The 144,179-nt window shown below is 44.4% G+C and overlaps 1 protein-coding gene across 1 annotated transcript; it reads right to left on the bottom strand.

Moving 5' to 3' along the window:
* Window positions 1-26,406: 26,406 nt before the first annotated feature.
* LOC146829779 (nicotinamide N-methyltransferase-like) lies at window positions 26,407-138,769 on the bottom strand. The gene is made up of 3 exons (XM_085608496.1): window positions 138,601-138,769; window positions 125,165-125,372; window positions 26,407-27,098 (listed from the first exon to the last, which is right to left on the bottom strand). Exons 1-3 carry the CDS (start codon window positions 138,746-138,748, stop codon window positions 26,663-26,665), a joined length of 792 nt encoding a protein of 263 aa, XP_085464622.1. The 5' UTR covers window positions 138,749-138,769; the 3' UTR covers window positions 26,407-26,662.
* Between the last annotated feature and the right edge of the window lie 5,410 nt (window positions 138,770-144,179).

Genomic DNA, 144,179 nt, shown 5'->3' with positions numbered 1-144,179 from the left:
ACTTATATTCCTGGGTACTCCAGCCTTCTGGCTTTAAGAGTCCCCTCTCCTTGTTTTCAAGACTGTTATGATCACACTAACACACTGTTTAAGCACCACATTGTGCCAATTCCTGTTAGGGCTAGGAAACTTTAAGCTTAGCAGTACAAAGGTGCGGCCGCGCACGAAAAACGGCTGTATCAACTAACATATCGACAATGGTCTATTTCAGCTCACTACCACGCAACTGACACCAATGAGCCTAATGAAAAGTGACCATATATACATACAGTTATCTTTTAATAAGAGTTGACATTTTTATACTTGCTTTTGCCTCGAAATGTGTTCTACTACTAGCTACGTGTTCGAACACCACTTGCATTTTATTTAAACTGTATCTAGAAGATTTGCCATTTATTTTGCTTCATTGGTAGATTCACTAATTTAGCATTGCATCACCATTGGTTTTTCGACGTATGTGCTACCAAATATGTAAGGACTTCGATGTCTTTTTACCCATGCACTCTTTCTCCCCCACAGGCAAATAAAATAACCTTCTTTAGGAGTTCTACAGATTGACATTTGAACTCCCTCTTTTCTTGATTCTGGGTATTATCCCTTTATCCCAGCACCCTTTCAACACCTTCAAGGTCCTGACGAAAGCCCCCCCGACCCTTCGGGGCGAATAAAGGGCTGAAACATGTCGACCAATTATTCGGACTGATTGCGCAGTGGACTCACTAAATGCCTATTCTGCACAACCTTCCCCTTTTTATTCTTTCCCCATGCACCAGACAACAATAAAAATATAGTCCAGGTAGCATGAGGGACTAAACCCCCTTTTTTTAAAACGTATTTTTTCAATCAACACAAGCACTTTATCACAATTTTTATTTCTGATCACTACCGCTAATATCCAGTGGTTCCCTCCGGGTGGAGGAAGCATAAACAAAACCCAATGATGATGCTGTCACGTTTCTTAGGTGGAGAATCAAGATATACCGCCCTACGAACCACCTAAACTTGAATGAGGGTTTTTTAATAAATAGAAAAAACATGAATGAAGGCAGCCACGGTTTGGAGGGCGGAGGCCTTGTCCTCATGGTGTGGGTTGTCCTGTCATGTTCTCTTCCATGATTCCGTGATCTGCTGGTAATCCACCATCTGCTGTCTGATGCTTGGGGGCACTAATATGGGACTGTTCAGGGGCCTAATGTTGGTTATCCATTTCCTGTGTTCCTAAGTTATCCAGGACCGGTGTAGGTCTTCTGGATCATAGAAATCCCTTGAGTCACCATCTCATTATACAGAACCGTGAGGGTTCAAAAGGACCATATTTGAAATTCATCTGGCGCAACGTATGCCTCAATCAATCAATCAATCAATCACTGCATTTATAAAGCGTGCTACATACCCGAGAGGGTCTCAAGGCGCTGGGGAGGGGGGGTGCTACTGGTGAAAGAGCCAGGTCTTGAGGAGTCTTCTGAAGGACAGCAGGTCCTGGGTCTGTCGTAGGATGGTGGGGAGAGTGTTCCAGGTCTTGGCGATGAGGTAGGAGAAGGACCTGCCGCCGGCGGAGGTTTTTCAGATGCGAGGGACTGTGGCGAGGGCGAGGTTGGCTGAGCGGAGGCTTCGGGTGGGGGTGTGGAAGCTGAGTCGGTTGTTGAGGTATGTGGGTCCGGTGTTGTGCAGTGCTTTGTGTGCGTGGATCTGAGGAAATATGAATTCTGTGATCAGTTATGTTCCCTATCGTAGACCCCAACGGCTCCATGTACATGCTATAAGTACATGTATGTTCCCTCCTGCTCCAGTTTTGAAGACGCAAATATATGTGCGTCCACCGTCAACATGTCCTCTTTCAGATCCACCATGAATGGGTCAGATATTCCTTTCCTAAGTATGAAAGGCCACCGACTTTATGTGGTTCACTTTCCACATTTTTACAGATTCAGGCGAGTAGGCCCGAATTCTGTCATCAAGCCTTTTCCTGCCTTCTGCCTCTGAAAGCTCCAGTCTGAGCCTGCATCTGTGACCATGAACTTTGTCTTACTCCCTGCGTGGCTAACGGTGCCTGATCCAGCCCGTCGCCTGCCAAAAACTGTATTTCACCTTCAAGATTATCTCCTCCGCCCCTCATCCGATGCATTCCTGTCTAGCAGTTTAGGTAAACATTCCTCCAGCTACCGTGCAAAGGGCCAGGCCTCGCTGTCCTCATGCAAGTAATTCATAGTCCTGTTACCATGGAATATTCCTACCCCCTCGCATCTAGTGTAGACACTTAGACGCTTGTACACGCACTAACAGTCAGTATAGTCAGTATAGAATAAGATTCTATCCTAAGAGACCTCTCTTTTTGGATAACACAGTTCTTTAAACATAGGATATTAGATATGATTTGGGATTAGGTTGACATAACCCCAGACTTCTGTCTCCACATGTAGAGCTAAATGTCAAGTCCCTTTCTCCCTCTAGTTGCACGTCAATCACACGTCATGCGGCTGCGCACGCATCTCTGCCAAATTTTTCTGCTGACATTGCAGGATTCTCTTATGGATCCACCCACTTGTGACATCATGTATAATGACGTTTTCTAGTTACGCCTATTCTAGTTACGCATGCATATTTTATTTTGTCTTATCAGTTGATACGCCTACTGCATCTGTTTCACTGTAATGCCTTTTCTATAAAAATGATTACCTGTCAATAATATATGCCCTTCCTTCCTGAACTTTCGTGGTGATGGAATAGAATGCCTACAATTCGAATTGTATTCCTTTGTATAGGAATAAAGCCTTTTAAAACCTCTAATACCACGGATTCTGCCTCTCATTTTACTGAGTTATTCTTAATAGACTTTACCGCATAAAAAATAGTACCGGTAACGAAATATTTACCACATAAATTGGCGCCCGAATAGGGACACTTTCTCATCTCACGCGCCGGCGGTGCGTTGCAGGCCCGGTCTCCTGCCACAGCTGAATGGACAAAAACGCGTACCTGCAGGATTTCCTGTATCTCCCTCCGGCCAAGCGGGGACGACTGAGGCTGCGATCAACACCCATACGAGGCGGTGAGAAGTGCGAAGTATCCCGACCAGAGCCTAGCTGAGAGAGCAAGATCCGAGGTATACAGAGACCCGCCAGGTTCCGAAGTTCCGAGTCCAGTCGAGTCGAGTCCAGTCCGGTCCAGTTTCAGTTCCGTTCCGAGGCCTTCCGTTCCGAGCTACCCGGTGAGTACCATTACCGGGGAGGCATTTAACGTGCACATAGTCTGTGCCGGTCAAGACGGGTTTGGGTACACAAATCCGGTCTGCACTGTTTCAGCAGTGTATCTGTACTGTTTAGCAGTATATATAGTATGTTTCGCATATAAATTAATATAAATAAGTATTATCTAGTGTCAGTATTATGTCAGTAACTAGTTTTCTATTAGTTATCATTGTTCGTAAAACTGTTAAGTGTCCAATGTTTTGAAATACGTTCTATATACTGTGGTGTGAATGACTGTTCATTATTGTGTTTTTTTGTATAAAGTGTGTTCTAGTAATAAGGTCTAAAAATGTCGCTCTTTTCGAAACTAAGACAGATCAAAACTAGAAAAGGTGTACTCGAAGAAGCTGTTCCCATCCCACCTAGGGACACTCCAGGGTACTTTATGTATCATAAGCATGGCCTAGATGCCGTATTATTTCTTGATTTATGGGTGGACTACACCAAGGATTTACCAGAAAGTCAGAGATGGCCCGCAGCGGGGACCTGGGATGCAGATTGCATCATGAGAGTAGAAGAAGAATTATGGAAAAAGAAAGCCAGACAGTCACAGAAAGATGCCATTGAATTATGGCGTAAAGAATCGTATAGACGTACAGAAAAAGCACTCAGACAGGAAGAGAAAGGTAGAGAGAATTCAAATAACACCCGAGAAAATTTATTACTTGAGGAAGGTACCCGAGTAAAATCAGAACAAGTAGACAGACAAAGAAACGCCCTTATGAATGGTATGTATCCACTTCTGGCCGAAGGGTTACCTAAGGCTACTCCGGAAATACCAAAAGACTTGCCACCTCCATTGTTTCCGATAAAAGCACATCCCAAGGGGCATCCTAGAACCGCAGAAGATGTTTTCCTTTCTTCTTATTTAGATGACGCAGCTCCCGAGTATGCAAATACCGCACCACATAGACCGCTTGCCGATGATGCTCATCGCCAAGATTCTCCGTCTGTACCTCCACAACAACAAGCTCCGACACACATTCCGACAAACACATCTGTTTCTACAGCTTTTCCCGCAACGACGGTTGCTGTCTCACCTTCAACAAATCCTTTCACGTCCAGCACCCCAGACGGTGCTACAGGAGGTACGACAGACATTTTTTCTACGCCACCCAGAGGAAATAAATTTTCCCTTAGAGAATTAGCACACCAACGTACGCCCAAACTAGCAACTCCCGACATGCTTAAGGAACTTCTAGTAGATTGTAGATATGATCCTGTGCCCGGTAAACGGGACGAAATGCTGCTGTCATCATTACGTATTCGACGAGCTGCAATATATTTAACGAAGCTACCAGGAATGGCTACACATTTAGAAAATATATATCACTTTGTCCAGTCAGGACGAGGTCCTGAAAGTATTAGCAGAGCCATGGAGTACCAGAAAACGGAGGTACAGGGACAACTGTTACGTTTCCTCATAAACTGTGTAATCAGAAATCAAGACCGGCCTGGGGTAAATCCGGAAGAAATGCAAAAACTTGTCACTTGGGGCCAGAATATATCAGAAGGGAGACATGATAAACAGTTATGTATAGTAGCTATGTACCGAAAGATCCGCAAAGAAGTAGAACGAATGCACGAAGAAAGATTAGAGGTAGACGCCACTGACCTAAACAGAGAGGAGGGGGAGCAAGAATCAGACCAAGTAGATACAATAGCTTATGTAGGTAGAGGAAGATCCCATAATAATACCAGAGGTTTTAACGACCCAATACGTCCAATACGTCCAGAATGTAATAGACATCTTCCAAACCCTATGCTAAATACAAAATCCCCTGAACACTTATTCCAAGCCGCTGATAAATTACTCCGAGATCGAAGGGGATACCACGTGCTTGATTCCATGGACGAACAAGAATTAGCCAGGTCAGCAGTACAATGGGCTGACAGTCCCGGCGAATACAATGATGATGTACTTGCACACACGTTTCTGAATCTAGACCCATATGAACAGCGTTTAGCTAGTATATACATGATTCAACACCTCCTTATATTATATAAAGGCCAACATTCCGATCCAGGACCCTTACCTGACATATTAACAGAACTACTCACGAATATATGGAGAGGGTCAGGTACTGATTTGATTAAGGAAATTCTAGAATACCGAAACCAATATTTAAATTTCGTAAGCCCAGAACACGTTCCAGTTCCCATCATGGGAAGAAAAATGTATCACATAGATAGACAGAATCCGTTACGCGAAGTACACCCAATTAGAGGTGCCGGTGATAATTTTACACGCGTGTTTGTGTACACGCCTATAACCAAACTGGAATTATTAGAAATGAAGAAAGTAGTACCCAGCCATGACAAGGACCCAGAAGGTTTCCACCGTGAGATAAAAGACATGTTACTCATGGGAGAGTATACCTACCCCGACATTATGAAAATATTGAAAGTCCTATTACCCGCCGGTGTTTATGAGAAACTCAAAGAAAATGAATGGGAGGTGGGAGACCAAAAGATAGATTGGACAGCATTAGAAAACGAAGAAAAGGCCCGAGCTGCAGGAGCAGGGCTTGGGGAAAAGACTACAGCACTAGCAGGATTACTAATACAGGTACTGCCACGTTTATTAACTACGAAAAAGGAAGACTGGGGTGCAATCTCAGCCTGTAAACAAAAGCCAGATGAAGACACTAGTGATTTCTATTCCCGATTTGAAAAATGTTTTAGTATAAATAGTGGCATAAAAGCCAGTAGTGAGTCTTATCCACATCTGTTTGTGACAAAATTAGTTGAAAATTCTCTGCTACAAGTCAAGAATAGAGTATTGAAATTCGAAAGTACCTGGCAAGGTAATACCCCATCACAGATGCTACAGATGTTACAATATCACCACAATAGAATTAGAGAAGAACAAGAACACGAACAAAGACGTATGAAAGATACAAAAATGAAAATGCTTGTTGCACAGTCAGTTCCAGCCGATAGTCATCAAAAGGGTGATTCCGCAAGTCCTGCGAAAGGGACATGCAACTATTGTAAACAACCAGGTCATTATATACACGATTGTCCAGTCCTGAAACATAATATTGCCACAGGTAGAACGCATGAGAGACTACGTCCACCTAGACAGGATCAGAATCAACAACTAATGCCTCAGCAGGCACAACATAGGTTAGCTCCGCAACAATTAGCTCCGCAACAGGCAGCTCCACAACAGATCGTAGCTCCACCACAAGCGCAGCCTATTGCTGCAACTCAAGCAACAACACAACAAATGTATCAGTATGCACAAACAGATTATCCCGATTATCAGCGATACTCATGAGATAGCCTAGAGAGGGAAGTTGGCTTACCCCTTATAGAGGTTCCTGTAGACCAAGAGGGACCTTATGTACATAGTGAACTATTAGGGGAAGACAGAAAGTTTTTACTTGATACAGGGGCAAGCAGAACAACTATAAGACGCAGTGAAGTTCCAGGGGCACCCCTCTCAGGCTCACAAAATATTTCCCTTGGATTCTCAGGAAAACCTATAATAAATGACGTAACACAACCTCTTCCACTTACAGTCGGTCCATTAACACGTACTACAGATTTATTGCTTACTAAATCATGTCCAGAAAACCTGTTAGGTATAAAAACATTGAAAGCTCTAGGAGCCATAATATGTTGTTCTCCGGAAGGAGTACGACTATTTTTACGTGACTTTAAAGGTCACTACGTATCCAGAGACATGGATCACCGACTGCAGAATTTACCTACACATTTATGGGCACAAGGCCCCACTGATGTTGGTTGCATGAACATTATACCATATCGAGTCACACTAAAGACAGGAGTGGTACTACCACGAATGCGACAATACAAGTTACCTCCAGATGCTGTAGTGGCTTTACTGCAAATCATTGACGAGCTTATTGCCCAAGGAGTGGTTGTGGAAACTGACTCCAATGTATGTAATTCCCCGATAATTCCGATCCTTAAAAGAACGGATCCAAAAGCACCACCAGTATATCGATTAGTTATTGATCTGCGCGAATTAAATAAATGTATTGTACCACAATACCCTGTGGTCCCAGATATCTCCTCATTACTCACAGCTATTGACTCAGAAGCAACGTTTTTCACTGTAATTGATCTCAAGAATGCTTTCTTTAGTGTCCCAATTGATCCAGAAAGTCAATATCTTTTCGGTTTTAGTTTAAATGGACGAAGTTTTAAGTTCACACGCGCACCTCAAGGATTTACAGAAAGCCCCAGCATCTATAGCCAAGCACTGAAACGAGAACTTGACAGTATACACATGCCAGTTAACACTGCCTTGCTTCAATATGTCGATGATCTGCTGATCACCGCCCGAAGCGAACCTGAATGTGAAAAAGCGTCACTGACGGTTTTAAAATTTCTGGCCGACAAGGGGCACAAGGTGTCCCCTTCTAAGCTGCAATTCTGTGTCCCGCGAGTTGTTTACCTTGGGCACTCGCTGTCCAAGGAGGGAAGGCAGCTTACACCTGATCGCATCCAGTTAATCGCTAACATGTCACCACCAAAGACACAAAAGGAGGTGCAGGCTTTTATAGGTCTCACTTCATACTGTAGGCAAAAGCCTGGAACGACTTGTTGTTTGACCTGAGAAATGCCACGGATCTCTTAACTTTCAGGAAGGGCCTAAAAACCTGGCTATTTGCTAAATAAATACTCTTTTCTTCTCTTTCCTGCCCTAAGGAGTTATAACTAGCGCCAGGTAACCGTTGCACATTAAACATATCATTAACATAACATAACATGACATCACATATTACATCATTCAGTACATGGTCAGTGACATTATTGATGACATCTCAAATTGCATCACTGAGAACATCAATGATCACATCATCCAGTGACTGTGAGTGTTTACAAAAATGTTTGTGAGTGTTAAATATGTATACAAAGGTGTACTGATGTATTAGTGGGTATATGGGTACCTGTGCATGGATGATTCAGTGGGTGCGTGACTGACTGAATAAAAGAGAGATTAGGTGTTTCAGTGAATATATGGATGAGTGACTAGGTTGTCTGAATGTCTGTATCAGTCTGTCAGTAGGTATCAAAGTGGCTGTGTGAGTTGGTAAGTGGGTACATGAATGGCTATATGGGTGACTCATTGGGTGTCTGAGTACCTGTATGGGTGTATGAATGTCTGTGCGGGTGGGCAAGGGAGTGTCTGACTGCCTGCAGGAATGAGAGAGTAGGTGAGGCTGTGTCTAAATGGGTTAGAGAGTGCATCTGTGAGAAGCTGTAGGGGTGAGTAGCTACATCTGCTGTCTTGAAAATTTCAGGGTGATCCGTCAAGCGGGGGCTAAGAAAAAGGGGATCCCAAAAACATGTTTCCCAATGTTAATTTACCAGTTGAACTGGTGAACGGAATTACACCAAATTTGGGATTTGCTGTAAATCTGTTCAGTAGTTTTTGAATTAGTAAAGAAAATCTAACTTATACAAGGATCTGCGACCCCTCACTATCTCATGCTGAGATTTAAACCAAGAAGTGTTGACAGCCATCTTGGGTCTCAAATTGAGCCGAGCCTCAGAAAAAACATTAAAAAAAGGAAAAGGGGTCAGGGTAGAAATATCCTGACCATTTAGGCCTCTAGTGTGGTCTCACAGGGACCCACAATATGCATTACTTTTTTATTATTTTCAGTGGGACCCATGAATTAAAAAAAAACAAGTGTGGGCTCCTGAGCTTCATTTTCAATCAGCCTCTGGGTGGGCCAGGTCCCGGGGTCATTGGAATAATAAGGTGGGGGTGCACAGGACCCCTCATGGGGCTTAATAATGCCCAGAGGACCACCCCTCCCTGGGGCTTATTTTTTCAAAACATGGGTCCTCTCAGACCCCCCTGGTCCCTAGGGATAATCGACATCCTGGGCTCAGATGCCATAATTAAAATGTGGGATCCTCTTGGCCAAGGGGATCAATCAATCAATCATAACATTTGTAAAGCGCACTACCTACCCATGAGAGTCTCAAGGCGCTGGGGGGGCTGCTACTGGTCGAAGAGCCAGGTCTTGAGGAGTCTTCTGAAGGCCAGCAGGTCCTGGGTCTGCCGAAGGTCGGTGGGGAGCGTGTTCTAGGTTTTGGCGGCGAGGTAGGAGAAGGATCTGCCACCGGCGGTGGTTCTCCGGATGCGTGGTACTGTGGCGAGGGCGAGGCTGGCGGAGCGGAGGCTGTGGGCGGGGGTGTAGAAGCTGAGTTGGTCGTTGAGGTATGCCGGACCGGCGTTGTGTATGGCCTTGTGTGCGTGGATGAGGTGTTTGAAGGTGACCCTCTTGTCGACGGAGAGCCAGTGTAGACCTCTTAGGTGGGGTGCCATGTGGCTGCGTCGGGGGACGTCGAGGATCAGTCGTGCTGAGGCGTTCTGGATGCGTTGCAGCCGTCTTAGGAGCTTGGTTGTTGTTTCTGCGTACAGGGCGTTTCCGTAGTCCAGTCTGCTGGTGGCGAGGGCCTGGGTGACGGTTTTCCTTGTGTCGAAGGGGATCCATTTGAAGATTCTGCGGAGCATTCGAAGGGTGTTGAAGCAGGACGCGGAGACGGCGTTGACTTGCTTGGTCATGGAGAGGGCGGAGTCGAGGATGATCCCCAGGTTGCGCGCGTGGTCGGTGGGTTCTGGGGCTGTTCCTAGCGATGTAGGCCACCAGGAGTCGTCCCAGGCTGATGGGGTGGGGCCGAGGATGAGGACCTCTGTTTTGTCTGATTTCAGCTTCAGCCTGCTGTCCTTCATCCATTCAGCGACGGCCTTCATGCCTCTGTGGAGGTTGTCTTTGGTGGTGTGGGGGTCTTCGTGAGGGATATGATCAGCTGGGTGTCATCGGCGTAGGAGATGACGTTGAGGCTGTGTTGTCGTGCGACGTGGGCGAGTGGAGCCATGTAGATATGGAACAGTGTTGGGCTGAGGGAGGATCCCTGTGGAACGCCGCAGATGATCTCGGCGGTCTTGGAGCGGAAGGGTGGGAGGAGGATGCTCTGGGTTCTGCCGGAGAGGGAGGATGTGGTCCAGGCCAGGGCCTTCTCTTGGATTCTGGCATCTTAGGGGCGTGCAGTTAGGGTGTGGTGGCAGACCGTGTCGAAGGCTGCTGATAGGTCCAGGAGGATGAGGGGGGCTGTCTCTCCTTTGTCCATGAGGATCCTGATGTTGTCGGTGGTGGCGATGAGGGCGGTCTCAGTGTTGTGGTTGCTGCGGAATCCGGATTGGGATGGGTCCAGGATGTTGTTGTCTTCGAGGTAGTGGATCAGCTGTCTGTTGATGATTTTCTCCGTGACTTTCTCCGGGAAGGGGAGCAGGGAGATGGGCTGGAAGATCTTGAGGTCTTTGGGGTCCGCCTTGGGTTTCTTCAGTAGGGCGTTGATCTTGGCGTGCTTCCAGCTCTTCAGGAAGGTTGCTGTCTCGAAGGAGATGTTGATAGTTTTCCGGAGATGGGGTGCAATGGCTGTGCTGGCTTTGTTGAAGACGTGGGGAGGGCATGGGTCGGATGGGGATCCGGAGTGGATGGAGTTCATGGTCTTGATGGTTTCTTCGTCGCTGACGTTGGACCAGGTGGTCAGACGACTGATGCGGGTGGGGGTCGCAGGGGTGGTGGTCTCGGTGGCGGAGGTGGGGGTGTTGGTGTTGAAGCTGTCATGGATGTTGGTGATCTTGAGGTGAAAGAAGGTGGCCAGTGAGTCGCACAGGTCTTGTGATGGTGGAATGTTGTTGGTGTTGGAGCTGGGGTTGAGGTTGGAGAGTTCTTTCACGATGTTGAAGAGCTCTTTGCTGTTGTGTGCATTGTTGTCTAGGTGGTCCTTGAAGGCGGTCCTCTTCGTGGTCTTGATGAGTTGGTGGTGTCTGTGGGTGGCGTCCTTGTGGGCGGTGTAGCTGTCTGGTGTTCGGTCACGGAGCCAGTTCTTCTCCAGTCTTCGACAGGTGCGCTTGGAGGTCCGGAGGTCTTCAGTGAACCATGCGGCTTTCTTGTTCGTGTGATTGGTTGCGGAGGTCTTGAGTGGGGCTAGGGTGATTTTGCAGTTGTTGATCCACTGTTTGAGGTTGATGGCGGCTGTGTCTGGGTCGGTGGGGTCGGCGGGTAGTTCCGGGACGAGGGCGAAGGTCAGTTGGTCCTTGGTGATCTTGTTCCAGCGGCGGCGTGGCAGCTGTTGGGTGTGGTCTGTCCAGTGGGGTTTGGTGGTGTGGTTGAAGGAGACGTGGGGACTGGCAGAGAAGATGGGGTCCAGTGTGTGGCCAGCGGAGTGGGTTGGTGTCGTCACGAGCTGTTTGAGTCCGAGGTTTGTGAGGTTGTCGATCAGGGCGGTGGAGTTGGTGTCGTTGTTGTTCTTGAGGTGGAAGTTCTGGTCCCCGAGGATGATGTAGTTCGTGGAGGCCAGGGCGTGGGTGATGATGAGGTCGGCGATGGTGTCGCTGAACTGTGGATAGGGTCCGGGTGGTCTGTAAACCAGTGTTCCTCTGAGGGTGGTGTTGGGGTCGGTGTGGATCTGGAAGTGCATGTGCTCGGTGGTGGTGACGGTGTCGTCGGTGTTGGTCGAGACTCTGAGGGTGTCCTTGTGGATGATGGGGGGCTTTCTGACCTCGGGGACCACCACCTCCCTGGAGACATAATCAATGTGTATTGGGGGCCTCAGGGACTTCCACCTTCCTGGGGGCCTCCCTCCTTGAGCCACAGATGGCCCTGGGATAGCCACCCCAAATGGCCCTGAGTGGGACTCGGGGACCCAGAAAAGAGGCCCTGCCCCAGGGAATTGGGTCCCCAGGGCCAAAATGGGCCCGGGAGAAGGACACGCAGCAGCCCTTACCCCCTTTCATCCACACTCTACAAATCTGCATCCTGGCGCACTACTCGTTTGCGGATGATGACTCCTTGAGGTCTGAGGGTCCTTGGGTCCAACTACCCCTCCTATTACCTCCAGTGAATCCTAAATAGTAGTCTCACAGGCAGGTCATTGGAAGCCACGCACCCTTTTTCCACCACTCTGCAAACATACCTCTTGGTGCACTATTGGTTGGGAGATGAAGTCCCTTTGGCTGCTGATGGTGCTTGGGGTCAACAAGTCCTCCTGTTATGTCCAGTACGTCCCACACAGTACAATTGCTTTTAGATGGTCAGAGGCCCTGCCCCCTTTCTCTGTCACTCTACAAATGCCCCTCCTGGTGCACTATTGTTTGGGGGATGAAGTCCTCTTGGATTCTGAGGGTCCTTGGGGGCAAGGAATCCCTCCTGTTACCTCTAGAAAATCCCATACAGCGGGATTACTGAGAGCTGGTCGCAGGTCACAAATCCCTTTTTCCACCACTCTGCAAACAAGACTACTAGTTATAAAAACCATAGAAATTCTTAAAAAACAAAGGTTATAGGGATGTTATAGTTAGGAAATAGTTTTTAAAAAACCTCAGAAATTTACTGAAACAACAAAGGTTACAGCGGTGTTATAGTTAAGCTCAGATTTCACTCATACAAACCCTGTGAAAATTAGCAGTTATAGTTACCTACACTAACTATAACCTGAACCCCTTCAATGCACTACCCCTGACCTCACATATTACAATACGGATGACATTGTCAGTGACCCACTGACAAACCCACTCATACCACCCTAAAACCTCTTGTATACCCACTCTCACACACACACAACCACTCACAAACACATTACCAGTACTCATATACTGGCTCACTCCTTTATAGAGATACTCACACAACCATTCACTTATCGATACAGCCACTTATGCAATGAATCACTTATTTGTAGAGCCATTGACTTAGCCACAAACTCACCCATACAGCTACTCACACACCCATGTATTTACCTACTCAGTCACACTTACACAACTATTCACTCACCCATATAGCCATTCAACACAGTCACTCACTCACGCATGCAAACACATACACTCTCACTCTGACACTCCCAGACAACTACTCACATACCCATGTACACATCTATACAAACACTCATGCATCCGCTCACTCACCCATATAGCCATTGACACAGCCACTCACTCATACACACACATATATATGGAGATAGATAGATAGATAGATAGATAGATAGATAGATAGATAGATAGATAGATAGATAGATAGATAGATAGACAGACAGACAGACAGACAGACAGACAGACAGACAGACAGACAGACAGACAGACAGACAGACAGACAGACAGACAGACAGACAGACAGACAGACAGACAGACAGACAGACAGACAGACAGACAGATAGATAGATAGATAGATAGATAGATAGATAGATAGATAGATAGATAGATAGATAGATAGATAGATAGATAGATAGATAGATAGATAGATAGATAGATAGATAGATAGATAGATAGATAGATAGATAGATAGATAGATAGATAGATAGATAGATAGATAGATATAGACACCAGCCTCCAACTGGTCACAGCTGGGAAGGGCTAAAAGAAAGAATGACATGAGAAACATGAGAGAAATATATAAACATAGAAAGATACAGTGGAGGATTTCACACCATTAAACTTCATTGGGTTATAGGAACTTTGTTGCTCAGAAGTGCTCTGCCAGTGCTGACTGTAAAAACCTAATGCCTTTTTGGTCAATGTATTTAACAATGGTTCTGTGAAATGTTAACTTCTTTCTCAATATTCCTTGAAAGGAGAGAGTTCTTAAACATCTCTGACAGAGGACTTTAACACAGCTGCAAGCCCTTGGTAAATTGGAATATTTCATGCGTACACCACTCAAGCAGGGCCAGACTGGGAACCAAAACCGGCCCTGGCAAAGTGCCCGCCCCCCCCCCCCCGGCTTGGGGGTGGCGCCGAGCACTGTGCCAGGGTTGTTTTCGGCCGATTTTGTTACAGGGCCGATTTTGCAGCTAAGCTGCAAAAACGGCCCTGTAACAAAAAGGGCCCCCAGGGGCCCAAAACCGTCCCCCACCCGTGCGGGGCACTGGGGGATTGCCCGGTGCCCGCTACGGCCAGTCCGGTCCTGCACTCAAGCTGTCTAGAAGTTCGCTATTTTTGGGCCAATTTCTTTGAGTTTTAAGGTGAAAAATATACCATTTGGTCACATATTTTTCAACATTTCTCTAGATGGAGGAACAGCTCTTCTTAACACTCTCACCACTGACCTAATGAGGGTTAGGCTTCCTTCATTTTCATTCACTTTCTTAGTGCCATTTTAGGGATAGCTCAAAATGTGTGTCTCTTCATTTTTATCACAAGTTTTATGTCAAGATTTCCATTTTCTGTAATGAATGCGGTGGTTGAACAGAATGATTGTCAATGAATCTAAAGTAATTGAGACAACACAGTAAGGGTCTCATCTGTCAGCTTGGACACCAGTTTCTGTATGAAGAAAGGATCTGAAGTATGTGGGATGCCCATTATCTGTGATGAGTCCTCATACACATCCAGCATTTGATCCATCCTGCAGAGTACAACTGGTGCTCTGTGAGATTTCAGTGCAGGGTATGGCCCCACCCTCGGGGGCTTATCTATATGAAATTGGTGTAGGGCAATGCTTCCTGCTGTGCTGCCCTACACTAGTTTAAAAGGGCAGGAATGCACAGTATTTAAAAGCTATGGTGTATTGCTGTCATTTCAGCCAGTACACAATTGTCACATTGCACTATGGCTCGTTCCTACACAAAAATAATCACGAAATACAGCTCCTTGTTCCACATGTGCTGCAGAATGCAGCACATGTGGAAAGAGGAAAAGATAGGAGAAGTGTAAAAATGTCTCTTTGTACGCCTTCTCTAAGGAGGCAAAAGTGTTTGCCATTTTTTGTAAATAGATGTTATTGGTTGTCATATATACATTATACATACAACCATATAGTTGTTACCATTAAAGTTATCACTTATCTACTCAGATCTACATAATTAAAGTACTTATGAAAAATTATGTAAGTAATATGTAATCAATACCTAGCCTTCCCCCCAAGGTCCCTACCATGGAGTAAGTAAAGTATTACAGAAATGAAAGTAAGCAGCATGAATTGCACCACATATAAGGTAAGGAGACATTAGATATTTACAATTAGGCATCCATCCTAGCAATTACTTAAGGGTGCACAGTACAAGCCAGAGTAGCAGAGACATTCCCCATAGAGAAATAATCATGGTGATCTTCTGGGTGTATCCGGTTCAGGGTTGGATAAGCTATCTACCATGACTCCCCAGGCGCAGGTAACATCAATTTTTCCCTTGTCTCTTCGGGCTTTTTTCTTAAGCGTATTCTCCCCTCACAACCTGCTCATTTGATTATTTCTCTTCGCAACATGTGCACTCAGAACCCCCAGTTGTCTTCCAATTCCTCGCGATTTCCCGTTTTGCAAGGATAAACACTAGATCTTGGAACTTGCTTGCAACTTTCGTCTTGATGTGTGGGAAAACCATCCCAGAAAACAATGCCCCTGGGTATGGGGAACCTCTCCTTTGATGACCTTATCAATAGTGTGTAAGGTCTCAGTCCAGAATGTGTTCAGTATGAGGCATGCCCAGAACATGTGAAGGATGTGTGCCCCTCCCTTTCCTCATCTAGTACATGTTGTGTCAGTTACCTGGAAATATACGCCTATGCTCTGCGGGGTCAGATAGGACCTGTCTAAGATATTATACGAGTCCTTTGCTGTATTAGGGAGGCTAACTCTTCTTCCCTCCTAGATCACAGCTTGTTTTAACAGTTGTTGCTGGTCTGTGCATAACTCTCTATATAAGCAGCGTTTAATGGTGCCTGCAGGGCAGAGCCATATATTTACAGCTCAGCGATATCAGAGGGTCAGTGGTTTCTTTGTGAAAATGTTTGCGAATTGCTGTCGTGAGCGCTCAGTGTAGTAGAATGTGTCCCCGGAGTAGGTCGAATTTTGCATGGAGTTCCTCAAATGGTAGGACTTCCCAATCTCTAAAAAGATCACCCACTTTTGTTGTCCCAGCCTCAACCCAGAGTTCAAGGCCCTGCCACTTGCTGCCATGTGGAAGTGCCCTCAATTTTTCTAGAGGCAATTCTGATGAGTAAGGAGTTTTATTTCAAACCTCCTGTAAACCTCTGTTCACTCTGCCTACACTCTGAACTCCTGCGAGTCATTGTGAGAATTTTCTCACTCACAGAAGAAGTCAGGCAGTGGTGGCATAATGGGGCCAGGGGTCTGATCTCGATTCTGTCTCTGTGTCAGTCCTTGGATCAGCCATTTCTATTGGGCTGCAATATAATACGTCTTGAAATCAGGGACTGCCAACCCACCCGCTGCTGTAGTGCGTTGTATGATTGCCAGAACCACTCACCTGTGGCTTGTCCCTCAAGTAAACACAGTGACCAATGAGTCCAACGCCTAAAAGAATGAATTCAGGACCCATACTGTAGGTGTGCAAAAAACTTATAGGAGGCAGTGGGACAGCCAGCATTTACATGAGTGCTATTCTGCCTCCCACAGAAAGCGGTTGTGTCCTCCAGAAACTAATGAAAGGCCTTAGTGATCTAATATCTCACCCCAGGTTCCCTTCAACAAGTCGGTCCGGTTGTGCTAGATCCTAACTTCAGGGTAAGCCAAGTATCGGGGTATCCCACTGCAGCTCAGTTAGGCTTTCTGGGGGATTCTCACTCTGTACAACAGGAAATAGCTTGGACTTCTGTCAACTGACTCACAACCCAGACAATAGACCAAACTCATCTAGCATAAAGAGGAGTAAGTCATCTGTATAGAGCTCAATTCGATGATGATGCCATCATATACACAATCCCCTATACATATGCCCATACCTAGCCAAAGCCTCTGGGGCTCCGTAGCAAGGGCAAACAGCATGGGGAATAGTGGATATCACTGATGTGTTCCCTGTCCCATCAGATAACCAGCAGAAATGACCCTAAACATATGCCATCTAGTATTATGTTGAGTAACATAGTCCATGTTATGAAGTCTTCACCTAGTCATCACTTCATACATATAATGCCATTACGGCCTGGGATAAATCTTGCTAGATCTGTGTGGATCAATGTAGGGATTACGGCTAGAGCTTAGCTGCTACAATCTTACTCAGAATTTTGTAATTGATGATGAGCATCAATAGCGGTCAATAGGCTGATCGATCATAGGCAGGTTTACCCCGCTTTAGGATGGGGGTTATCACTGCTTCTATAGTAGTGTCCGATACGGATCCGGTAGCCTTGGCTGTCATGTATAGATCAACCAATCTTGGTATTATCTCAGCAGAGTATGGGCCATAAAATTCCACCAGGAAACCATCTGTGCCCGGGGTCATAGTTAGGGGTGGGCGGAATTTGTGAAATTCACTTTCGCAAATTATCGCAGAATTTTAAAAAATCTCCGCAAACATATGGAAATATCGCGAAGATGCGGAAGTTTTTTTCCCGCCCGTTCATGGTATTTTCTGCGTGGTCGCGGCTACCCAACTTACCCATGCGGTTGCTCGCAGGTGCAGCCATCTTGTTTTCACTTGTCTCGCGGTGCATGATCGCGAGAAGAAAGACGTGATCGCGCGACGAATGACGTTACTGCGGGCGCGAACTGTCGCGAGACAGCGCAAATGACTACCAACAATCCAACATCTCGTGGAGAACGCAACCGGATCGGGAAAACTTGTCGGCAAACATAGGGATTCAGGTAAGGCGGTAAAATGCGGATTGCGTAAATTTTTACATTTTCGCGCTTTCTGCGGAACGCGAAAATATCAAATTATCGCAATTTCCACGAGCGGAACGGAATTTGAGCCCAGGCCTAGTTATAGTACATGCCATTTGATTAATGGCAGAGGTTATTTTGTCTGGAGTAATATCCCCACCAAGATCTCTTGCAACCTTGAGTTGTTGCTACAGCAATGCATTGTTGCTGTGTCTTGTAAGGTAGAGCCTGTATAAAGGTTGGAGTAGTAACAGGTAAATATGTCATTGATAACCTAATGCAAGTAAATTCTGTTACACCCTTTGTCTTTCAATTCATTATTGCTGAACTATACTTATCTGGGTTGACTAGCAAAGCTAGTAAAAACCAGATTTATCTCACTCAACAATGGATTCTATCCATATACTGCTTGTAGTTGAAGCATCTAAGTCCTTATACCTGCAACAAAACCTCCTCTTTAGCTTCCAGGAGTTTAGATTATAGCTGAGGATTGCCGGTCGTTGGGTCTTTTTTCTCTTAAGGCTCTCTCAGCAGCTTGAACTTCACCCAAAACTTTGTGCCTGATACCTTTCAATCTGGCCAAACAATACCCAGAAGAACCTCCTTAAAACTGTCCAATTCTACCTGAGGAGACAAAGCCATAGCAGTTTTATCGGTAAACTACTGGATTATCTTGGTTCTGATCATCTTGCAGAAGACCTAGTCTTCCAGCAACTCTGGTTTAAGCCTACACGTAGCGATTGTGTGTCGGGGTTGAGCCCATTGTAAATGTAATAGGACAGGATTATGATCCAATATGGTGCAGGAGAGATACTCCACAGTGTGTACTAGGCTATGAAGACTTGGGGTACAGAGAAATAGATCTAATCGGACATGAACATCATGAACCCCAGAGAAGAGGGAGTAGTCCCCCCCCATCGCTTATAGCCATCCCTATGAGTCAATGAGCCCCCAATGCTGTTGCCAGTCTTTAAACGCATAGGCTGTGCGAACAGTTTGGAAGTCATGTAGTGGAGGGTGCAATCTACCCAACTGAATATCAATAATTTCCCACCTTTGTGGGTCGGTGGAATCCAGATCTCTTATAATAGCTGTTCTACATTACTTTATGTCTCTATCCAGGAACTCTCTCTGTGTTGGTTGCAGTATCTGACAGTGGCATACCAGATGAACCGAATTCTCCTTTTTATAGCCACAATGCCTCCAATTTTTGTTTTCCTTATGCATCCAATGCGGGGCGTCTGCAAGAGTAGGGAACTGTCCAAAACGCAGGGTTATTTATTTTCTTTTAACATACATAGAAAAAGTGGACTCCAAATAGGCTGCTTGTTTCAATGTTTTATAAGTATTGATCACTGTCCACGAGTGAGTTCTTTTAGAAAAAATACTTTTATCAACCAGCCGCGAATGGAACTTTGCAGCCTTGTTTAATGTTAATTTGAAGGTTTGGTAGGGCATACATTTATTCCAAAGATCTTCAGTGCAGGTAATCTTTAGCGCATGTTCCAAAAATGTATAGGCTGGCAAATGTTTATCCTGTTCCATTTCCTGCCATAATGATTCGTTAAGACTATTTTCCTCTACAGTCTGTTTTGTCTGATACCAAACGTTTATGTATGTGTAAAGTCTGCCCAGTACCTCGTTCAGTAGCCCAAACTCTGAGCACATCTGTGCTGGTGAAGCAGTCTTTGGAAGCTGAAGAACCTTTTTGTAGATACTCGTTATTAGTTTGTTTACAATTTCTGAGTCCTTCCCGTACATTGCAGCACTGGCGTATGATAGTGTTGGCAGTGCTTTAGCAGAGATTGCCATCAATAATGGTCTTAAGGAAGGACCCTCCAGTTTCTTTGCAAGAGCTTTTAGGGCAAATGTTAGGGCCCCTGCTCTCTGCGTCATGTATTTTTTCTGGTCTCTAAATAATAATTTGTTGTCAACATAAAATCCCAAATATTTGTAGCATGATACATTCTCCAGCAAATTACGTTTTAGTCTAATCTTGTGATTCGAGGCTATACGGTTTGTAATGAGCATCATTTTTGCTTTTGAAAGATTTAATTCCAGTTTATTAACAGACAGAAAATCAGAAAGTTCATTTAGTAGTCTTGCTAAGCCTACCTTAGTTAAGCTTAACAGAACAATATCATCTGCATAAGGTAGATGCGACAGTTGTAATTTGCCCAACTTTGGTGAAAGTGAGTTAATTCCATCAAGCTTTCTCGAGAGGTCTGAGATGAATAAATTAAATAGGTGCGGAGCCAGCACGCACCCCTGTTTCAGTCCCGTGTTGGTATACACTTTTCTGGATATTCTAGCTCCATTTCCGAGCTTCACGCCTACCCAGGATGCTGTATAAAACAGCAATAGACCCTTCAATAGTCTCTCTGGTATATTCCAGGATTTTAATTTAGACCACATGAGTTTCCGGTCTACGCTGGCAAAGGCAGCTTTTAAGTCTATATAATACAGGTGAAGATCCTGTTTTCAGCTTTTGCATCTTTCAGCAATCAGTGAAATGGACAGGATATTTGTGATAGTTCCGATGTCCTTTCTAAATCCTGTTAGATTTTTTGGTATCAAGTTACATTCTCTTGACTAGTCAGCTGGATCTTTAAGGAGCAATGAGGCAGGGTTCCTGTAGGGCTATTATATCGCAATCTGCCTCTCGTTAAGTGGAAGGCCTTCATTAAGTAGTCGCCTGGCTCCAGCTATATTCCAAGATAGCATGTGTATTGCATGTGTTTCAGAGGTAACATCTGAGGCATTTTTAAAGGTAACCAGTTCCTCTTTTATAGTACATTAGGCATATACGTGCAAGTTAACACGGCATGCCTGACACTTTAAGTCGTCACGAGCACAGCGGTGCCACGGCCCCCGCACCACGGGGGAATTACCCCCGCAGGGAAGGGGTTAATTTTCACCTCTCCTGTTCAAGTAAGAGAACAATTTATAACGAAAAGCATTTATATGTCATTTGCCCTGCAGTAGATGCCATGTAAGGAAAAGTCATTATGCAAGTCCTCTTTATATCTCCTGTCCCGCAACCCCAATAAGCACAGTATGGGCACAATATACAATGTTTTACGACTCATCAATCCCCAAGATTTTAAAACAATAACTAGTGTCCCAACTCCGCTTCCCCAGGACAAGCCGAGGAACACCACCCATCCAAACAGTAAAATAAAACAGAGCCAGTAATGTAAGTTCTTCCATGCTATGTATGAGTAAGGGGGTTAGCCAGTGAGTTGCCCAAGCTATTGAACTTACGTTCAGCTTATTTCAATAGCATTGTAAATTCAGCCCATTGTTTAGTGTTAGACTTGGGGGTCTCTAGTTGGCACAGGTATGCACTTGTGACAAATAGGGACCCTCGCCTCTAGTCAGGGTAAGGGGCTACACTCCTAAAATAACCCCTGCTCACCCCCTTGGTAGCTTGGCACGAGCAGGCAGGCTTATCTCAGAGGCAGTGTGTAAAGCATTTGTGAACACATACAGTAATCAAGTGACAACACTACAGATGGACACCACACAGGTTTTATATCAAAAATAAGTATTCTTTATATATATTTACCACAAGACCTTTAAAGGACAAAAACACACAATACTGTTACTTTATATGGTAGAATTTAACTTAGTTCTCTTAAGTTCTTAGATGCGACACTTTAAGTCAATGTACCTTTTAGATGCGACACGCAGAGCAACGAAAGTGTTGCAACGATGTTGATGCGATGAAGTTTTTGGTGCAAAGAAATAAAGATGTGAAGATCTTCCAGATGCGGCACGCTTCTCCGATGTTGCGAGAAGACTCGACTCGATGCTTCAGCTGCAGCGGCGACACACTTTACGCGATGCGACGACATCGGGCTTGGCAGCAACACTCTTCTCCGACGTTGCGCGATGCTTCCGCTCAATGCGATGTTGCAGCGGTGACACCCCTATACGCGATGTGATGACAGCAGCTCCGACGGCAGCACGCTTCTCCGTGGATGCGAGGCACTTCTCTTGATGCGGTGCAATGCGACAACTATGATGGCTGCGATGGCGACACGCTTCTTCCTCGATGCGAGACTCTTCTCTTGATGCGGTTCAATACGTCAGCTACAATCTCTGCGATGGCGGCATGCTTCTTCGGTGTTGCCAGACACTTCTTCGATGATGCGAGACGCTTCCGCTTGATGCGATCCTGCAGTGGCAACACACTTTACGCGATGCGACGACAACAGTTTCGACGGCGTCACGCTTCTCATTCTTGAGTTGCGCTTCCAGCTCCTTGCGACGCGCAGTCCCTCATAAGGCCCAACAGCAGCAGGCACTTCCAAAGGACTCTGGGGAGCTGGGGGGTGAAGTCTGTTGTTCCTGAGACTTCAGCAGGAGGCAAGCTCTTTTCCAAGCCCTTGGAGATCCTTCACAAGTTGAGCAAAAGTACACACAAAGTTCCTTTCTCCTTTCTTTGGCAGTAGGCAACCCCTGCAGGCCAATCCCCAAGTTTCAGGGATAGTCTCTCCTCAGTTTCTTCTTGATTCCTCTCCTCAGCAGAGGTTCTTCTTGTTTCCCAAAGTGATCTAAATTCTTGGGATCAGGGTCTCAATACTTATACCCCAAAATCCTTTGTCCTCTGAAGGCAGAGGGGCCTTTGCCTTGTTCAAGCCAATTCTGGTCAGTCCTGGAGAACTTTGTTTATCTGACTCCTTCTTTCCTTTCAGAGTGCAGGGCAGAGACCTCAGACGAACCACAGGAGGTGGAGCCAGCATTGTGGAGGGAAGGCACAGCCCTATTCAGGTCCCAGGTGCAACTCCTCCAACCCATCTAGATGCAGATCTCTCTATTCACCACTGGGACACCTCAGCCTGTCTCCTGGAATTCCTCAGCCCTGTCAGTCAAACTCCAGGCAGGGAATAGACAGCCTAGCAGAGGCAGGTTTGAATGGTTAGACAAGAAAATACCTAATTTCTAAAAGTGACATTTTCAAACACAGAATGTTAAAACCAACTTTACTAAATGATGTATTTTATCATTCTTTGTTCAGGCATACTAAATTCAAATTTCTACCATGTTCCCTCAGTCAGTTAGGATTATAAGATGTAATAACCAAACTGCCCATGCTGGTCTATGGAGAACAGGTAGCCTTCCAATAGTGAAAAATGAAAATGGCTGTAATTCACTATTAGAACATGCCACACACACCAGGCCATGCCCTACCTTATCCTTACAATGCACCCTGCCCTTGGGCCTACCATAGGGGTGTCTGATATGAAAAGGGAAGATTTAGGGACTGGCAAGTGGGTGCACTTGCCGAGTCTGCATGACAGTACCAGACTGCACGCAGGTTCTGCAATGGCAGACCTTAGACACATTTTTACAGGCTGCTTCTGTGGGTGGCACAACCAGTGCTGCAAGCCCACCAGCAGCATTTGGATTTACAAGCCCTGGTCACTCCTGGTGCACTGTACTAGGGTCTGACAAGTAAACCAAAGCAACCAATCGGAATCACAAATCATACATCAATTTACAATAGGGAGCACTTGCACTGTGGCACTGGACAGCAGTGGCACAGTGCCCTGAGCAACTAACAGCAGCAAAAACATATGAGGCAACAGCAAGAAATGGAAGGGAGACCCACGCCAATGTGCCAGGTCTAACATTCAGCTATCAGTATCTTTCTCAGGTGTCCCACGTGAGTGACAACCATGCTATTCTTTTGTAGTATTCCCCCAACATGTTACCAGTTTGTCGTATAGCTCAGGTAATGTCATCCAATGATTTTGGTGATACCTTGTGCATCTCCAGGCTTGAGCCCTCTGAAGCATTAGAGCCATGTCCAGAATCTGAGTCGCGAGTAGGAGAACTCGACTCCGGCGTCATAGATACCATCATTCTCCCACTTGTCTTGTCTACGACTTCCATTGCGCTCTGCCACCCAAGTTAAACTATGGCCTGTGAAGGGGCAGTAATACCTCGCTGCAATTGTGTCAAAATCAGGTAACTCACTGTTGTTTAGGGCTCTTGTCAGCTCTCGGTGCCTGTTGGCAGTCCAGCCAATCCCAGGCTTCCTGTGGGGAGTGGGAGAACTGTGTCCCCTCTGAGGTCGCCACCATCAGCCTTGCAGGGAAAAACCTTGCATACTTAGGGTCCAGTTATCATAGTTTTTTCTTAGCATCATTAAACAATGCTTTGTCTTTCGATGTCTCTGGAGAAGTCAGGGAACATTTGTATAACTGTATTATCAATTTGGAGCTCCTTCTTTCGACTGGCCTTAATCAAAATATGATTGCGATGGGACTTGGTGTGCCCTCTCAACTGCAAAGAATGTAGAGAGGTCCTCAAGCACAACCTTTGTATATAACCAATTCTCAAGATAGTTCATCATGTTGGCGCCCTCCACAATCTCAAGTAGTCTGACCACTCGGATATTATTGTCAGGGGAACAATTTTATACATTTCCACTTTTCCGAACATTAGATTTCACCGCTGTCAATTGAGCCTTCATTGTAGAATTGGTAGGGGGTATTTCCCTCAGAATCTGTTAGTTTATAGTGACTTTCTCCACAAGGTGCTTATGATCATCTCATAAGAGGCCCAAGTCTATGCTAATAGTATCTATTTTGGATTCCAGTATCTCACAGGAAGCTATCATAGCTTGAAGTATGTCCTGTAACATCAGATTTCTAGGAGACCCCGCAGGCTGTGACTTGCCTTCAGCCCGTTCTGGCAGGTAAGCATTGCTCTCAGGACCCTGGTCCCTTCTGTGAGTAATCTTGCCCATAATTCCCAATATTAGACTAATGCTAGCGGACATACTCTCTTCCTGCACCTGCACCTGATAAATTACAGTGCCATCAATCTGGCAGGGGCCATACATACCACCCCCTTAGTAGTGCAGACTGATAGTCAGAAAGAGCTTCAAGCAGGGGGGTGATAACCCATTCACGATAATATTCTGCTTAAGGACAACAAGGGCCCAAACACATCTTGTCAGCCAAAGACTCCCCAGACACAGGCCTCGCAGTATTCTCTGAAATGATATAGGTTGTAAATCACCTCCTGGTCATATTACTTACCCCCTTTTCCAAGGAGATGCTGGTAGAAAAGTGCTAGCCATTCTTTAGTCTGTTTCCTTTGTCGTACTTATATCGGTTATCTCTGAGACAGGGCCTCTTCTTTACAGCCTCTTCTAGCCGTCACTGGAATGGCAATGCGCTGCTCAGATCCAAGCCACTCCTTCAGACCCGGGTCAAAGTCAATCTTGCGGTCCTCAACTGATGCAGCCATATGGCCCAGGGATAGGAAGAGCACCCAGCAATCTCCCAGGTCTCCTTGCAATGCTCAGCAAGATGTCCCTTGAACTCAAAGGACTAGGGCCAATATGTCTGAAAGGAGAATTTGGTGCCTTCATCTACACAGGGGGGCCCAGCAGCCTCTAGTACTGGCATACCTCACATCTCTCACATTGCTTTTCAGTTGGTATGCCTCTGTGCTCCAGCACTCACATCTGGCCTACACTGTGTGACACAGGCCCCACTATTTTTCTTCCTTGCATGTTCCTCTGAGTACCTCCTCATCTTCAGCAGTCTCCAGCTGGCAATACAGCAGATATAGAACCCTCAGTAGCATGCCAATATGGAGGGGGGAGTTGGGGCTCTTGAGCTGGTCTCAGTTTATCAATTTGGAGCTGGATGCAGGTCAGCCAAACAGAGCTCTGAGCAATGCTGTTCACTCCATTGGCACCAGGCCACACTCCACATGCATACTTGATGCTGCTAAGATGGGACAATATCAAATTCCATGAGTGTTCAGAGATAAAACCAACATCAACACCTGTGGAAGGCCTCATTCATGCAGAGTAAGGCAAGGCAGCAACATGCACCGATTTGCCTTACTCCATATCTACAAGTCAATGAAAAGTCACACAGGGTGGTTTTATGTGGCCTTGTAGATATAGCTAAGCCCTGTATATCAGCTGAAAGTTACCAAAGTGATATCTGGAGGTACACATGGCTTTTAAATAAGTCCCTCAGTATGGCAATTGGTGTTATTCATCATGATAAGATCTACATAGCCTCTCCATCACCTGTGGCAAGTTCCAATGCACCCAGAGTGCTCAAGGGCTAGAAGCAGCAATCTTCGATTATAGCCGAATGCGCACCAATGTAATTATCAATTGGCTCACTCTTGAAAACATACCCATAACATCACCACTTTCCTATAACCTTTTAGGTCTTTTGTTTAAAGTCTAATGTTTAAAAATATTGAATTTCAGTAAGTGCCAAGGAATGAAGGAAAATAAACTACCCTCCTAATTTTCAAAATAAATATCAAGAAATCATGAGTGCATGGTCAACCTTCCCAAGTGTCATTTCATTGTCAGAGATGAAGTGGAATTAGTGGTCGACTTCTGTACAACTGATGAACTGATCCTGGAAACCGGGCACTAGTACTGTCAGGCTTCTGGGTTATGAATATAATTGCCTGAAAGAGAATCCAGGTCCTTGGGGTTTACAATTAAAAAGAAAGCACCAGAAATGAGAAGCTCTTGAAAAGAAAGCCATGTCCAGGAGTTAGGATGACATCATTGTTTATTGATTGTATTTATGAACCAACTACTCACTAATGGTTTCACTCACCATGGTTACTCAACATTGCCCAGCTTTGTGGACTACTTCTGTGTTCTATGAACAGTTCATTATAATATTACAGAAATAATTATAATTTTAAAGAATATATATAATGCGAAAATGGAAATGAAAGAAATTTGATGCTCAGATGAGCTTAATTTTTCATAATTTTGCATCCACTTTTTTATCTACTGAAAGATTACAGTTCTCTTTCTTTGCGTGCTTTTATAACAGCAAAATATTTAAAATCTGCTAGATTGTACAAACCTTCAGTTTTCCGAGGATAAATGTGATCTTCCTCAATGACAAAACCAGCCCCCTTGAGAGCATCCTTCACAAAATCCGCATCCAAGCAGAAAACAGGTAACTTGACGTCACCGCACATGAAAAATGTCGCACAGAATTTTGTAATCATTATCAGATGTCCTCCAGTCTTTAACAGTGACGAGACATTTTTCAGAGCTTCGCAGTAGGACTTCTCGTCTGAGACAAAGTGCTCCACACAGTGCACCAGGAGCAGACAGTCAGCTTGGGAGTGGATGACGGGAGACAAAGGGTTACTGCTCATGACGTCATATTTCAGAACTCTTGTAATTTTTTTTCGTAACATCTGTTCCTTCTCAGTCAATGTTTCACTGGAATAAAGAAATACAAGGTGATTAATATGCTTTTAATTGTTGACTGACACTTGTTATGCAATGGGACCATCTTCATAGCTGCAATGGAAAAATGTATAAACCTTTTCAAGATGGCCGCTCCACTGCCCGTGCTGTTCACTTTCTGTCTTGCACTTCGCTGCAGCTATCAGTATGTTATGTTATGTTAACAGGTATTTATTAAGCGCGCGGCTACTCCCGGGAGTGTCCCGGCGCTTTGGGTCACTGGGTTATTAGCTACAGCACATTCACATACACATCTCATTGCATTTCTGCCTTCCCTGGAATCCTATTAGACATGCTGGTGTCAGTTTATATGTTTGGAATTATTGTTTTCCTTGATGTAAAAGAGCATTCTGTTCCTAGGCAATGTGAAAATATCCATAATTTCTTAAATATGGTCATTGCCAGATACGTTTACGGTGATCCTTCCATCTACATCACACATTATTACAACCACTGTGTGGGAGCAGTCATCTCAATCGGCATTAATAAACCTTCCCATCAAATCAAATCCCTCACCAAAGCATGAAACAGCAAAATATAAGACCCTCACTTCCAAAAAATCCATTGAGTGAATATATATTTCTACCTGGGTTTCAAGACAAAATTCACAGTAGTCCCCACAGAGATTCTTTCTAGATACTGATGCATTGGAAGACTGGTGTCCTCAGACCCTGGCAATGAAACACATCACCTTAACCTCATTCAAACCCCATTCTCTTCCACTGATTTCCAAAGCAATCCTCCTCAAATGTCTTCCACTCAAATGCTGCTGGCCTCAAGACAACACCTTAAGTAAAACCTCAACATTTTATTTTATTCCTAACAGAAATCTGGTTAAATGTCTCCTCGGTTTATTGATAGATTAGAATATTGTGTCCATAAAAATAAGCCCAAAAATATTGAGATTGTAAGTGTAATTAAGTATATCCACTAGTGGGGGACGAAAAAAGGGGGGTAAGAAAGTGAGTTTCCTATTCTATTTCCCTTAGGGTTTATAGACATGAATACAGCCTGAACAGCTGGACAGAATTACACCAAATTTGGTAGAAAGGTAGATCTTGGTCCAGTAAGCGACTCTTTTTGTAATTTGGTGAAAATCAGCTATGTAGTTTTCAAGATAGCAACTGTAATTCAAATGTGTATCTATAGGGGTTTGTCCCTCTGCAGATCCTCCTCGTATTCCTGATTCAACATGCCAACAGCAATGTAGTGATTGACTGGCCACACCTGATTGGAAATTTGGTGTTGTCATTGTGTTCATTCATATACGGTCCTAGTGGGGAAAATAAAGTTAAAAGGTGATAGAAGGGGTCAGGGTAAAGGTACCCTAACCCCATGGGACTAATGGAGGGGTCTGTGAGGGATCCCTCATGGACCATAAATGTCCAAAAATGTTTTGATTTAAGCATCAGAGAAGCCACAGATCCTCCCCAGATCCTCATGGATTAGGGTGGATCTACCAATCCAGAACACAACAAATAAGCATACACTCACTCAGAGATCCATAACCCTACTCATTCCTCACTAACATACTCCAACACCACCTTACTCTCCCATGATGTCACTCACACAGCCACTCACGCACCTATGCAGGCACTCTCACACCTACTCACAAATCGTAAAAACCACTCACATACATTTACACACCCACACAACCAATGATATACCTACTGACACACCCACACAGCCAGTCCCATACCCACTCACAGCCCCACACAGACAGTCACATACACACTCATATAGCCACCACACACTCACACACCCACACAACCACTCACACACACACTCACATGCCCTGAGACACCCAGGTTGCAGGGACATTATAGTTAGGAAACAGCAGTGAAAAAACATAGAAATTCACTGAATAAAAACAAAGGTTACAGGGACATTTTAGTTAGGTTCAGATTTTACACACACAAAACCACTGAAAATCAAAAGTTATACTTACAGTTATCTCAAGTAACTATATGTGCCCTAAGGTAACTATAACTCAAGCCCTCATCATGCACTGCTAAGTACCCCACATATTAAATTGCTCATGACATCTTCTATGACATCATTAATAATATTACTGCAACATTTGAAGTGAGCATTTTTATGAGAAACCTGTGCATGGGGGTGTGAGTTATAGTTACCTTAGGGCCAATTTTGGACCCGGGGAGGGGGTCGATTGTGGACTACGGGACCACATTCCCCAGGGCACAGCCTTTAAATTATGTTTTTAATAGGGGAGTGGGCTGTGGAGCTACCCCCTCCTCTCCTATGGGGTCCCGGGGACCCCATCACCCGGCCTTTTTGCCATGGAGGAGGGGAGCAATTTTGGCCAAGGGACCCCAGCCCCCTGGGCCCGGCCATTACATTACTGGGTGGGGGTCTGCACAGCCCTCCCCCGGCCAATTTCTGCCCTGAGGACCCCATCCCCAGAGTTTCAGACATTATACTATCGGGGAGATTGCCTATGTGGCACTCTCCCAGAGTCAATATCTGTCCAGGAACGCCAATCCCTGTGGCCCAACCATATTTTCCTGCGGGTCCCCAAGGAACACAGTCTGCACCTGGACTGCAGGAGTAGCCTGAAGGCACCTTCAGTTCCTGTCGGTGCCTCACCTCCTGCATGAACTAACATTGCTTCCACACATATGGAGGTGCTGAAAATACAGCTCCCTGTGTGTGAAAGCAATTTGCCTGTTCCCCTGCTCGCTTGAAAGTGGGCAAGGAAACAGATGAATGCTCTGCTTCCAGCAAGTGAGAGAATTTTCCCGCTCTCGCTTGCTGAAAGTGGAGTGTTTGTTATGGCTTGGCAGGAGCAGTTAAAGCTCCTGCCATGGAACAGTAATCCGCAATATACCAGGGTGAACACCCCAGGACAAAGCAGGAGCTGGCCCTGGGAGGTAGCTATCACCAGACAATCTATGGCTCCAAGAGGGGGGTGGCACAGCCCCCCTCCACTGTGATATATAGCCCAAGGGAGGTGGTGGTCCCTGGGGCTGTGGAAATTCCGTGCAGGCCCCCCATTTATTTGATGTTTAGCCTTGGGCAAGTGGCATGCATGGGGCCATATATATATATATAGGGCGGAACATGGATACTTATGAGGAAACTGCCAGCTGCCTCTCTTCATTGCCTTCCCGTGAGCAAGGGCTAGAGGAAGCCCGAAACGCGTTGGGACATTGATGGCCAAAGTTCATGCTGTACTTAACGTGCTGTTGACCGTTGCTGCCTTGCAGAATAAAGATGTAAACACGCTGAGAATGGGCCTCCAAATGTCGGGTTCTTACAATTGAATATATATATATATATATATATATTCAGGTGCCTATATATTTGGTAACAGTTGATAAATCTTCATGAAATGCTGATACTTCACATGGGGTCTGGAAAGTTTTGGGGTGCTTTTGTGTAAAAGGGGCAGAGAAAAAGGTAGGGTCCCAAAATGTGTTTTCCCTATGTTAATCCTATAGGACCATTAGACACGACTACAGCCAGAACTGCTGGACGGAATTATATCAAATTTGGCAGAAAGCTAAATCTTGGTTCACAGATCATGTATTTTGTGATTTGGCGTAAATCTGTTCGGTAGTTTGGAAGATATTAACTGGAAAACAAATTTTTATATCAGGGGATGTGGATTCAAATTCACTGACGAACTCCTGATTGGCTGGCTGCACCTCGACAGAAAAGATCATTATGTTTGCCATGGAACGGTTGCAGTTGTTGAAATCATAGAGTGAATATTAAGTGAAGGGGACAGGTGAGAGGTTTATTGACCCCATGTGAATGCTTGCAATGAAGAGTGAGGGTGTATTATGGCCATAAATATGGCTCCAATTTTTTTTTGATCATTCGTTTAATCTGCGGATTCCTTGCGAGGCGAGGCTAGAGATCCGCTAAATTAAAGCAGCTGAAAAAATATATACATATAGAACAATATATACATATTTGTATCCTATTCTTCTCACAGCTACTCACATACCCATACAGATAATGTTACACCCCCTCTTATACCCATACAGTCATTTACACATTCAGTGTTCCACCCATATAGACACTGTCACACTGATTAACAACCCCATAATGACACTGTCACTCCTATTCCTAAACCCATACAGACATTGTCACACCCATTCATAAAGTCATATAGACACTGTCACATCCATTCACGTACCTAACCAGGCACTGTCACATCCATTGACAAAGTTGTACAGACACTGTCACACCTATTCACAATCCCTTAGAGACTGTCATACCCATTCAAATCCCCTTAGAGAGCCTGTTATACCCATCCACACACCCATAGAAACTAAATTACATCCATTCACAAATCCATAAAGTCACTGTTACCCCTCCTGACAAATCCGTACAGACATTATCACAGCCATTCAAAACTCCGTCAATACTCTGTCATACCCATTTACAACTCTAAAGAAATACTCTAATATACATTCATAACCCCATACAGACTCTATGACGCCTATTGGAAAACCTATAAAGACAGTGACACAACCATTCACAAACCCTTAAAGTCACTGTCAAACCTATTGATAAACCTATAGAGACTGTCACACTCATTGACAACCTCATACAACCTTTGTTATATCCATTCATATACCCATACAGACACTGTCACACCCATTTATATCCAATACAGTCACTGTCACACCCATTGACAAACCAATACACACACCGTTACAGACATTCACAACCCCATATAGCTTCTGTCATGCCAATGCATATACCCATACAAACAATGTCACACTCATTCACAAGCACATACAGCCATGTCCATACTCATTCACAAAGCCATATAGACACTGTTACACCAATTCATGTACCTAAGCAAACAGTGTCAGAGCTATTCACATACAGACTCTATTAAACCCAAAACCCATACAGTCACTGTCACAGCTTTTAAGAACCCCATATAAACTGTCAAACCAATTAATATACCCATACATAGACTTTCATATATACTTACAACCCCGTACAGACTCTGTGATACCTATTCACAAACCTTTTGGGACACTGTCACACCCATTTACAAACCCATACAACACTGTTACACCCTTTGGCAAACCCACTTATGCACCTAAAATAACACCAATTTAGACTATGTTATACCCACTGTGAAAAATCATTCAGAAGCTTTTAATCGAATTATTAAATGTGCTCTTTTTCATTGAATGTCTGCTTTTGATTTATTGGGCTGCGGAGTCAAAAACCATTTGGGACATAGCGTGCCTCTTAGAAGAGCTTTTGTGTTAATTGTGAGTCTATGATAACTACATATACGAGTGATTGCAGAGTTTCCAGTTGTTCAGAAACACTCTGTTGCCTTCATCTGGGAAGTGAAAACCATCTCTCCTGTATATTCCATGCATGTTGAAATGCAGGTAAATATTTTTGCCAGAGTCCATGTTACAAGAGATTTATTAAGATATGTCCTGGCTTTCTCTGTCTGTGGACAGAATTCAGAAAACAAATTCCATTTCTGCCTCTGGCATATCTTAGAAAACCCCAAGGCAGTGTAAGGGAAAAGTTTCATTAAATGTTCAAAGGTACTCTTCATTGGGATTTCCAGTCCTTTCTCAGTCACTGTGTCCAGGCCATTCCCACCACTGTGTACAATCTTGAGGGCTGGATGTTGGTTCTCCATAAAACTTTCAACCAATAGAAGCAGGTGATGCCACTTTAACTGGCCAAAGATGAGAGTGGTTTACCATTCTTCTGTTTGGTTTTTGCATGCTTTCTTGAAACAAGTTTGAAAACCTGATAGTGAGTACCAAACATGATCAACACCAATCACATTTAACAGGCATGTGTATCCATCTATAGCAAAAGAAAATGATACAGAGGGTCTGAGTATTATTAAGATGGATGAAACTGAGCAGGATGTCAAAGGACATTTTGAAAGTGAGTAGATCATGAAAATAAAGTGAAGTGAACTGATAAGTAACTATGAATAAAAAGTGGTGAAGGAAAACAAAACAGAGGCATACATCAATGTATGGAGTAACACAAGGAGTGAAATGCTAATGTATGCTGTGAGATATTAAGGCATTTTATTATGTATACAGTTATACAATGAGATATACACATATATGTAGATTAAGATGAGCTGGTTCACACTGATGCTTTTGCAAAGAGAGCAGGGTATAATTAAAGATATTTACTTTTTACAGATATTGATATAGCTATGCATAGACTAACAGAGAAAGGTTTACAGTAATGCATACATTACAGAGTCAGAATGAAACTGATGTGTGCATAATTTCTTATACTCATTCAGACCTCTTTTATTCTCCTTTATATACCTACAAAGACACTGTTATACCCATTCATATACTGAACCAGAGACACTGACATCCTCTTATATACCCAATGAGAGACTCTCACGTACCCATACAAACTCATACGTACTGTCATATCCTGTCACATACCCTTTTAGACCACCTTTAACCCTATCCACATTGCCATACAGTCTGCCCCCCATTCACATACATATACAGATAGTCGCATCCTCTCACATACCCATACATATACTGTCATCCCCTGTGAGAAGTTTTCCTGGCATATGTTGTCTCCTAGTTATAAGGGACACCTTGCACCAGTCCAGTTCGACTCCTATTGATGATAGGTTTAAGACAACCTTTAAAGAAAGCTATCCTAGTGATAGCTGTGGAGAGCAGCCTTCAGGCTAAGTCTTGAAGGAGTGTTAAGCTTATTGTTTTACCATAGATAACCTCTTGAATGACCAAATGAAAGAGTATCCCACACAGGTATATATATAAAATATATGTATTTATTCTAAACAGAATCCCACAAGTCTCTTTATGAGGCTGAGGCAAAGTTACAATTCAAACAAGCATTGATAGATACAATAAAATAGCACTGGAATCATAGGACCCCAGGGGGGGACCAAACCATATATTAAAAAAGTGGTATAAGAACCACAACAATTCTACAGACAATGCCTAGGGCATTTAGGATCGCTGGCCCCTTAAGAATCCACCCCAGGTTATGAGGAAGGGGACCCACGGGAGGCGTGTGCAGTGGAAATAGCTGCTATCGAGCTCTCTATTAAAGTCTATAGAGAATGTTGCGGTTTGATTTAAACAGATTAAAGTCACTTCTAGCAGGAGTACAAAGTTAAAACTTTAGAGTTAAGCTTTTGAAGAGCCCACTACCACGAGAGTACCAAGGTACCACTGTTACCTGCCCCAGGGAAGCCGGGTGCATAGGTCGTTTTCGATGTCGGGTCGCGGGCTGATTTTCAATGGGAAAATGTTCAAAAGTGCTGCTAGCCAAAAGCGTTGATGATGCCGTGAAGATTGAAGTTGTAGATCTTGTAGAGAAGAACATGAAAGCAGAGGGGACAGAGTCTGGGTCACGGCACAGTGACCAGGGAGCTCAAAGCAAAGAGCCCTTCAATGTCGGGTGCTTCAAGTGGAAAGAGGTGTAGCTTGGATCTGCAGCCATGGGAGGCTTCAAGGAAGGCCAGCTTCGGGAGGGCAACTGTCCCACGTCGCATGAGGGTCGCTGCGGTGTTAGTGGCCGGATTGGATCCACTAAGCCTTGGCAACTGCAACCCACGCAAGATAAACAAATCAGCTACTGGTGCAGATCCACGAGGTCTGTGAGAGGTCTCCTTTGGAGAGACTGTAGAGCAGGCCTGGAGCAAGGGGACCAGGCCCTACCCCTGTCTATGTGGTATTAGCGAACCGCAAATGGTAAATGCAGCATGTACGAGTGCTTTACTCGTCGTTCTGGCCTTGAATGCACTGCGTACACGTTATCTTGCTGCACTACGCGGGTTCCATTTTGGAAACAGTGGCCATCTTGTCATTGCCCTCACACAGGCTATAATGGAGCAAATACGGGCCTCTCAGTACATGTGCTTTCCCGTGACTTCTCGGTGACCTGGGCAGCTGGCTCCGCTGCCCCGGGTCAAACCGGTCTCACGAGCTCCCCTTCCTCCGTCCACCTGTGATTAGCATCAGGGCTCGACCCATCATAAAACCCTTCTCATCCTACACAAACCCCCGGCTAATCTCTTCCACACCTGCTTGTTCCTGCTTTATGACTTGTTTCCCAAAACAGGAGATGCTCATGTTTATTGGGGGGTCTACTGACATCTAACGTGGGATCGCAACCTTATTGTGTAAATCATTGTGAGTTGGCCGAACTGGAATGTGGGATGGTCATCATGACTCTGCCTTTTCTTTGTAATGTACACTGTTATATTGCCGTTTCATAAAACTCAGGAATGTACGCTTGAGGCCGAAAAAGGCCTATTTAAGATGTAGTCCGTTCCTATGATTGGCAGCAGTCTCCTGAGAACATACACGCTGTTGTACTTCTAGGATACCTGTCATTGGTCTGCAGCCAATAAACGATTCTTTGACTTCACCCAGAAGACTCTGTGTTTCTGTAGGTCCGGAACAGGGTGAAACCCCGAAGTCATAGGGTGTGTGCCCCTGCACCGCTGGGTCTAAAATACCCGGTACTTCAGTTTGGCGCCCAACGTGGGGCCGATTTCAGCGGTACCAGTCCAAGCCAGAGGTTCGTGAGGAGCTTTGTGTGGAAATTCCGGAGGAAGGCCGCCACTTCATCGACCCCTGCATGTCGACGTGGTCCGAAAGTCTTTTCTGCGAGGTTCCCCGCGTCCCGACGGCTACGAAGGACTGCTGCCCTGATTAATCGACCTGTTTTGGACCCTTGACGAGTTTGAGAGAGCGAAACAATCGAGAGAGTCTTCTGGTGACGTCATCGATCAGCAATATTCAGTTAAGTATAAGTGGAGCGTCTCCCATTTGTTTTGGTATCCCTCGGGATCGTTTGATTTGATTTGGTAATTGGTGATTTGGTGTTTGCAAACCCCAAAGCCAGAGGATTCGTGTATTCACGAGACTATCGTAATCGATAATCCTTTGACGTTTGGATCTAGACTAGTGAGCGAAGATGCCTGGTTCTAGAATATTTGGTAGATTATTCTGTTTAGGTTGTGGAAAAGATTTCCAGCTGGAAGAATCATGTCCGGTTCCTCCGGTTGGAACTCCAACTTATGAGCTCTATGTAAAACATGGCGTAGGCCCTATTGCATATAACGAAGTGTGGATCCACTACACCAGGAAGGACGGTGTTCTAAAATGGCCCCAAAATGGTAGTTTCGATACCGATATTCTAGATAATTTGGAAATTAAATTGTTTAAGAAGAAAGCCCGGCCGGCGATGTTTGACTCTTTCCGCTTATGGCGGAAGGAAGCCAAACAGAAGGAAATTAAGCTAGCGAAAAAGAATAAAAGAGAGAAAGGTATGTCAGTAATGCAAGCAGCTGTACAATTTAGAGATAATGAGGAGGAGCAGATGAGCGAGCAATTGCACAGGCAGCGTAAGTTAGGGATTGACAAATGTTACCCGGCTTTACCGCACTCTAAGCAAAATGAGTCCGAAGACAAGGAGAAAGATCCCCTAATGTCACACTTGTTGAGTTCGCCACCCCCATATGCGCAAAATGCTACGGCGCCTCCTCAGCTTGTGAATATGCCACCTCCAGTTAATGTATTGCAGGCTTTGCCGCAACCACCAGCTGCCGCACAACCTGTGGAAATATGGATTTTCTGATCAGTTATGTCCCCTATCTTGGACCCCAACGGTTTCATGTATGAATCACAAGTACATGTATGTTCCCTCCAGTTCCAGTTATGAAGACGCAAACACATGTGCGTCCACCGTCAACATGTCCTCTTTCAGATCCGCCATGAATAGGCCGGATATTCCATTCCTAAGTATGAAAGGCCACCGGCTTTATATGGTTCACTTATGCCATTTTTCAGTCCAGGCAAGTAGGCCCTGATTCTGTCGTCAAGCTCTTCTTGCCTTCTGCCTCTGAAAGCTCCAGTCTGAGCCTGCATCTGTGACCATGAACTTTGTCTCATTCCCTGCGCGGCTCTCGATGCCTGACATCAGCCTGTTGCCTGCCAAAAACTGTATTTCACCTTCGAAATTATCTGCTCCGCTCCCTGCCCAATGCATTCCTGTCTAGTAGTTTAAGTAATAGACACTATAAGACCTGGAGATATCAAGCACTATATCACAATACATGGGATTGGGAGAGGGGCAATATAAACAATTATTATGCCCTCAGAAGTAGTTCATGTCACGAACTATCAATACCAACCCAAGTGCTTCCAAATTTAACATTTAAAACAACCCGTCATGTGCAGAACAATCCAACAAAAGCATAAGTCAGAAAAAATGTGTGAAGAATGAGAAAGCATCTCACGTGCGCAACACCAGAGGAGCTGCTGGCTGGTACTCGCCAGTGTGCTCACGAGTTTCTCATCATCGATGACTTTCTCATGAAAAGAGTGTAAAAAGAATCGTGTAAAAGAATTTATACACCAAGGGAGGTATATTAGGCAGCCCAAAAAACCAAAAGAAAAATTCTCGGAAAAAGAAAGACCCGTGTGGTCTTACAAATAAGATTAGGTGTGACCCACGTCTATATTCTGACCCGTTTTATTCCACTCTGTGAGTCACCCCAAGGTTAAAAACACGGTCATGTTCAAAAACCACATTTATGAATGGCCAACATGTTTCATTGCCTACTTAACTTGGCGGCAAATTCATCAGGGCGTCAAGGGACTGCAATCACCTCCCTGGAATGAATCTGTTGACAAACAGAAATCGCTCGTGAAAGCCAAGGGCCCATATACCAGCTCTCACGGAGTCAGTGTATTAAATGAGCACTGTCTGTTGCTCTATTGGTCCTAATGCCCACACACATCCGTTATTTTGTGGTGCTTAGACCGTCATCGTACGGTAGAAGAGCTCACTCGGTAACTCATTCCCGGAACAGTGCTCATTTAATACACTGACTCCGTGAGAGCTGGTATATGGGCCCTTGGCTTTCACGAGCGATTTCTGTTTGTCAACAGATTCATTCCAGGGAGGTGATTGCAGTCCCTTGACGCCCTGATGAATTTGCCGCCAAGTTAAGTAGGCAATGAAACATGTTGGCCATTCATAAATGTGGTTTTTGAACATGACCGTGTTTTTAACCTTGGGGTGACTCACAGAGTGGAATAAAACGGGTCAGAATATAGACGTGGGTCACACCTAATCTTATTTGTAAGACCACACGGGTCTTTCTTTTTCCGAGAATTTTTCTTTTGGTTTTTTGGGCTGCCTAATATACCTCCCTTGGTGTATAAATTCTTTTACACGATTCTTTTTACACTCTTTTCATGAGAAAGTCATCGATGATGAGAAACTCGTGAGCACACTGGCGAGTACCAGCCAGCAGCTCCTCTGGTGTTGCGCACGTGAGATGCTTTCTCATTCTTCACACATTTTTTCTGACTTATGCTTTTGTTGGATTGTTCTGCACATGACGGGTTGTTTTAAATGTTAAATTTGGAAGCACTTGGGTTGGTATTGATAGTTCGTGACATGAACTACTTCTGAGGGCATAATAATTGTTTATATTGCCCCTCTCCCAATCCCATGTATTGTGATATAGTGCTTGATATCTCCAGGTCTTATAGTGTCTATTATTGATTGAGTGGAGGGTGGCCTGGGTGATTTTCCCTCTTAAACTCCTCTTTTGTTTTGAGTATATAGTAGTTTAAGTAAACATTCTTCCAGCTACCGAGCAAAGGCCAGGCTTCTCTGTCTTTATGCAAGTAATTCATAGCCCTATTATTATGGAAGACTTCTGCCCTCGCATCTAGTGTAGACACTTAGACGCTTGTACACGCACTAACAGTCAGTATAGTCAGTATAGAATAAGATTCTACTCTAAGAGACCTCTCTTTTGGATAACATAGTTCTTTAAACATAGGATGTTAGATATGATTTGGGATTAGGTTGACTTGACCCTCCAGACTTCTGTCGCCACATGTAGAGCTAAATGTCAAGTCCCCTTCACCCCCTAGTTGCACGTCAATCATACGTCATGCTGCTGCGCGCGCATTCCTGCCAAGTATTTCTGCTGACATTGCGAAATTCTTTCATGGAACCACCCTATTATGACATCACACCTGATGACGTTCTTTAGTTACACCCAGTTACGCCTACTTTTGCTACGCATGTATGTTTTATCTACATTATGAATTGTTACGCCTCCTGCATTTGCTTCATTGTAATGCCTATTGTATAAAAGTGATTACTTATCAATAAAGTATGTACTTCACTTCCTGAACCTCCGTGGTGATGGAACTTGGAGTCACCGATTCGAATCGTCCACTGGAATAAAGCCCATTCCGAACCTCTAATACCACGGATTCTGCCTCTTATTTACTGAGCTATTTTTGTTATGTTTCTGTATCAAATTAAGTCCCGGTAATTAAATTATTTACCACATGAATGGCGCCCGAATAGGGACACTTTCTCATCTCACGCGCCGGCGGTGCGTTGCAGGCCCGGTCTCCTGCCACAGCTGGACGGACAACAACGCGTACCAGCAGGATTTCCTGTATCTCCCTCCGGTCAAGCGGGGGCGACTGAGGCTGCGATCAACACCCAGACGAGGCGGTGAGAAGTGCGAAGTATCCCGACCAGAGCCTAGCTGAGAGAGCAAGATCCGAGGTATACAGAGGCCCACCAAGTTCCGAAGTTCCGAGGTTTCCGATGTTCCGAAGTGTCCGAAGTTTTCGAGTCGAGTCCAGTCCGGTCCAGTTCAGTTCCGTTCCGAGGCCTTCCGTTCCGAGCTACCCGGTGAGTACCATTACTGGGGAGGCGTTCTGACGTGCACATAGGTTGTGCCGGTCAAGACGGGTTTGGGTACACAAATCCGGTCTGCACTGTTTTAGCAGTGTATCTGTACTGTTTAGCAGTATATCTAGTATATCAAGTATATAAATTCAGAATAATTCAGTTAATGCCGAGTATTATGTTTAGTGATTAAGTTTCCTTAGATCGTCATCATCATTGTTGCTCATTTAAATGTTAAATGTTAAATGTGTTAATACGTCCTGCATATTGTGGTATGAATGACTGTTCATTATTGTGTTTATTGTATTAAGTTTGTTCAAGATTAAGTATCAGATCAGTTCTCAATATGCCGCTCTTTTCGAAATTAAGACAGATCACAACTAGAAAAGGGGTACTCGAAGAAGCTGTTCCTATTCCTCCTAGGGACACTCCAGGGTACTTCATGTATCATAAACACGGCTTAGACGCTATATTATTTCTTGATTTATGGGTAGACTACACCAAGGAATTACCAGAAAGTCAGAGGTGGCCCGCAGCTGGGACCTGGGATGCAGAGTGCATCATGAAAGTAGAGGAAGAGTTATGGAAAAGGAAAGCCAGACAGTCACAGAAAGACGCCGTTGAGTTATGGCGTAAAGAATCTCATAGACGTACAGAAAAAGCACTCCGACAGGAGGAGAAAAATAAGGAGAATTCAAATAAAGTCCGAGAAAATCTATTAATTGAAGAAGGTACACGAGTGAAATCAGAACAAGTAGACAGACAAAGAAATGCCCTTATGAATGGTATGTATCCCCTCCTGGCCGAGGGATTACCTAAGGCTACTCCGGAGATACCAAAAGACTTGCCACCCCCATTGTTCCCAATAAAAATGCATCCTAAGGGGCATCCTAGAACAGCAGAAGATGTTTTTCTTTCCTCATATTTAGATGACGCAGCTCCCGAGTATGCTAACCCCGCCCCACATAGACCGTCTGCCGGGGTGGTTCAACGCCAAGATCCTGTATCTGTATCTCTACAGCAACAAATCCTGACACAAGTTCCGGCAAGCACATCTGTTTCCACATCTGTTCCTACAGCTACTTCTATAGCCGTGTCCACACCTATAGTTGCTGTATCGCGTTCAACGAATCCTTTCACGCCCGATACCCCAGATGGGGCTACCGGAGGTGCTACCAACATTTTTTCTACGCCACCCAGAATAAATAAACTTACCTTTCAAGAATCAGCACATCCACGTACCCCCAAACTCATAAATTCCCGCACGCTTAAGGAACTTCTTATAGATTGTAGATATGACCCTGTGCCCGGCAAAGAGGACGAAATGATCATGGCATCATTACGTATCAGACGAGCCGCGGTGTATTTAGGGAAGTTACCAGGAATGAATATGCATCTAGATAATATATACCATTTTGTCCAAACAGGGCGAGATTCTGAATGTATTAACAGAGCTATGGAATACCAGAAAGTGGAGATACAGGGGGAACTGTTACGTTTCCTCATAAATTGTGTGATCAGAAATCAAGACCGACCGGGGGTAGATCCGGAAGCAATGCAAACTCTTACCAGATGGAGCCAGAATATATCAGAAGGGAGACATGATAGGCAAAATTGTATAATAGCCATGTGCCGAAAGATCCGTAAAGAAATAGAACGCCTACACGAAGAGAGATTAGCGGTAGACCAGTTTGAACAAAACGAGGAGGAAGAAGGATCAGGACTGCCCACAGGACAGTCAGAAACAATAGCCTATGTAGGTAGAGGAAGATCTTGTAATAGTACTAGATGTTTTTCTGACCCGATACGTCCGATATGTCCAGATAATAACAGGAATTTCCAAACACCTATTATAAATATAAGGTCCCCCGAGCATTCGTTCCAAGCCGCTGACAAATTACTCCGAGAACGAAGGGGTTATCATTTACTCGATTCTATGGATGAACAAGAATTAGCCAGGTCAGCCGTTCATTGGGTTGACAGTCCCGGAAAATATGGTGATGATACAGTAGCACACACATTTTTGAACCTCACCCCAGATGAACAGCGTTTAGCTGGGATTTATATGATTAAACAACTCCTTATACTATATAAAAACCAACATTCAGATCCTGGTCCCTTACCTGATATATTGACTGAATTACTCACGAATAGATGGAGAGGTTCAGGTACTAAGTTAATTAGAGAAATACTAGAATCAAGAAAGCAGTACATTATTTTTGTATGCCCAGAACATGTCTCACTGCCCATCAAGGAAAGAACGACGTATTACATGGACAGACAGAATCCCTTACGAGAAGTACACCCAATAAAAGGCGAGGACAATCAGTTTAAACGTGTATTTGTATATACGCCCATATCGAAAATAGAATTGTTACAAATGAAGAAAGTGGTACCCAGTCATGACAAAGACCCAGCGGGTTTCCACCGAGAAATTAAAGACATGTTACTCATGGGAGAGTATACCTATCCCGACATTATGACAATATTAAAGGTATTGATGCCTGCTGGCATTTATGAAAAACTCAAGAAAAAAGAGTGGGAGGTGGGAGACCAAAAGATAGACTGGACAGCATTAGAAGCAGAAGAAAAGGCCCGAACTGCAGGAGCAGGGCTTGGGGATAAAACTAAAGCACTACCAGGTTTACTAGTACAGGTACTGCCACGTTTATTAACTACGAAAAAGGAAGACTGGGGTACAATTTCAGCCTGTAAACAAAAGCAAGATGAAGACACTAGTGATTTCTATGCCCGATTTGAAAAATGTTTTGGTATAAATAGTGGCATAAAAGCAAGTAGCGAATCATACCCACATCTGTTTGTGACAAAATTAGTTGAAAATTCCTTGCCCCAAGTGAAGAATAGAGTATTAAAATTCGAGAGTACCTGGCAAGGTAACACCCCATCACAAATGTTACAAATGTTACAGTATCATCACAATAGAATTAGAGAGGAACAAGAACATGAACAAAGACGCATGAAAGACACGAAAATGAAAATGCTAGTCTCCCAGACAGTTCCAGCTGAAGGACATAAAAAGGGTACGACACATTCCGGTGATTCAGCAGGACCTGTAAAAGGGACATGCAACTATTGTAAACAGCCAGGACATTACATACACGATTGCCCAGTCCTAAAGCGTAATATTGCCACAGGTAAAACACAGGAAAGACCACGGCCACCTAGACAGGATCAGAATGAACAAGGAGCCCCGCAGCATGCACAGTCCATGCCAGCTCCACAACAGTCTATACAGTTTGTGCCAGCTGCACCAGCGCTGCCTGTTGCTACCACACAAACCACGACACGACAGCTGTACCAGACCGCACAGTACGACTATCCTGATTATCAACGATACGCATGAACCAGCCTAGAGAGGGAAGTTGACTTACCCCTTATCGAGGTCCCAGTAGACCAAGAAGGACCTTATGTACATAGTGAATTATTAGGCCAAGATAGAAAATTTTTACTTGATACAGGGGCAAGTCGAACAACCATAAAACGTAGTGAAGTTCCAGGGGCACCCCTCTCAGGCTCACAGAATATTTCCCTTGGTTTTTCAGGAAAACCTATTGTTAATGAAGTATCACAGCCTCTTCCACTTACGATAGGACCTTTGACCCGAACTACAGATTTATTACTTACTAAATCATGTCCAGAAAACTTGTTAGGTATAAAAACACTGAAAGCTCTAGGAGCTATAATATGTTGTTCTCCGGAAGGAGTAAGATTGTTTTTACGTGATTTCAAAGGTCACTATGTGTCTCGAGACATGGATCCCCGACTGCAGACTTTACCTACACATTTATGGGCACAAGGCCCTACTGATGTTGGTTGCATGAATATTACACCATATCGAGTTACACTAAAGGCAGGAGTGGTACTACCACGAATGCGACAATACAAGTTACCCCCAGATGCTGTAGTGGCTTTACTGCAAATCATTGACGAGCTCATTGCCCAAGGAGTGGTTGTGGAAACAGACTCCAATGTATGTAATTCCCCGATAATTCCGATTCTTAAACGAACAGATCCAAAGGCCCCGCCAGTATATCGATTGGTTATTGATCTGCGCGAATTGAACAAATGCATTGTGCCACAATTCCCTGTGGTCCCAGATATCTCGTCATTACTGACAGCTATTGATTCTGAAGCAACATTCTTTACTGTAATTGATCTCAAGAATACCTTTTTCAGTGTCCCAATAGATCCGGAAAGCCAATACTTGTTCGGATTTAGTTTAAATGGACGTAGCTTTAAATTCACACGCGCACCTCAAGGATTTACAGAAAGCCCCAGCATCTATAGTCAAGCACTGAAAAGAGAACTCGACAGTATCCACTTGCCAGTCAACACTGCCCTGCTTCAATATGTCGATGATCTGCTGATCACCGCTAGAAGCGAACCGGAATGTGAGAAAGCATCACTGACAGTTTTACAATTTCTAGCCGAAAAAGGGCACAAGGTGTCCCCTTCTAAGCTGCAATTCTGTGTCCAGCGAGTTGTTTATCTTGGACACTCGCTGTCCAAGGAGGGAAGGCAGCTTACACCAGATCGCATCCAGCTAATTGCTAATATGCCAATACCGAAGACACAAAAGGAGGTGCGGGCTTTCATAGGCCTCACTTCATATTGTAGGCAGTGGATCCCTCAGTATGCATTTCTAGCAAAACCACTCATTCAATTGACAACACAGGAGGCAGCCACATTGACTGTTCTCCCTTGGACTCAGGAACATGCACAAGCTTTTGAAAGCCTAAAGAAAGCCTTATGCCAAGCACCTGTTTTAGCAACACCATGTTACAATAAACAGTTTACACTCTTTGTTACAGAGCGCGAAGGTACTGCCTTGTCAGTACTCACACAGGAACAAGCAGGATCACACAAACCATGTGCTTATTTTTCTAGTACATTAGATCCCGTAGCTCAGGCTTTGCCTGCATGCCTAAAATCAGTGGCAGCAACAGCTTTAGCAATCAGACAAAGCGATGCCATAGTGTTAGGACATCCATTGACAGTTCAAGTACCACATGCAGTAGAGGTTCTTGTGAATCGAACGCAAACACAACATTTGACTATATCGCGACTTACAGGGTATGAATTAACATTGTTTCAGCCACATATAGAAATCAGACGTTGTAACACATTGAATCCTGCCACACTTTTACCTGTAATCGGAACAGACCCACTAGCTCATGATTGTATTGAAGTTATTACAATCACGACGAAACCCAGACAAGACTTGACAGATGTCCCATTGTTAGACCCAGACCTGACGTTGTATGTAGATGGTTCATGTATGAGAACAAGTACAGGAGAGTTAGTGGCCGCTTACGCAGTCACAACGGACACTGAAATCATTGAAACAAATTGCATAAATACCTTGTCAGCTCAAGCCGCAGAGCTCATCGCTCTGACACAAGCCTGTATTCAAGCCACAAATAAAAAAGTCAACATATACACTGATTCACGTTATGCATTCGGAGTTGTACATGACTTCGGCGTGCTGTGGCGAGAGAGAGGTTATTTAACTTCTCACGGTGCCCACATTCAGCACGGACCCCTCATTCATGCCTTATTAGATGCAATACATCTACCCACTGCAATATCAATTATGAAATGTAAAGCTCATACGAAAGTTACTGATATTATTTCTCAAGGCAATGATCTAGCTGACAGAACAGCTAAACAGACTGCTCAAACTCAAACATCCGACATGACAAAGACAATAGTCCCGACGCCAACACATTGTATGACGGTTAAAGATCCCACTCTTGACGTAATTGACATACAGACACATGCTACACCAGACGAAATAAGGAAATGGACTGAATTAGGAGGGATCCAAACGGATCAAGGATGGATGACGAAGGAAAAATCTGTGTGGTTCCTTCCTGATTCAATGGTCCAAGTCATTATTAACACTATACATAGTCCAGCGCATCTAGGAGAAAAAGCTATGCTAGACAGCATTCAACACATTTGGTTCAACAAACATTTACGAGCAGCAGCTAAACAAAAAGTTCGTACCTGTATGATCTGTTGTCAGTTTAACCCAGGAAAAAGCATTCCCGTAGAACAGGGTGGATTTCAGCCTCCTGATCACCCTTTTGAAGTCCTCCAGATGGATTATATCCAGATGGAACGATGTCGAGGATTCAAATATGTTCTCGTAGTTGTCTGTGCTCTTTCCCGTTGGACAGAGGCATACCCGGTTTCAGATTACACTGCCCCGACTACTGCCAAACAGTTAGTTCGAGAATTCTTCCCACGATACGGTTTACCACGTGTTGTCTACTCAGATAACGGCCAGCCGTTTTCATCCGAACTAATGAAACACGTTTCACTTTTGTTAGGCTATCAGTGGAAATTCCACTGTGTCCGACACCCCGAGGCAGCAGGTCTCGTGGAAAGACATAATCAGACCCTGAAAATTAGATTGTCCAAAATATGCAGAGAGAAAGGTGTCGACTGGGTAGTAGCGTTACCAGTTGCACTCTTTTACATGAGAATGGTAGCACACTCTCGAACAGGGCTATCCCCGTATGAGGTGATCTTTGGCAGACCACCAAATATGTGGGGGACGCCGATACCACGCAAAATAACTGATATTGACTGTAATATGCTGACAGATTACTTGGCTTCCTTGATGTCTGCACTACAATCTTGTCGTTCACAGGTAGCTGCAGCCTTTCCTGACAACACTGAGGTGAAACCCCATGACGTAGTTCCGGGGGACCTGGTCTTAGTTAGGAACTTTGATCGGAAGACTCAGCTGGATCCTAGGTGGAAGTCGCCGCAACTGGTCTTGCTCACCACAAGGACAGCCGTGAAGATCGAAGGCAGAAAAGGCTGGGTACATTCAAGTCATATCAAGAAATTTCATGGACTACCATCGGATGTAAATACCACACCTCGTGTGTCTTCACCCATTGACTCAAAACTTCCTTTGGTTGAAATGAGTAATCACGAACAATACAAACTAAAACTCAGGTCTAACCAGTCAGGCAATTTGATTGTTTAAGTCCTCTCCAAGGTGAAGCGGTTGAATTTGTCTCTGACATGTATCCCTTAGACCTGAATAGAGAAAAAACCCGAAAAATGTTGAAACGACATGCGTACTGTAAATCACTGCGTAGTCATTGCACAGTGACGTTATTAATTTTGTTTTTCTTAAGTTTTTTAATAATTACTGCAAGTATATTGTTGCACATATATTATCCTATTTCTAGACATGTTTATAATGTTACTGCTGAACATTCTTTTAGTGAATTACCTCCGCATGAGTTGTCTTATAGATTTGCGCTGCGCAATAACACGTTTATTAGTATGTTACATCATTCCCATCAGGTTAGCAATGCTACAAATTGTTGGATATGTGGTCGACTCCCTCCCTATCAGAATTATAAAGGAATTCTACCTCTCTTTCCATACCCGTTCACACACAACGGCTCCTGTGGAGCATGGTTTAGTTTAATTAATTCCCTAGATTCGAATTCTGCAGTTTATCAAGACAACTGGGTATGGGGAAATTTGAACTTAGTTTTACTTAAAGTCTGCTACCCTAACAAGGAGGGACTTCCCAAAAGAACAGGAACTGATCTAGAAAATGAAGTGTATGGATTAGGAAATTTTACGCTTAATCTTATGATCCTAAATGTCGAATCCGAAGCTACTCCAATTTTGCCCGCTATGTCAATATTTCCAGTAAAAGGTGAATTATGTGTAAGAAAGAATGGTTCCATACATATGGGCCATAGTAGATGCACCACTGTAATAGAATTTAGTGATCAAGGCAAGTCGACATTTAGAGCTTCCCGCCATTCCTATTTCATATGTGGTCAGACGGCATATGTACGTTTGCCTCTAGATTGGGATGGTACCTGCTACATTGGATTCCTTTTGCCACCTGTTTTCCTAGCTCCTCCTGATTATCACAGAAATACTCATTTAGTACACAATAGAGAAAGGAGAGATCTCCCAATAGTCGATTATACTGAAACAGCATGGGAAAAATACACAGATTTCAATAAAGGTCTCTTTCCCTATATAGGTACCGTTACTAATAGTAAGCTGATACGTAGATTAACTAGAACCCTTGAAGCAGTAGTGAACGAAACTATTTCCGCCTTAGGCAATTTAACAGAAGAGCAGTCTGCTATGCGGATTGTTGTGCTTCAAAATCGTCTTGTCCTTGACGTCATCCTGGCCGATAGGGGCGGAGCTTGTAGGGTCATCGGATCAAGTTGTTGCATTTTCATACCAGAAAATTCGCCATCTGTATATAAAGCCATAACTCGCCTTCATAAGATTGTAAGCCAGATACACCAGAATCCAGGCACCTGGACTTGGTCCGGTTGGTTTTGGAGTGTATTATCTACCTTTGGATGGAAGGTCCTATCCTTCCTAGGTATTGGCCTTCTCATTCTATTCAGTTGCTGTCTATGTCTACAATGTGGACCAGCGATCTGTGGTCTGTGTGCCACATCGTGTATTCCACCACCAAGATTTCATTCATCCCAGAAGAAAAAAGAAGAACAAATGATGCTATATGAACAGATCAACGGATTGATGAAGATTGATATCTCTTAACGGGCAAGTAGGGGACAAGGAGGGAATGTGGAAATATGGATTTTCTGATCAGTTATGTCCCCTATCTTGGACCCCAACGGTTTCATGTATGAATCACAAGTACATGTATGTTCCCTCCAGTTCCAGTTATGAAGACGCAAACACATGTGCGTCCACCGTCAACATGTCCTCTTTCAGATCCGCCATGAATAGGCCGGATATTCCATTCCTAAGTATGAAAGGCCACCGGCTTTATATGGTTCACTTATGCCATTTTTCAGTCCAGGCAAGTAGGCCCTGATTCTGTCGTCAAGCTCTTCTTGCCTTCTGCCTCTGAAAGCTCCAGTCTGAGCCTGCATCTGTGACCATGAACTTTGTCTCATTCCCTGCGCGGCTCTCGATGCCTGACATCAGCCTGTTGCCTGCCAAAAACTGTATTTCACCTTCGAAATTATCTGCTCCGCTCCCTGCCCAATGCATTCCTGTCTAGTAGTTTAAGTAAACATTCTTCCAGCTACCGAGCAAAGGCCAGGCTTCTCTGTCTTTATGCAAGTAATTCATAGCCCTTTTATTATGGAAGACTTCTGCCCTCGCATCTAGTGTAGACACTTAGACGCTTGTACACGCACTAACAGTCAGTATAGTCAGTATAGAATAAGATTCTACTCTAAGAGACCTCTCTTTTGGATAACATAGTTCTTTAAACATAGGATGTTAGATATGATTTGGGATTAGGTTGACTTGACCCTCCAGACTTCTGTCGCCACATGTAGAGCTAAATGTCAAGTCCCCTTCACCCCCTAGTTGCATGTCAATCATACGTCATGCTGCTGCGCGCGCATTCCTGCCAAGTATTTCTGCTGACATTGCGAAATTCTTTCATGGAACCACCCTATTATGACATCACACCTGATGACGTTCTTTAGTTACACCCAGTTACGCCTACTTTTGCTACGCATGTATGTTTTATCTACATTATGAATTGTTACGCCTCCTGCATTTGCTTCATTGTAATGCCTATTGTATAAAAGTGATTACTTATCAATAAAGTATGTACTTCACTTCCTGAACCTCCGTGGTGATGGAACTTGGAGTCACCGATTCGAATCGTCCACTGGAATAAAGCCCATTCCGAACCTCTAATACCACGGATTCTGCCTCTTATTTACTGAGCTATTTTTGTTATGTTTCTGTATCAAATTAAGTCCCGGTAATTAAATTATTTACCACAAACCGGCTCTTATTAATGTGACGCAGCCCCCTCAAGGGCCGCCAGTTGTGCTTCCAACTGCCCCCGCGCTTCCTGTAACCTTGCCTAATTCACCAGCGGCCTCTCCCAACACTTTTCCTTGCACCACTTCGGTACCTGTTTCTACGTCCTCTTTTCTTCCCTCTGTTTTCCCCCCTGTTTCTGCCTCAGCTTCTCCTTCAGCGCGACAGCGTTTAGCTAATGTGGTTACTTCATTAATGTCGCCTCTCTTTGAGTTGTCTGGTGCGACTCCTGGTTTGCAGCGTAAGCAATTGCGTAGTCAGTTGCCTACCTCTGACGAGAAGAACGTAATAGACAGCATGGCACGCAGATGGATTGTTTTCCCTTCATTGTATGATGTGGAATCAATTGCTAATGTCTTCCATCAGTGGGATGCCCCGAAGCAGAGATATGTGTTTGAGAAGATGTGCGAAATTCTCTGTGAGGAATTGGAGGATAGTGGTAGAAATCCGAGGCCACGAGAATTGTGTAGAGTAAGGTCCGATTTTGGAGCTGGTATGATTATAGACCGCGATATAGATAAAGCCGTTGCGGTTGTACTATCCTTCAGGAATGATGAATGTCAACAGTCATTGTTCGAACAGGATGTCCCTGTGGGGAGAAAGGAGAAAGTGCGACAATACCCCATGAGAGAAGTGCCCCCGGTATGGAAGGAAGCGGTTACAGCTGTCGGTGCTAACCCCGCTGTGGCAGCACATTTCCAGCGTGTTTGGGTGCATGTGCCATGGAAGCGTTCTGAGGTGTTAGCGCTTAAGCAGTCCTTGCCTGATCCCCGTAAAAATCCGGCAGGTTATTATAAAGAATTGTCACAAACGGCAGGATCATGTATTGTGAATCTGGCCGACATAGACATGTTGTTTGGTAATGTTGTTCCACAGCCCCTATGGGGGTCAATCCGTAATGCGGATCATGACCAAGAGCTGGGGGATACATGGGCTAACATTATTGCTGCCGATGCAAGACAAACTGGTGGCGCGAAACCTGAGCCTTTAGTGGCTGAACTCCCTGGTAGAATCATCACGTATATGAAGACACTAATGCCAGCAATGCGCGTAAATTGGGACAAGTTATCTGCATGCAAGCAGAAAAAGGATGAGACAGTGTCAGACTTCTTTACTAGGTTTGAGGAAACGTTCATTGATCACAGTGGGCAGGATATGAGTACGGAGGGTGGCCAACGGTTGTTTGTGGATAAGTTTGTGCAGAATTTACTCCCTGACCTGTGTAAAAAGTTGAAAGATTCAGAGAGTTCTTGGGCCGTTTCCTCTTCAGCGCAAATACTGGCTACAGCACAGTATTATGAAAACAGAGATAAAGACGAGAAAGATAGAACAGAGAAGAAAACGAAGGAATTAAAGACAAAGGTCCTTTTACAGCAGGCCTATCCGCCACGTGGAGGTGGTAATAATTATAGGCAACCCCAAGGTGTCTATCACCAACCCCAACAATTTCAGAACAATCAGCAAATGAATGGGTATTATCAACCACGTGTCCCGGTAGGTCCCAACCAATGTTCATACTGCAAAGAGGAAGGTCATTTTAAATATAGTTGCCCTAAGTTAATGCAGCGGAATGGTACTATGTATGGCGCAAGAGGTAGAGGTGGTCAGCCAGCTCCTAGAGGTAGAGGGCGTGGAAGTGTTCCCCAAAATGCGCGTCCTCTGCCGCCTCAGAATACCATTAATAGCTTTGATCAACAAGCTAACGCGATCGGTAATACGGCACAGTATTATAATAATGATTATTATGCAGAAGATGGTGATGCAGAAAATAATGATTACTAGGACAGCCGTAGACAGAGAGAGGGAGTTGTTTCAGTGCCAGTGGATCAGAGTGGACCGTATGTTGAGGTGACTACAGCAAATGTAACGGAGCCTTTTCTGCTAGACACTGGTGCTGCAAAGAGTTCAATTATGCATTCCAAACTCCCTGGCGCACCTTTGTCTGGCGACATAAATGTTTCCGTAGGTTTTTCTGGCGCCCCTGTTAGGAACCCAATTTCTAGTCCCATGTCACTTTCTGTTGGACCTTGTGAGCTGAAAGCACCTCTGATTCTGACGACAGGTTGTGGTGAGAATTTGCTGGGACTGGATTTGTTGAAAAGATTGCATGCCACGTTGTATTGCTCTCCTTCGGGAGTACAACTTACATTAGGCAAGAAAGTAATTTCCCCAATGTACTTGTCCAAAAATACAATGCCGCCTGAATTGACATCCCTTCCGGATGCCCTTTGGGCTACTGGTCCCAATGATGTGGGCCTCTTGGAGATACCGCCATACGTGGTGACTTTAAAGGCTAATGTCAGACTGCCACGTATTCCCCAGTACAAGATCTCTAATGAAGGCCAAAAAGCATTATTAGATATTGTCCACGACTTTATTGATAAGGGTGTGATTGAAGAAACAAGAGGCAACGTTTGCAATAGCCCGATTTTACCTGTCTTAAAGCGAACTGACCCTTCACAGCCACCTGTTTACAGATTCGTGATCGATCTTAGAGAGGTTAATAAGATTGTTGTGCCACAGTTTCCAGTTGTCCCTGATATAACTGCTTTGTTAACGATGATTCCAGCCTCTGCTGAATGGTTTTCAGTGATCGATTTAAAGAATGCTTTCTTTAGCATTCCAATTGCAGAAGAGAGTAGAGACATTTTTGGTTTCAGTCTGGGAGGCCGAAGCTTCCGCTTCAAACGCGCTCCCCAGGGCTACTGTGAGAGTCCATCTATATACAGTCAAGCTTTGAAAGCACAGCTTGATGCACTTGTTTTACCTAGTAGCGCTATCCTGATTCAGTACGTAGACGATTTACTAATCGCTGCGGATACTGAGGAGATCTGTAAAGAAGCCACATTATCAATGTTGCGCCATTTATCCGTTTTTCATCACAAGGTGTCCTTATCTAAGCTGCAATATTGTCGACAAGAAGTGACCTACTTAGGTCATCTCTTATCGAAGGAGGGAAGGAGACTGAGCCCAGAGAGAATTCGAGCCATTGCACAGTTGAGTGTGCCAAAGACACAGAGAGAAGTACGTGCTTTCTTGGGCATTACCTCATACTGTAGGCAATGGATCCCTAGTTTCTCCTTGCTGGCAAAACCTTTGTTAGCCTTAACATGCAAAGACACACCGAATCCTATCCCATGGTCTGAAGAGTGCCAGAAAAGTTTTGTGGAATTGCGTAATGCATTATGTTCAGCACCTGTGTTGGGTACTCCTGACTACAGTAAACCTTTTACATTGTATGTGCACGAGAAAGATGGATGTGCGTTGTCAGTGTTAACACAGCCTTTTGGCGATAGACCGCGCCCATGCGCGTATTTCTCATCCACCTTGGACCCTGTAGCGAGGGCATTGCCAAGCTGTCTGAGAGCGACAGCTGCTGCAGCGATGTCTATCCGACAATCTGCTGGTCTGGTAATGGATAACACATTGATCGTTATGGTTCCACATGCTGTAGACACATTATTGAATAGAACCAAGACACAACACTTGACTAGTGCACGCCTATCGGGTTACGAACTTACACTGTTAGCGAATCACATACACATAAAACGATGCAATACACTGAACCCAGCTACGTTGTTTCCGATTCCAGCAGACTCAGATGAGATTGAGCAACATGACTGTTTGTTCAGAACGGAAGAAGAGACGAAAGGAAGAGTGGATCTGAAAGATACTCCCCTGACTGAGTGTGATGGCACTTTATGGGTAGATGGTTCATGTTTTAAGCTCCCTAATGGTGACACGACTGCTGCATATGCTATCACGACTTTACATACGGTTGTGGAAACTGCACGAGTGCCACATAATTCGGCCCAAGCAGCAGAATTAATCGCCCTCACAAGAGCATGTGTGTTATCTGAAGGAATGAGAGTAAATATATATACAGATAGCCAGTACGCCTTTGGCGTGGCTCATAATTTTGGGCGACTGTGGAAAGAGCGTGGGTTCCTGACGTCACATGGAGCTAAAATTCAGAATGGCAAGTTGGTGAATGATCTCCTTGAGTCACTGACCCTACCGTTGCAAGTTGCGATCATGAAATGCAGTGCGCACAGGAAAGTCACAGACGATGTTGGTCGTGGGAATGCGTTTGCTGATGAGACCGCGAGAGAAACCGCACAGAATGTGAAGACTAGAATGTATGTTGCAGGTCCCGCAAGATGGGTTAATGATGTAGGAATGTGTGAGAATACAATAGAGAGTGTGAAGTCGCTTCAAGCTGAAGCCACAGAGGAAGAGTTAAGCAAGTGGAGAAAGAGTATGGGTAAGTTGGATGAGAATGGTTGCTGGACTGATCTGACAGAACATAGGCGATGGTTGTTGCCTGACGCGTATGTGCTTCCAGTGGTTACTATGGCACATGGAATGGCACACATCAGTATGAAAGGTATTTGCAAGTTGTTGGCTCCAGTATGGCAGAATGCTGGGATTCCCAAGTGTGCAGAGAATGTGGTCAAGAATTGTATGGTATGTTTGAAGTACAACCCCGGTAGGGGAACCCCAACTCCGGCCGGTCACTTTGCGCCCCCATCATGTCCATTCGAAGTTTTGCAGCTGGACTTTATTCACATGGAAAGATGCAACAACCTGAAATATGTACTAGTGGTTGTTTGTGCTTTCTCAAAATGGTTAGAGGCTTATCCTCTAAAAGATAACACTGCCCTGTCCACAGCCAAAGTCCTTGTGAAAGAGTTCTTTCCCAGGTTTGGAATGCCGAGAGTGGTATGGTGTGATAATGGGAGTGAGTTTGTGGGTAAAGTGATGAAGAATGTATGTGAAGGTTTAGGCATCCAGCAGAAGTTTCACGCTGCAAATCACCCCCAATCAGCTGGATTGGTAGAGCGCTACAATGGAGCCTTAAAGCTCAAGTTGGCTAAAATTCAGGCGAGCACTGGTCTTAAATGGCCTGATGCCCTGCCTCTAGCACTCCTGTCCACCAGAATGACAATACACTCACGAGTGAGACTTAGTCCCTATGAGGTGGTCTTTGGCCGCCCGGCTAATGTATGGGGTGTGCCAAGGCCCACTAAATTCAGTGAGATAGAGCATCCAGTGCTGCTCGATTACCTGTATGATTTGACTGTTAAACTACGTGTTTTGCACCAACAGGTACATGATACTCTTCCCCAAGCTTCCGAAACTCCTGGACACCCTATCAACCCTGGTACGTGGGTGCTCGTCCGGAACTTCCAGCGCAAGAGCAACGACGAGCCCCGCTGGCTTGGCCCTCATCTTGTTCTACTATCGACAAGGTCAGCGGTGCGAGTGAAAGGGAAGAAGCACTGGGTTCATGGTACCCACTGCAAGGTAGTCCCCTTGCCTTTGCCATATGACCGGTGGGTCAAAGAGGGTATTACCGACTCTGAGACAGACACTGTACTCCGTTTCACACCATTCAGTGATGCACGCCTAAGAAACACAGCTTCAGACCAAGAGAAGCTGTGCCACCATCGAGTAGATTGGACACCACTGAGCCTGAACTTTTGTTCCGAGACCAGACAGCACCTGGCCGTCTACGTTATAATTTAAGACCTAGGCCCATGGACAAATAAAGATTTCCTCACTATTTCCTTTTTGACATTTTTCACTCTCCCATCTGAAAGACTTTCTTGATTTTTTGTTTTTCGAACCACCATCCGGGTTCTGCCGCAGGGTCGCGGTGTCAAGACTTTGGGGTACAGGCCGAAGACGCTAGGTCGACGGTTCTGGTTGGTCTAAGGCGTTTCCCTGGACTGACAGGCGTACTCCTTAGCAGAAGAAACTCACCCGCCGCGAGCGGCCCGAGGAGAGGATGGAGTTTTTCAAGATGGAGAGACCGATCGAGGAAATGAGCTTTAAAACCAGGATGTGTAGAGTTGTAAAAAGTAAATGTTTTGTCTTTTTGTGCCTTTTTATACTGTGTAGTATTATGATGTTTATTGTAGGACTTGTGTTCTTCTCCGCTCAAAAGCCTATTGCACCCACTCAACAGCCTATATTCCTTTCTACTGCCTCCTCTCACTCTTTTCACCCCCTGCCTGAGCACGAACAGACCAGACGATCGGAGTTTGTAAATAACTCATTTATCCAGCTCTTGCACCAGCACCAGCTAGTAGTGAATACGACCAATTGCTGGGTCTGTGGGTTAATGCCACATACCATTAACAAGGGTATTCCCTACCTGGTGTTGCCGTATAGTTCAAATGGATCATCATGGGCATTCCAGACCATGTTTCTCTATGCTCTGGAGACGTACTCCCCTCGCCAACCGCGTTCCATCAGACCCATCACCAATAATAAGGCTTTGATGAAAGGAGTTGCCGATATGAGTAGGGATATTGATGCATACTCGTCCATTCCCAAAGAAGAGTTGAGACCTTATGTAGGATGGAACGCGACGGGGTATAGTATTAGTCTGGGTGAAAGACAGCGACAAATCTCATCTCCAATCTGGGTCGTACCCCACATGGGTCGGTTCTGCTTACAGGGTAATGGTCAGAACCCTAGGGCTCAACTGGGTAGAAGTGACTGTACCGAAATGTACACTTTCCCGTCACAGTTTTCCCCAACGTTTCTAACTGCCAAGGGTACCTATTTCATCTGTAATGACCGAGCATATACATGGTTGCCCCCTGATTTCTCGGGCACATGTTATATTGCGAATCTGCTACCGCCTACCTTCACTGCTGCCTCTGATTATCACAAGACGAGAGTCGTGAGAGGTGTAATTAGTAAGGAGGACACTGCCGGTCAGGAAGCAGGAGACTTCTTCTTGGGTTTCCTGCCGTTTTGGGGACCTATGGTCAATAGTAGGAACCTAAGACAGCTGACACGTGTGGTTGAATCCACTATCAATGTAACGGCTGGTGCCCTTAGTAATCTGACAGCTGAGCTCCAAGCGGACCGCCTTATGACTCTGCAGAACCGCATGGTCCTAGACGTTATTCTTGCAGACCGCGGTGGGGTATGCAAGGTCATCCAATCCAGTTGCTGCATTTTCATACCAGACAATGCTCCAACGGTGTATCAAGCTATCTCCAAACTCCACAAAATATCTGAATCCGTACACGTGAATAAGGGAGATTGGCCATTGATGGGATGGTTCTGGGAACTGATATCTGCCTGGGGTTGGAAAGTCCTGATGGTCATTGGAGTGATTTTAGCCATTCTCTTCCTGTTCTGTCTGTGCATACAGTGTGCTCCTGCGATGTGTGGCCTCTGTGCTACCTTATGTATAAGGAAGCCTGTATCGAGAGACGAGCTAAGTAATAGGATGATGCTACAGCAACATCTCCATGACTTTGCGGACATTGACCTAGACTCAGATTAAGATGAGTATAGTGATTGCCTATGTAAGGGCAAAAGGAGGGTCTGTCGTACTTTACTCTTTGGAACCGCGTAGGGGACCAGGCCCTACCCCTGTCTATGTGGTATTAGCGAACCGCAAATGGTAAATGCGGCATGTACGAGTGCTTTACTCGTCGTTCTGGCCTTGAATGCACTGCGTACACGTTATCTTGCTGCACTACGCGGGTTCCATTTTGGAAACAGTGGCCATCTTGTCATTGCCCTCACACAGGCTATAATGGAGCAAATACGGGCCTCTCAGTACATGTGCTTTCCCGTGACTTCTCGGTGACCTGGGCAGCTGGCTCCGCTGCCCCGGGTCAAACCGGTCTCACGAGCTCCCCTTCCTCCGTCCACCTGTGATTAGCATCAGGGCTCGACCCATCATAAAACCCTTCTCATCCTACACAAACCCCCGGCTAATCTCTTCCACACCTGCTTGTTCCTGCTTTATGACTTGTTTCCCAAAACAGGAGATGCTCATGTTTATTGGGGGGTCTACTGACATCTAACGTGGGATCGCAACCTTATTGTGTAAATCATTGTGAGTTGGCCGAACTGGAATGTGGGATGGTCATCATGACTCTGCCTTTTCTTTGTAATGTACACTGTTATATTGCCGTTTCATAAAACTCAGGAATGTACGCTTGAGGCCGAAAAAGGCCTATTTAAGATGTAGTCCGTTCCTATGATTGGCAGCAGTCTCCTGAGAACATACACGCTGTTGTACTTCTAGGATACCTGTCATTGGTCTGCAGCCAATAAACGATTCTTTGACTTCACCCAGAAGACTCTGTGTTTCTGTAGGTCCGGAACAGGGTGAAACCCCGAAGTCATAGGGTGTGTGCCCCTGCACCGCTGGGTCTAAAATACCCGGTACTTCAGGGGAACTCTTAGATGTCGAGATTGTCCTCTGCTCGGGCCCACAATTTGAGAGAAAAGGGACCGTGGAAGGCAGCTAAATGGAGTGTGTAAAAGGGAGCCCACGGGCCACCGGAGGGGGCTAGGGTGCTGATCTTTGGCACAAATGCTGCTTGGTAGTTGGCTCAAAAATGGGCCAAAGCACAACTTCCCCACTGGTCAGAGTTGTGTGCTACACAAGAGGTGGCTGGTGTCCTGGGGTATTGGGAATCTCGGCACCCACACGGTCCACGGGGCTCAGGTTTGCTGTGCACACTCACTGGCCTCTGGAATGCTTAGGAAACCCACCTCAAGGGTGATGGAAGTCGACGAAGTTTGTGAGAGCAGCGAAGTTCCAACAGGGTCACTTGCAGTGTTTCAGGTGCCTGCCAAGCAGGGGGGTAACTCCTTTACCCCAAGGGAGATTTCTTCAGCCAGCTGGGCAGCAGCTCGTCGAAGGTCAAGTCTGTAAAGTCCAAGATTAATCTGAGGCTCTGGGGCCACGTTATTCACCTTTATCCCCAAGATTAGGGGAGTGTCCAGAGTAGTGTCCACCAATGAGAGGTGAGGCGGGAAAGGGTGGCTACACCCTCTCCCCTTTGGGTGTTTCCCGCCTGGGCGATGGGCAGGATGCCCCTGAACCAGTTCCAGGTGGTGTATGCAGAATGTAGGCACTGTAGCTGCCTACGTGCAACTCTGAAAGGCAACTTTGGTGCACCCACCCTGTTCCAATCCACATATCCTGTCTGGGGAGATGCTAGCACCTCCCTGCCACAAGAGCCCTATTGTCCAGCTGGCGAGGCTGGGGTTTTCCCCAGCAACAGCCAGCCAGAGTTGTGTGGGTGGCGGGTAGTAGCCATTTTGTACTACATGTGCACTTTTAAATTGGTGTCCGAATTCTGCCGCTTTTCCCATATCGATCCTCTAGCAGGAGGGAATCGTGCCCTCATGCCCATGGCTGGACTGGGGGTAGGATTCTTACATGTTTGACACCAAACACGATATGGTTCAGTGTAACCATTCTCAAGTTATCACGCTATCGCGATAGACTTATAATGCGGTTAAGAGTATATGGTATGGCTACACTACAAACAACCCAGCAATGATTTTACGAGGGTTTGCAGAGAGGCCCTACTCAGGTAGGGGTCTCCCCTCACACATACCTCAGCACCCTGCCCTGTAGGATTAGCAAGGCCTGCTATAGGGGTGACCTATGAGAGTACATGTGTTGTAATGGGGTGGGATATAGGGTACCTATATCCCTGTAAGGGGTGCTAGCACCACCTTACCCAGACTACAGTAGTGGTCTGGTGGTGTCAGTTTGTATGGCTGTCCCAGGGTGGCACAATAAGTGCTGCAGCCCTGGTAGGCCTACTGAGGGACCCATGCCCTGGGTACCTAGGGTACCATCTACAAGGGACTGTCAGGGCATCCTCAGCATCCAATTGGTTGGTACCTAGGGTACTCACATCGTTTAACAGAGGAAGCAGATAGGCTGGGGTCCTGGATAGCAGGGCCACAGCCTGGCTAAAGTCATAAAAACAGTCAAAACATCAGCAAAACGTTGGGGGCAACTATGCAGTCGATGCCACTCTCCTACATAACCCCCTCCCCAAACGCAGGGACATTAAACTAACCTTGACCAGTTGAGTCTTCATGTTCTAAGTGGAAATATCTGGAGAGGCCATCTGCATTGGCATGGTTGCTCCCAGGTCTATGTTCCACTGTATAGTCCATCCCCTGTAGGGAAATGGACCACCTGAGTAGTTTGGAGTTTTCACCCTTCATCTGTTTTAGCCATAGGAGGGGCTTATGGTCTGTTTGAATAATGAAGTGAGTGCCAAACAAGTATGGCCTCAGCTTCTTCAAGGCCCAGACCACAGCAAAGGCCTCCCTCTCTATAGCTGACCAACATTTCTCTCAGGGGGTCAACCTTCTGCTAATAAAAGCTACTGGTTGATCGTGGCCCTCCTCATTCAGTTGTGATAACACAGCACCTACCCCCACCTCTGAAGCATCAGTTTGAACTATGAATTCTTTGGAGTAGTTGGGGCTTTGGAGCACTGGATTAGAGCACATTGCCTGTTTTAGGTCATCAAAAGCTTTCTGACAGCTGACAGTCCACTGAACCTTTTTGGGCATCCTCTTAGAGGTGAGGTCATTCAAGGCAGTCACAATCGATCCATATCCCTTTACAAACCTCCTATAGTAACCAGTCAGGCCCAAGAAAGTTCGAACCTGAGTCTGGGTGGTTGGAGCAACCCAGTCCATGATGGTCTGGATTTTGCTCTGAAGTGGTTGAACCTGGCCTCCACCTACAAGGTGACCCAGGTACACAACCTGACTCTGCCCTATCTGGCACTTAGTAGCCTTGATAGTGAGCCCAGCCATTTGCATGGCTTCCAAAACTTTCCTCAGGTGGATCAGGTGATCTTCCCAGGTGGAGCTAAAGACAGCAATATCATCTAGATATGCTGCACTAAAGTCTTCCAGGCCTGAGAGGACTTGGTTCACCAACCTTTGAAAAGTGGCAGGTGCATTTTTCAAACCAAAGGGCATCACAATAAATTGATAATGCCAACCAGGGGTAGAAAATGCAGTTTTGGCTTTTGCAGACTCAGCTAACCTTATCTGCCAATAGCCAGCTGTCAGATCAAATGTGCTCAGATATTTGGCTGAGGCCAATCTATCTATGAGCTCATCTGCTCTGGGAATTGGGTGTGCATCAGTCTTAGTGACTGCATTGAGTCCCCTGTAGTCAACACAGAACCTCATCTCTCTCTTACCATCCTGGGTGTGAGGTTTTGGTACAAGGACTACGGGGCTAGCCCAAGGGCTATCTGAGGGCTCAATCACTCCTAATGCCAACATCTTTTGGACTTTTGTCGTTATGCAGTCCCTGACATGGTCAGGTTGCCTGTAGATTTTATTCTTGACAGGCAGACTGTCCCCAGTGTCCACTTCATGAATGCACCAGGGGGTCTGACTTGGAGTCAGAGAAAACATATGACTGTAAGACTGAAGAACTTGTCTATAGCCTGCTTGCTGCTGGTCAGTGAGGCTGCCTGCCAAGGCTACTCCATCAACTGACCCATCGTCAGGGTTCTGAGAGAGCAGGTCTGGGAGAGGGTCACTCTCTTCCTCCTGTCCCTCATCTGTTGCCATGAGCAAGCCCATGTCAGCCCTGTCCACATATGCTTTCAACCTATTGACATGAAGTACCCTGTGGGGACTTCTGGGAGTGCCAAGGTCTACCAAGTAGGTAACCTCTCCCTTTTTCTCCAAAATGGTATGGGGTCCACTCCACTTATCTTGGAGAGCTGCTGGGGCCACTGGCTCCAACACCCATACCTTCTGTCCTGGCTGGTACACCACCAGTACAGCATTTTGGTCATGCCAGGCTTTCTGTAATTCCTGACTTGCCTCCAGGTTTTTAGTTGCCTTCTTCATGTACTCAGCCATCCTGGAGCGGAGACCAAGTACATAGTCGACTATATCCCGTTTAGGGGTTCGAGAGGTTGCTCCCATCCCTCTTTCACTAGACAGAGTGGCCCTCTAACAGGATGGCCAAACAAAAGTTCAAAGGGGCTATAACCAACCCCCTTTTGTGGCACTTCCCTGTATGCAAAGAGAAGGCAGGGCAGAAGAACATCCCATTTTCGCCTAAGCTTTTCTGGGATCCCTTTGATCATATCCTTTAAGGTCTTGTTGAATCTCTCAACAAGGCCATTGCATTGAGGATGGTAAGGGGTGGTGAACTTGTAGTTAACCCCACACTCCTTCCACATTGCCTTGAGGTAGCTACTCATAAAGTTTGTACCTCTGTCAGACAATACCTCCTTAGGGAACCCCACTCTGGAAAAGACTCCCAGGAGGCCTCTTGCCACCACAGGTGCTGTGATGGTCCTAAGTGGAATAGCTTCTGGGTATCTAGTGGCATGATCCACTACCACTAGAATGAACCTGTGCCCAGATGCTGTTGGTGGGTCTAGGTGTTGTAAATTGAAACCGCGATGTGATTAAGCATTTACTAAAGACATGAATTCTCCTTCCTTAGAACATGTCTCTTTCATTATGTTGACTAAAGTCTGGACTCCATTTTGTATTGTCATGTCTCCACGTGCTCAACATGAGAAGAGTCCTATCTTCGTGTTAGTTGCTCTTGTAATCTGCCTAGTAACAGTCTATAAATAGTTCCTTTGTCCACCTGGCGCATGCCCAGGCTTGACCACATCTGTTATCAGTTAGTCCTTGCTTGACCATGTTTTCGCGGGCTCAAGGGGTATGTCAGCTCCGCCCACATATTGATCTTGTATCGAAAATGTCCATAAAAGGTAACATTCCTTGCCTCATGTTGTATCCACCCACTTATGAGCCCCTCTGTTGTGTATAAAAGGGGACCGTGTACGCAAGTTCTTTGTGCTACTCTATGCAATACTGAAGGGTGTTGTATGGATTGTAGGACCACCCTCAAGGGTTAATAAACTTTGTCTTTGTACTTTGCAGTTCCCGTGCCAACTTCCTTATAGATTCCATTGCAGGAGAGCGAACCCTTGTGTCCTGCGGGCCTAGCTGGGGCCTGTATTCATCAATTTGCGCCTGTCACGTGGGGCTCATCGGCGACTCGGATGCTCGAAGGATTGGTCGCGACGAAGGTGAGGAATTTGGCCGGGGATGTGATCACTGCCAGAGGCACTTTAGTCCTGGCATCCCGAGGTTTTTCTTCCTTCCCTTCCGACCTGACCATCTGGGTGGCGCCGGTCCTCGACTGAGACCTCTTCTGTCGGTTCTGCCGTGACAGCCGTTTGGGCGAATTTTGGAGCTTGGCAGTTGGAATCTGGACTCTTGATTGGTAAGAACCATTGTACGGTATTTGCTCCGAGTTTTTTTGAAGCCTGGTTTGGCTATTTGAGTTTGATTTGTGATGACCGGTCATATCTTGTATTGATTATTGTGAGAATATATGCGTTGCAACACATATAGGCAGGTAATGTGGAGATATTTCTCCGGAACTGTGTAACTTTGAACCCACAACGTTTAAGTGCCATTTTTGATAATACTGCATATTCTGCATTATTTTTGAGCATGCCTGCTTTTAGCGCACTCCGTAAGTGGTGCTGCTGCTTTGGAAACCGGTTAAACCTCGAGGAATCTGCTCCAGCTCCACCAGAGGGGACTCCTAATAGGGATATGTATGTGAAGCATGGTCTTTCTTCCATAATGTACAGCACAGTATGGAGGAAATATACTAGGCCTGGGCAAAAATTTCGTTCCGTTCGCGGAAATTGCGATAATTTGACATTTTTGCGTTCCGCGGAGAGCGCGAAAATGTCAAAAATTCCGGTTTCCGCAGCTTGGCGATAATTTGTTTCTTGCTCGCGCTGTAAAATGATACATTCTCGCGCGCGCGCGATCGCCTTACCTGAATCCCTGCGTTCGCCGACAAGTTTTCTTGATCCGGTCGCGTTCTCCATGAGATGTTGTATTGTTTTTAGCCATTTGCGCTGTCTCGCGACAGTTCGCGCCCGCAGTGACGTCATGCGTCGCGCGATCACGTCTTTCTTCTCGCGATCATGCACCGCGAGAACAACTCAAAACAAGATGGCCGCGCCCGCAAGCAGCCACATGGGTAAGTTGGCGACCCGCAACCATGCAGAAAATCGCGCGAACATGCCGGAAAAAAACTTCCGCATCTTCGCGATATTTCTGCTTGTTTGCGATAATTTTAAACATTCTCGCGATAATTTGCGAAGGTTAATTCCGCAAATTCCGCCCACCCCTAAAATATACCAGAAAGGATCCTGAGTTACGGTGGCCGTTGTATGGGTCGTTTGATATGCGTAAGATTGAGTTTGTGGAACAGTGTATGTGTAAACAGCGTGCTCGTCAAGACATGTTTGAATGTGTGCGATTATGGGTGAAGGAAGTGCGTGAGCGAGAGAAACGTGAGAAAGCGCTGTTTGATAAAGAGCAACGAAAGAATGATCATGTGAGAGCGCAGGAAGCAAAGCGTCGGGAGGAAAGAGAACAGACGGGGAGGCAAGAGAAAGAGCGTAGGTTGCAAGTCTCGGGTCAATATGCTGTTCGTCAGTCACTTTATCCTGTCCTTAATAATCATGACGATGATTTTTATTTATTAGATCGTTCTCCGCCTCCTTATGTCGGCGCGTCTGCCCCGAGGCCACAAGATTCTGGATCGGGTTCGGGTAAGGTAGACACGCGGTCCATGTTATCGACTGAGCGAATGGGTGAGCTTCGGCAAGTTTCCTATCGTGCACTTAAGGGCAAGTTATCCCTTGCTGAGTTGTTGGATTCCTGGGAGTTGTGGCAGGATAGAGAAAGGTTGTATTTTCTGGGCCACTTTTCTGAGGAAGTGGTTGCTGCTTTCCGGAAATATTCCAGTGTCTTTGAGCCTGACGATGTGGGATTAGATGCTAAAGCATTGCGTAATGGTGTTTTCTCTCCCTCTAAGGCGCCTGATGCGGTTCGGCGGCTGTTTGTGTTGCGGGACGCGGTGAGGGACCTTAAAGAGAAATCACGCCAACAAGCTGAGGAGGAGAAGCAGTCGGATTCGCGTACCGGAGATGGCCATTCATCCACCTCTCAGTCAGATAAGAGCGACCTAGTGCATGCTAAACCAATGCGAGAGGCGGCGCCTTTGTATGTTCCTCCTAAAGGAGCGGGGACTAGCTCAGATATTACCTCCGCCGATGCTAAGGGATATTTTGTGTATAATTGGGTTTATACTCCCTGGCACAGGGCTGACGTCATGGCATTAAAGAATGCGTTGCCTGATCCCCGCAAGAATCCAGCGGCCTTTTACGAAGAAGTCGAGGGGGCCTTGAATTCTTGTACTATGACCTTAGCAGATATAGATTTGTTCTTTGGGCTTATTTTACCACCAGATATGTGGCGATCTGTGCGGAAGGTGGACGATGTTGCCGCTTTTAAGGCTCGGTGGTCTGAGCTTGAGGATGAGGATAGGGAGAGGAAGCCCGCGCAGAAACCACCTCAGCTTATCTTAGATCTCCCTGCTGCTATTCTGACTAAGTTGAAGACAATCATTCCCCCTAAAAAGATTGACTGGAATATGCTAGCCTCGTGTAAGCAGAAAGTTGATGAATCAGTTGCAGATTTCTTTACGCGCTTTGAGGAGACGTTTCATGATTTTAGTGGTCAGTCACTTACGGATGATACAGGTCGACACCTCTTTGCTGATAAATATGTGGTGAATTTACTACCGGCGATCGCAGCCCGCCTAAAAGTGAGTGAAAGGTCTTGGTCCACTGCGACCCCGACAGCCCTCCTGACTATAGCTCAGTACTATGAGCGCCAGGAGCAAGAAGCGAAGGGGCAGGAGGAGAAGAAATCGAAGGATTTAAAAACGAAGGTGATGTTAGCGCAAGTATATGGTCCGCCCCGACGGGGTGTCAATAGAGGTAGGGGAGGATTTTATGGTCCTCCCTCAGGCCGATCTGATTTGAATAGGAATCAATGTGCGTATTGTAAGCAATCGGGACACTGGGCCAGAGATTGCCCGGCGTTGCATGCTTCACGTCAGGGACACAATCAGGGTGGCCCGAGAGGTAGAGGGGGTTTCTCGAATTTTAGAGGGAATTCTAACGATCACGCTCGTTTTGACCCTGCCGGGCAGCAACGAGATAGGCCTAATGTTTTCGATCGACAAAACCAGTATCAAGTGTCGGGGATTGACCGTTCTGGGTACCATGATTCTCAGCATGCATAGGAATGCGTTGGATGGGGGTTAGAATCAGTTGAGGTGCCGGTTGATCAGAAGGGTCCTTACGTATCAGCTGAGGTTTTGGGTTCTACTGATCAGTTCCTAGTGGATACAGGTGCGACTCGTAGTGCGCTGTCTAAACAATTGGTTCCGAGGGCTCCCCCATCTGGCTTAATGGTTACATCGGTAGGGTTTGATGGTACACTCTCCCGAAGCCCTCTTTCGCGGCCCCTCACATTTCAGGTTGATTCTTTTTCTGCACCCTGTCCGTTTCTGCTTGCCCCGAACACGCCGGACAACATTATGGGCCTTGATATATTAAAGCACTTCAGAGCTACGATCCGCTGCTCCCCTGCTGGAGTGCGGGTGATATTAAATGACAATTACCCCCGGTCTGAGCGGATGTGTGTGGTTGCAGAAGATGCTGTGTTAGCTACCCTCCCTTGTGCTTTGTGGGCCACTTCGGATACTGATGTGGGACAGATGGTGATTCCGCCTGTTCACATTAGTGTCCAGGAGGGGGCGGTGTTACAACGCCTTCCACAGTATCGTATTTCGCAGGAGGGGGAAGAGGCTCTTATACAGATTGTGCAGGATTTGATTAAGGTGGGAGTAGTGGAGGAAGTTCCCTATAACGTCTGTAATAGCCCGATTCTACCCATTTTGAAAAAGGATACGGATGCTAAAGTCTATCGGTTTATAATTGACTTGAGAGAAGTGAACAAGATCGTGATACCTCAGTACCCAGTGGTTTCTGATATCACGACGTTGCTTACTTTGGTCCCGCCTACGGCGACCACGTTTTCAGTTATTGATTTGAAAAATGCCTTCTTTTCAATTCCTATTCATCCCGATAGTCGATACCTTTTTGGTTTCACTTTAAATAATAGGTCTTACCGATTTTGTAGAATCCCTCAGGGCTACACGGAAAGCCCTAGCATTTACAGTCAAGCTTTGAAAAGACAATTGGATTCCTTTGTTCTGCCCGAGGGTGTCGCCCTCATTCAATATGTCGATGACATCTTGCTGGCGGCTGACACTCCGGAGTTGTGTGAAACGAGTACGTTGTCTTTGCTTTCCTTTTTGGCATCCCACAATCACAAAGTATCTCGGAAAAAGTTACAGTTCTGTAGACCAAAGGTGACTTATCTGGGTCACCTTTTGTCTAAGGAGGGGCGTGCACTCACACCAGATCGTGTCCAACTAATTCTGGACACGCCGACGCCGTCCACGCAGAAGGACGTGCGTGCATTTTTGGGTCTTGTTTCGTTTTGTAGGCAATGGATACTAGGGTTTTCACACATAGCTAAGCCATTGTTAGCCCTTTTGACAAAAGACACACCTATTCCGCTTCCTTGGACGAATGAGTGTGACACTGCCTTCCAGAAATTGCGACAGGCCCTCTGTTCAGCACCAGTGTTAGGGACTCCTGATTATACCAAACCTTTTTCGCTGTATGTGCATGAGAAAGATGGATGTGCATTATCAGTTTTAGTGCAGATGCACGGCGACAAGCAGCGCCCTTGTGCATATTTTTCGGCTGTACTTGATCCTGTTGCCCGAGCATTGCCTGGTTGTTTTCGCTCGGTTGCGGCGACAGCTGTGTCAATACGCCAAAGCGAGGGAATTGTGTTATCTCATAAGCTGTTGGTATTAGTCCCCCATGCTGTTGATGCCCTGCTTAATCAGACAAAGACGCAGCATTTGACCAGTGCCCGTTTAACGGGATATGAGCTGACGCTTTTGGCTCCTCATATTACGTTAAAGAGGTGCGTGACGTTAAATCCGGCCACATTGTTGCCATACCCCGAGACTCAGTCTGAAGCACGGAAAGCACATGATTGTATCCTTGTGACTGAGGAACAAACAAAGGGTCGTATTGATCTCCAGGATACGCCCTTTCCAGATGTAGATGGAGAACTGTGGGTGGACGGGTCATTCCTGAAGCTACCAGATGGTACGACTTCAGCAGCGTATGCAATTACCACATTGCGAACAATAGTGGAGACAGCACGCATACCACAGAAATCAGCTCAAGCAGCGGAACTGATAGCATTAACATGAGCATGTGAGCTCAGTACAGGATTGTGTGTGAATGTTTATACAGATAGCCGGTATGCCTTCGGAGTAGCGCACGATTTCGGCCTGCTCTGGAAGGAGAGAGGGTTTTTAACGTCACATGGAGTACAAATAATGCATGGGGAGTTAGTTCATAATCTTTTAACTGCATTGACATATCCGACGAAAATTGCTATCGTTAAATGTAGCGCCCATAGGAAAGTAGTCGATAAAGTTGGAGAAGGGAATGCGTTAGCAGACCGGGTGGCACGGGAGACTGCGATGCAGCCCGGTGCTACTGCCATGTATGTAGTGAAGTCGCAAGTAGGAATATGGCATGATGCGAAGGAAGAAGTGCGAGAAATACAGAGGACCGCTTCTGATAAAGAACGGGAGCAATGGTCCAGTGAGGGAGAATTGGATGATGAGGGTTGCTGGAGAAATAAGCAGATGGATAGATGGAAATTACCCACGGCTTTTGTACAACCTATGGTTCAGATGGCACATGGGCTAGCACATGTTGGAGCTTCAGCAATTGTAAAATTGCTTACCCAAGTCTGGGAGCATCCAGAGATTGCTAGCACGGCAAAGAGAGTGGTGCAGACCTGTATGATCTGCCTGAGGTACAACCCAGGAAAGGGTACTCGAACTCCAGCAGGAGGATTTGTAACACCTACTGCACCCTTTGAGGTTTTGCAGATGGATTACATCCAGCTTGAGCGCTGTAACAATTTGAAGTATGTTCTAGTAGTGGTTTGTGCCTTTAGCAAATGGGTTGAGGCATACCCTACGAAAGACAATACTGCAATAACTACCGCCAAGATGCTGTTGAAGGAGTTCTTCCCTCGATATGGCGTTTGTAGACTTCTGTGGAGTGATAACGGACCCCACTTTATAGCGGATGTTATAAAGTATGTTTTGAAGGGTCTGGGCATCACCCAGAAGTTCCACGCAGTGTTTCACCCTCAATCTGCGGGACTAGTTGAGAAGTATAATGGTACACTGAAGCTCAAGATCGCTAAAATCCAAGCTTCGACGTCTTTGACTTGGCCAGATGCTTTACCGCTGGCGTTATTGTCAATTAGATCGGTACCGCACTCTCGAACCGGTCTTACACCGTACGAGATTGTCTTTGGACGCCCAATGAATATTTGGGGTCCACCAAAACCTAAGACTGTGTATAATGTACCTTGTGTAATGATGAATGATTATCTGGCGCAGTTAACGGATAACTTGGTTTCTATTCATCAACAGGTCCGGGAGGCGCTCCCTGATCGGTCCACCGGTGAAGGACATAGTCTCCGGCCTGGCGACTATGTTATGGTCAAAATCTTTGACAGGACGAATAGCTTGGAGCCGAGATGGGTTGGTCCTGAGCAGGTCCTACTTGCAACGAGGACGGCTGTGCGAGTTTCCAACAGAAAGAATTGGATCCATTCCCTGCACTGCCGCAAAGTACCGCCCGGATTGGTGGAGTCTGCTGTATTGACCGATCAACGAGAAATTCTGGCTGCAGAGAAAGGCCGTGCTGGGAAACCGAACGACACTGAGGAGCTCTTTCCGGACCACGCGACTCCTGGAGGAAAGCAATATCATCTCAGGCCAAGGAAGTGAATCCTTCAGTATCGGGACATGTTGTCAGAACGGCCCTTGGGTTAGTGAAACGGAGAGCCAATGAGGCAAGGGGGGGGGATCAGCCCTGCATTAGTGTAGCGACACCCGTCTTGGCCCGTTGGTGAAGAAATCGACCGCTGCCTAAGGGGAAGAGTTCTGACAAACCTTTTAGTTTCAGGAAGATATTGATTCTTTATTTTGACATGGAGAAAAAGAAGATCCTTTGTGCAACAGGTTTTATGCTCACAGTAGCTATTGTTGGGATAACCACATGGTTTGTGGAGGATGTGAGTCCTGCTCGAGAGTTACTTGTGTTGACCACTCCAGTGCCTGAGGAGCACTACTTCTATACCCTTCCGTATCAAGAATTGAAGCATCGTCAGTCTTATTTGAATAACACTTTCATCCAGATGTTGCATCATACCCACGTTGCCACGAATGCTACGAACTGTTGGATATGTGGTATGATGCCAGCTCAGCAGAAGAAAGGAGGAACGCCATTCATACCTCTTCCTTTCTCTCATAATGGCTCTTGTAGAGCATGGTACACTTTGCTTTTTGCCACTCGGAAACCCACAGTGGGACGATGACTCTTCAGACTCAATAAAGAATGTCATCAGGATAAAGATGGATATCCGCAAGCGAATGGGACAATTTGGGAATGGGAAGAGTATCGACCAGACAATGAATCGATTCCTTATATTTTCACGAACACCAGAGACACTGTGGGAAAAGACAGATTTGTGATTCAAGTGGCTCAAGCTCAAGCGGACCTGTGTGTCCAGAGTGTGGGTTATATTCCTGTTGGTGTTAGTGATTGCATTACCATATTAAACATCGACGGGTTGAATAACAGTACTTTCTTAGCATCCCATAATACATACTTCGTATGTGGAAATAAAGGTTATTACCGTTTGCCAGCCGGTTGGTCTGGAGTATGTTATGTAGCATTTCTATTGCCTCCTGTATTTTTGGCACCTGCATCCTATCATAAGGATTTGAAGTTGTTAAATAATGTGACTGTAAATAGGTATAAGCGTACTCTATCAATTGATGATGTGGATCAGACTGACACCAGTCTGCAGCAGTATATTGATCTTAATTTAGGATTGTTTTTCTTCGTTGGAGCTGCCCTAAATAGTAGGAAAGTTCGAAGGTTAACAAGAGTGGTAGAGGCTGTGACAAACCAAACCGCTGCTGCTCTTGGGAATCTTACGGAAGAATTGCAGATTACTAGAATTGTTGCATTGCAGAATCGTATGGTGTTAGATGTTATGTTAGCTGACCGAGGTGGAGCTTGTACAATTATCGGAAGTAGTTGCTGTGTGTTTATCCCTGACCACACACCGTCAGTCTATAATGCTATCAACAGGTTGCATAAAATTGCAGCTGAAATCCATACAGAAAACGGCACTTGGTCCTTTTCTGGATGGTTCTGGGCATTGATCACTGCTTGGGGTTGGAAGGTTTTAACTGGTCTCTGTATAATTGTAGCAGTTCTGTTTTCTTGTTGCATCTGTGTCCAATGTGGTCCCTTGCTCTGTTCCTTATGTGTATCATTCTGTATTCCCGATAAGAAAGCTATTGCCAATGTCACTTATCAGAAACGTTTAGCTAAAGAAGTAGAAGAAATGATGACAATTGACATATACGATGATTATCCTAACACACCGGATGTCTTCAGTAAATGCTGAAAGGGTCGTCTGTTGTAAATTGAAACCGCAATGTGATTAAGCATTTACTAAAGACATGAATTCTCCTTCCTTAGAACATGTCTCTTTCGTTATGTTGACTAAAGTCTGGACTCCATTTTGTATTGTCATGTCTCCACGTGCTCAACATGAGAAGAGTCCTATCTTCGTGTTAGTTGCTCTTGTAATCTGCCTAGTAACAGTCTATAAATAGTTCCTTTGTCCGCCTGGCGCATGCCCAGGCTTGACCACATCTGTTATCAGTTAGTCCTTGCTTGACCATGTTTTCGCGGGCTCAAGGAGTATGTCAGCTCCGCCCACATATTGATCTTGTATCGAAAATGTCCATAAAAGGTAACATTCCTTGCCTCATGTTGTATCCACCCACTTATGAGCTCCTCTGTTGTGTATAAAAGGGGACCGTGTACGCAAGTTCTTTGTGCTATTCTATGCAATACTGAAGGGTGTTGTATGGATTGTAGGACCACCCTTAAGGGTTAATAAACTTTGTCTTTGTACTTTGCAGTTTCCGTGCCAACTTCCTTATAGATTCCATTGCAGGAGAGCGAACCCTTGTGTCCTGCGGGCCTAGCTGGGGCCTGTATTCATCATAGGGGACCAACAATGTCAATCCCCACCCGCTCAAAGGGCACCCCAACCACAGGCAATGGTATCAGGGGGGCATTTGTGGATTTACCTGCCTTGCCACTGGCTTGACAGGTAGTGCAAGAGCTGCAAAAGCTCTTACATTCCTCACTCATTTGGGCCAATGAAAGTGAGGGACAATTCTGTCCCAAGTCTTGTTTTGGCCCAGGTGTCCTGCTAAGGGAATATCATGGGCCAGTGTGAGCAGGAAGCCCCTAAACTTTTGAGGTATGACCAACCTCCTGGCTGCACTAGGCTTGGGGTCTCGCCCCTCAGAGTAAAGGAGCCCTTCATCCCCATATACCTTATGGGACCCACTGGCATTCCCTGCAGCCTCAGCAGCAGCTTGCTGTCTGAGGGGTTCAAGAGTGAGCCAGCTCTGCTGCTCCAGGCTCAAGTCTGCCCTAGAAGGTCCCCCTGCCCCCAAGAACTCAACCTGATAAGGTTCCAGTTCATCTGGGGCAGTTCCTTGTTCAGGAGATAGATCCTCTTCTGCTAAAAGAGTTTCTACAGACTGATCCTGGGGGAAGGCTCCGCCTTACCCCTGCTACTCCTCCTCTTGGAAGGTCCTTGGTCCATTTTTACAGGATCCAAGGCCTGTTCAGTTCCTGTCAGCTTTGCTTTTGACCTTGTCATGGCAAATACTTCTGCTGGTATACCCAACATTGCTGCATGGGTACTTAGCTCCACCTCAGCCCATGCTGAGGTCTCCAAATCATTCCCTAGTAAACTTTCAACAGGTAGGTCTGCACTCACCACAACTTTCTTGAGGCCAGTTACCCCTCCCCAGGAGAAGTTCACAACTGCTAGAGCATAGTTAGTACTGACATTGCTTGCATTGGTCACTTGGTAAGTTTCCCCAAGTATGATTTGCTTAGGGTCCACAAGGTCCTTAGTCACCATGGTGACACTGGCCCCTGTATCCCTGTAAGCTAGTGACTCCCTTCCATTTATTTTTGTCTGTTGTCTGTATTTGCCCAGACCACTGGGGTTCACAAACAGGGACAGGTCCCCATCACAAACTAGAACAGACTGAGTAGGAGTTCTGACTAGGCCAGAGTCCTCTCCAGATCCCAGGGTCAATCCTACTATGCCCTTGTTCTGTGTACCACCACCTATAGCTGGACTAGAGGGAACAGGTGCCTTAGGGGCAGGTGTGGTACTGTTGGAGTCTTTGGCCTTATTACAATCTGAAGTCCAATGGGTTTTCTGTTTACAGAATTTACACCATGGCTTCCTTGGTTGTTTAGCTTTAGTAGCTTGGGTGTTCTCAGATGCAGATTTTTGGGGGCCTGTTGAAGACTGCTGGTCTTTTCCCTTTTCCCCACCCTTCTCAGAGTTCTTGGCATCTTCCTTTTTAGTTGCACCCCCCAAGGGCTGGACCTTCTGCTTAATCCTGGTTCTGACCCATTTGTCTGCCTTCTTTCCCAATTCTTGGGGAGAGGTCAGATCTGAGTCCACCAGGTGCTGATGTAAGAGCTGATTCTGACAATTATTAAGGATCTGCTCCCTCATTATGAGATTATACAATCCTTGGTAATCATTTACTGTACTGCCAGTTAACCACCCTTCCAGTGCCTTGGTAGCACAATCAAAAAAGTCTACCCAATCTTGATTCTGTGCTTTTTGGGTGTCTCTGAACTTAAGTCTGTGCTGATCAGTGGCTAAGCCAAACCCATCTATTAAAGCATCTCTCAAGATATAGTAATCATCTGCATCCTCTTCTCTTTCAGAGAGGAGCTTGTCTCTTCCTTTGTCTGCAAAGGAGAGCCACAGGATTGCTGCCCACTGCTCTACGGGGACCCTTTGTACTTTACAGGCCCTCTCAAGAGCAGAGATCCATTTGTGGATGTCATCCCCTGTATGATAGGGGGGAACAATCTTGTGGAGGTTCCTATTGTCAGGGACTTTCTCTCTAACTTTAGGGGTTTCATTACTGCCACCAGGGGTCTCTAGACCCCACTTTCTTGAAGCTTTCTGAAGCTCCAGGGATTCCCTGTCCAATGCTAACTGTTCTCTCCTGAGCTGAAGTTTAGCCTGCTCAAACTGTATCAGTCTGCATTTCCTCTCTTGGGAGGAGTCTCTTCTCTGAGAAGAGGCAGAGGTCCCCTTGGATCTCTCAGAATAGTTGGACCCCTCTGAGGGGGATCTTTTCCTTCTGCTTGGACCCACCATTCTCCCTTTAGGGATGAAGAGAGTGCCTTTTGGGCCATCACCTCCATGTTGTGAATGGTCTTGTTCATCCAGGTTGAGTTCATCTTCCTCTTCCTGGTCCTCATCAGAGTCCACCCCAGGGGTGTCCTCTTCTGGGGGATGCCCACCCAACCTGTCTACCCCATCAGACATTAAAGTCTGCTTAAAGTCTGCTATGAGCAGGATTTCCCTGAGACGTTGGGTATTGGCACCTTTGTTTGTCTTAAGTTGCCTAGAGGTGCACATCTCCCTCAGCTCAGCAAAGGAGAGATGATCATATTTGTCGACTGGGACCCTCTGGGGTCCTTCCAGAGCCTTTTGGGCACCTGAACTTAAAGACATTTCTAGTGTAGTGGTACTGGTGTATCTACCTACACTAGGTGTGGCCTACTGAACCCTTTCTTGAGTTGTAGTCAAAGTGTGCTAAACCCTCTACACACAACTCCTAAGTTCAGTAGAACTTATTATATTCTAAGCTTGAATTTATATGTACCTTTGGTACCAAGTGGCTTTCACTTTAGAAATTCAATATGTTATCTGGTAAAACAATGGCAAGCTTGAATCCCACCGCTGCCACCAATGTGAGAAGTTGGCCTGGCATATGCTGTCTCCTAGTTATAGGGGAAACCTTGCACCAGTCTAACTCGACTCTTATTGATGATAGGTTTAAGACAACCTTTAAAGAAAGCTATCCTAGTGGTAGCTGTGGAGCGCAGCCTTCAGGCTAAGTCTTGAAGGATTGTTAAGCTTATTGTTTTACCATAGATAACCTCTTGAATGACCAAATGAAAGAGTAGCCCACACAGGTATATATATAAAATATATGTATTTATTCTAAACAGAATCCCACAAGTCTCTTTATGAGGCTGAGGCAAAGTTACAATTCAAACAAGCATTGATAGATACAATAAAATAGCACTGGTATCATAGGGCCCCAGGGGGGGACCAAACCATATATTAAAAAAGTGGTATAAGAACCACAACAATTCTACAGACAATGCCTAGGGCATTTAGGATCGCTGGCCCCTTAAGAATACACCCCAGGTTATGAGGAAGGGGACCCACGGGAGGCTCATGCAGTGGAAATAGCTGCTATCGGGATCTCAATTAAAGCCTATGGAGAATGTTGCGGTTTGATTTAAACAGATTAAAGGAGTACAAGGTTAAAACTTTAGAGTTAAGCTTCTGATGAGCCCACTACCACGAGAGTACCGAGGTACAACTGTTACCTGCCCCAGGGAAGCCGGGTGCATAGGTGGTTTTCGATGTCGGGTCGCGGGCTGATTTTCAATGGGAAAATGTTCAAAAGTGCTGCTAGCCAAAAGCGTCGATGATGCCGTGAAGATTGAAGATGTAGATCTTGTAGAGAAGAACCTGAAAGCAGAGGGGACAGAGTCTGGGTCACGGCACAGTGACCAGGGAGCTCAAAGCAAAGAGCCCTTCAATGTTGGGTGCTTCAAGTGGAAAGAAGTGTAGTTGGATCTGCAGCCACGGGCTCCGGGAGGCTTCAAGGAAGGCCAGCTTCGGAAGGGCAACTTTCCCATGTTGGATGAGGGTCGCTGTCGTGTTAGTGGCCGGATTGGATTCACTAAGCCTTGGCAACTGCAACCCACACAAGATGAACAAATCAGCTACTGGTGCACACCCACGAAGTCTGTGAGAGGTCTCCTTTGGAGAGACTGTAGAGCAGGCCTGGAGCAACCAGGGGAACTCTTAGATGTCAAGATTGTCCTCTTATCGGGCCCACAAGTCGAGAGACAAGGGACCGCGGAAGGCAGCAAAATGAAGTGCGTAAAAGGGAGCCCACGGGCCACCAGAGGGGGCTAGGGTGCTGATCTTTGGCACAAATGCTGCTTAATGATTGGCTAAAAAATGGGCCAAAGCACAACTTCCCCACTGGTCAGGGTCGTGTGCTACGCAAGAGGTGGCTGGTGTCCTGGGGTATTGGGAATCTCGGCACCCACGTGGTCCACAGTGCTCAGGCTTGCTGTGCACACTCACTGGCCTCTGGGATGCTTAGGAAACCCACCTCAAGGGTGATGGAAGTCAACGAAGTTTGTGAGAGCAGCGAAGTTCCAACAGGGTCACTTGCAGTGTTTCAGGTGCCTGCCAAGCAGGGGGGTAACTTCTTTACCCCAAGGGAGATTTCTTCAGCCAGCTAGGCAGCAGCTCGTCGAAGGTCAAGTCTGTAAAGTCCAAGATTAATCTGAGGCTCTGGGGCCACGTTATTCACCTTTATCCCCAAGATTAGGGGAGTGTCCAGAGTAGTGTCCACCAATGAGAGGTGAGGCGGGAAAGGATGGCTACACCCTCTCCCCTTTGTGTGTTTCCCACCTGGGCGATGGGCAGGATGCCCCTGAACCGGTTCCAGGTGGTGTATGCAGATTGTAGGCGCTGTAGCTGCCTACGTGCAACTCTGAAAGGCAACTTTGGTGCACCCACCCTGTTCCAATCCACATATCCTGTCTGGGGAGATAGCACCTCCCTTCCACAGGAGCCCTGTTGTCCAGCTGGTGAGGCTGGGGTTTTCCCCAGCAACAGCCAACCAGAGTCGTGTGGGTGGCGGGTAGTAGCCATTTTGTACTACTTGTGCACTTTTAAATTGGTGTCCGAATTCTGCTGCTTTTCCCATATCGCCCCTCTAGCAGGGGGGAATCGTGCCCTCATGCCCATGGCTGGACTGGGGGTAGGATTCCTACATGTTTGACACCAAACACAATATGGTTCTGTGTAGCCATTCTCAAGTTATCACGCTATCGCGATAGACTTATAATGCGGTTAAGAGTATATGGTATGGCTACACTACAAACAACCCAGCAATGATTTTACGAGGGTTGCAGAGAGGCCCTACTCAGGTAGGGGTCCCCCCTCACACATACCTCAGCACCCTGCCCTGTAGGATTAGCAAAGCCTCCTATAGGGGTGACCTATGAGAGTACATGTGTTGTAATGGGGTGGGATATAGGGTACCTATATCCCTGTAAGGGGTGCTAGCACCACCTTACCCAGACTACAGTAATGGTCTGGTGGTGTCAGTTTGTATGGCTCTCCCAGGGTGGCACAATAAGTGCTGCAGCCCTGGTAGGCCTACTGAGGGACCCATGCCCTGGGTACCTAGGGTACCATCTACAAGGGTCTGTCAGGGCATCCTCAGCATCCAATTGGTTGGTACCTAGGGTACTCACATCGTTTAACAGAGGAAGCAGATAGGCTGGGGTCCTGGATAGCAGGGCCACACCCTGGCTAAAGTCATAAAAACAGTCAAAACATCAGCAAAAAGTTGGGGGCAACTATGCAGTTGATGCCACTCCCCTACATCCCCTCTTACATACCTATACATACAATGTCCTATCCTCTCATATACCCATTTAGACCTCCTTAACCCTATCCACAAACCCATACAGTCTGACCCCGTTCACATACCCATAAAGATAGTCACATCCTCTCACATCACCATACATATACTGTCAACCTCTCTCACATATCCATACAGAGTGTGTCATATCCATTCTAACATGCACTGTCATATCCTGTCATATACCCATTTAGACCTCCTGAACCCTATCCATATACCCATACAGTCTGACCCCCATTCACATACCCATACAGATAGTCACATCCTCTCACATATCCGTACATATACTGTCAACCCCTCTCACATACCCATACAGAGTGTGTCATATCCATTCTAATATGCGTACAGAGACTCTCACATATCCATGCAGACACCCTTATACCCCTTCACATAGCTATAAACAACTTTAACACCCTTTCCCTCACTCATTAAGACCTGCTTTATTCCCATTCTTATACTCATAGAGACAATCTGACACCCATTCTCATACTCAGACACTGTTAAACCCACAGGCACTATTATACTGATTCACAAACTGAAACAGAGACTCTGACATCCTCTTATATACCCAAAGACTCGAACACCCTCTCACATACATATACACATCCTGTCATATACCAATTCAGACCTGTCACATCTTCCCACATACCAATGTTTATTGGCAACACGCCTGACTCCATTTCTGAATTTCAATCTACCATGGTGCACATCAGTTACTGGATGAACAGCAACCATGTAAATTTAAATCCAGATAAAACTGAACTGATTCTGATAGTCAGTGCTCAGAACACTTGGAGCTCACACTTTTGGCCAACTGAGCTGGACTCCCCCCAGCTCCATCTACTTCAGCTAAGAGCCTCGAGGCCACAATCAATTGTGAACTGTGTATGAAGTCCCAGATTAGAACAGGAGTTTGACCAGTTTCTTCCAGTTGCGGCAGATAAGGAAGATCAGCAGACTCCTTACCATGTAGGCACTGGTCCAGGTTACCTTAGCCCAGGTCATTTTCCATATAGATTATGCTAACTCACTGTATTTTGGTCTGCAAATGCATCTAGTCAAAAGAATGCAGCTGGTGCGGAATCAGGCAGCTAGACTGATTTTCTATCAGCTGAGATGGCAACACGCCTCCCCTCTTATCAGGAAGCTACATTAGCTTCCCATAATGCAATGTTGCGCCTTCAAAATTGGGTGTCTCATCTTCAAATCTTTGCACAGTGCCCACCCAACATTTGTTTCGAATCTTATTGAGAGACTTAAACCCACCTGCAAATTGCCGGCTGCCACATAAATCTTCTGGTCATTCCACCTAACAACCAGAAGAGACTAGGCATCAGCAGGTTTGCAGTGTTGGCCCCCCACTGTTGCAGGGATTCTGCTTATACACAGAACTATGCGTAGAACCCCAGGACCTCAGTGAGTTGTGGTGTACCAGAAACTCACCTCAGAACCCAGAACCCAGTATCCGGCTAGCATAAGTGTCCCATTCGTTATCCGAGATTTAGCTCGGCGGTCCCAATGAAAAGACAACCCAGAACACGCGACTCAGTAAATACTCAGGAATGGTGGGAATCGGAAATACCTGTTCGTATATTATTCTCACATCAGTCCACAACAAGAATCAACAGAGACACGGTGAAAATAAAAAGAGTTTATTTTTATAGACCACGTGTCCTAATATGCAGTACTTTGGCTAATACACGCAGACAAATGATTAAAATCAAAACCATCAACATAGTTACAATTCCATAGAATATAAAAGGGGTGATCATGTTATAATGACAGTGGATACTACCACTTTCCCTTTACTAAGAAGCTAATATTATTATTAGACTAACAGAAGGTCTCTTAGGCTTGAATAGGGGACCCCATACCTCAAAGATCAGCTTAGTGAAATCACATCACAGGAGCATCAGGAGTCTTCTCGCAGGAAGGCTCGTCTTCGGTCTGAATAATAAACATGATGTCCGTGATATTAAAAGCACCAACTTTCAGGTATGTGCAGCTGCTCGTGTGTTATGACTAAATAGTGGGTCGATCAACCTAGAGTGGAAAACATGCATTGTCTAACAACTCAGACTGTTTGTCACATCGTGTGCAGACCAAGGTCGCTTCGCAGAGCTCGGGATGGTAACAACAGATTGCTCTCGTGTGAGGCAAAACTCGAGTCAGCAGTTCGTTGAAGCAATAACATGTGAACGCAGTGTCGTGTGCAAAAGCAGCAAGATGGCTTTCTAACTTCTGACGTGGTTATGCTAACTTAACAATGTATGTACGTATTAAGGGAGTCCTTACTACATGCCCCCTTGATCGAAGCACTACTTAGTATGCAAGAAAAGAGAGAACGCAGAGTTCAAGCGCGACAGAGCAGAACAAGGCGTATCCAATTTAAAAACATTGATCAGTTCAGGCAAAGTCCGAACAGGAAAAAAACAAAAATGGAAAGAAAAAACACAAAACCACAAACGTGCCGTGGGGGGTGAAAAAATGAAAAAACGCCTCACCGGGCAGAAGTGCAGACGTACAGGGACAGTTCAAGACACGTGAGGAAAACACAGTGGACGAAAGTTCACTCAATCCATGAAAGTATATGCAGCATATGTGGCCACTGCTTCCAGCAGAAAATCATTGGCACGGCCACTGAAGTTTTCAGCCATCCAGTTAAGTAAAGAAAAGGAACATACGTGTTCTTCTATCAGCGGAGCCTCTAGCACCATCAGAGGGCAACCAGCGTGTACTTCCAAGTAACTCATATCCAAGAAGTCATATGCCGCTTTCACGATGTCCCAATTACCCAGGATACCATGCGCCGCACCGCAGGCCATAATCCGAACACCAGAACAGGCAGACTCGTGAGACACTAAGGGCCTCATCAGTCGATCAAATTCGGGTCCGGAGACACCATGTTGGTCAAGCACAAATCCATAGGCCATTCAAAGGGACAATCTAGGCAGTGGAAGACAGGTTGCACGTAGGTGAAGTAGGAATAGAAGGATAATCCATATGCCAGGCTCAAAGTCGCCAATGGCAGGACACCATAGTAATCAAGCATCCTGTCACGAAGAAGCTGCAGACGGGACAGGCTGTCGTGTGGCACAGAAAGAGCAGCCATTCCACAAGATGAAAAGTAAAAGTAGCACACCTGCCACTAGAGCCAGAATTAACGGGACACCTCCAAAGACGCTGGAGAAAATAGAATGAAAAAATGCCGGAATCACACCAAAAATAGTTTGGAAAGAGGTCACGAGGCCCGAGCCCACAAGTTTAAAAAAATGAGCCAGGCCAGTCGTGGATGAGGCATTGAAAATTGTTTGGATCAAAGCTCCAAAATGCAGGGGGAGGTCAGTATTCAAAAGCGCCTGTACCTCGGTGCGCGTATTTGCTACGTGAAGGACAAATGTTTCCTGGGAGGAAGTCAATGGCACCTCCTTTTGGGACAATAGCGCTCTTATTCTGCTCATCTTGTCGAACTCTGCTTTCAAGGTTGGATTTGAAGGCCAGATAGAAGTATCCAGCCTCCCATGCGGGGGTGGAAACAGGACGTTATTGCAGCAGACAACCCTCTGTGTTACAGTTACTATATACGGGATCCCTACTAACATCCCGCAGCAAGCTTCATTGTTTAAAATTAAATAACTACCGTTTGCAAGCAGCGTGAAAGATGGCGTAATCACTGGTACCGGGATACCTTTGAGGACGCAGGCCAAATTCGGAGCGTGTACATTACAAGCACCGTGCAATTGAATGTGCCTACACACAACAGAATGATCAGGTGACGTTGTACATTCCTCACCCTTCAGATAAACCTCGGTACCGTCCCTTGTACATCTATACGTAAAAGGGAGGGACCAGACTTCATGTATGAAAGCGGTACCCAGTCGTTCATATCTACCCAGAGCATAGTGTTTCATACAAGAGGTAAACTTAAAAAGCGCAAACGGTAGACTTATCAATCCGTGTAAGAGCCACACAGCGGAGTCGACTTCCGCAACAGAAAAAGGTAACGGCTCCAATTTCTCAATATGGAGCAAGGAATATGTAGCATCCTTCATGGACATGAACTGCTGTTTGTCAGTAAGGTTAAAGGGAAGAAATAACGATGTTGTATTCAGATAGTCCCAAGGGACCTTCCCTGCCTTCAATGTTTGTAATGTCCATGCAAACTGCATAACAGAACGCAACTGGTTTTGACCATGATACAACACAGACATATCATCCTGCACAATATCCACAATTGAAGAAACAATATTATCTAATGTATAAATACGAGAAGAAAGAGTGTTAATGCTGTTATCAATAACTGCTAATACTTTTTCCATATTAGCCTGATCAATAGCTCTCAATCTTGAAGCTGCCTCAATCTGCGACAGTTTCCATACTTCGTTGTAAATAGCATACGCCCACCTTTTGGATCTGCCACCCACAGGACCTTTAACAAAATCATTCAAATCTATTTTGTCATGTAACTTTGATAAATGAACTTTGACAGATGCCAAGGTGGAATGCCGCAGCCAGGACTGACATAATTTCCCTACAGAGTATGTAGTTACTGTATGTGACGACTCAAACCGGGGGTCCACGCGATCTTGAGTATACCCCGGTTTCAGTCCTAGAAAACGACGTTGACAGGTATCAGAACTGCTTTGCCAAATTAACCATCCCTCACTATTAAATTTTGAAATATTGAAAGACGAATTGGAAACCAATAACTGCAAAGCAGGAAGAGACAGATCTGTGTGATTATACCAATTTGGGTAAGCACCCAGATCCGGCACAGAAGGCAAATTTAGTTTTTTAGAAGTGGCCAATCCGAAACAGGTGGTTTGGAAGATGGTTGCATTTAAAAACAACATATGATTTGGTACTAGACAGGCACGGTGTAAAGCTTCAGTTCCCTGAACCTGCCACGGTTTGGAACCCCAAACCGACTTAAGATCAATAGTAGCCTTCCATAGATCATAACCTTTGATTGACAACTCATCCATAAAGGACTTAGAATATAGCAACTTGGTGTGTGTCAGTCTAACCTTGGAGGCAGACTCGGGCTTAACTTTAAAATAAAAGGATGCCGGGGCCGAAACACTGAAATCAGTAAAATAAGTAACCTTATCAACTAATGTATGTGAACTACCAAACGAGGGGGTGGGACAATGTTCCCACTGGGTAAAATTTACAAAATTTCTAAACGAATTCGATTTATGCAGGAAGTGATTGCCATAATGTTGAAAACAATACTGTTCCGCATAATTAGCCGCATTGTCATACAAATCCTCAGCATCAAAGGCGGCATAATATTTCAAATCTGAAAACAGTGCTTCAATGGCGTGTACATCCCAATCATCAGAACGTATGTTCTGTTTAACTACATCACCCATAGAAACACGAAATACATTAGGCACATTAATGACCTCTGTAGGCCCATGAATTTGAAATTTAACTGCATCCCATGCGATTCCATCCATGACGGGCCAGGCAGTAATATTCACAAAAGTCTGGTCCCTTTTCATGATGTGGGATGAGGAGTGGGGGGCCAAAGTTCCATTGATAAGTCTAATTGTCGATCTCTCTTTGAGATAATGGCCATCCACCAAACGGAAGAAAACTACAACAAATCCAATGGACATAAACAAAAAAATACCAAAAAGCATCAACCAGATGTATGTCCAAGGAGCTATCAAAAAATGTTTCTTAAACCAGCTCACAAAAACAGCAATGTTTGACGGGGGAGTTGAGGGCAAAGAGTTAGTGTCAAATGAAAAACGGGACTGGCCAAGTGCTGTAGATTGTAAAACAGGCGAAGGTCCACGTGTAGGATAAGCGTACTCAGTCTCATCGGGCAAACCACCAGCCGGTGGTATCAGCAAGGGATCAGTAACTGAATGCATCTCGATTGCAACATCAGACAAGGTGGTAGAAGCAGGAACCATCATTGAATTTCTTTGCATTGTCTGGCATGAAACTGCCGGAGTCATACTAAGAAGTATCGGCCACTCGCTGAAGTTTGACATTGCCAATAGAGATGTACCTGTTTTCTTTGCGACCAGGAAGTGGAGGTAAAATGACTGTTCTTGTACCCTGCACTCCAAGCACTGGAACTGGTGCACGATAAGAGGGGCCGAACTCCTTCTTGTTCTCCACCTTCTCATGGACCAGATCACCAACTCGGGGTAGCCAGCCGACTACCGGAATCTGAACCTCAGCTTCAGACGTGGAGGGCAAATGTTCTTTCGAAAGAGAGTCTCTGGCTTCTTGTAGAGTCTGCAAAACAGCACAGTGATCATCTACGTCAAAGGGTGCGGTCGACGCCGCAATGTCTAGACCATCAAGGTCTGGAACAAACATTCTGATTCCGAAGAGCATCATGTACGGGGTCCGCCCACCCAGAGACCTTCTAGGGAGATTATTTAGTGCACGTTGGACGTTATACAAATGGGCTAGCCAGTTCCGGCCCGTGCCTAAAACACGTGCTGTCAATGATTGCTTTAAGTCACGGTTCATTCGCTCCACCACACTATTACCCTCAGGTCGGTAGGGAGACGAAAATTTGACAAGGACCCCCAAATTTTTCATAGCCTCCTTGTAAGCCTTAGAGGCGAACGCAGGGCCCTGATCAGAATGGAAGGTACCACACGCAAAAGTTCCCACAAAGACACGCAAATCCCTGATGACAGTCCGCGAGTCAGCACTCCTTTGTGGCCACACCCATAGAAAACGTGTGCACGAATCCACTGCAACCAAGATGTACTTGTACGCAGTATCAGAAGAAAAAGGACCGCAGTGATCTAAATAAACACAACCAAATGGCTTATTAGAGATGTACAGCTGTGTCTGTGGTGGGTGCGCAACAGTAGAAGGTTTAATCTGTTGGCAAATGTCACAATCAAGAACATAAGCGCGCGCTTGTTTATATAAACCAAACCACCAGTAACGTTGTTGTAGCAGAGATATTGTAGCTGACACATCGGCGTGGGCTGACGCCAACCCCTCGTGCGCAGCCAAGATCAGTGCTAGTCTGCAGTCCGCGTTGGGAATAATTCTATCACCAACGTCGTTAATCCTCACTAATGGGACGTTATCAGGACTTAAATGATAAATATACCGAGAGGGAAAACCCTTCGGGTAATCTCCTCCCTTCTCTGTAGCAGCAATAGCTGCCAAGATGTCATCATCAGTCTTACTTTTGGATCTTGTAACTGCTGCCACTAAGTATGTAGCCACTGCTGTTTTCGCTGCCTCGTCAGCTAAGCTGTTGCCGACAGCATGGACACCAAGCCGCTGGTGACAAAGAGTGTGAAGAACACTCACGAGAGGGAGACGTTCTTTAAAGTCTGCCACCCGAACCCAAAGCGTTTTATGCTTAATTGTGCTACCTTTAGTGTTGCGGTAATCATTCTGAGACCAGAAGTGTAAATTGTCATTGTAGGACTGGACACAGTAGAAGGAGTCACTCACTATAAGAGTAGTGACTCGGGGATCAGCGAACTCCAGTGCAAGCACCAGAGCCCGGAGCTCCGCCAATTGCGCGGTACAATCACCCAATGACTGCGTATGCACTGCATCAGATTGGAATTCACCATTTACGAATGTACCTACGACAATTGCGCAAGCCGCAGAATAAGCGTGCTTCGATCCAATTGCGGGTTGCGCAGATCCGTCAGTGTATATGACACAATGGTATTCTTCGAGCGGGCGCAAAGACAGAGGTGCCGAATGAACGAATTCATACTGCAAGTACTCTTGAGTCTGTAATGAGGCATCAAAGATGTAAGTGACGTCTGGCGACGTCAGTGTTGTGGCCCATTGTATCCACCGTGGATGCAAAGCTTTAGAATTTGGTACACTTGCTTTAGTCACTGCTTCTAAAGCAGGATATGGAGTTACAACCAGAATCTGTTTCCCATGCGACAGTGCGCGTTCCTTGAGGATCGCCATCTGCACAGCAGTCAGAACTTTTTCGACCGTGGAAAAACGTAATTCAGCAGAGGTGTACAAGTGGGATTTGTACGCAATGGGGACTGTGTCGCCCTCATTAAACGTCAAATACGTGAACCCTTACGGCGCCAGGCACTATTCTTATTACCAGGTTAGTGCGGTTATCACGTGTCAGCAAGTATTGTGAAGCAAGAAGGTCAGCCTGTAAAGACTGTAAAATTGCAGAGTGTTCTAGCTGCCAGCTAGATTTCGAAAACGAAGGCTGTACCAAGGCGTAAAGCGGCTTGATACGCTGGGCATAATCAGGAATGTACGTACGGCCGAAATTCAGAAAACCCAGCAGAGATTGTAATTTCTTCAGTGTCGTAGGAGCACTTAAGCGTGCACACTTTTCCAGAAAGTGGGGGGCTAACCCCTTACCTTCATTGTTGAGCTCATAGCCCAAAAACAACACCGTATATTCTGCGATGTGTGACTTCGCAAAATTGAATTTGTAGCCATAGTCAGCAAAACTCACGATAATATTGTCAACCCGAGACAGATGCGGCATCAGCTCATCATCCGTAAGATAGATATCGTCAACATAGGAGTATGCTTCGGGGTCTATTCTTTCTAAAAGAGAAACCACGCGAGCAGAAAATACGCCAGGGCTATTTTTGTAACCCATGGCTAATCTTGTAAACTGTTTTTGTTTTCCGCCTGAAGTAAACGCTGTCCACTGGCTACTCAGTGTGGACAGGTTGTGGCTAAAAAAGCCATTGGAAATGTCAAGTGTCGTTTTAAATCTTTTACGCACGAGACTGTCGACCAAAGCCGAGCTATGTGTATTTTGTACCGCGCAGGTCCGGCAATGGGAGTTTAGGTGCCGGTAATCCAAAACTAAACGGTACGAGCCGTCAGGCTTCGTTACAGTGAATAAAGGGTTATTCATAGGGGACACACATGTTTCAATAACACCCTGATATTTCAATTGTTCAAGGATTGCCGCGACGTGGGGTCTCGCTTCACGACGCATAGGATATTGAGGTTGAGGCTGGGGCATAGACCGCAATGGAATCTCATGGCAGGGGGACAATCTGTCCCATCCCACCTGAGTACGATACACCGCCGGCGCAAGCGCAAGCGCCCACTCCTCAGCATACACTTCAGCTTGGTCCTTAGGCACTGTGTGCGCAAAGGACGGGAGGATTACTTCCTCCCCTCTAGGAGCCTCTAAAATGAAAGCTGGGGGCCAATCTGCCTCCGCTAGGAGGATATCATAGGTGGTGGTCAGATTATCCCCAAAAATCCCTTTTATAGTACGTTGTATGTCACCCTCTATTAATAAGACTATTTCATAAAGTCTGTCAGGGGGAGCCACTCTGGTGTCAGCTGTTTCCACAGTAACCGATATATCAGTTGCTGTCACCGCCAGAAATGGACGCAGAGCTTGACGGACTATGGTAATTTCCGCTGCGCTGTCCAGGAGCGTCAGCGCCCATGTCCGGTTCCGAAGCTGTGTCCGCACTATCTGAGGCATACCTTGCCGTCAGAGCCGCCACTTTCTTCTTCTGAAACGGGGGTCTTTGTCGTGCAAATTCGTCCTGCTTGCCTTTACCCTCAGTCTGTCGGGGCTGGTCACGCTGTTGTGGAGCACCCCGACCTTTGCCACCGCCTCCGCCACCGGACTGTGTAGCCGATGTTTCCTGTGAAGAACGAGGAGAGCGCTGTTCAGAAACCTGAAATCTATCAGGAGACTTTATAGCAGCACGATCGCGCAGATCATAAGTGCGTTCACTACTAGACTGTACGGGAGAGGCAGGCCAAGAGCCCTGTTTCTGTTGCTGCTGCTTTCCCTGTTGTTTAACCTGCCATTTTTGTTTAGGAAAGAAGGGCCGTTCGTCCTTACCAGACGTTTCTGCCTTACCCTGCTGTTTTAGATCGGGATTCTTTATTACAGGCTTAACTCCTAAAGAGCTACGACCCAAATCCCGATATGCCTCTGCGATTATTTTCGCAAATTCCTGCGGTTTGTCCTCCTCAGCAACTCGTTTCAGTTCATTACGAACCTGGAAATGCAAAGCATCACCCTTCAGGTTACCAATTATCATGGTAGCCACCAGGTCAAATTGCCCGAGGAGCCGCATCCCTAACTCTATCGCAGACTCCGCACCATGGTTCTCTTGAACTCTTTTGATAACGGAGGGCAGCTGCAACATAGACGGAGTGCCAAAGCACTGCGCGTACGTCGCTGCAAAGACCTTGCCCCAATTTACACAATCATCAATGTGGGGGACCAAGTCTTTAGGCAAACTAATGGTGAGGATCCTGTGTTTCTCCACAGGAGTAGTATTCGGGTAAACCGCTTCTATTTGGTCAAATTTTTCAGCAAGCCAAAAGGGGAAATCATCCCTAGTTTGGGGGCGCTTGCCCATAACAGAATTAACCATAACAGGACTAATGACCACTGCGTGATGATCAGTAGGCTGTTCCGCAACAGCAGGTGCCCCCGCCTGCATATTGCGCGACACATACTGCACTAACGCCCTATATACCGTAATGAGGGCAGTGTGTAGTACACGCAACTCAGCCACCGTCACCGTGAGGTAACGGGGATGAGGCGTAAATCCGGCTAGTACCGGCCAAGTGGCCCCTGCAATTGATAAAGGGCCCATTCTCGGCGGTATAACCACATGGGGAAGGGCGCCATTAAACCAAATATGGTGCTGCCAAGCAGATATTGGTATTTCCTGTGTCCTATACGGCGTATAGTTCGCCGGCACTGCAGCGGCAGTGTAAGAATGAAAGGTGTCATCATCCCCCACCGCTGGAATCGTCACCCAAAAGTAGAACAACTCATAGGGATGAGCCGCATCGGCTCCCACTACAAAGACGACGTTCATACCAGTGTCCGGTACCCCATACTGCGTCAAATAACGTTTCACAGCCGCACGGCTGTGCGCCGCAATCTCCACCGACATTAGGACAACACACACTTGAAACTATCAGTAGTACAAGGGTTCAATAACCTTTTTAATTATCAAGCTTGAAAGAACCTATATCAATAGACCTAGGTAGGTTTTAAATCCGTCAGACTTGTTATCCGGAAACAAGAATGAGGGTGTTGTGGACAAACGCGAGCACTACTAAGGCGTTTCAACTCATAGACCAAACGTTAGGTGCGCCATGTTGCAGGGATTCTGCTTATACACAGAACTATGCGTAGAACCCCAGGACCTCAGTGAGTTGTGGTATACCAGAAACTCACCTCAGAACCCAGAACCCAGTATCCGGCTAGCATAAGTGTCCCATTCGTTATCCGAGATTTAGCTCGGCGGTCCCAATGAAAAGACAACCCAGAACACGCGACTCAGTACATACTCAGGAATGGTGGGAATCAGAAATACCTGTTCGTATATTATTCTCACATCAGTCCACAACAAGAATCAACAGAGACACGGTGAAAATAAAAAGAGTTTATTTTTATAGACCACGTGTCCCAATATGCAGTACTTTGGCTAATACAAGCAGACAAATGATTAAAATCAAAACCATCAACATAGTTACAATTCCATAGAATATAAAAGGGGTGATCATGTTATAATGACAGTGGATACTACCACTTTCCCTTTACTAAGAAGCTAATATTATTATTAGACTAACAGAAGGTCTCTTAGGCTTGAATAGGGGACCCCATACCTCAAAGATCAGCTTAGTGAAATCACATCACAGGAGCATCAGGAGTCTTCTCGCAGGAAGGCTCGTCTTCGGTCTGAATAATAAACATGATGTCCGTGATATTAAAAGCACCAACTTTCAGGTATGTGCAGCTGCTCGTGTGTTATGACTAAATAGTGGGTCGATCAACCTAGAGTGGAAAACATGCATTGTCTAACAACTCAGACTGTTTGTCACATCGTGTGCAGACCAAGGTCGCTTCGCAGAGCTCAGGATGGTAACAACAGATTGCTCTCGTGTGAGGCAAAACTCGAGTCAGCAGTTCGTTGAAGCAATAACATGTGAACGCAGTGTCGTGTGCAAAAGCAGCAAGATGGCTTTCTAACTTCTGACGTGGTTATGCTAACTTAACAATGTATGTACGTATTAAGGGAGTCCTTACTACACCACTTTTGGAATACCCTCTGCCTAGGAATCAGATCCTGTACAGACCTGCTGACATTCATGAGACTCCTTAAGACATGGCTTTTTATTCAGGCATACTAATAACTCACCAGGTCTCAGATTCTCCTATTTTCAGTGCCAAGAAAACGACCGGTGTACGTGAGCTCTAGAAATATTTTTACCATAACATAACATATATTGTCACAGCCTCACAAATACCCATACACACACAGTAATACCATTTACATACTGATACAGTGATTCTCACATGCTCACATATACCCATGCAGAGTCTCACACCCTCTCAGGTACCCATATATAGTCAAGTCAAGTTAAGTTTATTGTTTTTATGAAACACAGTATATTCTATACATTTGTAAAATGACATGATTGTGTGTAATGTATCATACTTCTGTCAGCAGGTGAGGGGTGTTTTTGGGATGTTTCAATAGGCTATGTCTAACAATGTCATGAATGTACAGTTTAACTGAGAAGCTCTGGGCTGAAAACAGGCAATTACAGCTTCCCTGCAGGTGCATTTGTTTCTCTTATTAAACCGCTCTTTAGGTATTGTCGTCTGGTTGTTTGCAGACCCGAGCAGGTACAGATTATCTCTGTTATAATTACAGTATTTGCATGCTGTAGGGCCGTTATATTTCCATGTTGGCAAGGCTGCAAATGCGGGTATGTTTCCCATGCATGTGGAAAGAAATCATTGTTTGATATGTGCCAAAAAAGGGATGGTCATATACAAGGCAGCAAAGAACTCTGTATAATATTTCATTACCCTCCATGCATGTGGTACTGGGTACTAAAGTTGATTGTGTCTCCCAACGTGGAGATCATTTTTGTGGTTTTGTTTGTTACCCTTCTAAAGGTGTCATAGGTCATGCCTGATGTCCATAGCTGCGTAAGATCTAATTGTTTGATGGAGGCATGTAGGTATTTATGATGCTCTGATAACTGATTATGTTGAAGTGCTGATTATAAGCCCTCATTTAAACAGTTGGTTGAACAGCTGGTTTTTACTGCTGTCACTCTTCTTGATAGATCTTGCTTAACAAGGCCAAATGGATTTGTGTCAGGGACAAACCCCGCTGTAAATTAAATACTCTCCTAGATGCACTTATGTGTATCTTGTCCAGTATTTCGGAACCTCGGTCTTACATCGCCATACTTGGAAAAGTGCTTGTTGGTATTAATTGGGAGGCCATTACCATTAAGAGCGACTGAAGAGATGGCCCGTTCAGTTTCCTTGCTAAGAGATAAAAGCTTAATTTAGGGGTGTCTTCTTCAGATTGATATACTATTCTTGCAGTGTAAAATTCCCTCGCTAGTCGAAGTGTACGTCTAGATGTTTATATTGCACTACTGATTCAAGGCACTATTCATCCAAAAAGAATCTGGGGCAGGGCTCAGAGGAATATTAAGGGACATTGTTTTTGTTTTTGCTATATTTATCTCCAGGTCATTGTCTCATGCATGGTGTGTGCACTGATGTTGTAATCCCACTCTGGTTAGACTAAATGAGATGATATCATCGGCGTAACATAAAAGGGTGGGTTGAAGCAGACACAGATGGGAGGGGGATTTAATTTGGTCAAGCACAGGTGTAAGATCTGACAGGAAGATATTGATATAGCTATGCATATAGTAACAGAGAAACAGATGGGTTTTTGGCTCTCAAAGAAGTACTAATGAGTTGACTATATTAGTGGGTTCGTCCATGTTGTTTTTCGTGTACTTTATCCCTGGGATAGGGACGTATCTCCTTAGAATCCTCGCTCACTCCTTTGTTAACATATAGTTCTGACAGACCCATACAGAGAGTGATATACCCTCTGAAATATACATATAGTGACTCTTACATCCTCTCAAATACCCATATAGACATTTAAATATCCATACGGAGAGTCACACACCCTGTCACATACTTATAAATAGAATATAATACATTCTCACATAGCCATAAAGGGAGTGTCATAATCATTAACACAACCATACAGACAATCTAATTCTCTGACAAACCCATGTAGTGACCCCTAAATCTGTTTACATACCAATACACATTCTTTCACACCCTCTCACATATTTACTCTTAGACTATAAGACCCTCTCACATAGATTAACAGACTCCGTGGCATCCATTCACATACTCTCATACTCTCTGATATACCTATGCAGATACTGTTTTACCCATTCATATACCCATATACAGGCTCTCACCTCTTCTCCTGATATGTTACATTGTTTCATTGATAAAGTTGTTACTTAGTGACTTAGTAATTAGATGTTTTAATCTGGAGCTTAAAGTATTGATTATTACTTTTCAATATAAACAGTTTTGAAAAAGAAGAAGAACTAAAATGCCTAACAAACACAAAAAAGAAGGAAACAGTATTACCCATTTCAAAGTGAAACAGAAAAGCAGAATACGGTGGAGAATGTCCAGAGAAAACAAAAGAGAAGCTTGTAAGAGTACTTAGCAGTTCCTGGAAAATAATATGTTGTAAAATGCAGAATGAGAGTACAGTATTATCTAAAAGTGCATTTGCACATCAACTGAAGAAAAGTGAGGAGTAAGTGTTTCACAAAGTACGAAATGTTCTAAGAAATCAGAGATTTTCTCCTGGAGACAAAAACAGTTTAAGGAGTTAAGAGCTAAACATTTTCAGAAAAAGTTCATACAAAAATTGCAGGAAAGAATGAAGAAATATAAGAGGAGAAGCGATGCATTTAAGCAAAAGTAGTATATTGAGAGTGTTGTCGAAAAAGCTTTTGATTTAACCCCTTCAGTGCCCATGACGAGCTGGACTCGTCATGGGCCGCGGTTGCGCTGTGCCCATGACGAGTCCAGCTCGTCATAGACCCCGCCCGCTAATGCAACGGCCGGCACAGGGCGGGGAAAGGGGCGGGCACTGAAGGGGTTAAAGAGGGAAGTATTTATTTTGATATTGAATAGAATGAGGATAGTAAACAAAACAATGTTGTGTATGAAGAAGTGCTAGAAAAAGGCATATTAATAAAACGTATTAAAGGTGTATGGATGCATAAGTCTAGTATAAATGATTATTTCAAGGAGGAAAGCTATTTCCAAGAGAATACAGTAGAACATACTGTTGATTTAAGTGGTTGTTGTAATCAAGTAACATATGGTTCTCCTGTTGCAAAAGAGGAGATGGGTTCTAGGAATGTAGAGGAAGTGATAGCTAAAGAGGTGCAAGGAAGGCATAGACAGGCCCTAGTATACAAATTGAATTGTAGTAGTATTTACAGTATTTGTCAAAAATCAATTGATTTATTAAAGATTTTAAACATGATTTTGTATGCAGAAGTCTGAGAAAGCAAAGCATAATTTTGCAAGGTTTAGATCCATGGAAAGTGAGAAAATATAGTAATTGACAGCGACATTCACTGGCAGGCCCTTTAAGGGAAGTTTGCACAAGCATGTTTCATCATTTGTTGTGTTAGCAGTTATATAACATAACACCCAAAAAAATGAACTTTGGTTACTGCTTTATGCTTAGGATTGATGAATAGAGCTTTATTGTGTGGTACACTAGCAGAGGTAGAAAAAGTTTAAGAAGATACTCAGTTTTAGTTTTAGTTTTAGGAGTATAGGGAAAATGTGATGTTGGTTACTGAAGATGTAGAAGATACAGAAATTTCAACTCAAATCAATGCAAAGTGTAGCACAGTTTCCTTTGAAAAAAAAAATGTGTTTATATTTGTTGTTGACTCATTCACTACAAAACACAAACTCTAAATGTAGTGCACTCTAAAATTAGAAAAGAGGACACTGATAAATGGCAAGAATATGGTGCACACTTATTAGTTGAGGAACAATTATCTGTAGAAACTGCTACTACAAGTTAGAGAATAATAAAATGCCAGCTAGGGGTATACATAAAAAAAGTAGAATTGGTCTCCATTCCACTAGAGCTTAAATCATTGAATGTTTATGAATTAATTCTTCTACAACACATACATACTTCAGCAATCATTTGTATGGATCCAAAGACAGGGGAATCACCTCAAACTGAGCAATCCAGATGACAAAACAAGAGTGTTGTGTATTTACCTTTAGATTTTAAGGAGAATATTTAAACTGTAGTAGAAGTTATTGAGGTAGAATGATCACTTACCATTTTAGTAAATGGTGTTCTAACAAAGAATAGAAAAATCTGGCAAGAGTTAGTAGATGTGAATAAAGTTTAAAAAAAAACATTATACCTTATGCAATACGATATCTACTATAGAAATGTTGATGCTGCTGAAATTTGAATTTGCATACACGTTGCTACATTATCGTCATGCGTACAGATTATAAAAGTGGATCAATATAGACAAGAAGAATTATTTGAACACTGCATTACCCATCCACTGAATTCTAAATAAGTTATTGGTGATGCTATTGAACTCTTTCAAATGAAGCAAACAAAACAAAGTCCCTTAAGTGTCTGCTAAATTTCTTTAGAGACTTGTTGTTTTACGCAACCGTTTTCCACTGGAATAGTTGGACGCTGTGATAACCTCTCTGTTCAGATACCAGCAGCTGAATACAGCTCACCACAATTAGACACAGAGAAACCAATATATTGTCTGTGTATTAAATACATATTTCATCTTCTGTTTTAAAGTGATTTCTCTGGACTTTCTTATGCTGTGAATCAATTTGAAGACAGGAGCAAATCTTCAATATTTGTTTGCAAGGGAATTTGTAGATAAAGTTCAAGAAAAACATGTAAACTGGGAGTATAACTCAATGAATTTTATTGTATGCCAAAGGGAAAAAAAATAGTATTTAGTATTGTCATCATGGAGAACTCAAATGCATGTTGAGAAACCTAGGAGCACCTACTTGGTTTGTTACACTTAGTTGTGCTGAGTATACATTAATTTTTGATAGAGGCAAATTCAAACATTGAGGACATGAATTTAAAGACAGCAGGAGAACTTTGCTTTCTGGATCCCGTTATTGTATGCAGATATTTTATTCATAAATTCCAGGCCATGCTGTGTTTTATCTGTAACACAAATAATCCTTCTCTTGGAAAAGTAGCTGATTTTATTTGGCATAAAATGTACAAATCAAGACATTCTGGATGAAAGATTCTCCAGAATTTGCAACAGAGAGCGATGAGTGTGTGCTCTCCTTCATAGAACAGTATGGGACATGCGCCATCACTAAACACACCACTGACAAAGACCTGAGACAACAAAATATTCACTTTCAAGCACATACTGTAGTATAAGATACCGATATAAAGGACATTTTTAAACAAGATGTTGTTTTGGACCCACAACTTATTATTGCACAAGGATGAGTGAACAGCTTTTTGTCTGCAGTGAGACATACAGCGACAGGAAAGTCACAAAAGCACATACAATTTGAGAAGAGTAGAGACATCCAAAATCATTAGTGTTTAAAATGCAGTCATTCTAAAAATATGGAATATAAATATGGACATGCAATTTGTTGCAGACAACTGTATTACTGTTGCTCCAAATATGACTTAGTACATTACACAATCAGAGAATACTGAGATAAAAGCTGTGGCAAGAGATTAGTGAAGAAAAAAGTCTAACAAAAGTTACAGTTTCAGTTTAAAAATGCTGTTGCTTAGGGAGATTGGTTTTTATGAGTGCTTGGAGATGTTGAACTTGGCAAGTTGTATTCTAAGTCTAGGGGAATAGTTTGGTTAGGTTTAGGCCTTACAAGTACTCCAAATAGAGTGTTAAACTCTTTTCCAGAAATGTAGTATTTATCAGCGTTTGACCCGGAAGTACTGACAAAGTAAAGACAAACATGTTGGATATATACTACCCAAAAAAGAAGGCTACACTTGGAAAACATGTGCCTATATGAATTCTTCAGTACTACAGATACGGAAATATTGTAAAAGAAAATGTAGAAGTAGGACAATTTCCTGTTCTCCGATAAGATTCTTATTTAGTGAAACATGCAAAAGGCAATCTCATTAAGCACAAGAAAGGTAGTCTTCAACTTTTCAAAACTTGGCATGCAGAATCTGAATTCCTTGAAAGCTGCAAATGCTATGAAGATAATTTTAATGCTATAAAATACAGTATTCAGTGTTCAGTCTTCCAAAAATATATGCAAAAAGTGCACAATCCCTTCCCTAAGAGATGATTTTAGACATGACTCACTTTTGTCAAATGAATATTTTTTTTAATCTTTGACAATAAATATTATTGGCAACCCCAAGGCACTGTGATATGCCTTGCCCCCAGCTATGCATGTCTCTACATGGGCTGGTGGGAGGAGAGGCTTGTTAGCAACATCCATCTGTTTGATGGCCTGAACAAGAATGATTATAAGTTAAGTTTCACCAGCAGTTTGTTAGACTTTTTAGATCTCAAGATTGGGATTCATGATTCTAAAATAGAGACCAAGCTATTCTGTAAGGAAACAGAATACAGCTTTGTGTTGCACACCACCAGTAATAACCCTAAACATCTGATCTGCAGTATCCCTTACATAAAATTATTACGGACCAGAAGTAATTTCAGCAATAATACTGATTTTGAAGAAGACTAGAAAGTCATGCTTGAGAGATTTCCTAAAAAAGGTTATATGTCCGAGATTCTGAAGGATGCAGTAAATGAAGTTGATAAACTAAAGAGAGATGATTTGCTCATAAAGAGAAGTAGGAATTTGAATGAAACTAAGTCGATTAGATTCATCACTACATATTGTAATAAAGTCAATAGGGTTAGAGGAATTCTGCACAAACGATGGCATGTTCTACCACCAAAGAAACTAATATCCAAATATTTTGTGAGCCATCCAAAAACTTCCTTCAGGAGGAGTAAATCACTGAAGGATATGTTATGTAAGATCAAGATTTCAATTGAACAGGATGTTAGAAAGGGGTGGAAGATCATTGGTTTCATTATCCAGAAAAATGCAAGGCTTGTAAATTTAGTAATGGAGACGTCCGTCTCCACTACGACGCCAACACCCTCCACGCACTCAACACTGGACGAGCGCACACCTGCTTCCTGGCCGCCCGAAGCGCATCAAAGGACCCTTCTCCTGCCGGAGCTGCAGCTTCACCAGTCTCCGAGCCGCCAACTCGCCCACCAGTACAGGACGCAGCCACCTCAGATGCATTCTATTGAACACCTGCTCCACACGCAAACATGCCGTCGAACTCTGGGACCTGCTCGACACATCCTCCCTGGACCTCGCCTTCCTGACAGAGACCTGGATGAACGATTCCTCGGCACTGGACATCGCATTAGCCATCCTGGACGGCGACAAGATCACCCGCAGAGACAGCACCAATGGAATAGGATGGGGAATCGCCATCATCCACAAGTCCACCCAAAAGGTCTCAACCAACTCTGACTACACCCTCAGCACCGCCAAACACCTGCACTTCCATATCCACACTGATCCCAACACCACCCTCATAGGAATTCTGATCTATAGACCCCCCAGAACCCGGCCTCAGTTCAGTGACTCCATCGCCAATTTTGTCAGCACACACGCCATGACCTCAACAGACTACATCCTCCTCGGATACCTGAAATGCGACCTCGAGAACAACAATGACACCAACTCCACCACCCTGATTGCCAACCTCACCAACCTCACCAACCTCGGACTCTGACAGCTCATCACAAAGCTCACCCACTCTGCCAGCCACACTCTTGATCCCATCTTCTCCGCAAGCTCCCACGTCTCCTTCAGCCACACCACCGAACTCCACTGGACTGACCATCACTGCATCCAGTTCACCTTCCAGAAACCCACCACGCACCACCGCACCCAACAGATCACCCGCCGCTGCTGGAGCAAAATCACCGAAGACCAGCTAAACACCACCCTCGTCCGAAGCCCACCCTCTGATGCCACAGACCCCGACTCTGCCGCCAGCAACTTCAGGCGTTGGATCGACGACTGCGCCAACACCCTCGCTCCAATCAAGAAAACCTCCAACAGACACACCAACAAGAATGCCAGCTAGTTTTCCACAGACCTCCAGACCTCCAAATAAATCTACCGAAGACTAGAGAAGAAATGGCACCGCGAACAGACACTGGAGAACGACGCAGCCCTCAAGAACGCCATGCGCCAACACCAACACCTCATCAGATCCGCTAAAAGGACCTCCTTCAAGGACCGCCTCGACAACAATGCACACAACAGCAAAGAGCTCTTCAAAATCGTGAAGGAACTCTCCAACTCTAGCTCCACCACCAATGACATACCACCATTGCAAGACCTGTGCAACTCCCTGGCCACCTTCTTCCATCGCAATATCCAAGATTTCCACAACACCTTTGACAACCGGATCACCACAACAGCCAACAACACCTCAGACCCCACGACCACTACCCACAACAACCGCCTGCTCACCTGGACTAACATCAACGGCGACAACACCATCAAATCATGAACACCATCCACTCTGGCTCCCCGTCAGACCCGTGCTTACACCACATCTTCAACAAAGCCAGCGCCGCCACCGCACCCCATCTCCGCAAGGCCATCAACATCTCCTTCAAGACTGCGACATTCCCGGAGAGCTGGAAGCACCCCGAGATCAACGACTTGCTCAAGAAACCAAAGGCAGATCCGAGGGACCTTAAGAACTTCCGGTCCATCTCCCTGCTCCTGTTCCTGGCAAAGGTCATCGAGAAAGCCGTCAACAAGCAGCTGACCCACTACCTCGAGGAGAACAACATCCTGGACCTGTCCCAGTCTCGGTTCCGCAGAATCCACAGCACCGAAACTGCCCTCATCGCTGCCACCGATGACTTCAGGGCCCTGCTGGACAACGGCAAAACCGCAGCCCTCATCCTCCTGGACCTATCAGCCGCCTTCGACGCGGTCTGCCACCGCAACCTACGCATGTGCCTCCACAACGCAGGGATCCGAGACAAGGCTCTGGAATGGATCACTTCCCTCTTCTCCGGCAGAACACAGAGCGTCCGCCTCCCCCCTTTCCATTCCGAAGCCTCCAAGATCATCTGCAGCATACCCCAAGGATCATCCCTCAGCTCGACATTGATCAACATCTACATGGCCCCGCTCGCACACATCACCAGACTGCATGACCTCAACATCATCTCCTACGGCAATGACACACAGCTGATCCTCTCCCTTACCAAGGACCCCCTCACCACCAAGACCAACCTCCATGAAGGAATGAAAGCCGTTGCCGAATGGATGACAAACAGCCGCCTGAAGCTGAATTCAGACAAGACGGAAGTCCTCACCCTAGGCTCCAACCCCTCAGCCTGGGACAACTCCTGGTGGACGACCGCCCTGGGAGCAGCATCAACGCCCACCGACCACACACGCAAACTGGGGTTTGTCCTCGACTCAACACTCTCCATGACCAAGCAAGTCAATGCCATCTAATCCTCCTGCTTCAACACCCTCCGCATGCTCTGCAAGATCTACAGGTAGATCCCCACCGACACAAGAAAAACGGTCACCCAGGCCCTCATCAGCAGCAGACTGGACTATGGAAACACCCTCTATGCGGGAGCCCAGGCCAAACTGCTGAAACGACTGCAACACATACAGAACGCCTCGGCCCGCCTGATCCTCGACATCCCTCGACACAGCCACATCACACCCCACCTGAGAGACCTGCACTGGCTGCCTGTCAACAAGAGGATTACCTTAAGCTCCTTACCCACACACACAAGGCACTCCACGACACCGGACCAGCATACCTCAACAGATGACTCACCTTCTACACCCCAAACTGCCAGCTCCGCTCCTCTGACCGTGCCCTCACCACCATCCCCCGCATCCGAAGAGCAACCTCCGGCGGCAGGTCGTTCTCCTATCTCGCTGCCAAGACCTGGAACACCCTACCCATCCTCCTACGGCAGATCCAAGACCTACTAACCCTCAGGAGGCTACTCAAGACCTGGCTGTTCGAGCAGCAGCAGCGCCCCCTCCCTAGCGCATTGAGACCCTCACGGGTGAGAAGTGAGCTGTACAAATTCCTTGATTGATTGATTTATTCACTGTTATGAACACATATTTTTATTTTGTGATTCAGAAGAATCTATCTTGAAATTCAAACTTTTCATAAGGCAAAAAAAAGAGTATTGGAGCACATTTGTGTTATAAACAGTATCCTGTTGCGAGGCATTTCAAGGAACATCCTTCTTTGTATTTGATTGAATTTTACCAAACATGCAGTAGACTGGAATTTTTCCACAATTTAAATGTTAACACTAAGTACCCCATGAGGTTGAATCAAGATGAAGAAATGACTGTTCTTTTTTGCTAATTGGTAGCATTTACTGATAGGAAAAATATGCTAGAATACTATTACAGTTTTTTGCAGTTCTTTGCAGTCACCCTTATGACTAGGATTGTGGATTATTCTTTATCTTTACACAGGTGATGTTTGTGAGATGAATATGCAGAGACTTAAGCTAAGAAAATAAAACACTCTGATTTCCCCACAGCGTGCCTCTGAGTGATTGAATGCTTGGGAGAGGCAATTGGGCTCGGTGAGCTCTTTCACAATTTTAAACAGGTCTTTTGACAAACTGCTATTCTCCTAATAAAGTAATACATTCTTAGACATTCTTAATGCCTTATGATATTTTTTTAGTTCCTCTTTATAAATTAGGTGATCAGTTATATTTTTTGAGCACCACCTGCTATGTTCACGTGGTTTACGTTTCCTTTTTGCTAGTCTTAAATCTTCAGAACACCATTTTTCTGAGAGAAAACCTCTAGTTGGTTTGCTAGCTGTTGAGGGGGCATATCTATCTAAAGAATTTGAAATGGCTGTATTAGGGTTTTCAATGTAATCTTCTAGAGATTTTGAAGTGCCATTAAGTGGTGGAGTGAAATAATTGTGAAACGTTTTAGCATTAATACAACTAAAAGCTCTTTTGAGTGCTACTGATGAATCTGGAAGTATTTTTTTTCTGCTGGTAGCGTGAGAGAGAAAGTAATCAGGGAGGTGGAGTAGCACCGCCCCACATTTTTGTGGATTCAATATTTGAGAAAAGGAGGTCTAAAGAATGGCCAGATGATTGGGTGGGGCCAGTGATACATTGTTTTACTTGGAACATTTTCTTATCATTACAAAATTGTCTGCAAAGGGGGACTTTGGTGTTATCAACTTGTATATTAATGGTGTATATTAGATTAGAATTAGTAAATGAATGGTGCTTCAGACGTAGCAGTTTTAGCAGTACCAGGAGGTTGGCGGGCATTTGGGGTTTATAACCTCGTGGACTACACCTCTAAGCATCTTTTGTTATTTACAAAACAGCTGGAATACTAAAAGTATGCAGTCTGTTATAGGGGAGCTACGTACCATGTAGCAGGTAAAAGCATCTTTAAAAATTAGCTCTATTATGGCCAGCTCTATCAAACTTCAATATCTTTTAGCCTAATGATATGACTAAAGGACGGTTAGAGTATTGTAGGGGGATTCCATTCCAAAGAAATCCACAGTAAATATATCATTTTAACTAAAATAAGAAGATACAGTGTTAAAGAGGTAGGGAGAGCCATCCTGCTCCTTAATAGTATAGCCAGCAATATGTCTGGTACAGTTAAGTCCTTAAGCCAGTTTTGTCTAAAAAACATGCTGTCCTAGATCTCTAGACAATGTTTAGGTAGGGTCCTCACATTAAAGTACAAGCATTTCAGAGTTAAATCAATATTATTGTTTTTTTAAATGAGCTAGTGGCTCAAGAAGAAACAAGAAAACTGGCCAGTTGAGTCTTTCCAGCAAGAAGTGTCATTATATGCAGAAGAGTGCTTAGTGCTAGAAGTGTTTTACAGGAGACATGATTATAATTTTTTCCTGGCATTTTATAATGAAATAAGCATTTTTCCTGGCTCCGGGACCCATTCGGGAACAGAGGGGTGTAGACAGACTTTCCTTTTGAATATACATAAATATATGCATGTGAAATGTCATCAGTGATGTCAACAGTGATGTCACTGACCGTGTCATGGGTGATGTAATGTGTGAGGTTATAAGCAGTGCATTGCGAGAGTGTAAATGTTAGTTAGTTAGCTAGCTGCTGAAATTTCAATGGTTTTGCACAAGTGAAATCTGAGCCTATCTATGACGTCCCTGTAACCTCTGTTTCTTTTAATGATTTTCTACATTTTTTCATGTTATTTCCCAACTATTACACTCATGTAACCTATGGTTCATTTAGTCAATTTCAGAGATTTGTATGTTTTCCCTAACTATAACATCACTCTAACTTTTTTTTCAGTGAATTTTGAAAGTTTTTTAATTGGATTACCTAACTCTAACATCTAAACTTTGTGAGTGGGTGCTTGATTGCCTGTATGGGTCTGTAAATGACTGTATGGGTCTGTGACACTACAAATCAAAGACTTCATTCCAAACTAGTTGCTTTTCTCCAGTATTGTTAATTGCAAGCAGTGTGGCTACAAACTTGAAACCTTCTCGCATTTCCTCAGTTGTTGCCCGTCACTGCTCCACTTTAGGCGAACACTGCTAGAAACACCTTTTTTCCCGTCCCTTATATAACATGGCTTTAATTTTCTTTGAAATGCTCTACATTGATAAGGTTTTAATTAAACACACAATAACATGTTCTACTACATGGTCTGTGAGTGGGTGTATTAGTGGCTGTATAGGTACATAAGCAGGCATGTGAGTAGTTTTCTGGGTCTGTTACTAGCTGAATGGGTCTGTGAATGATTATGTTAGTGTCTGTATCTGGCTATGAGTTCTATGCTGCTATGTTGGATGTGGGGCAAATGGGTGATGCCCCCAGGTGATTTTGCACTTTTTCCTGCTCATAGTAAATTAAAGGGAAAACCACAGACTCTGCTCTCACCATGAGAAGCCAAGAAAGCACACGCTTGTCACAGTCAGTACAGATTGCACTCTGATGCATTCATCTTCACCAATGATTTCAGATCCTTTTTCAATGTACAGTTGCCCAGAAAACACACTTGCTTGTCTTAGCCAAATGCAGGATGTTAGGATAATTTGGCATTTACAGAAGTGGAGCTTCAACTGGGGCACCTGCTATGTTTTTATTCGTAAGTGCTTCCTGTTGACATTTAATTTCTGTGAAATGAGCATCTGGGCCAAAAGGCAATCTCACTTGCCTGTTTATCCAACAAGAGTCAACAATATATAAAATATCTGCTCAACTGGAATAGCCTCTACCGTTTAATTAATAAGTGCTACCTAGTTGCATGTGTCACATTACAGCTGTGTAATGGACCTTCTGTGCATTTTGGCAATGTGACTGTTCCTCTTGTGTCTTCTTCCAGAAATCTATGACAACAAATTCTACCGAAGACGTAAGACTACAAAGAGGTGAATCTCCACCAAACAAGGGTACTTCCTCTTAGCTATATGTAATTTGTTGGAGATGTCCTCATATTCTCTGGGATCAAGAAGACGTCACCAAAATCAGCAGGAATTGTGCTGGGGGCTTTTTGGTACGGTATCCATCATCCTGGTAAAAGGGAGGAAGATATTTTCTTAAGGGTGGAACTTCAGGTGATTTTGTACCTTTAAATACTCACAGTTATTTAGAAGGAGAATCATGTGCTCTGCTTTCACCAGGAGAGGTGAAATAAGAAAGAACCCTCTCATCACAGTCACTACAGAATAGCTCAACAATATATTCACCTACACCAAAGAATTCAGATCGTTTTTCAATGCGGAACTGGAGAGAAAACACACTAGCTTAACCTCCTCCAAGCACAGAAAATTAGAATCATTTGTTCTTAACAGTAGTGGAGCTTCAACTAGATCATCTGCTATGTGGATACTTGTAAGTGCACCCTGTTGAGGTCAAATTTCTGTGAAATGAGTATCAGGGCAGATTAGTCTAGATAACACCTAATGGAGGAGGGGGCCTCGTGGCTCCCGTCCCTCGGCCGATTTCGGCCCGGGTATCCCATCATGTTTGGAACCACTGGGGGAGCCTCAATGCACACATGGTCCCTGCCAGCTCCCTAGCTCTAGCGTCAGTAGGCATTGCTTCAACACATAGGGAGCAGCAAAAATGCATCTCTCTAAGTGTGGGAGCAATAATTTCATCTGTTTTACAGCAGGCAAAAAAACCAAGAAAACGTCAGCTCCCAGCAGATGGGAGCGTTCTTCCGCTTCCCTTCTACTGAGAGCTGACTTACTGTTTACTCTTGCTTGGAGGGAGCTTTGAAAGTAAATGGCTATCTACAGAGGGTAGGCACATTAGGAGATAGTAGGAGCTGGCCCTGGGGCTGGCGCTACCCAGGGCCTTTATTGTCTCAAGGAGGGGGCCGCACTGCGCCCTCCTTCTAAAATAATAAGAATGCTCCGTGAAGGTGGTGGTACTGTTATTTTCCATATATATATATATACCCTATATAGGCACAGGTAACACTGCAACCTTTCATCATATTCTTCCCTACATTACATATATAACAGTTCTTAGCCACTGACCTTTTACCCAGATATGACACTGCATTCAGAACGCAGGTTTTTCCCTGGTTCATTCTCATACATTATGCATGAGGCTTCTTGGAAGCACAGCAGGGCTAACAGTAGGATTACCATCTCCTGTATAATATCTCTGTATAAAGTTCAGGCCGACAGCCTAGAGGGATTATTGGCATAACACCTACATAGATGCTAGGTACATTAAGGTATATCTAGTTAGGGAGACATCGTAGGAGTACGCCCCTTTAGTGCGCACTTTTAGGATGCACTTTTTATCATGTGTTTTCTGTACATGTATATAATCATGATTTCTGCAAGATGCTAATCATTTATCTCTGCTACTGTCTAATGGTTGTTGCAGCTCATATATTCTACACTAGAATAACAACTGTTCAATAAGTACTTATTGAAACGCCCAGACTGTTTATTCTGTGTACCTCTGAGACGAACTAAGTGTGCACAAGTGACTAAGTTTCCACGATCCTGGGGGGTCAGGGTTGTCATGTTCTGAGGTTGCCAAGAACTATTCTCTCCCCGATAAGAGCAGACTCAACTGGCACTGTGAGCTAGCTAATTCAAACAGGCTAACATATCCGGTGGGGGTGCACAGAATTAGTCTGCCACCAAACCCACAGTTTATGTTATCCAAAACACGCAGATCGTGTATAGGTAATATAGGAACTAAACATCAGTACCCAGGGCTGAGAATGGAGCGGGAGGGGGCTGCACAGCCCCAATGCTTCTAAAAAAAATAGGAATACTTTGGGGGAGGTGGTGATGCCCAGGGGCTGTGAAGGGTACAGTAAGGGGGGTGCTTGGCTTCCCTGCCTCTGTTATTTGAATTCATGGCCCCAGATAGGTTTTTGCATAGATAGATAGATAGATAGATAGATAGATAGATAGATAGATAGATAGATAGATAGATAGATAGATAGATAGATAGATAGATAGATAGATAGATAGATAGATAGATAGATAGATAGATAGATAGATAGATAGATAGATAGATAGATAGATAGATAGATAGATAGATAGATAGATAGATAGATAGAGAGATAGAGAAATCAGGACCCAAATATTTGCACTCATTTTGACTTCTAAATGCTGGACTTGGATGGTACCCTGGCGTCTGATAACCAGACCCGGGCCCTATGCTCTGATTGAAAGTAAATGGTAATTAGGTATAATTACAATTGGTACAGACAACCTATTTGTAAGTCTCTAGCATATGGTAGGAGATGTGAGTTTAGAGTCCCAGACGTTTTAATACAATTAAGTGTGCACTACTGTGGTGTCATTACAGGCTCCCTTTAAATAGAAATGCTATGCAAATTCAACTTTGGAATTAAAGGTACTTCCAAAGTCTCAATATACCTAATTTTGTTAGATAACTCACCCCTAAGGTCCACACTAGTTGCCCCAGGAGTAGGCATAAGTGTATATGTGATGTGCACTGGTGAGGGAAAAACTGCCAATTTCATTTTCCCCTTTATAATGCATTGGCTTCATAGGCTGAGGTGGGAATACTTTAATCAAGTATAAATATCAATAGGAAGAAGCTAAAAATAAAATTCAAGACTAAAAGAATAGTTATAATAAATCCTAAAACTTGCCAGTTTGAATTGTTGTAACTATAACAGAAAATAGGTTATAGAACTTTCTTTCCTGTGAGCTAAAATCCAGCACTCCAGCTGACCATCTCCGATTGGCCAACCTCTGCTAGCCTGACCAAACTGGCTGTACAGAGGATTTCCTCTGGAAGGAGAACTGCAAGCTGCAGAGGACAAGACAATAAAGGGGTGGTGGGGCCAAATTTGTCATTGAACAGGAAACAACAGTTTAATCAGCCCCACATGCTGTAACCCCAGCCAAAACAGGAGTCCCAGTAATTAGATTAGTGAGGGGGCAGTTAGAGCAGTGTTATTAGGTTGGCTTAGCCACATCTTACTCTTCAGGAGAAATTTCTCCAATTTGTATTTTGGAAGTATACTGCTTTCTGGGGCAAGACTAGGCAACACTTTGGAGGAAGTGGTCATACACATAGGTGTACCAATTGGTCAGTGGTGCCCCCCCCCTCCTTGATACCCAGGAACTCTCAATACATATGGGAGAGCTGCCAAGTTACTCATATCCCTGCCTCAAAAAATCAAAATCAAGAAAAGGACTGCATTGCTGGAACCACTAGTCTGCACCCCAAGACAACTTATCCCATACTGAGGCACCTGCTGCACACTTTGGAACTAGAGCCTTAGTAACTTTGCCTTACTTCAAAAGGATTGACATTGGTCTCCATGAAAGCAGTAGGTAAAAAAGAGTGACAATATATATACTGCGTGAAACAACTAGGAGAAGGAGAATGCTCTGCTGGAACCATGATCTGCATCCAAAGGATTGCACTCTGAAGGCTGCATCTGCTGCATAATCTGGGACTATAGCCCTAAGGTCTTTGGCTGACTTCACTGATTAGCAGAGATCAACTACATCATCTCCTCCAAGACGTCCCCAGCCTGGAGTTCGTGCAGTGGACATTCCAGGATTTGGCCAGGCGCATTTTGGGAGTTGTAGTCCCAAGACCCCAAGGACGATTTCAGATCTCGTAGACCCTTGGACTGGTGTTTTGGTTACTTTTAACCCACAAAAAGATGTCCAGGAAGAAGTTCCAGAAGTTTGGAGCAACTTTTGTAAAATGCTCCATAGGTTGACCAGGCGCATTGTAGGAGTTGTAGTCCCAGACCCCAAGAGACAAACCAGAGCATCTGAACTCTTGGCTTGTACTGTGGTCCAATTTCCTGCCCCAAGAAATACTCCTGGAAGTAAATGTGAAGAACTTTTGACTTTGTCCCAGTCCAGCGCAACCTTTTGTAACCATTTCGAGTTATATTTGCTTCTAATCGCTAGTTTTACTTTTGCTCTTTAAAAATCCATATCTCTGCTTCTTTATATTGGATTTTTTGTTGTTTTGGTGTCTGTTTATTCTTCAAAGTCTAACCTATGTATATACATTGATGCTGTATTTTTATTGTGTATTTTGTCTTACTTATTTGATGTACTGATGTTTTTAAATGCTTTACAAACCTGTCTCCAAAGTTAAGCCTGTCTGCTCGTTGCCAGCTACCAAGGGTTGAGCAAGGGAATCATTTATTGAGACCCTAACTTAACCTTTTTTTATTGTGTGTGTGCACTTATTTATAGTGGTAGGTCCCTACGTATCACTACCAATAAACCATTTTACAACATTTGGTGTTCAGAGGTGAGGATATGTACTTGTGTTTGAACTACACAATACAATATATTAAGTTAAGATCTTTAAAAATCCTAGTTATTGACTTAGAACAATATTTTTGATTTTGTGAAATGCAGAATTAACTGATTTGTTATCCATCTTTTTGATTTTCCTAAATTTGCTCCATATCTGATTTGTAAAGTATGTGTGACCAAAAACTATGGATACTATGGAAGTATATCTGATTAACCTTAACAAACTCACAGTGGCTGAGCTAGGGTTCAATGCAGGAATGAAAGGGAGGCGGAAGATGGTTCCTCAACCAATCTCCAGGTGGAGGATGATGATACCTCATCTAGTACCAGCTTCATACTTCCAACTAGTGGAGGGAGGGGAGGCTCCCCCACAGAGGAGGCAGAGATGGCCCTCAGAAAGCAGGAGCTTTAGGATTAGCTGTCAAACATGGCCACGGAAAAAGAAGAAGTAGCACTAGAGAAGAAGAAGTGGATAAGGGTGAAAGCAGGAATAAATGGTGATTGAAACAAAGATGAAGATGTTGAGATGTCCAGGGGTGGTGGGTTTTCCACCAGGTTTCCCAAAGGAATAGTTTGCATGTGTGTTGAGGGGATCAACATTGACAAATGGCTGACTGCATTTGAAATGGCCCTTGATATGAGGGGGGTCCATTACAAGAATTGGGGTTCACTCTTATGGGTACAGATCCCAGTAGCTGGGATGAATAGGCTCCTGACCCTACAGGGGGATGAGGGAAAATCCTACCCACACATGAGGAAATGTTTAATTAAGAAATTTGGAATGACCCCAGAGCAGAAGAGGGTAAAGTTCAGGGACACCCAATAAATCAACACCCAATGCTGGCTGGACTTTGGAGACATCTCAGCGAAGATGCTTGAGGGCTGGATCAATGGTAACCTAGTGAGTACCTATGAGAGACCCTAATATTCGTTCGTAAAGGAGCACATATTGGCTAGTTTACTCTCAGATGATTTACAACAACATCTAGTGCACTCAAAGCTGTCTAGTCCCAGAGAGCTGGCTCTGAAAGCTGATGAGTGGATGCAAACCAATATAAACAAACAGCACCAGGTAAGAGACACCAAGAAGGGGAGGTTAGGTTCACAAAAGCCAAAGGAGGGAGGTGGTAAGACCACCACAGAGACTCCCTCTGTACCCAGAACCATCAAAAGGAGGAGGGCAGATCCCACCCTAACCCTAAGTATTTAAACAATAGATTGTGCTTTGACTGTCAGCAGTCAGTTACTTCGGTGGTGACCACTCCTATTCCAAGAAAGAGCTTAGCACTGGGCTGTCCAGTGCAGTCATAGAAGAGGACTCCTCAGACGAGGGGGTCCTCTAAACATTGTGTTGGGAGTCAGGTCCAGGTGGTAAGCTGGTGATTTGTGAGGGTTGGAGTGGACATTTCCATTCCATTCAGGTGAATGGGAACCATGTAATTAGCCTGCAAGACACATGTGCCAATCACACTATAGTGAGTGACAGATTGGTGTCCCCAGACAAGTATGTGCAGGTGATACAAAAAGAGTCAGGGTATCCACATGTGCGGTCATACCAAAACTGTAGTCTTAGTCCCCCTAGAGTGGAAGGGTACAAGGTGATAGCCATTGCCAACCTCCCCTTAGATTGTCTCCTGCAATGACCTCCAAGAGGTTTGTCTGATCCCAAGTGGGGCAGTCATCAAGGGAGGCCCCCCAACCTAGAGATCCAGTCCCTACAGTTAAGAAACTGGGGTCCCAAAAGAAAAAGAAGATGAAAGGTAAGCCACTCTGAAAGAGAATTTCAGTAAGCATGGAGGGAGAAACCCGAAGTTAAGACTAATTATGCTTCACCTGACTGCAAGAAAATTTTGAGCAGTCAGACTGCTATAAAACAGCAGGGTACTGCCCCGCACTGACAGAAGAGAGACGGGAAGAAGGATGTCTGCCACAGGATGTTTTAGCCCACCTGTCAGTCGAGAGCCTATGGTGTGGTTTTGGATTCCAGACAGCTGTCAGTATTCTTTGCTGGGTGTTGGCCTTCATGACAGCACTGTACCTGGCATGATCATAGTGGGGTTGCTCAAGTGTTGGGTAGCCTCTGTGGGTAGGCTAAGAGTTGCTTGTGCAAAATTAGGGACTGATGAGGGGGTCACTTCACTACCCAAACTAAAGAGGGAGAAATACGACAAAACTGCTATGATGAAGTTTCAGATTAGAATGGGTCATGTTATTGTAGAGATGGGTCAGCTCCCGAGAGGAAGTGACCTTGGCAGGAGGATGTAAGGCAGAGTAGCTCCTGCAGTCGTACAGCCTGATTTCTGTATTTTCTTCTATGCGTGACAGACCAGGGAAACTCTCTGGGGTGATGGATGGAGAGGAGGGATTGTGTGAGAAATCATGACTTGTTTGCTGTGTCTTCCAACATTTTGCTCCCATTTTGAATGAATGAATGCATGAAATTAAATTTATAACGCGCTAAACTCAGCCCAAAGGGCATCAAGGCGCCTAACTACTAGATGCTGCTTTTCTGACTCTGCTTGCAGGTTAGGCCACTCCCCATGCTGCACAGCTCTGTCTGTGTGTGCCTGCCATCTGCGCCCACTGCTGCCGCTCATTGCGTTTGCCGCTTCCCCCTTCGCTGTGTATAGTTTGTCTTTACTGTGCTGTTTCTTTTCCTCAACTATTTTGTGCCATTTTTACTACTTGGTTGCCCCTTGTGTTAACTGTTCTGTGCTGCAATTACTTGGTTGCTCCTTTTTGCCTACTGTTTTGTGCCCCTATCCCCCTTTGCTTTTAGTGTCCCCGTCTCTTCCAGACGCTGCCTCCCTGCGGCCCTGTCCCCTAGCTCATCCATTCGCCGCCCCGCTCCCACCTCCCAGCTGTTCCTCCCTCCCTCCCTTATAAGGCAGCCGCTGTGCAGCTGCATGCAGCGGGTGCGCCTCTGGTGCCGAAGAACCCCTGGCCCCCGCGAACGCCACCACGCCCGTCTCCGCTACGACTCCAGCACCATCCACGCACTCAACGCCAGACGATCGCGCACCTGCTGCCTGGCTGCCCCGAAGCGCACCCAAGGACCCTTCTCCTGCCGGAACTGCAGCTTCACCAGCATCTGGCCCGCCACCACACCTACCAAAGAACCCAACTACCTCCGATGCATCCTCTTCAAAACCCGCACCGCACGCAAACACACAGTTGAATTCTGGGACCTACTCGACTCCAGCACCCCAGATGTTGCCTTCCTGACGGAGACCTGGCTGAAGCCCTCCTCGGCACCCGACATCGCCATAGCCATCCCGCAAGGACCGCATCAACGGAGTAGGAGATGGAATCGCCATTGTCCACAGGAACAATCTCAAAGTCTCGACAAACACCGACAACACCCTCAGCACTGCCGAACACCTGCACTTCCAGATCCACACCGACCCCAACACCACCCTCAGAGGAACCCTCATCTACAGACCCCCCCGGACCCCGACCACAGTTCAGTGACTCCATCGCAGACTTTGTCAGCACACACGCCCTCGCATCCACGGACTACATCCTCGGGGACCTGAACTTCCACCCCGAGAACAACAACAACACCAACTCCACCACCCTGATTGACAACCTCGCCAACCTCAGACTCAGGTAACTCATCACAACACCCCCCACTCCGCCTGCCACACTCTTGACTCCATCTTCTCCGCAAGCTCCCACGTCTCCTTCAACCACACCACCGAACTCCACTGGACCGACCACCGTTGCATCCACTTCACCTTCCGGAAATCCACCAAGCACCACCTCACCCAACAGATGCTGCGCCACTGCTGGAGCAAAGTCACCGAAGTACAGCTATCCACCACCCTCGCATGGAGCCCACCCGCAGACCCAACTGACCCCGAAACCACCGCTCGCAACCTCAGACAGTGGATCAACGACTGCGCCAACACCCTCACCCCGCTCAAGAAGCTCTCCAACAGCCACACCAGCAAAAAAGCCAGCTGGTTCACAAAAGACCTCCAGGCCTCCAAGCAAACCTGCCGAAAACTGGAGAAGAACTGGATCCGCGAACGAACACCGGAAAGCTAGGCAGCCCACAAGAACACCACCCGCAGACACCACCACCTCATCAGATCCGCCAAAAGGACCTTCTTCGAAGACCGCCTAGACAACAACACACACAACAGCAAAGAGCTCTTCAACATCATGAAGGAACTCTCCAACCCCAGCTCCAACACCAACGACACCCCACCTTTGCTAGCCACCTTCTTCCACCGCAAGATCGCCGACATCTACGACAGATTCAACACCGCAACTGCCCTGGCACCCACTGAGACCCCTACCCCCACCACCCACACCAACCACCTGCTCTCCTGGACCAACATCAACAACGACAACACCATCAGGATCATGAACACCTTCCATTCCGGATCCCCGTCAGACCCTTGCCCACACCACATCTTCAACAAAGCGGGCACCACCATTGCACCCCATCTCCGGAAAGCCATCAACATCTCCTTTGAGAAAGCGACCTTCCTGGAGAGCTGGAAGCATGCCGAGATCAACGCCTTACTCAAAAAACCCAAGGCGGACCCCAAGGGCCTCAAGAACGTCCGACCCATCTCTCTGCTCCCATTCCCGGCAAAGGTCATCGAGAAGGCCGCCAACAAACAACTGACCAGCTTCCTCGACCCTTCCCAGTCCGGGTTCTGCAGCAACCACACCACCGAAACAGCCCTCATCGCTGCTACCGATGACATCAGGGCACTTTTGGACAACAGTGAAACCGCTGTCCTCATCCTCCTGGACCTGTCAGCCGCCTTTGACACGGTCTGCCACTGCACACTACGAGCACGCCTCTACAACGCCAGAATCCAAGAGAAGGCCCTGGACTGGACCACCTCCTTCCTCTCTGGAAGAACACAGAGCGTCTGCTTCCCCCCTTCCGCTCCGAAGCCACGGAGATCATCTGCGGCATGACCCCAAGGCTCATCCCTCAGCCCAACTCTGTTAAACATCTACATGGCACTCCTCGTCCACGTCGCCCGACTGCACAACCTCAACATCATCTCCTATGCCGACGACACCCAGCTGATCCTCTCCCTCACCCAGGACCCCCACACCACCAAAACCAACCTCCACAAAGGAATGAAGGTTGTCGCCGATGAGGAACAGCCGACTGAAGCTGAACTCGGACAAGATGAAGGTCCTCATCCTCGGATCCACACCCTCAGTCTGGTGGCCGACTGTGCTAGGAATAGCCCCAACACCCACTGGTCACGCACACAACCTAGGGGTCATCCTCGACTCCACCCTCTCCATGATGAAGCAGGTCAACACCGTCTCTTCCTCCTGCTTCTACACCCTCTGCATGCTCCGCAGGATCTACAAGTGGATCCCCACTGAATCAAGAAGGACGGTCACCAAGGCCCTCGTCAGCAGCAGACTGAACTACGGAAATGCCCTCTACGCAGGAGCCTCGGCCAAACTCCTGAAACGGCTCCAAAACATCCAGAACGCCTCCGCACGCCTGATCCTTGACATCCCTCACCGCAGCCACATCACACCCCACCTAAGAGACCTACACTGGCTCCCTGTCAACAAATGGATAACCTTCAAGCTCCTCACCCACCCACACAAGGCACTCCACAACACCGGACCAGCATACCTCAACAGCCGACTCAGCTTCTACACCCCCACCCGCCAGCTCCGCTCTGCAGACTGCGCCCTCACCACTGTCCCCCGCATCCAAAGAGTGACCGCTGGCAGCAGATCATTCTCCCATCTCGCCGCCAAGACATGGAAAACCCTACCCATTCACCTACAGCAGACCCAAGACCTACTGACCTTCAGAAGACTCCTCAAGACCTGGCTCTTCAAACAGTAGCAGAATTCCCACCCTTAGCGCCTTGAGACCCTCATGGGTATGTAGTGTACTTTACAAATGCTCTGATCGATTGATTGATTGATTGATGGTATGGTACCTTAGAATATGCTATCTAGGGACTGTGCTCTGATTAAAAGTACATGGTAAGTAGGTATAATTGGAATTGGTACTAACAACCTATATCCCTATTTTATAGTGGGGCATGTAGCTTTTGAGGCCCAGTGGATTTAATGCACTTAAGTTAAAAGTACTGTTGAGCCTGCTGTCGTTTTAAAAACCAGCCCTGCCTTGCAGGCTGCTCTTAAATTGAAATTCGTCTTTGGAATTAAAGGTATTTCCAAAGTTTCAAAGTACCTTATTTCTACACATGTGTCACCCTTTAAATCTCCCCTGGGTGCCCCAGGGATAGGGTGCCTTGTAACTATCATAAGGGACATTCTAAAAGATGCTTTACATGGCCTGGTAAGGGAAAAACTGCCTATTTCATTTTTTCCAGTTATAATGCATTGGCTTTATAGTCTAACATAGGAATACTTTAATAAAAATATATCGATTGAAAAAAATAGTTGAAACATATAATTCCAGTTATGATAAATCCAACAACTTGACATTGTTGCATTTGTTATTTCATATAACTTTCTTTTCAGTGAGCCATAATCTAGCCTTCCAGCAGACCTTCTTTGATTGGCCAGTCTCTGTCAGGCTAAGCGAAGCTGGCTTAATGTGGTGTCAAGTGGCCTGCCTGGAAACAAAGGATTACCTGTAAGAGGAGAACTGCCAGCTGCAGAGCACAAGGCAGGAAGGGGGTGGAAGGGCCAAACTGGTTTTCAAAGAGGGAATGAATGTTTTCACAGGACACAGCCTCACCCCCACATCCTGCACCCCCAGCCAAACAGGAGCCCCTGTAATTAGATTAGTAAGGGGGCAGGAAGGGGAGTGTCAGACAATCTTAGCCATGCCAGTGGGTTGGTTTTGCCACATCTAGCTCTAAAGGAGAGGCTGTCACCATTTTGGATTTTGGAGGAATAGTGATTTCCGTGGCAAAAATATTCCACTCTTTGGAGGGAGTGGTCATTCAACTGGATGTCACCCTGTAGCCTATTGACCAGGGGTACCCCCTGCTTGACACCCAGGAACTCAGATCCCTGCCTGGAAAAATCAAGAGAAGAAGGACTGTCCTGCTGCAACCCGTGGTCTGCACCCCAAGTTGATTGCACTCATAAGGACTGTGTCTACTGCATACTTTGGAACTACAAGTGTATTGCCTCGCTTCAAAATAATTGAGGAGGATCTCCCTGAAAGAAACAGGTACACAAGAGCTACACAAGATCTTCTTCCTGAAGCAAGAAGGAGAAGAAGGACTGCCCTCCTGGAACCCCATGTATGCACCCCAAGATGATTAAACTCATAAGGACTGTACCTGCAGCACACATTTGGGAGTTCCGCTAAGCCAGTCTGCTGACCACTGCAGGGAGACTGAATTCCGCAGCTGTCTCAGCCCAAAGCTGAAGAGCTGCAATGTGTGCAAGGTGCCAGAGCAGCATATAATCACAGGAGGTGTCCTGCAGAGGGGGAGCCTCACTACACCAGTCTGCTGACCACCGCAGGAGGACTTAATTCCCCAGCTGCCTAATCCCATAGGAGGAGTTCCGCAACTTGTGCAAGGTTCCTGAGTGTCATATAATCGCAGGACATGTCCCTCAGCGTGGGTGTAGCTAGGGTGAAGACTGGGCCTAGAGAAGGCTGATCTGCACCCATTGGCACAAGGCAGAGTCAGGGCAGGGCCACCCGCCTTAAATCTGCAATTAAAAGGTGCTGATTTTAATGTTGTTACCACCAGCCTATTGATCTGTTTGACCCCTGTGATATAGCACCCTGATTTGCATCACAAGCTTTTTCTTGAGCGTAAACGGGGAATCAGATGGCTGTTCCTGACCCTGCAAAACCTACCCCAGGTTACACTTTGGATGGATTTTTGCAATGTGCTGTGTGGGTTATTAATAGGGAAATTGAATTGGCGGAACAGCGTTTGTCTTTGACATCTTTGCCTGAGATGTTCCCAAGTTATCACAATCACTTCCTGAGCCTCATGTGTCCACCAGCATGTCCCCCCGCACTGAACCTTCTCTAGAAGCCTTAGGCCCTGATCAATTGGCCAATTCCACCTGCATCAAAACTGTAGCTACTACTGGGAAGTGTGAAGATATTATGATACAAGACCAACCATCTGCATGTCAGACTAATTTGACTAATTATGAGGTGACTAACAACAGAGGAGTCAAGAGGAAGAAACTGAACAGAAATGCCAAATCAAAAAGTTTATATCCAGAACCACCTATTGCGCCATCTACCCCAGCCCTAGCTTCAAACTGTGAAATCAGACCTCTATTAATGACCTCTATGGAGGATTCCCTATTGGTTCTTGCCAGACAATGTGTTAAAATGTAATATTCACTTACTGCGTCTTTGGGCATTATTGATACATTAAGAGAGGTTGAGGAAGCTTTGGCTAAGTTGAGGGACTCTTTGCTGGTGCAACATTCTATAAGATCCTCTCTACCCGCTCCACCAGGCTGCACTACTTATGTGACCCTTACAAAACACCCTTCACTATACCCCTAAGCCTCCATTGGTATGAGAGATTCTTCCCAAGCTATAAGGGGTACTGTCTGTAGTTTTAGTCCAGTCATGCCAATTCAGGGACCACGGGCTTCAAAATTCTTTTGAAGGCACTAGTGGGGACCGTGTTCAGCAAGGTAGACGGTGTGGTTCTACTCAGCCCATTCGTCTTTCTAGGGGTCATGCATTACAGCTACCCCCTGAGGCTACCCCTTTTGTCATGATTTTAAGAAATGTACCTCCATTAAGTAAGAGATCAAGTTAAGATCATAAGAAACTGGTCAATAAGGTTGTCAAATGTGCTAACACTCAACTTGGTGGCTTTATGCCTGGTCATAAACAGATAAATCTTGTGAATAGAGTTCCTTTAGGGGGTAATACTCTGAAACCAGATGACACTGATTGTATTGTTATTAACTTCAAAGATAGAAGAGTGGCTAACGACATATTGTCCAAGTTAAGTTTTACTCATCTTGTGCTATTGCTGTTTTATAAACCTCAGGGTCGTCTCCCCATCCTTTACCATATGAGCGAACTTTTCCAACTTCAAACGGGTTAACTCACCATTCACAACTGGATCAACAGGATTGACTTCCTGGTGAAGTTACTAGTTGAATGTGTGAAACATGGGATGATATTTGTTTAGAGCATTCTGTCCCTTCCAGCTATAAACCTATTACCATTGATTGGTTTAGGTTTTTTAGAAGCTAGGCTAATATATGTCTTCAAAACGTTTTTTTTTCTTTCTTTTTTACGGAGTTTTATATAGCGCGAACTTGACCCAGTATCGGGTATCAGAGCACTTTACATAGCACCAGTTGAGTTACACGAGGACACATTCATTTTTGTTATGTACAGGGAGATTAAGTAATTTGCCCAGAATTACAGGATGTTCAGCATCATTGCGTAGACTCGAACCCGGTTCCCAAGATTTGAGGTCGACTGCCCTAGCTGTTAGGCCAACTCCTCTCCCCTTGACTTGGCTTACTGACCCTATTTATGTGGACGGGAATGCTACTTTTCATATCCAACAGTCGCTAGTAATAGTGGCAGGGCCAGGGGTGGTCTGATTATGTTTAATTCTCTTACATTTAGGGTGAAGGTGTCAAATTGTAATTCAGAATGCTATCAGATGATCTTGTTTCAGTTTTCTGCAACAAGATTGTTCCTGATAATTCTATACATTAACATATTTTATAACACAAAGGTTGATATAGCGTGCCCTCTGCTTAAGGACATTGAGAAATGTTCTAGTAACATTCAAGGTGGCTGTGCTGTGGTATTGTTGGATGACTTTAACCTAAATGTATGTCAGTTCTATGAGGAAAACATCTGTGGGCTAGAGGACGAGTCTGGGGTTCTTGTTATCCACTTTGTACATTGTCCCTTTGCAATATATTCTCCCCATGTAATGGTACCAGAAAATTGTTGCCAAAATATCTCCTGGTAAAAATTAATTTTCCTAAAGTTTGTTAGGTTGCCTATTTTCAATGTTTATATTTTGTCGATTTCAAGAGTGTTTTTTCTGTGTTTTTCAAACCTTTTGAAATCTGTTTTTGTTGGTTTTTATTCCGCTGCATGGCCCCCAAAATAGACAAAACTGTCTTTTTTATGATTACAAAATGTGTTGTTTTGCAATGAGTGTTATAAAGCAAATATTTAATTTAAATGAGAAGCAATGTGGGGGTTGTGCAATCGACATATTAATCTATTCAAAATCCTTTATTTGATATTTAAAAAATATCATAAAAGTACAATTTACAGTTAAAAACATTTCAGTGCAGTTCATTTTATATTAACATTGAAGGAGCCATTAGCATCAAAACATTCAAGGTAACCCTCTAGTGTGTCTCAGTCTTATTGCAACTCTAATAAAATTCATAATACAAGCTAACGTCAAAGGATTCTCGACCTTTTGTAAGTATAAAAGAGCAACTTTGGCATGTCTAAACTTCATTTGTTTTAAAAACCTTATTAAAAAGCGGCGTCTGGGTACAGAATAAAAAGGGCAAAGTAATACAAAATGAAGGGTATCCTGCGGAGACCTATTGTCGCAGCCGCAGGTACCCTTCTGCTCAACCGTGGCCGTAAAACCGGACGGGTCAGCCAAAAGGTGATGTAAAAGGTTGAGCCTAAAACGAGTAATTAAAAATCTATCTTGTGCATTGTATAGTAAGGCAAGATAAGGTTCCATACCTTCTACTGACTTAACTGAACTATAGATACGGACTGTGGGCTTACTTTCTTCTGAGGCGGCTCTACGTGCAAACTCCTTTGCCAGGAAAGTTCTTTTAATGCTGGTTTTATCCTCAGGAGTGATTGTTGTGGGTTCAGTAAAGAGGTTCTTACGGTCTAATCTAGTCAGGACACCCTTTACATAACTCAACCATGGGATATCCATCCCCTTATCTCTACCCACACAATCACTAATTATTTGCCTACTCAGGCCTGCATCCCTATTAGTCCATATTCTTAGCCAGGCCATAAGTGGTCTAACTTTAATCAAGTCCTCCAGGTATACCCTTCCCAATTCAGCATGTGTAATATAAGCTGACGTGCTTTGTGGAATTTGTAAAACCTTCCTCAGGAATTTATTTTCCTCAGTTTGAATTTGTGAGGGGTTCACAAAACCCCACACTTCTGCCCCATACATTATTTTGGGGCAGCAAACTGAGCCATAAAGGTGCATGACCTGTTCAGGCGACCACCTACCCAGCCTCTGTCCGTAGTTCATTATGGCCCCTGTTGAAACCACTACTTTTGCACTTCTCCCTTCCTTTAAAAACTTAAAATTTAAAAGCCCATCATATGAGATGCCCAGATAGGAAAAGGTTTTAACCTGTTCCATTATGTGTGAGCCGATTTTGTAACAAAACTTTTTACGTGGTTTAGACCCTGCCAACAATACATATGACTTGGTTAAGTTAGCCGATAGGTCTAGACTGGCCATAAAGCTGACAAACCCATCCAGCAAAGTCTGGAGACCTTTCGGTGTTCAAGCTAAAAGTACCGCATCGTCAGCATATAACAACACCGGTACTGCTCGTGCACCTACTCTAGGGGTATCTGTGTTTAAATTGCATAGTGCCTGTTCTAGCCCGTTTATGTATAATGAGAATAGAAACTGGGCCAGGATACATCCCTGGCGCACCCCGCTAGTGCAGGGGAAGGGAGCTGTAATACCACCTTCCAAGTTATAACGCACTTTAGCTGAGGTGTTCCAGTAGAGTGCTCTTAAAATAACTACCAGGCCTTCTTCTACCCCCAGTTTAATCATCAGGTTCCAGAGCTTTTCTCGGTTTACATGATCAAAAGCCGATGAGAGGTCCATAATCCCATATAAATCGACTGGTTGCTTGCAATAGTATATTTAGCTGTTAATAAATAGAGGTTCAGACACTGGTCTATAGTTGACCTTCCTGATCTGAAACCATATTGCAAGTCTGTTATTATATGATGTTCCTCCGCCCAGTCCAAAAGACGGTTCAGGACAACTCTCCCCAATACTTTAGCTGTTACATCAATTAGGGAGATCGGTCGGTAACACCGGGGGTCATCCTTTTTTCCCTTTTTGAAGATTGGGACTATCGTGGCTGTAGACCAGGATCTTGGCATACCTGTAGAAACTGCCATGTTTATTACTCTAGTGAGCATGGGTGCCCAGAAATTAACTTTACTTAGGTAGAGATCCGGGGGGATACCATCCGGGCCGGGGGCCTTGTTCTGCGTCAGCCCCTTGATCCCCACTACCAGTTCGTCCACCGTAAATTCTATGTTTGTCATCCATGGGCAAGTTACCTCACCCCCCCCAGTTGCTCATTAGCATGATTATACAGTACTTTAAAGTGGTCAAACCATTGTTCCGGGAGAATGGTTGCACCAATTACTGGTGCAGCCGCGTCCTGGAAACAAGGGTTGTTTATTATTTCCCAAAATGCCCTAGAATCTTTTCTGTCTGCAGCCTCCCGTAGGTTTTCCCATGTCTGTGATTCAAGAGCCAATTTCCTTAATTTGATGGCTTGTTTATAGGCTATCCTGCATTGTACAATGCGCCCCTTATCTCTAGGGACATTTTTAAAACTTTCTTTCAATTCATTATGGGCCCTAGAGCAATCTCTATTAAACCATCTAGGGGAGCATTTCATCTGCCCTGACACGGGGGCTTTTAGTAATCCATCAATGAGGTGTGCCATTGCCTCATAGGCTTTAACCACCATGGGTCCCTCAAGTGAGGGATCTAAACATGCCCCAATCATTTCTTTCCCATCCTCCATTAGGGATCTGTAAAAGGCGTCCCCGTCCACCCTAGCCCATCTGAGCCTTCTCCCCTGGTCCATAGCCCTCAATGTGCTATTTGCTTTGTCACTTTTCTTGTTTTTACAAGGGGCCCAGTCCTTAATCCACAAAACTAGTGGGTTATGATCGCTGAATATACTCCATTCGATGCTAGCCTTGTTTAACCAATTCACAAAGGGGATAGAAACTGCTATATAATCTATAATAGAGCAATACCCCCTTCCCTTGAATGTTGGTGTGATTTTATGGCCAGCTTTGGGTCCCATCAAGTCTATTGTGTGCCTAAGTGCGTGGTTATTCAAGACACTTTCTAACTCCAGACCCTCCGGGGTGTGTTTGAGGTGTGGGCCTTTTTCCACTGTACAACCAGTCCAGGCCCCCTCCATCCATTTTAAATTGGGGCACAGGTGACAGTTTAAATCCCCCGCTAGGATCACATATGGGGCTACTGCTCTCTTCCCTGACGCTAGCTCATCAGTCAGTAAATCATCTAAGTTTTGAATTATTGAACTCTTCCCGTTCCCTAAAACAGCATTATGTACATTAATCAAAACAATATTCATTTTCCTAACTTCAAGTCCAACGGCTTGTATATTAGCTGAATTCCATTGCAAATCGACCCACACACCTTCAAGCTGTAAGTCCACATATATGATTAATCCTCCCATTGGTCTTCCCTGTGCCATTTTCCTTGCAGGCACAGAAAAACACTTATATCCATCAAGATGAAATGGATTGTGGTCCACCACCCAGGTTTCTTGTAGGCAGATTACACGGAATTTGCTAATGTACTGTCTCCACTCCTGGTTGTGGAATTTGGAAGCTAGCCCCGCAATGTTCCAGGAAATCATTTCAGACCCCTCTTTCCTTTCCAATCCTGATGGATCTATTTGGGTAGTGGGAGAGGAAACCTTTACTTCAGTGGAGGCTTTCTTTAATACACACTCGGTTTGTGCCACTTGTGCGTGATGTAATTGGGAGTACACCTGTACTTCTGGCTCGCTGGTTTTGTCCTCTTGCACACCCACATTGTTCCTTGCCGGTGTGAGTTTAGTTACAATGATGTTGTCCCGGGGTCTCTCCCCGACCAGATGACTAAGGCCTGGTTCACTCCCTATGGGATGGACTTGATCATTGCCTATAGGAGGGGATTGGACAAAAGTCAATTTGTGTGCAGTTTGATCCAATTGGCCTTCCACCCTTCGCAGTCAGACCCACTCTTCCATGAAACAAAAGGGGATCAAACCTATTTGATAGAGTTATTCTGCCATAGTTTCTGGGTGGAACATGTGATTTTATGCCATGTCCAACCTCACAAGTCCCGTAACCCTCCTCATTTCCTTGGATTGCCCAATTCCTAGATAGGGGACTTAAATCATTGGCATAAAAAGACCATAAGGGTGCGGGACTAATCCTGCTATCCATGACTGCCGGGCCCCAGCTTAATATGTAGTCTACTGTTCTACTGGCCCTAAAATTTATCACCACACAGTCGCCCACTTTGTTTTTTTCCTTATTTCCAATCCACCTGACCCTTCTTACGTACAGAATTTCTCCCTGTTCGTTCCTTGGTAGTGGCCTATTTCTATTCAGCCAGTGCGTGACTTTGTTTTTGAGCTCGTCATGCATCTCTATTTGACTGAACTTTAGCTCTGGAACCCCTGTAAGAATAATGTCATAAGGGGCCGCTTCTGGAGGTAAATTCAAACATGTCCCCTTATTGCCTACTTTGGTATAAGATACCTCTCTAATACTCTGACTGGGGTCTTTATTTCGTCCGGCAGTAGGGAGGGGATTGTGAGTGGCCAAAGGCAGGGGTCCTGTGTGATCACGTGAGGGACCTGCTACGGGGTTATCTGGTGGAATAGTGGGCAGATTCTTATTTGTTAATGACTCAGCTATGCTAAGGTCCTCCCTCTGGATGGGTGCTAAAATTGTGGAAGCTGTATTACCCAATGGGATAGAGGGCGCTAATGTTACGGGCGTATTACTACCCCCTCCCTTGAGTTTTACTAGCGACACTACTTTGTCCAGCCTACTCAAGATTTGTTTTGTCTGGGCATCAATCAATTGCTCGTAGTATAACTTCAAGTCACTAATAATATTTGACACCCAGCCCGGGGGAACCCTGTACGCCCATTGCTTGGTCCCTTATTTCTTCCGCCCTGGTATTTGCTGTGTCATTACTGTTAATGGCCGTACAGCCTCTACTTTTCTTAGACCTAGATGTCTTTTTGCTGTTCACTTTCCTAATGCCAGCTTGCATATTAACCCCTTTGCCCCTAGAGTTTAAACACTTATCCGGGGATATCTGTACTGGGGAGCTATCAGACTCTGGGAAATCCAAGACCGAGTCCTGAATTGACAGTGGTAAAATAGGAGAGGGTGATACCAATTGACTCAGTTGAGGTGTTAATGAGAGTCGCCTCTCCGTGCGTGCAATTTCACTGGAGACTTTGCCAATAGCTTTAAGTAACATTCGATCGATTGCTGTCTGTGGCACAGGGACCTGTGGAGGTGTCTTTAATGCTTTACTCTTTTTCCTGCTATCTGATTGGTCCGTAGTATTAGCTTTAGCTGCGCATGTTCGTGTTTTAGCAGGCATACCGCAGCTACTGTAGTGGCAATATTTTTATGAATCTTATCAGTACTGTGACCTTATTCTAATGGTCCCCGGGCAGCTAATGCGTAACTTCCCTCCTCAATCGTCCCGTTACCTTGATAAGCCTTCAGCAGCCTCGTTATAATCTATTTTATGAAGAGAAGCTGCTTGCATTGCCCTCCCACCTACAATTACACTCACATCTTGTTGCCCTTTCTCACATCTTGCTATTTTCTACACTCACTGTCAGGACTCTATCTGATTTGCATTGATGGATTAAAAAGTAAGGTCATTATATTAAAAAGTTTTAATAAAAATTCCTCAACACAGTTGGGGGTAATTCACCTACTAATTTTTCAACACTGTCAACAGCATAGTGCCTTCTGAAACTTTTAAAATTAATTTGGAACTAAATCAGAGTAATCTGTAACCTTTAATTCTAGTTATGCCAGACAATATTTTGATAGCAATATTCTGACATTCAACCATAGCAGTTTTCTTCAACTTCTAACTGGAAGAACTTAGAAGCTTACTTCCAGATGCATGCAACAGCACATGATTCTACTTGGTGTTCTTTTCCACATCAAGCATCCACGCATCCAATACCTCCCAAACTGTATGTTCTTCATCCATACCTGGATGTCTAACTCCTATCTCGAGCTCATCAGATCCAAAACAGAATTACTTTTATTCTCTAGTAACAACAAGCTACAACTACTCCAAACCTTGATCTAAGTCATGAAAGTAGACAGATTGGATCCCTCACTTTGACCCAATGCCAAGTCACTTGGATTCGAGAAAGACAACAACCTCCCACACAAAGGGCACATGGCAAAAAAAAAGTTGCCTTGGTACCAACTCTCTTTACTATAAGGAGACTTTTCCAGGTACCACACACTTCCTTGTGTGTGGATGAATTTGGATGCCACCCTCTCTTCACAAGTGAAAATTATTGCAGACAGGTACTGTTCCTCTTCCACAAAAGTGGAGCAATTCTCACAGGAGGCAGACTCAGTTCAAAGGCAGAACACAGATAGGTGACAAGGGGGACGCTCAGAGCCAGATGAAGGAATGCATTGTAAAAAGTTGCAATGATACTGAGGGATAACACAGCCCTAGCCATTTATAAATATAATTGGTTGATATACTTGAGATATTTTACGTATGAGTCTAAATTCCCCCATGTAGCAAAATTATGAAGTTTCTCCAGACAGTTTTGTTTGACAACACTAAGACACCATGTTTAAACATTGATGAAGAATTACCATCCCACCTGGAGTTTTGCAGACCTTCGTGTGAAATCCTAGACAAGCATTTATAAGCATTTTTCAGTAATTGTAATACTGTTCTGTCTAAAGCGCAGTCCTCCAGTTAGAGAGTGTTAGTTTTGCCAATATATCTACCCATCCTTGAGACTGTTACCCTGAAAGTGGAGGATAAATGTGAGAATAGATGAAGCGCAGGCATTATGTTTCATAGGAAGTGTTACCTTTAAATCCATCCACTACAGTCAAAAGTCAACAACAAACTTGGTTCTAGTTAAAGAGTTATCCTACTTCTTCCTTGGACAAAACTCTGCGTCATAGTGCAACCAAGCCAACCCAATGAAGGTGTATGTGTTTACCCTCTAATTTAAATGTACTTGAAAGGAGAAATAGTTCCCTTGGAGCCCTTCTTGTATATGACATTTGCATAAATGACTTATGCTAATGTCTAGAATTTAACACAAACTGGCTCTATGAGACTTATTAGCTAGTGCTTTCTTCTCTGTATTGGATCTACTTTGGATCTTTTTTTTCTGTGTGGTAGCTTTAAAAGGCCCATAACGTCACAAATCCATATTTTTACCTTTATTGAGCCTTTATAGAAACCATAAGGTGAGATCTGAGTGGCCTTGTCACTGACAATTAGAGCTTAGTTCCACCAGATGTACTTATGTGCGATAGTCTCTCCATCAGCCAGTCTGACCATTAGTATGTTATTGGAGAGATAGGAATGGGAGAATTTAGACTGCCAGGTTTTATATTTAACACATTTAACTCTAAACGAAGATTGTTTGTGGAGTGGCCCTAAAAGATTTTATTGGTGTGATTTCCATGTCATGCATTTAAAACTGTGCAATCCAAACCTCAGAGCCTCTATGTCTTTTAACGTTGAATTATTTCAGCATATTTGAAAAATCCTGCTCTCAACTGGACCCTCATATTCCAAAATGAAGGACAGATAGGTTTTAAGACAGAATAATTTTTAGATGCTTCCAAGTTCTAGATGTCTACCCAGTGATGAAGCATGCCATCAACCAATGAGATGAGAGTCATGAGATGGTAATCCACTAAAGATTTGGTAACCACTAGCGGAGGTGTATTTGTTGCATGTTCTTTATAAAGTAATGAGGGCGACAACAATCTACAACATCCTCTCACTTTCCTACTTGTGTTCAACATTCATTAAACAGTCTGAGGACATGAAGTGCATAAACAGGTACATGTCAGAGTGAGGAACTAAGTCAACACTTTTTAAAATCATGACCTGAAATTAAATTGGTATGGCATTGAAGCTTTTCTACAAAAAAGGTATGACTAAAAAGAATCCAGGGTAGCTTAGCGAGCCTTTGGTTTATCTGTGATTCTGGGTAACTGAGTCAGTGATCATGGAAGGCCAAGAATAAAGTACAGAAGATTACTCCTTCTTTTATACTTCTAATCGGGGTATCAAAACCTTAATTTCATAATCTTTACCATTGGTGTATTTGCTCCTCTCTATGAGTACTCACAGTCTATATAGGAGTAATTCAAACAGAAGATGGATAGGAAAACAAAGTAGGACGGTTTTAATACAGAGCAAAATACATACCCTGTGCCCTGAAGCTCACAAATCATCTCCATTGCGTGACTATAATCCATGACATCAGGTTCATTCTTCAACCATTTCTGCATCTCTTGGAGGGAATTGTCATCAGCGCAGGCAACGGTGATCTCGTTGAAATAGTCGCAGAGTGGGAGAGTGTAATAGGGATAGGGCCCAAGGCAAAGTCCAATTAGGGAGTCTCCTTTAACATCACCTGTTTACAAAAACATTCATACGTGAGTGAAATAAGAATCTATAACATGTAAATGTCTCTTTTTCATCCGCAAACTAGAATGAATAAATATGTTCAGTACGCTCATCATTATCATTTATATGTTAAATATTGTGGTCATCTTGCATCGTATGAGTCTGTCATATACCCTCTCATTATCTCTTTTGACCTTCATAACTGCCCCAGATCTAATTTGGAGTCTGCAGTGTCTAATTTGGGACTCAGCTTCTGTGACTGGGCGGTAGAGGAAGTTGGAAGGTTATCCCTTTCTTTCATTTGCTTTAGAGGTGTTATTTAGTGGGGGTGAGTGGGTTTTGATTCTTTCGTCAAAGGTACTTGCACCTCTTGTAGACTATAGATTTTCTGCAGTGTGTTTTTGCCTTGAATTTATATACATCCAGGCTATAGAAATTTCCTTTCAAGTGCTTAGGACTAGAAATCAAGATGTCTCTTGCGTCTGCCCATCACAGTGCTTGTGCCAATGTCAGGTCACTTAGGGCCATTTTCTTTACATGGTTGTGTCCCTTTTGTTGTTTTGTACCACACAACAGGGTGCATGTAAGACATAACCTTTTAGCGTGTATTCAATGCCAGACCAGTAAAAACCTCTGCGTGTGAATCAACCAGGGTACATTTTATTGATTTGTTATTTAATCTTAGTAAGGGTTGATGTGCATGACCCAGGGAGTAAGAAACAGGAAATTGGTCAGACCAGTGCATTATATCATAGGTGGCACTCCATAAGATGTTTTCTGCTAATGAAGCAGTCGAGGAAAAACCCTTTTCTAATGAGTTAGGTTTGGAACAGAATTGTATGAGGTCATTGTTGATCAGAAAGAGGGTTAGTTGTAACACAGCGGAATCAGAATGATCTCCTCTGTTTAAATTGAAGTCACGCAGAAAGAAGCTAATGGAGTTGTATTTGATCCATGAGATGTTCAACGAACAGCAGATTATAATCAGGAGGGTGGTAGATTATGGTAATATTCAAGGCTCTGGGTTGAAGATCTTCATTTCAACAGAGAGACGTTTGAGATACCCTAAGGTTTTTGCCCTGCAAAGAACAACAGTAAATACATGCAACCCATGTAACTTGTTATAGTCCCTTTTATGGAGAATAGTACAGGATGGGAAGAGTCGGAGAGTCAAGTTTCCATCAAGAAAATGCGTCTAGTTGTGGGACTGGATCAAATCCACAAATTCAATGCAGTGTCTGCTTCTGATCAGCAGTGGAGCAAAATATTTAAAATGGATCTTCTAAGTTAGGAATTATTCACAATTTCCAAGGTAGTTTAGGTGTTAGTTTGAGTTAGACAGAAAAGCAAACCATGTATCTCTCTTGATACTAGATTATAAGTATGAGCACCTGTTGTACTTTGGGAGGTAGGATTGATGTATGAAGGTAGATGGCTGTCATGTAAGAAATTAAGAAGAGTACTATGTAGACCGGTATCTTGGGAAGATGGAATGAAATCAGAAGGAGTATTGCTGCTATCCTCAAGAGAATTAGTTGTGAACAGCATACAGTAAGACTTAGAGGTTTCTGAATGAATAGGAGATTGGGAGGTGAGAGAACTGGATGAGATAGTCAAAGAATTGAATGTCACTCTTTAAGATAATTTGTTGGACTATTCTGAGACAGGGAGACTTATTGGATTGGAGAGATGTTTTGAGATGACCATTAGAGGTACTAGTGGATCAATGAGAGCAAAGGAGAGGGTTGAACATAGATTCAATGGTGGACAGGATAATTTTCAATAATAAAATGGGTGAGATAAATACGGCATTTCAGAGATAAAACGGTGCTGGTTGTCGATAAGAGTATTCTGATTATGGGTGATCAAAGGTGTCCTCGTGTCATAGGGGGAAATGGGGGACAGTTTAGTAAGTTTTCAAATCCAGAGATCTGTGAATAGGACCATGGGACTCTAAAAGTGGTTCCACTTCAGAAATATTAGGACATATTTTTCAGTTAAAGCTTGATGATGGACTCTTTTCATGTATTTGCTCTGTAGGGGAATGTGCCAAGGAAGGAAATAAATTAGGTGGAGAAAGTTATCAACTGAGGGGGAAGGGGCAGAAGAGGAATGAAGTGTTCTGGATGACAAAATTAGGACACATTTACGATGAATATTCTCCAGTTTATTCCTCAATAAGTATCCCATCCAACAGCATCCAAGCAACAACAGTAACTCCTTAGTTTATCTTCAAAGCTCCACTAGAACACCATGAGCCCAGTGGATGACACAGTAAATGACTCATATACATTCTAATATTCTAACAGTGACATATTACAATTCCATCAATGTCCATGTAATGAAAGAGATACAGAACATCACAAGGAATGCGTGTCCTGTTGTTGTAGAAGTTACTAACCAGCAGGTATGTAGTAGATGTGGGACAAACATGTTAACTGTCTAGATGCCCTTAGAGTTGTATGGGGGAAACTGAGGAGTAGGGGATGAGGAGGAGGAGAAAGATAAGGAGAGGAACTACGAAAGAGTCACAGGGAAAGTAATGTGACCTAGGCAGGGATGAGTTTAGTAAAGGGTGGGAGTAGTAAAAGTCCTTCAAGAGCTACTTCGAATTTTTTTTTTAAATGTGCAAGTCTCTCATTTGTTTAATGAATTATTATCTTGCCATTATTGAAAATGGAGATTAACAGCTCTCCACCAAATTGAGTCAATTTTATCTACATGTGGAATTTGTCTAGACTTCTCCAATTCAGTTGTGCACCTGAAAACTGCATTTGAGTCTTGTGTATCAACCACAAACATTTACCTAGTATTACAGCATTTTGAACATGGCCTTTTAGTGCACTATTCAAGACTCACCAAGGTCCTTGCATGTTGTCTAAATTCTATCTGCACTGCTTCTCTTTTTTGGTGATTTTAGATCTCAGGTGTTTATCTCAACGCATGAAATGTGTGAATGCAAAGAAAATTACAATGCCTTTCACCATTAGTGTGTGCTAGTAAAGGTGGAGATTACCTGATCACATTTAACACGCCTATGTCATCCTTGTTTTGATTATGTTGGTAGTACCAATAAATATAGACATCTTGCGCTGCTCACCATGCTTTACAGAGAGAGCAGAACCAGCCTCATGAGCAGTATATGATCAGATGGAGACTTCCAAGATGATTTTATAAATGCAGGCTAAACTTTCATTAAACTTAATTGCTAAATAATCTGCTGTCTTTTCCACTTTAGCAATCTCACACTGAATACATCACATCCAATACAGCTGTTTACAAATATATTGCCCCGTTAAGTATTGTTTTCTTGTATTACCCATAATGAAGCAACATCTTAGTATAGGATATTGTGGGCATTTTATGTATGTAAGCTTACATTTACACCACAATATTCTGGTGCCATGTTATCCAGTGTACAGGGAATGACCAGATTGTGGGTGCATGCCAGCAAAATGTCTGTGAATTAAAAGCAGAAGAGGCATGATTTTTTCTCCGCCTTTCTCAATTCACTTTTCCTTGCTCATATGCTGTTTACCCCACGATACCTTGTGTTGGCACTTTCAAGAGAAGGAGTGAGTCATTTTGTGGGACCAAAACCTGCACTGCATGTTGTTCCCTGACCTGTGTGATAATGAGTGCTTTTGATTCCCTCCTTCTTATACACCTAAAAGGATAACTTGATCGACCAGACTGTTATCTGCAACAACGTTGGAGCATATAGACATGCCAAAGTAGGTGGCAGAACCTCTTTCAGAGGGCCACAGGGCATACAGGGGTTAATAGATGCAATATAGGGGGTTGAGGCCTCTTACTCCTGATGTACTGGTCCCGAACTACTATAGGACTTGAGCAACATGGCCAAGTCCTCCTTCTGCACTTGACGCTCAATGGTAACTGTAGCTCAGCAGTCCAAAGCTACCTTGCATGTCAAGTCTGAATACAGGTTAGTAAACACAAGTCACAACTAAAAGAGCATGCAACAGTGTCAACAAATTGATGTCCAGTCAAAAACGTATTTTATCTGTAACTCTACCAATTCAAATAGTATTGTGACATGCAGGAAAAATGAGGTGGGGGTCTAGTGTTTCGATGAAAAATCCCTGTCCAATCCCGTAATGTGGTAGGTGTTATTCCCTATTCACTGGAGCCACATCCAGTGATTGCTTAATTAAAGGCCTTAACTCAAGAGTCCACTCTGACTCTAAATAAAGTAGTCAAACTTGTCTGGGTGATTCAGCATCCTTAGCAGCAAGTCCAATGATAGGCCCCTAACCAGTCTTCCAGCAGCGAGGTAGCTTGCAGGATCTCAGATATTGACCTGACCATGGATACTCACACTGCTCTGGTCCTGGTGAAGGTGTCATCTGCATGCATGCTCAGTGTCCAGAGCTTATGCAGCTGGCTCCATTTGTACCCATAGGTGATGCAGTGCTCCTCCTGAATAGCCTGAGGCTCCCAAATGGGGGGCTGAACTGGATTTCATTAATCCCAGAGTACTCCTCATGTCACAGGGAACTCTGGCACAATTCTTGATGCTTGGTGGTGACTCACGGGTTGCGCGATTCACAATTGTCAGACGGCGGCCGATCCTCCGCAATCCCTGATAGCAGCAGCCCCTCCTGGCAAATGGAGTTGCTGTATCACTACCTGCCAAGGCACTGTCCTTCACCATATGTTAGTCCATACCACAGTGGTTCCTCCTGGCATACTGGGACACTGCTAGACTCAACACAGGGCTTGGCAACTTACTCTAGCAATATTTTCACATCTGCTCCTCCTGGCCTATAGGGTCATCAGGGCGTTGTGGAGACTTAACTCACCCTACAAGGCACTCTCCTCATGGCAATCATTGTGAAGACCCTCTTCTGGGATACAATAGTTGCAGCTAGAATCTGCACCTGGGCAATGGCCAACTAATGCAACTGCAGACTCCACACACCTTGCACTGGGAGTCCACTCGCCTGGGCTCCCCACATGATTTTACCCCATCCAATTCTCTCCTCTCCCTCAGTGGACACTCTTATCTTGACAAGCAGACTGGTAATGGTGATTCGAGCTCCAAAAAAGGTCTTCTTGGTTTCCTTGCATGATGTCCCATTCACTAGCAGGGAGACTAGCAGTCCTTGCCCCCAGTATTGGTCAGAAGCAGAAATCTTGCACAGCGTCCGCTCCTCACACAGCCTATAGGTGCTCCCTTGGCCACCATCCGGCAGCCTTGAATCCATGGAGGCCCTGCTGGGGACCCCCAAAATCAGATTCCTACAGCCTTTCTGTGTCAGAAAGGCTGTGAGAATCTGCCATTGTAATCCGTCGTGCGGAAAGAGCTGCCCGAGGGATTACTGGAGGCTTTCCTTATAGGTTAGTTGGAAAGCCAAACAGCTGATTACGATCAGGCACTTAAAAGGGGCCTACAGCACTGTGCTCACCAATTTTGTCGATAGCTTAAGGGAAAATTCCTATTCCATATTGGTTGTCCGCCCCCACACATTAGCAGCCTGTGTAACATCGACTTCTAAAGCTATCTTTTCGGGTAGAATATCCTCAACTGATAATTATTTTGATGTTCTTCCTCAAAAGAATGATGAGTACTGTTGCGGAGGATTGATGTAATGAATTTATAAATGTGATTGAATTGTTACATGACGAATTATTCTATTCATTTTTTAATTGCAATTTGAGGGTGCAGTATTTTAAAATGTATTGTATGATTCTTGTACTTATTATGCGTTTTTGTTTTTGTAGTGGATTTCATTAATTATATCTATATTGATATCTAGACAGATTACTGTAAACTAATACTAGGCTTTACTTTAACTACTGTACAAGATACTTTACATGCCCAAAAGTAATTCAGGACAAACAAGCATTTTGAGGAATTGGCAGAGTTATGAAATGCAAAAATAGTGGGCATATTGACAACCTGCATTTAATAGTGCAGCTAGAAGTACTGCAAAAGTAATACTAAAATACAAAAAAGCTATTTAAAAACGTTTAAGCATAAATCTCCAGCTCTACTGTCCTGTATCTTCTATTGGGAGATTCTTACATGTGCTTTTGCTACATAGTAGGGAGGAATTAGGAGTGATTTAAGGAGGGTTACAGAGGGCATGTGCCCACCCTCAAAAGGGTGAGCCATTTTCTCTATCGCCACAGAGGTACCAAAAACTATAATTACTTCAACTTTTAGCTGAATTAAGACCACTGGACCAACCACTGATACAACAATACCCTCACACAGAAAATAATGGCATAGGACTATTTAAAATGGTTACAAACAAAAATAAATACATAAATCACCGATCTCATAAAACCTCGTCCGGCAATAAGATCAGGAAAGAAAAAAATAAATGAGAAGTGCAATAGTGTGTAAAGGGGTGATTTTAAAGGAGAGGGAGGTGCATCTAGGGTATAATCACAGTTCTATGGGATTCTAGTTCGTCCATGGATCACAGCATATGCCAGTATAAGATAGGGTGACACTGCATAAGTTTGGTTATAGGAACAATTCCCAGAACCAGCAGTTGGGGGAGGTGGGAGGCACTCTGAGGAAGGTTGAGAATGCTCCTCATGAACCTTTTTTTTTGGTTTTCCCGAGAACATTCCCTTTGAAGTGTCCCCATAATTTGACCACGTTCATGGCTAAGCTTTTTGCTTTGATGTTGTAGAGCTCCACCGCTGGTTCTAGAGAATGCATAGGCCCATTTGCACAGTTTGAGTACTGAATCAGCTTCTTGTTAAAGTTTTAATGAATATCTCTTGATATGAGAGGACCAACTCAGTGCCCTGCACCCGATCTATATGGATTAAAAGCCATACATTTTATTTTGTTGATGTTTAGTTCCAGACCATGCTCATTACAGAAGATTAAAAAGTGGTAAAGTTGTGCCTGCAGACCACATGGTATATTGGAAATTAAGAGCATGTCATCTGCAAAAAGTAGCATTGCAGTTTTATAAGGGCCAGGTTTTTGTCTTTTCGGGGAAATCAAACATGTGCACAAAGTCATTTATATAAAGTGTGAACAATGTCGGGGCAAGACAAACATCCCTGACAAACACCAGTTTTAATCTATAAATGGTCTGTGAACACACCGCAGTTGCCATACCTGACTCTGGAAGTATTGTGTCCATGGAACCTAATAAAGACAGAAAAAATGTATCGGGTGACACCCATCTTTTCCAGAACTTCCTGCAGCTTGCTCCTAGGCACAGAATTGAAAGCTGTCTTCAGGTCAACAAAGACCACATAATGAGGGCCTGTTTTCCAATATAGGACACTGAAACAGAGTATTTGATCCACCGTAAATCTGAAATTCGCCTGGAGCTCTGAGAAAACAGTATTGCTGTTTGCCAATTAAGCAGTTGGTCAAATATAAGGTGGCAAAATAGTTTCTGTGAGGATTTCAATAGGGCTGATAGGCCTATAGGTCCCCAGGTCATCTTTAGGCCCTTTTTTGTAAATAGGGACATTCTCTGCAGTAAGCCAGGGACTGGGGTCGGACTGCCTGCAAGTATAGCATGCAATGGTGCCTGGAACTCTGTGGCCCAGATCAGATGTTCTGAACGGAAGAGGACCCCGGGGAGGGAATCGAGGCCTGGAGCTTTAGTTGCTGGGAGTGACATTATTGCTGCCATTACATCCTTAGATGGAAGGATAAGGGGAGGCCTTCATCTAGGAGCAGGCCTGTAGCATTTTTTGAATAGGCATACTCCAGGTTGGGTTTGGCTATGGACATTTTTTGGAAATGGTCCACCCAGGTCTGAGGCTGTAAATTATATTCTAGACTGGCAGTGGCATTCTGCCTGTCATGAGCCACAAATCCATAGAAATCTGTAATATCCCCTGCCTTTACTGCAGCTACTAGGTCCTCCCAAATCTCTTGTAACCAATTAATTTTGGCCTGGTTGAGCATTGCTTTATATTCTTTCCTAGTGTAAATCATTTCTTGCCTATTTCCATTTTTCATACTTTGTATAATGTTACCTTTAGATTGCGTACAACTGAAATTGAACCAGTTACAGCGGGATTAAACTTTTAGGATTTGCAGACATCTTTGCTAATCATGGCTTAAATGGAGCTAAAAAACTTTCATGCGATTTAGCAATAAAATTATGACCATGCTAGATGGTTCTACGGTGTTCAGTGCATACATCACATCAGTCAACCGTTTGTATATCTGGGTCACCATTTTGTGGCCCTTACAAACAGCTCCCCATTTTAGAGACCTCTTGTTGTTTCAAATTGTCAGAGCAACCACAGAGTCCAAGGCAGCACATTCGATTTTTCCCTCACTTAGAGGTAGGTAGAGAGCATTATAGTAACTTTCATAGCGCTCAACCACTACCATGCCTAGGAGCGATGGCCATAGCGGAAGAGACAGGAATATGTGATCAATATGGCTCTTTTGCAATGCACACTTGAAGGTGAGGGACCACTAAATTCTGAACGGGACCAACCATTACAAGCCCTAACAGCAAAATGAAGAGTTCTAAAATGAAGGGTTAGACGCATCAATTGGTCAGCAATGAGAGAGCATCTTGTAGGGTGGCCTAGGGCTAGCTGAGGGACCCCCCAAACTGCAGTTTCAGCTTCAGTGAATTTAGGGAGCTCAGGGCTCAAGGGAACAAAGGTAACATTGAAGTCTCCGACAATTGTTACCCTATTATTCTGTGGGCACTGGTGATCAGCAGTCATAGAGCGGGCTGCAATAGTTTCAGAGCTGACAGGTGTGACATCAGAGTTCCAATAGAAATTTATGGCCACTGCAGGGAAGGATTCCCTAGTTACCTGCAACTGTAGTCGTCAGTCCTGAGCATAAAGAAGGTAAACCGTTAGAAGAGGATTTTTATCATAGGAATTGGCACATGAAAAGCTGAAATAGTCATACTTAATGTCTGATCTCGCCTCAACGGTCATGAAGAGCAAATGACGGGAGGGCCGATAAAAGTACCCCAGCAGTAGTGTTTTAATATGTCTTGCTGAGGGTGCCAGCAGATCAAGCTGGCTAAATAAAGATTCCACAGTTAAAGGGGACTTAAAATTCACTAACACACATTTGCCATGATAAGCTTTAGGGTGGATGCCCAACCACAGTGAATGTCTGACAGAGAGTATCTTTTGGGTCAAGTCACAGGGCCACCTCGTATTGGTTTGTAGCCAATGTGATGACTTATTCCTCAACAACACAGGAATATCACCTGGGGTACACTCAGAAGTAAGGTGTGGATAAACTAGGGGAGTGCTGTCATGTCAAGGGGATGGAAACGTTTTCCTGCTTTTGCTGGCTCCACCCTCACCCTCCCGAATACCCGTTGTTTTCTGGTCACTAGAAATCTTCAACCGGAGAAGTACGTGTGGTTGAGTTTGGACAACAGAACTTGAATCACATGTTACAGACTGGGAGTGGTCTGGTAGGGTAAATCACTGGGCTAGATGGTGGTCCCTCTCTTCCAGTGGTCGTAGGTAGGTTTTTCAGAATCAACAGTTTCCCTTCTAGATGTTAGAAACTGGCCAGCAGAGGGTGATCCCGGCTGCCAGGATAGCTCAAAACTTCTCCAGTGAGACCTCCAATAATCAATCCAGAAGTTTTTGAATAGTAACCCCGTGGGCCTCAAGAGTCATACAGGTGATACAAGTGAATTAGGGTCACTAGCATGGGTCAAATTATTTGCTTTATTTTTATTTGATCGGGGAACAATATGGATTGTGTAGTATGACTGGATAGTTGCTCTACAGGTAGCTCACTCATGAGAGCACAGCAATTACAACTGGAATGTATGTCATCAAGTTGAGCTAGAGTAGGGAAAACAGAAGAGTATGGTAAGGGTGGATCTACACTAGGGTTATCAATGGGTTCCTGACCTGAATTACCCCGGTTTCCAAGTTTGCCTGCTCTACCCCACCTGGTAAACAACCAGGAACTCTCCTGTAGTTGTGCAGGACAGTGCTAGGGGCAGCATTAGGTATCGGACTTCCTGTGTGAACACCTGAACATGATGGAGAGGGGGAAGGAACAAGAAACTGTTCACATTCTGAAAAAAGGTTATCTATTCTGTTGATAGCACGGATTTCTGTCTTTTTTAAATGTGTTCCCCTTTGATGAACTCGGCCCTCCTTCCAAGGCCTATCTCTTCCCCATAGTATGCAAAGGGGCAGGGACTCGGACAGACTGCACAACCTCTAATACAGCAGGGCACAATAAAACTTGAGGAGGAAGACCAGTCCCATACCAGTATCAGACCCAGTACAACAAAAGCAAGCCGGAGCAGCAGGAAGCAGCAGACAATCACTGGAGATCGAGGAACCCTTTGCATCTATAACAAAACTGGGCCTTCTTTGGAGTTTGAAGACAAATGGACGGTTCAGGTTCTAGCGTTGTGGTTGAGAAGTGCTCTTCCAACAGTGCTGGCTCACTTTTGTGATCAATTAGGGCAGGGAATAGCCCCCCTGAGGTCAATATGGTCCTCAGATGACAGTCCCCGCTCCCTAGTTCTCTTGAGGGTCTGTGCGAGAAGTATGGTATGATAGTTGGTAGTAATATTGAAGGGATAAAAAACTGCACAAAGTCTGTGTTAGATGTATGGTAGCAGGTAGTATTAATGAAGTGATAAAAAGCAATAGAAAGTCCACTCACCGCCTCCCCTGTTCTTCCAGGTCACCACATCCACCCTCTCACTAGGCTGAGCTGTTGGTCAAGTAAAGACACAAGATCTCTCCTCCTTTTTTGCCACCTTCTGCCGCAGCACTCAGTAGTGGCCCAGTTGAAGGCCTCTTGTATTTAAATAACATGATTCAATTATAGCCAGACTTTTTTCAGAAGCTCTCAGCAGTCTGACATAAATATAAGCACTGTTTTCAGTGGGGGGTCTTGTGTGAAGAGAGCTCAACCCCTCCTAGCAACTCTCACCTCTCAATACAGGTGTCCACCCAGGTCGTCCGTGAGAAGCTGCCACCCCAGCGACCACAAAACATGCAGTACCCTCACAAGCACCCAGCCCACAGCATTTTTGCATTAATAAAATAATGTAAAATTTACTTTTATTCAAACATATTTTTTAAATTAGTTTTAGTTAATTCTCTACACCACTTTAATAATTAATAATGTAAAATTTACTTTTATTCAAACATATTTTTTAAATTACTTGTAGTTAATTCTCTACACCACTTTAATAATTATTAATGCATATTCAGAAAATAAATATATTTCCATTTCAGGTGGGAAATAATTTTTTTATGTTATCTTCTGAAAATGTATTTGTTTTTATTGAATTGACTAAAGTAAACAGTATCATTTTGTTTCACATTTAAAGTAAATGTATTAAGTTAATTATATTGCATCATAAGTTTTCACTATTTTCTCTTGACTTATATAACCTTTTTTAATGTACTTTATATTTTACTATAGATAAAATCTACAGTCAAGTTGGAAAGCACCCTTTGGTGAAGTGTAAGCAAATATAAAAACTAAATATTAAACTTAATAAAGTATTTTTAAGTTAAATATGAAGGTAAATATCTTTTATATATTTGTTTTAAATACAATTTAAAGGGACAAAAACATTTTAAAAAATTCACAACCCAAGTTCAATTATAATTAATGATAATATATTAAATATTATAAAAAATGTTTAACTGAAGTTTAAATTAAAAAAAGTAATTTCCCTCCTTAAGAAAACAACATTAAGTAGTAATTGGATTTAAATGATGTACTGACTTCTTTTACATTAATTTCAGGGAGGGGAGATTTGCAAGTCTAAACTTTTGATGAATGCAGTCAAAAATAGTAAAATTAAGATTTTTCATTTAATAACATTTAAGTCTGATAGAATTGCATAATAAGAGCATTAAACAAATAGCTTATGTGTATATCTAAATAAAACAATGAGAATACAAAGATTGAGTACTTAATATGAATGCTGAAAAATGTTGTGAAAACAACAGTATCAAAAACTTTGCAGTTTGTAGGACACATTCAATAGGTTCCTTTGCCATGATCTTTAAGACATTGTTTTATTCTGACTGAGCCTCTTCTGTATTTAGCAAATCCTATTTACATTTCAATGTGCATACAATGTCCTGAAAAATAATTGGATGTGTGCTTGACATTTTATAAAGTGACCAATTGTGATAAAATTATTCAAAAGAGAAAATGCTGTACATTTTTAAACAACAAACATTGAGCCCTTTGTCCTGGAATTTTGAACGTGACAGATCTTTCAAATATAATTCCCCAAGTTGATACATTTTACTCATTTTCTCAAAATGAAAAAATGAGAAAAATTCTCTACCTCAGTAAAATTATTGGATGACCCACGAACATTTGTATAAATATAAACGTTTGTAATTTTCCAGCTGTTCAGTGGAATAATAAATATCAAAGCAGAGGAAGAATTGAGTATCTGAATTGTACAAAAAGTAGCTTCTAAAGATGTTGCAGAATAGCGTTCAGAAAATATTTAATCGATCACAATTCCATATAGAATGGGATCAGTTGTCTGTGTCTATTGAGTCAAAGATAAAAATATTACAGATCTATCAACCATTTGTAATACAATTGCATTGTGCAAACTTTCGTACTCCTGAAACCTGACAACAGCAAGCAAAGTTACTTAAAAGTGTAACACTAAATTACACATAAACTGCTCACAAGGTAATTTACCTTTGAGAATAGCCTTTAGTGTTGAAATAAATGCATTTTGAATTCTTCAGCAATTAAAAAAGCAATTTTAAACAATCTTATTACATTTCTTACATTTCTGTGCAAAACACACCTGATCTTAATAAATGATCTCCTTATGCAGGCTGTATACCGTTTGTCAGTATTTAGGGCAAGGGTTATTTAAAAGGAAGGAGAGGGGAAGAGCACAAATTCATGTAGCTTGAGACTTCATGGATTCTGTTTTAAACACATGGTCCATGGGTGACCTGGCCAGATCCCCCAGCTGACAGATGTTAATTATATTGCATAATTGTATTGGTGTTGAATTATTTACCGTATTACCTGTTGCATTGTAGTGGCCACAGCACAAGTTCTTAAAAAGAGACATTCTTATCAATAATTTAGAGATTTTGTTTCTTAATACCATTATTGTTGCATGTCATTTATACTCAATCCTCTACTGCAAACGGTTTGAGCTCATTGTTTATGTTAGACGTTATTCTGGTACCACTCTGTGAGTTTATCTGCTGCAAGCAGAAATCAAAAAATAAGTAAGACCACGAATAGAACATACCTGATGAGGTGCATTCGAGGAATTTAGAAAAAACCCGAGTAGTGATATCATCAAAAAAGTCAGCATCTCGCATGCCATATCTCTCCAGGACCTTTCTTGGATTGAAATACTTCTCAAAGAGTTCTTTCACGTTCTTAGTAGAAGCCATTTTTCTGGTGAAGCCTTTACCTACTTTAAAGCTGTGCTACTTGCTCCTCTGCTATATATGGCTTGAAATGTAACTTTTAAATTATCGTCAAATAGATAGGACTCTTCATGCATGTGTAATTTATATTAGTTCCCACATAATTTCACTTTCACCCTCAGGAACAATGATGCTCAACTGTCATAGCATTTTTAGCTTGTGGCTGTTTGTGAGTTTTTACTGTTTGCAAGTCATGCACTTTGAAGCATGATGCAACTCCATACTCAACATTAATATATGTCCAGAAACTTATGAGGTTATGAAGATGGGCTCAAATGATGGCCTTGGGAAAAACTCTACTCTTTGCCTGGACCAAATGGAAAAGCATCCAATGGCTCTTATTTTTACAAGGCTTAAAAAGGTATAGTTAGCAATTCAGTGCAGACTGGCAAATGCTTCACAAGCCCTAGAAAATTACCCTTCATTATGAATGGGCACTCAATTTCGGTGGGACTTGTTGTAACTGTAAGTTCTAGCCCCAATAGACTTGTGAGATCCGACACAAACTGCAGATCTGTTTACTTTTCTTTGGAGATTTCCAGTTGATGTGGACATCAAAAATGTCTGATCGAAACTCTACTGAAAAATGAGGAACTACCAGGGATAGTGGACCTAGCATTCCTGGGTTATCTTCCTTAGCAGTGATTACATTTGTGACTAGTCGTACACTGGCACTGTTTGTTACCACCTGTTTGTTCACCTCTGTGAGACCTTTGAAAGTTAGATGTGAAGACAGTACCACGTACCAGATAAAGTAAGTAAAAAGTTTACACAAAACAGATCCACAATATAAGCAAATTGTTCTGGAATTAAAATATTAATATTTTTTGTCTTAATTTCACAGATTTTGACATCTCATCCAAAAACGTTACTCATATTGCACTCAATTCAATAACAGTAATGTGAGTAAATTTCAACTAGACATTCCCTGTAACTAATTTAAACATTTGCCTTAAATTTATAAAAATTCTGTCAGTTTAATTTTAATTTAATAGTCTACCTTTAGTCCAGATTGTCCCTCATGGTAGGTGGTGGACATTGACTGGGGACACATTTGTTATAAGAACTCCACTGGGGACATCCCTCAGAGTAGGTTCTGGACAGTGACTGGGGCAAAATTATTAATCTAACGTGTCTGGGGTACATTTATTATTCTAATTCTGCTGGGGACGTCCTTCAGGGCAGGTGCTGGTAAGTGACCGGATGCACATTTAATAATCTAACTCTGCTGGGGGCATCCCTCAGGGCAGGTGCTGGTAAGTGACGTGAGGCACATTTAATAATCTAACTCTGCTGGGGGCATCCTTCAGGGCAGGTGCTGGTAAGTGACTGGAGGCAAATTTAAAAATCTAACTCTGCTGGGTGTGTCCCTCAGGGCAAGTATTGGACAGAAACTAGGGGCCAAAATTAACTTTAGAAATAGAGAAATAGATTATTTTTGTCTATTGTGGCAGTGTCAAACAATATACTGCAAGTAATGTGAAGTCTCCAAAAGGATTCACCTTTCAACCCCATGCCAACAGGAGACATTGCATACATATTTAAGTGAGCCAACCTTTACAATGAAGTCATCCACAAACCAAAACATAACAATGGTACAGCATTCAAAGCTAATAACATGTTCTATCTATTTTACTCCACAACATGAAAACAAACAACATTGTACAGTGAAAAACACAAAGATAATCTAGATTTTGACCATCACAGACTGTCTAATAAAACAAAGCACAATAAACGTCCGGCAAACAAATGCCGTCTTTCCATTTCTCCAACACTAGCAAGCAACATTGTTTCTAGGATGTGCTGGTCAAATTGTCAATGCTGTTTCACATTTTTAACAGGGTTTGAAAATGTTCTTTTTCTCTCTTGGTAGGCAAAATTTACCAAATAATTTGTCTTTTCTTCCAAACAGGTACAAGAAACAGTGTGGAACACATAACAAAGAATGATAAAAACACAATACTAAATCCTACTGAATTTTTAACTCCCCAACTAGAACATCAAGAACATTGCAAGGCACAAACATAAAGCCAAAGTGGAATTTTGAACATAATAAAATATGTTTCTGGTAAAGAAATCTCCCCTTCCCATTTATCCATCTCTAATATTTAATTATAAAAAATGTGCTTATTTATAAAATGTATAAAATATCAAATGGAGCTAGTTGCATAACACAAAAAAGAGAGCCCTAAAAAGAAAAACAAGAGGATCACCTAGGAATAAATGAGAACTGAAAGAGGGAGTGAGTTCCTAAGCTTGTCTGCGCTAACCATAAAGGTCCGGCCACCTTGCCTGGATTTCCTTAACTTGGTTGTGCATAGCAGATAGGCTGATGTAGAACAGAGAGCTCTGTTAGAAGTATATATTTTTAGCCTCTTGTGCAAAGGGGCAGGACAACCCCCTGAAATACTTTGAATACAATGCAGAGAGATTTAAACAAGATTCTTTGTTTGAGTGGTAGCCAATGTAGCTCCTTTCGGGCTGGGGTGGAAGACGCTCTCCAAGGTCTATTGAGGGCTAGTTTAGCTGCTGCTGCCTGAACCCGTGACAAGCGATATAATAGGTGCTCCGCTGTAGCCAACAGAAGGGCATTACAATAGTCCAGGCAACTAAGAATGGCACAACGAACTATTAAAACTCTAGAGGAATAAAGAAGTACTGGGAGGATCTTCTCAAGGATCTCATGTGCTCGAAGCATGTGCCTGCAACCTTATTCACGTGATTCTCCAGACTAAGTTTGTCATTAAACATGACTTCAGGATTTCAGACCAATTTTATGGGAACCGCTGGCCCCCCGAAGCGCCTAGGCCATAAATATCACAGAAGTACAAGCTGGAACTTTTTGGGTGGAGCAGCAGAACAGCTCAGTCTTATCACCATTGCATTTTGAGGAGTTAAGATTGAGCCACTGTATGATATCCTTCATACTGTCATGAAAAATGGAAAGTTGCTTATTGCTTGCCAAATAAATAATGAGTCACGTAACGTAGACATAGTTGACAAATGTAACCTTATAGGACATAATGAGCCTAATCAGGAGAGCCATGTAGATGTTAAACAGAATCAGGCTTATGGAGGACTGTTCACCTCTACCCAATAGACTCCAGATGATCTAAAATCCTGGTATGGCGGACAGTATTGATTGTGCCCGAGAGGTCATGTAGGATCAGAATCGCTGATCGCGCCTCATCGACTCACATCCTTAGTTCATCCATAGCTGTAATCAGAGTTGATTCCTTCTGGTGCCCGGGCCTAAACCCAAATTGCTCTTCTTCCAGGTAATTGCTGTTTTCTAGGTATTAGACTTGTTTGACCGGGTACGGTAGTCGAGAAATTGGTTTATATGTGCCCCATTGGGGAGCATCATGACTGAGAGAAAAGTTTGATTACAAATTAGCTTGAACAGGGGAAACAGAACTTCTGCATGGTCCTTACAGATTTTAACTGGGAGAATATGTAGGTGAGGGTAGCCGGAGGGAGTGGCCATGACCAAGGTATGGAAGCCTTCCACCGAGAGGGGTTCAAAGTTAAACATTATTATTCTAGGATTATGTTTCTAGGATGTTATGTGCATAATAACAAAGCAATTTTATATTTTCAAACAATCTGTCTACGCTGGTATTTTCTCTTTTAGAAGCCAGAATTCACCAAACAATTAGCAAAAAATTAAAACAGTGTAAAAACACATTATCTTTTTTCTCTTTCTTTTTTTGTCAACAGAATCTGCAAACATGTATACAACTAGACAAGCTTTGTAAGCATCCCAGCATGGCTTTCGTCCAAAACACTCCACTGAGTCTGCCCTAATCACCTCAGCTGAGGGGATTCGGTCTGTAGTCGATGGAGGGGGGCAATCCTTGTTCTCCTTGATCTGTCATCCTCATTCGACACCGTTAACCATACGGTGTTGGTGCGGTGACTACTAGAGATAGGGATTAGTGAGCTGGCTCTAGCCCTCTTCTCTTCGTTTCGAAACAACAGGAAACAAAGTCTGAATTGGAAGGGCCTTCAATCGGACAGTTTTAATCTGCCCTGCGGTGTTCCACAAGGTTCAGCTCTGTCCCCAACACTGTTTAATGTTTATGTGAAGCCGCTGGCCAGGGTGGTGAGGAAACACGGCTTCACCTTCGTGTCGTACGCAGACGACTCTCAATTGGTGATATCTGTCTCGGACATGCCAGAGTTAACAGCGTGTTTGAAGCATGTTATGGAGTGGATGGGCCTGAGTTTCCTGAAGATCAATATGAAGAAAACAGAAGTGATTGAATTTGGGAACGGATCACCAATTTGGAGCGATCTGTGGTGGCCACTAGAGGCGGGAGAGTGTCCTCTACCAGTAAGAAAGGTCAGGAATCTTGGGGTTATTTTTGATGACAAATTGAACATGACAGCTCAGGTGAACAGCCTAACCTCAGCTTGCTTCTTTTAGTTTCAGACCCTGCGCAAAATCTTCCCCTTCATTCCCCGGGCACTTCAGAAGACGGTAATGGCCGCCCTCCTAATGTCCAGATTAGATTATTGTAATGCGATGTTTCTGGGCATTGATAAGCATCAGGTCAGTAAAATTAAATCACTACAGAATGCTGCAGTTCGTGTTATTCTAAAGCTTCCCAAGGGCCACCCCACCTCTCAGGGAAGAAGGTAATTACATTGGCTCCCTGTCCAGCAGGGAATCGAGTTTAAGGCACTCTGCTTGGTACACAAGGCACAATATGTTGGTGGCTCTGTGGACTGTCAGGATAGGTTCAGGGTCTATATCCCACCACGAGTCCTACGTTCGGCCAATCTTGGCCTGATCTGCACCTCTAGATATAGACGGGCCAGATGGGGCAGCCGCTCATTTTCCAGTTGCGCAGTCCAACTGTGGAACAAATTACCGGTGGCCTTGCGACTCCAGACGAATCGTTCTTCCTTCAGGAAAGACCTGAAATCTCGCTGTTTAACCCTGAGTAGCTATCAGTTTATCATTCCGCTTCACTTACACACACCAGCGCCAAGGCGCCTCGGCATTCGAGCGCTTAATAAGCATTTTCATACTTATACTTATGTATAGTCAAGAAGGGGTAATTAACTGTTGAAATATAGTGAGTACGTTTATTGAAAGGATAGATTGACTGAGCCAGGAGTCATTAAAGGTATGTGCGATATTTTGCTACCAGTGAGCCTTCAATACCTTACCTTAGAAGGTTGATACCGAGGGACAACAGGCAAGTAATTCCCAACAGGTCACTCCACAGACCTTTTCGGATATTAATATTCCTCAAATGTTTTCATTATTTTTACTAATGAAACTTTTCTACTGAATGATACCAAAAACCCTAAAAAAAAGACTAAAAATCTTTTTAACACACGTAACCTGGTAAGTCTTGAGAATAGTGCTATTTGGATGATGGAT

This window comes from Triturus cristatus, chromosome 5_2, assembly GCF_964204655.1.
Source record: "Triturus cristatus chromosome 5_2, aTriCri1.1, whole genome shotgun sequence".
NCBI lineage: Eukaryota > Metazoa > Chordata > Amphibia > Caudata > Salamandridae > Triturus > Triturus cristatus.
The sequence above is the reverse complement of the archived record's forward strand: the minus strand, read 5'-3'. Positions and strand labels throughout refer to the sequence as shown.

What these genes read in the sequence shown, in the direction of transcription:
- LOC146829779 (XM_085608496.1), bottom strand. Translation starts at nt 138,748, where the DNA reads ATGGCTTCTACTAAGAACGTGAAAGAACTCTTTGAGAAGTATTTCAAT. An exon ending in CCTCGAATGCACCTCATCAG is followed by an intron (nt 125,373 to 138,600) that starts GTATGTTCTATT and finishes TTTTGTAAACAG; the next exon opens with GTGATGTTAAAGGAGACTCC. An exon ending in TGTGAGCTTCAGGGCACAGG is followed by an intron (nt 27,099 to 125,164) that starts GTATGTATTTTG and finishes TCTTTATTCCAG; the next exon opens with TGAAACATTGACTGAGAAGG.